Source organism: Peromyscus eremicus, chromosome 6 (genome assembly GCF_949786415.1).
Source record: "Peromyscus eremicus chromosome 6, PerEre_H2_v1, whole genome shotgun sequence".
In the NCBI taxonomy this organism is placed as follows: Eukaryota; Metazoa; Chordata; class Mammalia; order Rodentia; family Cricetidae; genus Peromyscus; species Peromyscus eremicus.
In genome coordinates this window covers 105,358,434-105,502,612 of record NC_081421.1, presented here as the reverse complement: position 1 = coordinate 105,502,612, position 144,179 = coordinate 105,358,434, and positions in this window count along the sequence as shown.

Here is a 144,179-nt window from a genome sequence, read left to right as displayed (position 1 = left end):
CTGACTACTAAAAAATGGAACTATTATACACAGCAGCATCTGCTAGGCTGGAATACTGCAAAGCCCAGATTGCCTATTACAGAATTCTAGAGACCATTCACCAGCAATAGACTGCATTTTGCCAATGGGTAATTTGCAGTTTGCTGTGTCATCAGAATCTGAACATGTCACATCATCTTGTCACAGCCAATCCAATGGCAGAGTGCTATTGAAGCAGCTGTCAAGAATGCACAAAGACCACAGAGAAGACACAAAGTGATGGCTGACTCTATGCAAATAAGCAGTGGACGCAGAACATACATACAGGGAAGCAGGCCTATATAACTCCTGACTATAATGTGCAGGGAGCGCTGCATGGGCTCAGTTAAAAACACAAAACCTACTGTGGTAATTGTTTCAGAAAGAAACAGCATTTGGTATTGGAGAGCACATTGGTGTGCTCTTTCCTGGGGGAAGATTTATTTCTCCTGCACTCAACATTCCGTAATTGCCTGTAGTTCTTATATACATATATAAGTATGCATGTAACAATTATTATTGACAAAAGAAGTCATGAATTTACAAGGTGATTAGTAAGTCTCTCAAGTACAAAAATATATTAATCAACATAAAATTATACCAGAATTATAATGATCATATATATATATATATATATATATATAAAATGAAAAGATGTACTATTTTACTCATGTAACTTTGATGAATTAAGGTTTATATCGCTAATACAGTCTTTATATTAAGTAGCATACATTTAAAAAATTTCATAACTAAGATTTAAAAGTGTCAATGTCATAATATGAGAAAAATACATAATTTGCATGGAAGGAAGATCATCAAAGGAACAGAAAAATAGAATAAATTCCTACCTGGGAATTTCCATTAGCTTGGTCCCAAAATTCCCTAAAAGAAAAATATAGCCTTTGTTCAAACTGTAAGACATAGAGTTTGGGTGCCACAGACATGTATCCATGTAGTCCCTTAGTCAGAGATCAGCCAGGACTATTCATATGAGCATGGCTCTTATGTACATAAATAAGATTGTGTAACTGGAAACTCCATGCACAGCAGCTCACATGAACCTCTTCTGTCTGAACACCTGTGACTATTGTCATCCACCTTAAATGCATGCTTGGGAAAGTGTACATAGAGCAACTCAAGATCATCAGATGAATACTTTCCCAGCCAGAGACAACCCCTTTCAATGTGTTAAATAAGCTTTCTTTGTTATAGTATGTCTAAAAGTGAATTTGTTCTCCACTTGCCTAACCCTTCTCTGCTATAGTGGTGACCACAATTAAATTTATTAAATTTAGTTGACACTTTGAAATGTATGATGGTTATATTGTTCTTAAAGATTATCTCAAGGTATAGCAAAGAAACTTTAGACAAATGAAATTTACTACAATTTATTTGAGCAAGAATAATTAATGAACCAGGCAGCACTGAGAACCAGGAGAGATTTAGTGAGCTCAACCCAACAACATGCTTAGACAATGTTTATAAACAACAACAAAAAGGAAGTGAGATTCCAAAGCAGCTTGATCGACTATAGCAAGGTGTTTGCAGCCCTCATGTTAGGATGAGAAATTTGCTTTACGCGGAAGTCACATGAAGAGTTGGCCATCTATGATTGGCTGAAGCAAAGCTGCTGTGACCAGCTGTTTGGTACAAGAATATACTTTAAGTAGGTTGTGGCTGACTACATACTAAATTAGGTTGTAGTTTGCTACCTAAATAGGTAGGTTTAAACCTAAATTTGTTCTCTTTAATGGAGGGTATAGTTCAGAACACTTGGAAAGCTATTGCTAAGTACTTTAAGCCATAGTGAGGACTGATTAAATCTCATTCAGCACTTAGACTGACAAATTTCCCCACCAGTAAAACTTCACTCAAATGTTCACACTGGTTTTTCCATTATATTCCTTGGTTCTTCCAGCACTCTCAGGTCCTTGATTCTTTTCATCATTGAAATTTCTTTATCTTCTTTCAATTAGTATGTGGACTATACTCTCATTATTTCCTCTTGGTGGAAAAAGCAAGATAAAAAACAACTCCTCGAACAGAAAAGGAACCGAAACCCCACAAAAGTGAAAATCATTAACTAGAAAAGATAATGTCTTAAGTATTGCCACTGCTGTGGACAGACACTGGCATCCATTTCTGCCACTGAATCCTCCAAGCCTTTTATGGTCTTCCCTTGAAATATAGTCTTGCTCCAAGTCTGACTAGTCTTTTCTTGTCAGTTCAGGAAGCCATTCTTCAGCAGCAGACATTTCCCAGTGTTTTCTCCTTTATGTGTCTCAGTTAGGCTTTACAAGCTGGTTATAATCAGGCTTTGCTTGTTTGACTCACTTGAGGCGGTAACATCTACTGGTTGTGATGATTCCTCTGACTTCTTTATGGTTTTTAAAATTACCTTGGTCCCACCCTAATCTTGTATAGTTGGATTCATTCAGGTCATAGGTAACCAAACAACCTACAAGGCAGAATCATTGAATTATTGTGGCTGTTCAGTACTTGTGGGGTCACAGCAAGGTCCAGATAATGGATGAATAAGATAAGGAGAGAATTATCTCCTTGGGAGGTTTTACTTATGTGAATTTAATTGTATCCTCATCAAGATGCATTCATTCCATTTTTATTACTTTATCTGCAATAGATTCAAAATACATTCCCAAGAAATACCTGTGTCTTATTCCTCAGAAAAGGAAGTCCTGATCAGTCAGATTAGAGAAGATGACGTGTGCAACTGTGGTAATAAAGGGACTTGAAAAGTTCCTGGAAACTCAGCCAGATACTGTACAGCAAAAATGTTCCAGAGAATATTTTATTTTTATTTATGTTGCCTATGAAATGAATATTGCGTAGTTGGATCAGTGGATTTTATTTCAGACACTATATCCTCTCACCCCCAATCACTGCCTAGCTGTCAAAACTGAAGTGTGCATTTGAGGAGTCTACCTTCTCTGAACAGGAGAAAAGAGCCAGGGGGCTGACAAAATGAATCCTGGTGAGTGTTAATCTCCCTTCTAAAGTTATGCAAATCGTATTCTGATTTTAGCCCATGTGAACTCAGGAAGAAGAGTAATTACAGGCCAGAGCTCCAAATGTAGAAAGGGGACGTTGCACATATGTACGTGAGGTATAGAATGGCTCACTGTAGACTGGGTACCCACTTCCCTTCACTCAATAGCAGGCTACATTTCTGTGTTTTCTGTAGAGGTGTCTGTACAAAGCTGCATGGTATGGTCACATTAGCACAGGAAGAGAGGCAAAAGTGATTTCTATCACCTGGGCTCGACGGATTAGAATGGCGTGCAGAGATCGAGATACTGAGAAAGGCACAAGAGTGGAGAACACAAGCACCTGGGATTTGAGCCTGGGTCTGCCAAGTGCTTTCTTGTGCAGGTCTCTTTACGTTCTTAATTCTGTCTGCCTCATTCCTGAGAGACAGAGCTCTGGAGACCAAGACAGTGGCTTTTGGCTGTTCATTAATTACCGTATATGTTTGCTGCTGATATGTGACTCAAGATCTTTATGTTATGAATAATTAAAAAATGTGACTCTCTATGGGCATAAGCTGATGAAATAATACCAGCCCTTCAGAGTATCCCTAAATGCTGTATGGATGCTGAATTAGACCTTCCTCTCACATAAATGGCTTTACTAACTTTGTTCACTCATTTTTAGATCAAATTAGTACTTACTGACCAGACTGCTTTTTAAAAATTGCATCGATTTTCATTCATTGTACAGTGTATTGAGTTTTTTGAAAACATTTCGTTCTGTTCTTTGACTCTATGCATTCCCGCTCCAGATATTTGGTTTTCTCTTCCCTATAACTCCTGCTGCCCTCCCCCATTGCCAGCTTTGCTTCTATTTACATTTTATATAAATACAAATAAATTAATTCATGCATCTATATAAAATATAGGATATACTTCTGAGACAAAATATGGTATTTGCCTCTTTTGCATCTGGCTTACTATCCATTTACATCTGTGTTTTTTACAAACAGCATAATTTAATTTTTCACTATAAATAAAACTGCATATATCTATGTACATTCTTTTTATTGAGTCATCTGTTTGAAGACTCATAAACCAGATTCATGTTTCCTACTGCAAGTAGTGTTGCCATAAACGAAGAGATGCATCTTTATAGGGTGTTGATCTAGATTGCTCTAGATATATGCCAAAGAGTCCTACAGCTGAATCATACAGTAGTTTATTTTTAGTTTTTTTGAGGAACCTCTGTACTGACTTACATAATGTATGCACCAGTATAGTGATATTTTATTTGTATTAAAATGTTATTTGTATGTTAGTAAATAAAGTTGCCCGGGGGTCAGAGCTATTAGCAAGCCATAGGAAAGCAGGGCCGTGGTGGCGTATGCTTGTAATCCCAGCACTTGGTAGGCAGAGCTAGGTAAGTCTTTGTGTGTTCAGGGATACAGCCAGTATTGGATACACATGCCTTTAATTTCAATACCAATCATAGAAAACCTGGAGGCCTATACAGACAGGCCGTGACGAGGCAGTCATGTGGTTGGGTTTACAACCAATGAGAAGGCAGAACAGGAACTCTATATAAAGACTTTAACACAGGGATGGTTCTGGTTCGGAGAGGTAGGACCACCGCAGGAGGAAGGGTAAGGTTTTAGCTCTTAGCTCTGACCTCTTGGCTTTCTTCTTTGCATTGGTTCTGTGTTTCTTATTTAATAAGAAGGTTGGTTACATCTACACACCAGTTCGGATCAGCGACACACAAGGGTACCTCTTTCTTCACTGCTCTGCCAATTTTTACTGTTTTTGTTTGTTTATTTGTTTTTAGGGCATAACCATTAGGGCATAACCAATGTCTTTGATGCATTTTGAATTGGATTTTGTATAGGAAGAGAGACAAGGATCTGGTTCCATTCTTCTGCATGTAGATGCCCAGTTTTCTCACCATTATATTTTGAAAGGCTGCCATTTTCCTAATGTTTATTTTTGGTGTCTTTGTCAAAATTAGGTAACTGTAGCTGTTTGGCTTTATTTCTGGTTCTTCTAGTCTATTTAACCTATGTGTCTGATTTTGTGCTAGTACCATGCTTTTTGTGCTATAGGTCTGTACTCTTACTTGGTCAAGAATTGTGACACCTGCAACTCCATTCTTTATGCTTAGCCTTGTTATGGCTGTTTGGGGGTCCATTATACCTGCACATGATCGCTATGATTGTATTCTATTTCTCTGGAAAGCGGTATTGGAATTTTGATGGAGAATGCATTGAGTCTGCAATTTGCTTTGGGAATTATAGTCATTTTCACAGTATTAACTCTACTGATTAAAATTATATAATTATTCCCAAATATGTAAAACAATCTGCTCCATACCAAGTGGTCAGTCCTGAAATCTTGAATATTCTTAAAAATTTTAATTGGAATTTTTCTGATTTCTTCTGCATGTGCCTTATTGTTACATAGAAAAACTACTGATTTTTATGTTGATTTCCTGTCCTCCTACTTGCTAAAAATATCAATTCTAAGAGATTTGTCATATACTCATTAGGACTTTAAAATACAACAACATTTTAAATGCGGATAATTTGACTTTTCCCCTTCCTACTTATATTCTTGTCATGTCTTTATCTTATTCTGTTTCATTAACCAAGACTTAGAGAACTGTATTAAATGAGCAGAGAGAACAGAGTACCTTGTGTCATTCTCAAATTTACTAGAAAGGAATTGAGCGTTTCTTACTTACTATACTGTTGGCTGTAGATGTGTATGCAGCCTTCATTAAGTTAAAGTATGTTTTTTTTTCCAATCTCATTTTTCATGGCTTTTGTAATGAAGGAATATTAAACTTTATCAAAGGTTTCTTTGCATTTTTGAGGTAATCATGTGATTTCTCTCATCAAGTGTTCATGTGAGGTGTTACACTTATAAATTTGTGTATGTTGAACCATCTTTGCATCCCTGGAGTGAGTATGACCTCATGAATTAGGAAAATTTGTCTAGTTTCTGTTGTGTCCTAATTCAGGTATAGTGTTACTGTAATACTGACTTTGGAAAGTGAGCTTGACAGTGTTCTGACTTTTCTGTTTCCTATAGTAATTCAAACAGTACCACTACTCATCTTGAAGTATCTGGTAAAATTTATCAATGAGTATAATTCAGTTGAGACATATTTGATTACTGCTTCAGTCTCATTGTTTATTATATGTGTGTAAAATTGTTTAGATTCTCTTGCTTTAATTTTGGTAGGTTATAAATAGCTAGAAATTTATTCATTTAATCTAATTGATTTATTGGAATATAGATTTTCAAAGTGGGCTGTAACAATCATTTGCATTTCACTGGTATCTGTTGGACTGTCTCCTTTTTTATAACCAATTTCATTAATTTGTGTTTTTTCTCTTTCTTTTGGTTAATTTGACTAAGAGTTTGTGAAACTTGTTTGTTCTTTCAAAGAACCAACTTTTTGTTTAACTGATTCTTTGTATTATTCATTTACTTCACTAATTCCTGACTTGATCTTTTCCTTCTACCTACTAACTCTGATTCCTATTTTTTCATAATAACCTTAGGTACATCATTATTATTCTATCTTTTAAAGTCTGATTGCTGTATTCTAAGGACTCCCTTTCTGTACTATAATGAAATAGGAATAATGTATTCTATGTTTGTTTTCCTTGATCTTCTCTGATATAATGTCACAACAAATACATGTTTTTATCTATTTAGTAAATGTTCAAAAGCAGTGTATCCTAAATTGGCTAAAGAAACAATATTGAGAAATGAAAGTTCTCACTGCAGGGTAGTGATGCCTTCCTTTACTCGGTATCCAGACACATGAGAAATCTGCAAGCTGATAAAGTGTTCATGACCTTCGCTCTCCCTGTGCCTCTTTTCACTTGTGGGTTTAGCTCATTGAACAGAGAGAATTTCTAATGTTGAAATTATAGGTGTTTTGACATGCCAGTGGAAAGAGATTTTTTTGAGAGTGAGGAGATTCCCAGCATTCCTTAAATTCCAATGACAACAAACTGTAGGGTTTAATTTCTTCAATCCGAGTTTAGCAAAATTCCTGTCAATCACTGGCATTCAGAAAACACCTGTCCTATTTACAATATTTTTCTTCATATACTAATTCCCTTCCTGACACTAGGCAATTTCTATAAAGAAGGATGGGTAACTGAGTATTTGCTCTGTAGGAATGAAACTTGATTTGTAGAAAATTACTTATTTAAAATGAGATTCCACATGACAAAACTGTTTGTTCCCATGGGTTGCCTTGGAACAGAATTTTATTACATCTCAGTTTAGGCTTGCTGCTTAATATCAGTAAAGGTAAATGGTTGGGCTTTGTTTTTTTCATATTTTAAATATACTTTTGTGGCCCTTTAATAGATGTCCAAGAATAAGAACCTGTGTTGAAAACATCTATTACGGATTCTAAGTTACTATTGGAAAACTGAGAAAGATGAGAGACTGTCCTACAGTGATCAGTCTAGTCACATTTATTATGGCCTGAATCTAGAAAAACGTAAATCCTGTATCTTTCTTGGGATTATCATGATAATTTTGAGCCACAGACAACCTTAGGTATTGTTTTTCCTGTCATAGAATAGTTCTAGCTATTGGGAAATCTGAGATTTTTTTCCTTGGGAGACATGAACAAGTATCTATTTACTCCAGAGAGGGCACTACCCAAAACATCAAACCCATTCCAGCCATGTCTAGCTTAGTAAATCCTTGTTACACACAGGAATATTATGTGAGGGGTTATTTACAGAGATATGGGTGACACAAGAGATACATATATCACCCCAAAGCCCACCCAAACGTAGTGATTATGACAAAAGGTTCATCACTGAGGCTCCTTGAATAGCTTGTAGGTAGCTTAGCTGGCCAGTGTCTCATCTTAGCTCTTGGGAAGAACACTATGAACACTATGAACCTTGTAAACTTAAGGAGTCTGGAGACTTACAAGATTTGATTACTGCTTGGATCTGTAAAACCTCCCTCCAGGAGAAAATGTTTCAATTCATACAAAAATAGCTACACAACAGAACATTTGTGTGATGTTATCTGTATGGACGTGTGTGGGGCCTGCCCCACCGGGAACTTAGGTCACCTGTGAAGAGGTGGCCTGGAACCGAGGAAAGGCAAGTGCGCACTGCTCTCCTGTTTCCCAGCCTCCCTCTTACCTGGAGACATCAGAAGCAGCTGGGAGTCAAGTAAAGCAAGAACTCGTTTATTGATAGGCAGTAAGCTTCTTTTATACCAGAAAACCTCCAAACCCTAGGAGGGGGTGAAGGAACAAACCAATCATTTTAAAGGGCACCCTATTTATAAGTTGTTTATGTCCTGACACTATCTCTTGTTTTTTAGTATCTTATCTTAGCATAAGTAACTTGAGCTAACTTCCTTCCTCATCATTTGTATCCACTCTCTGTGTAAACACCTTAAAGCTTAAGCTCTATTTATCTGAATTTCTCTCGGCACCCTCTTTGCAGCCCATGTTTGCCCCACAGACGTACAATTTCTGCTTTCTTTAGTAAATATCTAGAAATAGAATGTGTGTTTCTTATATATCTTTTAAAAGACTAACTGCTGTGAAATGAATGTGGTCCTCCTCCAAACTTATATAATGAAGACTGAATACCCAATGTGGTAGTTGCTGGAGGTGGATCTGGGTACATGATAATGTTATAGTAGTAGATCCTTCATGAATGAATTAGCCTTTTAATGAATGACTGAAGAGCACAAAGCTCTTTCCTCCTGTCTAGAGATATAATAAGGAAGTGGCTTTGTAGATTGTAGGCAGGAGTTCTTTGTGTGTGTATATATATGTGTGTGTGGGGGGGGTGTTATTTTATCACCAAGTTCCAGTGTTAGTGAATTAAAGGCTAGCATGGAATTACTTTTAGTAAACTTATATAAAAAATGACGTTGCTCAAGATTTCTGAAGAAGAATTATTAGTAGAACTCATCAGGACCATGAGAAAGAAATTACAGTGTTTACGAACCACAAAGTTCATGATGCTTTGTTGTAGCTGCCAAAACTAAGAGGCTAACATACTGTTTCCCAAGTGTTTAAACTCTACAACCAAAAAAATTACAAGTGTTCTTATAAATCTACCTCTTAATACTTGTCCAGCTTTGGCACTGGAAAAAGAGAAGCTTCTGAAAATGAGTTTGGTAGTGAGTCCATCCGATTTTCCTGTGCTCCTTAAGTTGAGGGAAATTTTATTGTTGTTTAAAAATGATCAAGTCTGTTTAAATTATTAAATTAAATTATTTATATCTTCTTCCTTCAATTTTGGTAGTGAATGAAAATCTAGAAATTTATTCATTTATTTAGAATGTCCTAATGTATTAATAAATAAATTCTAAGTGATGCCACAATGATCCCATAAACATCGTTAGTATTTACTGTTGTGTTTTCCTTTTCATCTCTAATTTTATCAGTTTGTGTCTTTTTTATCTTTCCGTTAGCGAGTGTGGCTAAGACTTTACTAATTTTGCTTGTTTTTTTTTTCAAATAACCAATTCGATTTTATTGATTCTCTGTATTAAAGTTTTAGACTCCATTTCATTAATTTTTGCCCCAATAGTTCTTGTTGGTCTAATATTACAGTTTTATTTTGTTTATAGGACCATCATTTGTTGACTTCAGATTACTCTGATTTTTTCATAGCTATATACTTCTTTCTAATAACTGCCTTGGCTATGTCCTTAACATTATGTTAAATTTTATTTTCATATTAATTTGTTTCTAGAAAAATTTTAATCTTCCCATCTTTCTACAATGAGCAATTTTCATAACAATATTGTATTCTTCATCCCATTTGTCTGTATATTTATCTTTTTATTGTCTTATTTTATTAACCTTTGGTAATAAGTAGCATATTACTTTGATTCTTGGACTTTTTAAAAGTTGATGATAGTCCCAAACGTTTTCTTCATTAAAGAAAGTCTCATGTGCTGCTGAGTAGATTGTTGAACAACTGTTGGTTGGAATATTCTGTAGATATTTGTTAAATCCATTTGATGTTTGCCATAGTTTGTTCAGTTGGTTGGTTTTTTGTTTGTTTGTTCATTTGATTTTTTTTTTTGTCTAGGTGATCTATCCATTGACAAATGGATAAGTCAATCACTATTATTGTATCTGGACTCATCATATGTCTCTTTATGTCCAATAGTTTTTGAGTTTTGAAATTAGATTTTCAAACATTTGGTTGTTATATCTTCTTGATGGAGAGTGGAGACCATTAACACATAAGGTTATTAATGAGAGACATTGCTGATTCCTGTATTTTTCTTGATTGTATTGATAGTTGTTTCACATAATTTTTGTCATTCTTTTCATTCCTCATTCATCTTCATTTTTTGCTGAATGTTGAGTTGGATGTATTTGATTATTTCAGTGTTGCAATTATTAGTCAGTTTTCACCCATGAGATTTTTTTTCTTACTCTTGAGTTGTAATTGCATTTCTTCCTTTTCTGTGCAGAATTGTCTTAATGTTCATGAATAACTTTGTGCTTACATTGCATGGTGTTTATGTTAGAAGATTCTGAATATATTAATATGAGCTAGTAGGCTTTTACTTTTTGGGTCTGGAAATACAACACTCCATGCATTCAACATCTTTTTTGAAAGTTTTGGTATATTCTGATATGTTTGAGTTTCTAAGAAGGTGGTTTTTACTCTTGTTGCTTCTAATATTGTTTCCTTCCCCCCATAATTTCACATTTTCTCTTTTTATTTATGACACAAAAGAAGAGAGGGAGAATTCTCTTCACTCATCACTTTGTTCAGAATCTTAAACTGTGTTTTGTTACTTTCTTTGTAAACCTAATAGTCAGTATTGCTGGATTTTATCTAGTTGTTCACTGTCTTTTTGCTGTTTACTGTATCTTTTCCTTTACATTCCATATCACTCACTGTTGTAGAATAATCATTTTGTACACTGTGAAGATGTGTCTTTGCCAAGGCACCTTATAATTGGTTTGATAAAGAGCTAAATGGCCAATAGCTAGGCAGGAGGTATATGAAGGACTTCCAGGCACAGAGAGAATTCTGAGATGAAGAGGGGCAAAGTTGCCAGCCAAACTGTGAGAAAACAAGAGGTACAAGATAATAAAAGGTAAAAAGTCACAAGACAAAGCACAGATTAATATAAATTGGTTAATTTAAATTATAAGAGCTAATGAGACAAGCCTAAGCTAAGGCCTAGCTTTCACAATTAATAATAAGTCCTCAAGTCATTATTTGGGAGCTGGATGGAAGGGACAGTAAAAAAACTCATTACAACTCACCATTTTTGAACTTTTGATCACACGTCAGATCTTTTCTTTCAGCTTCATGAGATAATAGCAGAATTCTGTGTATTTGTACACCACCATCTTCCTCTGATGTTCATGATCTTAATGGTGATACTGCTTCATGAAATTTTTCAAACACATGTGCCATTTTTTTTAGTCATGGTTGTGCATGTATGCTTATGCTAATTTCAAAACAAGTGTTTTATTTTTGCATGATTATAAATTTTGACTTAGATAATGACATAATACAATATGCCCTTTACCCATGTTTAAATAATAATATCCTGCCAAATTATATAGTCCAATATCACAGTCAGTGATAGTTCACCATAATACAGTGAAGACACAGCATCTCCAACACAAGGAAATATTTAATAGGAATATCTCTTTTGCTTTTGTTTTATCACTACTCCCTTTAACCTCTAGTTAACAACCCAATCTCTTTGTCAAAATAAGAGCTTATAAAGGAAATCAGACTACATATACAATCTGGGAGGATTTTCATCATTTGTTTAACAAAATTGAACATTAATTCACGCAAATTATTTTATGTGTTCATAGTTTGTTTCTTTTCAATGCTGAATAAGAACCCCATGTATGATGTACCACGATTTAGGAAATCCAACAAAATTTCTGCCTTTATCCATGGGAAACTGTTTATGGTAACAATCATTTATCATATAGCTCAGAAATAATATCTGAAAGATAGGATTAGCAAATTGATCATCTTTTCCTTAGGTCCAGAGAGTTCAAAGATTTCACTCAATATAATGATGTTTAGATTTAATTTCCATGTTGAATGTAAATACCACCTTATTTCATGACCCTTTGCACACTAAATTCAATGCTATTATTTTAAAAATTAATTTGTTTGTGCAGGTGTGTGCTTGAGGGTACCTGAGGTACACAAGGACCACAGTGTGCAGGTGGAGGTCAGGGTGAAGCTTTCTGGAGCTATCTTTGGAAGCAATGTCTGTCTTATTGATTGACTCTGTCACTGTCTTCATATGCTGGGCTAGCTGGTCCCTGATCTGCCAGCCCCGCTCCTACATTGGCCTGTCATCTCACTATAGGAGTTCTGGACACAGATGTGCTTTTCACATTTGGCTTTTCACATGGATTCAGGGGAATGAACACAGGTCAGCAGGCTTGATCAGCAAGTGCTTTTACACTCTGAAGCGTCTTCTCTCCCTACTTGACACAATATATTTTTACAAATAATAAACAAACTTGTGTGAAATCAAATAGTCTAAAATTTTAAAACAAGCAGCAATGACTGTGTTTGCAAAACACAGACAATATCAGGTAGATAGATTGTGATATATGTTATGAATATAATGGAAATCTGTCTTAAAATAATCTATCTCAACCAATATTGAAATACAAAAAATTGTTATCATAAAATTAGTGAAATAAAATAGTGAGCATTTACTATGACTGGCATGTAAACACAGTAACTGATAGCTTGCCTGGTGTAACCACATTATTGTTAATATTTTTATCTATAGAACATTTAGACTTTTTGTTGTTTTCCAACCATGTAACAGCTCACTTGTGGTATAATGATATTACAAATTGAATGTACATAACTTCCTTGGAAGGCTTTGATAATCTATATATCTTTTACTTGTAAATCAAATCTTGGTTATTCTCAGTATTGAACATTCTCCACAGTTTTTATAGACAACAACCATTCGCTGTTCCCTTAGGATATTTATAGAACTGGGACTTCCATTATCTAGATACAGAATCATTTATAAACACATTTTTAAGATGAAGAATATACTCATTTGGGTCTGGTGATTAAATAATTTTTTATTCATTTGTGAAGTTTTGAAATATTAATGAGACTAAAGCATCTTATTGCTTAATCAATTTTGGATCCTGTGACTTTAATAGTCTTACATATTTTCAAATACTTCAATGGTCAAGTGCAGTTTCAACACCCATAGCTGATGTAGTTACTTAACATGAAACCATTTTCCATCCATATTTCTTCTCTATTAATTTCCATTTGTTTTCACAGGCCTACTATTAACATAGAGTGTTATGTATTATATATGTGAAGTAAAATATGTAAATATTTTATTAGTAATGTAGTTCAGAAGGTGAGAAAATGTGATTCATTTAGAGTATACAGGCAGCGATGCTTCCTATATATATATATGTGTATATATATATATATATATATATATATATATATATATATATAATTTTATAATTAACTTAATTTCACATATCAGCTACGGATTCCGCATCCTTCCTCCTCCCACCGCCCAGCCCTCCCCCCCAATCCACCCCCCATTCCCACCTCCTCCAAGGCAAGGTCTCCCCTGGGGAGTCAGCCCAGCCTAGTAGACTCAGCTGAGGCAAGTCTATACCCTCCTCCCTATACCAAGGCTGAGCAAAGTATCCCAGGATAGACCTCAGGCTCCAAAGAGCCAGCCCATGCACCAAGGATGGGTCTGGGCTCCACTGCCTGGGGGCCTCCCAAACAATTCAAGCTAATCAACTGTCCCACTTATCCAGAGAGCCTGATCTAGTTCCATGGGGGCTCCTCCGCCATTGGTTCACAGTTTATGTGTTTCCACTAGTTTGGCTATTTGTCCCTGTGCTTTTTCCAATCATGGTCTCAATATCTCTCACTCATACAATCCCTCCTCTCTCTTGCCAGTTGGACTCCCAGAGCTCCACCTGGGGCTTGGCTGTCGATCTCTGCATCTGCTTCCATCAGACAGTGCATGAGAGTTCTATCGTGACAGCCAGGGTGTTTGGCCATCTGATTACCAGAGTAGGTCAGCTCAGGCTTTCTCTCGACCATTGCCAGTAGTCTACAGTGGAGGTATCTTTGTGGATTTCTGGAGACCTGTCTAGCACTCTGCTTTTCCTATTCCCCTGGGGTCTTCATTCATCATGGTATCTCCCTCTCCATTCTCCCTCTCTGCTCCTGATCCAGCTGGGACCTCCCTCTCCCCAAAGATCTCTTTCCCCAGACCATTGCCCTCCATTACCCCACCCCACCCCCACTTTGCTCATGTAGATCTCATCATTTATTTCTCTGTCATTGGGTGATCCCTGTGTCTTTCTTAGGGTCCTCTTTACTAGGTAGCCTCCCTGGAGTTGTGAGTTGCACTCTGGTTATCCTTTGCTTTACATCTAGTATCCAATTATGAGTGAGTACATACCATGTTTGTCTTTCTGAGTCTGGGTTACCTCACTCAGGATGATTTTTTCTAGTTCCATGCATTTGCCTGCAAACCTCATAATGTCATTGTTTTTCTCTGCTGAGTAGTACTCCATTGTGTATATGTACCACGTTTTATTTATCCATTCTTCAGTTGAAGGGCATCTAGGTTGTTTCCAGGTTCTGACTATTACAATCAATTCTGATATGAACATAGCTGAGCATGTGTCCTTGTGGTATGTTTGAGCATTCCTTGGGTATATGCTCAAGAGTGGTATAGCTGGATCTTGAGGGAGATTGATTCCCAATTTTCTAAGAAAGCGCCACATTGATTTCCAAAGTGGTTGTACAAGCTTGCATTCCCACCAACAATATAGGAGTGTTCCCCTTGCTCCACATCCTCTCCAGCATAATCTGTCTTCAATGTTTCTGATCATAGCCATTCTGATGAGTGTAAGATGGTACCTCAGAGTCGTTTTGATTTGCTTTTCCCTGATGACTAAGGATGTTGAACAATTCCTTAAATGTCTTTTAGCCATTTGAGCTTCTTCTGTTGAGAATTCTCTGTTTAGCTCTATAACCCTTTTTTTTGGGGGGGGGGGGGTTTCGAGACAAGGTTTCTCTGTGTAGCTTTGCGCCTTTCCTGGAACTCACTTGGTAGTCCAGGCTGGCTTCGAACTCACAGAGATCCACCTGCCTCTGCCTCCCGAGTGCTGGGATTAAAGGCGTGCACCACTACCGCCCGGCTACAGTGCATGAAGTTTTATGTAGAGGCAGGAAAAGTAAGATAAACTCTCAATACTCTGCCTCCTTCAGCAAATCCTACTGGCATGCGCCACCACAACCGGCTATAACCCATTTTTTAATTGGACTGTTGGTTATTTTGATGTCTAATTTCTTGAGTTGTTTATATATTCTGGATATCAGCCCTCTGTCAGATGTGGGGTTGGTGAAGATCTTTTCCCATTCTGTAGGCTGTTGTTTTGTCTTGTTGACCATGTCCTTTGCCCTAAAAAAGCTTCTCAGTTTCAAGAGGTCCCATTTATTAATTGTTTCTCTCAGTGTCTGTGCTACTGGTGTTATATTCAGGAAGTAATCTCTGGTGCCAATGTGTTCAAGACTACTTCCTACTTTCTCTTCTATCAGGTTCAGAGTAACTGGATCTCTGTTGAGGTCTTTGATCTTCGACTTAAGTTTTGTACACGGTGACAGAAATGGATCTATTTGCAGTCTTCTACATGTTGACATCCAGTTATGCCAGCACCATTTGTTGAAGATGCTTTCTTCTTTCCATTGTACAGTTTTGTCTTCTTTGTCGAAAATCATATGTTCATAGGTGTGTGGATTAATGTTGGGGTCTTCAATTCGGTTCCATTGGTCTACATGTCAGTTTTTATATCAGTACCAAGCTGTTTTTACTACTGTAGCTCTAAAATAGAGCTTGAAGTCAGGGATCCTGATGCCTCCAGAGGTTGTTTCATTGTACAGGATTATTTTGGCTATCCTGGGTTTTTTGTTTTTCCATATGAAATTGAGCATTGTTCTTTCCAGGTCTGTGAAGAATTGTGTTGGAATTTTGATGGGGATTACAATGAATCTGAAGATTGCTTTTGGTAAGATTGCCATTTTTACTATGTTAATCCTGCCTATCCATGAGCATTGGAGATCTTTCCATTTTCTGACATCTTCAATTTCTTTCTTCAGGGACTTAAAGTTCTTGTCATACAGGTCATTTGCTTGTTTAGTTAGACTTACCCCAAGGTATTTTGTATCATTTGTGGCTATTGTAAAGGGTGATGTATCTCTGATTTCTTTATCAGCCTGTTTGTCATTTGTACGTAGGAGGGCTACTGATATTTTTGAGTTAATCTTGTATCATACTACATTGCTGAAGGTGTTTATAAGCTGTATGAGTTCCTTGGTTGAATTTTTGGGGTCACTTATACTATCATGTCATATGCAAATAATGAAAGTTTGACTTCTTCCTTTCCAATTTGTATCCCCTCGATCTCCTTATGTTGTCTTATTGCTCTGGCTAGAACTTCAAGTACTTTATTGAATAAGTGTGGGAAGAGCAGACAGCCTTGCTTGTTCCTGATTTTAGTGGAATTGCTTTGAGTTTCTCTCCATTTAATTTGATGTTGGCTGTTGGCTTGCCTTTATTATGTTTAGTCATGTTCCCTGTATTCCTGATCTCTCCAAGACCTTTATCATGAAGGGGTGTTGGATTTTGTCAAAGGCCTTTTCAGTGAGATGATCATGTGGTTTTTTTCTTTCAGTTAGTTTATATGGTGTATTACATTGACAGACTTTCGTATGTTGAACCATCTTGCATCCCTGAGATGAAGCCTACTTAATCATGGTGGATAATTTTTTTGATGTATCCTTGGAGTCTGTTTGCCAATATTTTATTGAGTATTTTTGCATCAATGTTCATGAGGGAGATTGGTCTGTAGTTCTCTTTCTTTGTTGCATCTTTGTTTGGATTGGGAATCAGAGTAATTGTAGCCTCATAGAAGGAGTTTGGTAATGTTCCTTTTGTTTCTATTGTGTGGAACAATTTAAAAAGTATTGGTATTATCTCTTCTTTGAAGTCTGGTAGAATTCTGTGCTGAAACCATCTGGTCCTGGGCTTTTTTTGGTTGGGAGACTTTTAATGACTGTTTCTATTTCCTTAGGGGTTATTGGTCTATTTAAATAATTTGTCTGATCTTGATTTAACTTAGGTATGTGGTACCTATCCAGAAAATTATTCATTTCTTTTAGATTTTCCAGTTTTGTGGAGTAGAGGTTTTTGAAGTATGACCTGATGATTCTCTGGATTTCCTCAATGTTAGTTATTATGTCTCCCTTTTCATTTCTGATTTTACTAATTTGGATTTTCTCGATCTGCCTTTTGGTTAGTTTGGATAAGAGCCTGTCTATCTTGTTTATTTTCTCAAAGAACCAAGTTTTTGTTTGATTGGTTTTTTTTTTTTTTGTATTGTTCTCTTTGTTTCTATTTTATTGATTTCAGCTCTCAATTTGATTATTTCCTGGCTTCTATTCCTCCTGGGTGACTTTGCTTCTTCTTGTTCTAGGGCTTTCAGAAGTGATGTTAAGTCACTAGTGTGAGATTTCTTCAACTTCTTTATGTGGGTGTTTAGTGTTATGAATTTTTCTCTTAGCACTGCTTTCATAGCATACCATAAGTTTGAGTATGTGGTATATTCATTTTTATTGATCTCTAGGAAGTCTTCAATTTCTTTCTTTATTTCTTCCTTGACCCATTGGTGATTCAGTTGAGCAATATTAAGTTTCCATGAGATTGTAGGCTTTCTGTAATTTTTGTTGTTGTTGAAATCTAACTTTAAACCATGGTGGTCTGATAGAACACAGGAGCTTATTCCAATTCTTTTGTATCTGTTGAGATTTGCTTTGTGGCTGAGTATGTGGTTGATTTTAGAGAAGGTTCCATGGGGTGCTGAGAAGAAGGTATATACTGTTTTGTTAGGATGGAATGTTCCTTGGATATCAATTAAGTCCATTTGAGTCATGACATCAGTTAAGTCCCTTATTTCTGTGTTAAGTTTCAATTTTGTAGATCTGTCCAGTGGTGAGAGTGGGATGTTGAAGTCTCACACTATCAATGTGTGGGGTTTTATGTGTGATTTAAGCTTTAGTAATGTTTCTTTTACATATGTGGGTGCCCTTGTGTTTGGGGCATAAATGTTCAGAATTGAAACTTCATCTTGGTGGATCTTTCCTGTGATGAGTATGTAATGTCCTTCTTGATCTCTTTTGATTGATTTTAGTTTGAAGTCTATTTTGTTGGATATTAGGATGGCTACACCAGCTAGCTTCTTTAGAGCACTTGATTGGAGAGACTTTTATTCTGTGGTAGTGTCTGTCTTTGAAATTGAGGTGTGTTTCTTGTATGCAGCAGAAAGATGGGTCCTGCTTTCGTATCCATTCTGTTAGCCTGTGTCTTTTTATAGGTGAATTAAGTCTATTGATATTAAGGGATATTAGTGACCAGTGATTGTTAGTTCCTGTTATCTTTTGGTGGTAGTGTGTGTGTACTTCTCTTCTTTGGGGTTTACTGCTGTGGGGTTATCTATTGCCTGTGTTTTCGTGGGTGTATCTGACTTCCTTAGGTTGGAATTTTCCTTCTAGTGCTTTCTGTAAGGCTGGATTTGTGGATAGGTATTATGTAAATCTGGCTTTGTCTTGGAATGTTTTGTTCCTCTGCCTATGGTGATTCAAAGTTTTGCTGGGTATATTAGTCTTGACGGGCATCCATGGTCTCTTAGTGTCTGCATTACATCTGTCCAGGTCCTTCTGTCTTTCAAAGTCTCCATTGAGAAATTGGGTATTATTCTGATGGGTTTGCCTTTATAAGTCACTTGGCCTTTTTCCTTTGCTGCTCTTAATATTCTTTCTTTATTCAGTATGTTTAGTTGTTTAATTATTATGTGGCAAGGGAACTTTTTTGGGGGGTCTAGTCTGTTTGGTGTTCTGTAGGCTTCTTGCATCTCCATAGGTATTTCCTTTTTTAAGCTGGGAAAGTTTTCTTCTATGATCTTGTTGAATATATTTTCTGTGCCTTTTAGTTAGTATTCTTCTCCTTCCTCTATCCCTATTATTCTTAAGTTTGGTCTTTTCATGGTGTTCCAAAGTTCTTGGACATTTTGTGTTATGATTTTTTTGGCTTTAGTATTTTCTTTGACTGATGAATCCATTTCCTCTATTGTATCTTCTACACCAGAGATCCTCTCTTCCATCTCTTGTATTCTGTTGGTTATGCTTGCATCTGTGTTTCCTGTTCATTTACTCAGATTTTCTATTTCCAGCATTCCCTCTGTTTGTATCTTCTTCGTTGTTTCTATTTCCCTTTTCAGGTCTTGAACTGTTTCCCTCACCTGTTTAATTGCTTTTCTTCCAATTTGTCTTTTCCTCTATTTTTTCCAATTTTTTGTTTGTCTTTTTCTCAATTTCTTTATTTATTTCTTCCAGTTTTTTTGTTTACCTTTTCCTCCATTTCATTTTTCATTTTTTTATTGAAAGGCCTCTAGCATCTTCATGATGCTATTCTTAAGGTCGCTTTCTTCTGCTTCTACTACCTTGTGATGTTCAGGTCCTTGCTGTTGGAGGAGGGCTAGGTTCTGGTGATGCTGTGTTGCTCTTTATGTTGTTGTATATACTTTTACCTTGATGTCTGCAAATCTCCTTCTCTAATGGGTATAAGAGGTGCCTGTGTCTGAGTGAGTTGCTGTTGGTCCACTCTGTGCTTGTTGTATCTGTGTCTCAGGGAGTCCTTCTGGGTCTAATCTTAGCTCTTGGTCTAATTGGAGCAGGCAGATTCTATGTCTCTGGAAGCTGCTCTAGGGTCAACACAAGCTAGTTGATTCTGTGGTCACAGATGCTTTCTTGGTTTTCTCAGGACTCTTGGTCCAGTCAGAGCTGACTGATTCTGTGTTTTAGGAAACCTCTCTTGGTCCAATGAGAAGTGGCGGATTCTACTTCTCAGAAAGCCACTCTTGGTCTAATGAGGGCTGGCATATTCCTGTCTGCTGAGGTTACTCTTGGTCCAGTGACAGCCCTTTGTCTAATTAGAGCTCTCTCTCTAAGCCCAATGAGAGCTCTGTAGGTCTGAATTGCGCTGGGGGTGGTTTCCAAGCCTCAGGAAGTGGCTGGGGTCTTGAGCGAATGGGAATGGGGGCAGGGTGTGTAGACTGCAGGGTCTGCTGCTCAGGGGTCTTGGTGAATAGGGAGCCTTCCCACAGGAGTCCTGCCTGCTGTCTGGCAACTGGGGCCGAGTTGGTCAGGTGTTCCTGGGCAAGGGATGGGGCCCAGAAATGGGTCCTAGGGGTGGACCTCACTCCATCAATGCTTCCTAATAAACTCATATGGAAATAGTCATGTATGTCCTAAAGCAACACTTGTTCATTTTACAAATAGTGATCACATAGGTAGCAAATTAATCTGAAGAGTCACTTTGAAAGGTATGGCTGTCTTAGTTAGGGTTACTATTGCTGCAATGAAACACAATGATCGTAAGTTGGAGAGGAAAGGGGTTATTTGGCTTATACTTCAACATTGTATTTCATCACTGAAGGAAGCCATAACAGGAACTCAAACAGGACAAGTGTAACATGAATCTTAAAAGGTCTTATTAATAGAAAACCCAGAGACAGATATTGGGGTGAAAGCTGAAAGGTCAGAACAGCTAGCCACTAGCTTACCTCTATGAAATCCTCAGCTTCAAGAGAGTGAGTTCTTGTTTCCTCATGCCTTATGTACCTTTTTGTGTCCTGCTATATTACTTCCTGGAATTAAAGGTGTGTATCACCATTGCCTGGCTCTGTTTCTCTTTTGTAGCCTGGTGTGTCCTTGAACTCACAGAGATCCAGAAGGATCTCTGCCTCCTAAGTGATAGGATTAAAGGTGTGTGCCACCATTGCTTAACCTCTATAATTAACCTTAATATAGTGGCTGGCTCTGTTCTCTGATCCCCAGGCAAGCTTCATTGGGGTACACAATAAATCACCACAGATAGGAGCCTTGTGGCAGGAGCTGATGCAAAGGTCACAGAGGGGTGCTGCTTACTGCCTTGTTCCTTATGGCTTTCTCAATCTGCTTTCTTATAGAATGCAGGACTGGACATCACCTACAATGTGCTGGGTCCTCCACTATCAATCACTAATTAAAGAAATGCCCTACAGGCTTGTTTATAGCTTGATCCTATTGAGGCAATGTCTCAATTAAAGCTTTATCTTCTCTAGTGCCTCTAGCTTGTGTCCAGTAGACATAAAACTAGCCAGCACAATGGCCTTGTAAATAACTTATGACCTATGAATTCTGAATAATGGAGATTGATTGCTACTTAGGAAGAAAACTGGAATCATGCATCTATAAAGGTAAACAAAGGACTGGGCATAGACGTCAGTGGTAGAACTCTTACCTAGTATTTGTGAGATTGTAGGTTTAATCCCTACCCCTGAAAAAAGAGGGTGGGACAGAGAGAGAATATCACAATCATGTATGTCTTTTATTACACATGCTCTTTGGTTCACCAATCTCTATGTTCTCTTCTTTACAGAAATGCCTCTTTGCTATGAAATCATGTTTTCCCATGTACAACTTTTCTTTTTTTAGATGAATTTCAAACACTTGCTTACTGGCAAGGCAGGTAAGGAAATGGAGGAAAGCAGACACTCAACCCATATACTTAAAAGGACCATTGTTCCTGGTAAAAGGTTCTTCAATGTTGAGAAAGTCACCCACTCGCCATAGCCTGTTTGCTTCCTAAGAATAGAATCTATCTTAAGAAAAAGTTGTAATGAAAGTAAAGAGTGCCCATGAAAGCATTTGGCACAGAAACATTCAGTTTTGGTTTAATTCACTTTAATGTTTTAATTCTTTATGTTAAAAATATCAGACTTTCTCAAGTGAGTTTTTACACTTAACATAATCCTGTCATAAATCCTTGCTGTTTCACATTTCTTTGAAATTGGCAAATTAGTTCTTAAAATTGTTTGTAGAAGGTAAACATTAATGAACAGTGAAAGCAATTTTGAAGATGAATAAAGATGGAGGACTTATAAAATGAAACTGATATAAAGCTATTATATTAAACAATAAAAAGTCTTAAATAGTCAACAAAGATAATTCAAAATTATTCCAAAGAAATAGCATATGGGAGAAGAATCTTATCAGTACAATGGGAGAAAAGCTAGTTTTTATTAATAAAAAGAGCTCAATGAAGTAGATACTTACTTAAGAGAACAATATATTTAGGTCCTTAATCATACATATGAAAATAAAATTAAGAATTACAAATATAAGGTAAAAATAAAAAAAAATAAGTGAAAGACCTAGGCCAGCCCAGGGCAAGTCCAGGGTCCCTGCCTTAACAGGACTACAACCATGGCAGACTGTAAAGGGGCCTGGCAGGATGCAGGTCCCTGACTCAGCAGGACACAACTAAAAAATATGTCCCCAGAAGGGAAAGAGCCAATCAGAAATAAGACAAACAAGCTCCAGATGTACATTGCTGATGTAGATAGGATGCGACAGTTGCCACCAGATGTAGCAACATCCTCACAGCTAAAGCTAACCAGTCAGCTCGGAACAAGTACCCCCAGTCTGGGTTTGCATCAATCCTATGTCTATAACTACGCAGTTTTTGAAACCCTTACCTCTCTTTGTTCTAACCACAACAAAGCCCAGCCTCACCGTCACTTGGGGTCTCTTCCACTCCACTGCTGTATCAGACAGATGCAGAGGCCTGAGTGTGAACCCTCAATAAAGACTCTTTTCTTTTGAATTGGATTTGGTCTCCTGATTGTCTTTGGGGGTTCAGCTTTGGGTATAACAATAAGTATTTATGAAAACAGAAATAATGTGATATTAGATGGAAAATTGTTAAGACACAATGGAAAATAGTAGATCTCAAAGAAAATAACAAACTGAATTAAAGTAAAATGTAAAACTTCTATTCGCCGGGCGGTGGTGGCGCACGCCTTTAATCCCAGCACTCGGGAGGCAGAGCCAGGCGGATCTCTGTGAGTTCGAGGCCAGCCTGGGCTACCAAGTGAGTTCCAGGAAAGGCGCAAAGCTACACAGAGAAACCCTGTCTCGAAAAACCAAAAAAAAAAAAAAAAAAAAAAAAAAAAAAAAAAAAAAAAACTTCTATTCATCAAAAGAGATCATCAAAAAGTGAAAAAGCCATGCTCTGTGCCCAAGTAATATAAAGAACTTCTGCTAGGCATTTGGGGTTGCTTGTAACCTTGCCACTAAGGAGGCTAGTGTGGGATGCACTGTGAGTACCAGGACAGCCAAGGCCACAGAGCCAGACCCTGTCTGAGCAAACAAAAGCAAATAATAAAATGCTTAGCATAGAGGCCATAACAAGAAATGAGTAAAATACTGAACAAAACTTCATTAAAACCACATTTCAGTAGTCTTCAGAGGAATGTAAAGTTGAGATCACCAGGAAATTGTTAACAGTAGGATGACTTAAACTCAGGAAAATGAATGATCATGTATGGTGATACAGAGCAATTAGACTGTCAAGAACTACATGCAGGAGTATAATCTGCCCGATAAAACGGAAAACTGTGTTTACTAAAGTTGAAGACATACGTGTAGTGTATATGAAAAATACCACTCCTACATATACACTAAACAAAAATGTGTGCATGTTCAACAATACACTCTTGTGGGAATATATGCTTTCAGAAACTAGAAAGTCACAAATGCCTACAAAACTGAAGTGGATACATTGTTGCAAATTGGTGACATGAGAACCAGAAAGAGCCTGAAGTTGATTGGGGAGGAACTGGGAGGAATTTGGTTAGGGGAAAGAATATGATCAAAATATATTGTATAAAAAAACTAAATAATAATACAAATAATGCAGGAGTATTAATAAACAATCTATCAATGCATATAACTGTAAAAAAATACCCTCAAGAATGAAATGTTGAGCAAAGGAAGCTGCATTATAAATTCATTTCAAATTGAGGTCTATCAAGGGTAGTATACTACTTTTTGATCAGAATAGCAATTGCGTATGCCAGGGAGTTACAGTAGGGAGAGGTGTGGAGGGCATTCTGTGTGTGGTTCTAGCAGTGAATAGCTCTTACTGTCTGGGTCCTGCTGACTATGTCTGTTCATTGTGTAAACATCCCTCAAGCTTTGTGTGTATTTGAGTGTATTTTCTCTCTACATGTTATCCTTTGCTAGTAAAACTTGAAAGTATTAGTGGGTATGATAAAGAACAATGGAGTATTGGTGAAATTATTAAGGCCACTCCACGTAGTTAAAAGGAGATTTATTTAATGGCGTAACTTACAAATTAAGGGATAGGTAGGTCGCGGTGTCTGGGGAAGGTGTATTGCAGTCCAGTGGTGTTCTCTGGAGCTCTGCTTGGCCCACCTCCACCATCCAGGGTCCCGGACCAGAGAGAGCGCTGGCCTATCCAGATCTCGGGTCTCCAGGTGCCTCCCTTGGCCCCGCCTTGTAGGCATGACAGTTGCCGAAGTCTCAATGGGGGTTGGAACTTCCAAATCAAAGCTGGAATGGCTACCCACTACAATGGAGAGGTCAGTATTTGTTTACCTAGACATAGACATAATTTAACTGAGTTATTGTGATCTGTGAAACTCTAAAGAGTCAGTTTATAATATAGAAGGGAAATTGCTTGATTTTGTTCCAAATAACAGCTAGTTAGATTGTTTAGTATGAACTTCTCACCAAAGACAATTAAAAATATGAGGTTAGTGGTTTTTACTACTAAAATGGAGGACATTAGAAAGGCGGGTTGCATGGAAATGCTCTGTCTCAAAAACAACAGCGTAGAAATTCAGATAAGCTCCAATATCAAGAAGGAAGAAAAATCATAAAAACAACTTAATGGTACAATTCAAAGGACTAGTCAAAAAAGAACAACCTAAGCAGAAGTGTATGTGAGACGAAGTAAAGAATAGTGATTGTAATAGAAATAGAAGAATTTAGTCCAGTTGTAGTAACATATCCCTTAAATTCCAGCACTTGAGAGGTAGAGGCAAATGGATCTCTGTGATTTCAAGGTCTAGGCCAGTCTGGCCTACACAGTAAGTTCCAGGCCAGCCAGGGAGACATAGTCAATTTTAAATCAAATTGAAGGAGGAGGGTAGAGAGGAAGATAGCAGTAATGAAGAGAAATCTAAGAAACATAGGGTTGTATGTGTGTGCATGTATGTATGCATGCATCATATGTATGTATATGTTTAGGAAAGGTTAACAAGCAGGCCAACATTTATGTTAGGCTAAGAAAAAAGAACAAGACTCCTCAAATGAACAAAATTAGGAATGAGAGAGAAGTTTTTCTAGTGGCACCAAAGAATGATGAGACATAAGAATAATTTTGAAACAGCAAAGAGTTTAATTTAAAGGAAATGGATAAATTCTTAGACGTTTCTAACCTACTGAGAATAAATTACTATGAATTAGAAAATCTGCATAAAATAAGAAACAAGGAGGCAAATCAGAAATAAGTCTCACATCAGAGAAAATTCCAGTACCTGGTGGCCATACTAATGAGCTCACTTGTCAGTTCATTCAACAAACTAATATAACTTTCCTCTAACTGCCAAAATGAAGGAATATTCTCCAACATTTTTAAGAGTAAACATTGCCATGAAACCAAAGCCAGATAAGAAGTCAAGAAAAGAAAATCACATGTCAGTATTTCAAGAAAAAAAAAAGATGAAAAAGCCCTTGGTGAAATAATAAGAAACATTTAAAAAATTTTATTTATTGTGATCAAATAAAGTTTACTCCCAGGACACAATGAAGTTCCTAAAAGTATGACACACCACACCCGGAGAATAAAAGGCAAAAGCCACATGATTATCTTGGTAGATAATTACAATAGCTTGACAAATTTTAACACTCTTCGATGATAGAAAGTTTCATTGCTAGGGTTCTGGAGGGATTGCACCTCAGTACAATATGTGCAAAATACATCAACGTTAAAATTAGCATCGTATTCAATGGCAGAAGGGGAAAGTCTTTTCCTGTGAAGTCAGGAACACAGGCAAGATTCCCAGTCTTGCCATATCTAATCATCATAGTTTTTTAAGTCCTAGTGAGAGAAATAGGGCAAGACAAAGAAATTACAACCATTCAAATTAGAAAGGAGTTTCTGTAAAGATGGCTCAGAGGTTAAGAGCACTTCTATTGAAGTGGACTTGGGTTCTATTCCCAGCACTAACACAGATGGCTTGCAAACTCCAGTAACAGTGGCTGGGACCTCTTTTTCTGGGCTCCAACACTTAGATGCTACACACACATTCACACAGAAACATACACATAAATATATGTTTTAAAAAATTACAATGGAATAGGTTAAATAATCCTGTGTAAAGATGGCAGGATCATTTACACAGGAAACTCTAAAAATGCTATACCAAACCAGTACAGCTAACATATGAATTCAAGAGTGTTTCACAAAAAAAATCAATATGAAGTATCAATATCATTTCTGGATTGGGAAAAATAAACCAGTTGAAGAAGAATCAAGAAAACAGCAGAAATACACACACACACACACACACACACACACACACACACACACACACACGAGGACCTGTTTTAAGCTCAAGTATCTACAGATAACTGTCCTCTCCATTCACTCAGGGACCCTAACTCAGCCATCTAAGAAACTGAAATGAATATTTTGTTGGTTCCACAGCTAGCCCTTTCTTTCCTGCCTTTCTAAGAATCTAACATCATCAAATAATCCAATTAAAAAGTGGGCTAAGGACCCGAACAGAGTTCTCAGAAGAAGAAATACTAATAGTTAAGAAATATTTTTACAAAGTGTTCATCATCCTTAGCCTTCAGAGAAATGGAAATTAACTACTCTAAGATTTTATCATACCCCAAACAGAATAGCTAAGATTAAGAAAACACATGCTTGAAAGGATATGTGGAATGGGAAATTCTTATTGTGGTGGGATTGCAAAATGGAAATCAATGTGAATATTCATTATAAAGTCAGAAATAGGACCAGGTGGGCATATGCTCAAAGGATTTTATAGCTTACCACAGAGATACTTGTTCATCCATGTTTATTGCTGTTCTAACTAATGATAGTTAGAAAGTGGAAATAGTCTAGATATCCATCAACTGATGAATGGATAATGATACCATGGCACATATACATGGTGGAATTTTATTCAGCTGTAAAGAAATTGAGTTGTGAAATTTGAAAGTAAATGTACAGAATCAAAAGAATCATACAGAGTAATGATACCAAGCCACAGAAAACCGAACATCCCATTTTCTGTCTCATTTGTGGATTCTAGCATCCAACCTTTAGATTTGTTTAAGTAAAGTACCTGTATAAGCCAGAAACTAGAATGGGTTTACTTGGGGACAAGAATAGATCCTGAGGGAGAAACAAAAGTGAAACAGAGATGCTTTAATCAGAAACTGGAGGAAGGACTAAATGAGGAAGGCAATGGGAGGGTAGGGCAGGGAGGGGATTGAGAGAGGGAAAAATAACACCGAAGATACTTGGAAAAGTCATATGGAAACTTACTATTCTAGAAATTTCCATGAACAATATAGGCAATTATAATTGATCTTTATTAGTCATCAAAACTTCTTGGAATAATCTATTGCTAAAGATACCATATACTTGGGTCACAGGATGTGAAGAAATCAAGCTGGTAATGACCTGGAGGATTCTTCCCTATTCGCTAGCTTTCAGAGTGCTGGAAGGTGTTATACATGCTGCTGGAGGAGAAAATTCATTAAAAGTCTTCCTCAGATGTGAACCCTGCAAACTTTAACAATGACTGACCTGGCAAGGTATGCATATTGGCGTAATAGTGACATGAATGTTATGGCAGTAACCAATCACTTCATTTAAGACTTGCTTCATGGAGTAGAATTAATGTCTGGTACTATAAACCTATGTAAGAAGCCATGGATATGGAAGTCCCATAGACCCTGGAGGAGAACCTACAACTGTTATTTTCCTTATTGGTTATAGTATGAAACTTTCTTCTAAATACTTTTTTATGCATATATATATATATATATATTAGTGCTGTTCTCAACCCTCACTTGGGATGCTTTTGCAGTGAATTGTGCTTAATAAAGAGACTCTTATCTGGTCAAAGCACAGAGACTACATTACTATGATATGACCAGGCTTAAATCAAACATCTATATCATAAAATTTCCCCTTAAGGCTCAGGAAACATGGGAAAAGGAGCAGAAAGATTTTAAGTCAGAGATTAGACAGTATTGCTACAAAACAATTTCTTAAGAGCATAACAGAGCTCGTCTGTTCATGAGGTCAGAGTGGCTATGCTTGCCTGCACAAGATGAAGCCAGTCAAAATTCTAGCACTGATAACTGAGGACTGTTGGGAATGGGAGAAAGAGTCTTCCCCAGGCAAAGCACACCATTTTTTTTATCCAACACCAAATGTTTAGCCCTGAAACATACATACAAATAACATAAAATGAACTGAGCAGGTTATATTCAGTAATATGTATGTACATACATATATGCATGCAATAACAATGAAAAGGTCATTAATTTGAAAGAGAGCAAGGAGTATGTGGGAAGGTTTTGAGGAAGCAAAGGAAAGGGATAAATGTAATTATATTATAATCTCAAAGGTAATAAAAGGTAAAAATTTCTAGCATTGAGTGCTACCAAGGTGTTTCAGCAGGTAAAGATGCTTGCTGCCAATCCTGATGGTCTCAGGTTGATGCCCAGGACCAACACAGAATGAGTAGAGAAGTGATTTCTACAAGTTGTCATTTGATTTCCACATGTGTCCCATGGCACATGTGACTCCCCTCCGACACATAATAAATTAGTAAATTTGAGAATAAATACAGGAAGAGCTCATGAAGCTTCCATCCCTAGCTTAAGTTCCTATTTCCATAGTGTGATAAGGCTCAGGAGAACTTCACTTGCATATTCAGAGCAAGGAGCCAAAACAAACCTCTTCCATTTCTAGAGAAAACTTCCTCAAATTTTTCATTATAATATTAAAAACTTTATATAATATTAATTTTTCTAGTATACCTTTAATATATTTGGGTTTTCAGTTTCTTCCATCATCATTATATATCTCACAGTACAAAAGCCTGTGGAAATGTGTATCTCTAGCTTTATAATCTTTCTCTATTTACAATGTAATCAGGATTCAATCATGAAGATTATGCAATGGTGACCTAATTCAATAATTTCTCACTTTTGCTTTTAACAAGCACACAAAAATATGCAGTTTTGTTGGAAACGGGTAGATAGATGAATTTTATCTGGAAAAGTTATAATTATAGATAATCATATCTACTTAATTTTATCATAAATTATTATTACATTTATTAAAATATTGATATATTATGTATCTTAAAGATAAAATATTATCAAATCATATAAGGAAACCTTTATAAACAAGTATAGTACAGAAGACAGAATTGCAAAACAAGAAAAAAAACAGAAGCTATAACCTACAATACAAAATAAATATTGATGAACCATTTTGAAAGCTTTGACAAGGACAATTATCAGATGTGTCTGTGTAGTCATAAAAAGAATGCGTTTTAAATCATGGCAAAGGTCCAACTCTTAACAGCAGAGTCAGCCCAGTTAAGTTTCTACCTTCTTAATATCACTAATGTAGAACTTTGCAGCATAAGCTCTGTTGTGAGTTTAAGAAAACAAAGACATATTTGAACCAGAGTGGTGTTCACATTATCTTATCTATATGTGCAACAAAATAGAAAATGAAATGGAAAAAAAAATCGGTTCAACAAATGCTCCTAAACAAATGGATTTCTATAAAATGAAGAATTAATTTAGATGCTCTTCTCATACTACATACAATACTCCTGTCAAGAAAAACTAAAGAGTTTAATGTAAAACATGAGTCTGTACAGCAACCAGAAGACAAGAAAGGGAGACATCTCCGTAATACTGATCTCAACAATATTTCTTTGGAAAAGTATAGGTAATAAAGCAGAAACAACTTTCCAGAAAGGGTAATAGCACAGGAGATACAAGATTACATGAAACTTCAAAGAAGCTTCTACACTGCAAAGGAGACATTCACCAGAGCAGGCAGACAGGGACAAGATGGAGAAACAATTCTTTGTCAATTATACATCATATGAACAATTAACATCTAGAATATATAAAAAACAGTAAAATAATTGAACACTAGAAACAGATCATTCAATCAATAAGTGGGCTAATTAACTGAATGGACAAATGAAGAAATAGGAATGTAAATAAATATTTGAGAGACTTCTGCATCCTTAGTCACAAAAGAATTGTCCATTAAAACTACTTTGAGATCCCATTATGCCATAGTTGGAATGATTGTCACAAAGAAAGCAAATGACAGCAAATGCCAGAGAGGAATTTTATTTACTGTTGCTGAGGATGTAAACCAGTATAGATACTATGAAAGTTACTGTGGAGTTTCCTTAAAATTAAAAATGAAAATATCACATTACACAACTATCCTAGTCTTGGATATGTATCTTAAGCACTCTAATACAACATACTCCAGAGATAAATACATTTCCACGTCTGTTGCCCCACTTTCATGATTATTAGAAATGAAATCAGACTGATCACTCACCAGCCATAAAAAAATATGGTATCACAAAGTGCAAGAAAATGAATAGAACTGAATACCACTATATTATATAAAACAACACAGACTCAGAAAGAAATTGCTGCACGATTCTCTCATATGCAAAATATAAAATTTTGTGTGGTGGTGTAGGTGATGTGTGTGTGTGTGTATGTGTGTGTGTGTGTATGTGTGTGTGTGTGTACATGTACCCACACATATGCACACATGTGTTGGTCAGGAAAGTGGAAAGATGGGAAAGAGGCCCTGAGAGAGGATGTAAGAGGAAGGGAGGAGATGGAATGTACTTAACATGAAAGGAGAATGAAAAACACTTTGAGAAGTAAGGGAACCAGCAAAAGGCAGAGGACAGGGAAGTGAGGAAGGCAGTGAAAAACAGAAAAAAAGTATAATGATATGCTTGTATAGAAATGTAACAACAAACGCCATCATTTTGCATAATAATTCAAAACACAATTTGTAAACAACTAAATCTTTGAAGAAAAAAACAGAGGTGATGCAAATAGATGCTAAGCAGTGGTCTGCACATGTTTCGGCAGAGTGCAGGAAGCAAGCAGAGAATGCAGATACCTGCTACAAACAGCAGAAATTATTTGCAAACCATTTGTCCAAAAAGTATTGAGTTCTGCAATACATAAGGAATTCGAACAGTCAAGTAGCGAGGGAAATACTAATCTAATTTAATCTCAAAATGACACCTGTTTTCAACCATAAGATCCAGTTTTGGAAGCATCTTGAAACTGGCTTTAGTCTCCAGCTCTTTGTTGTGTCTCAGGGAATGTCAATGCTTTTGAACTCTTGCTGTGGACAACCCTTCCTATTTACTACTTGCATTAGAGGTCTACATATAATAAGACTTAACTTAGCCTAGATGAAAATTTGCCATAGGAGCTGACATAGGCACACTAGCATAAGTTATTCTTTCAATGATTTTATTTATTTATGTTTATGTGTATGGATGTTTTTCATGCATGTCAGTGCACTGTGTGCACATGGTACCTACAGCAGCCAGAAAAGGATGTCAGATCCTGTGGTGGTTTGAATGAGACTAGCCTCTACAGGCTCATATATTTTAATGCTTGGTCCCCAGTTGGTGGAACCATTTTGAGGAAGGAATAGGACATGTGGTCTTCTTGGAGATGGTATGTCACTGGGGATGGGCCTTAATGTTTCAAAGGCCCACACCGGTCCTGCTCTTGTGCTCTTTCTGTCTCCATCTTGCAGTTCAGATGAAAGCTCTCAGGTACTGCTCCAGTGCCATGCCTGCTTGCCACGCTTCTGGCCACGATGATCATGGGCATATCCTCTGAAGCTGTGAGTAAGCCCCCAGTTCAATGCTTCTTTTTATAAATGTCCTTGCCTTGGTCATGGTGTCTCTTCACAGCAATGGAACAGTAATGAAGACAGATCCCCAGGGGCTGGAGAGTTAGTAATGGTTGTTAGGTGCCATGTGGGTGCTGGGAATTGAACCCAGGTTCTTTGGGAGAATGATCAGTGCTCTTAATCTCTGAGCCATCTCTCTAGTCCCGATAAAACTGTTCTTTAAAATGCAATTTTTCTTGAATTGAGGGTCTTGTGGAGTAAACATTTCCTGATTCAGTCTTTGTTACTTTATATACATAAACATATGAGGTATTTTGAACTGCAGTACCCTTGAAGCATATTGAAACTACAAAAACACAGACACTGATCATGGAACTCAAGAGAGTTGTGATAGAATAAGTGACAGGTTGGTGACGTGTAGGGAAATAGCATGAACAAGAGCATATGAGAGCCTGGAGAGACTGGACAATTAATGCCATGTTAGAGGAAAGAAAGCATTTGGAGTGTGTTCTTAGAATCAAGAAGCACTATTTTATTAGTTGGTAATAATAGAAATAGATAAGATCACATTGTTTTACTTGGGGCAGTACCTTGTTCTATGTCTTTAATGCATGTTAAATCATTTAACACTTACATTTGTTTTCAGCTGTATTTATTCAATGCAAAAAATGCTAAAATAATTCTTAATTTACAGATTAAAAAGTGACACAGAATCATCATTCAGGGAAGAGTTAGTTGTGAAACTCTCCTAGAAGGAACAAAATGTATATTTAAATGTTTCAGCTAATGCGTCTATATTTTATCAGATGAATTGTGAAATACATATTTAAATTCAGTAAATAATATAATTATCTGTAGTTTCACTTCTGTTGCTGTGATTAAATAGGCCGTGACAAAAGCAACTTCGCAGAAGAAAAAAAAAATCGTTCAGCTTACAATTCTAGGTTATAGTCTATCAGTGCAGGGACATCAGGGTAGAGACTTGAAATTGATAATCACATCACGTTTACAGTTAGGAGCACAGAAAGACAGTAGCACACATACTGACTGGTGACCAGCTCCCTTTCTGCACTTATGTAGTCCAATATACCATGTCTATGGAATGGTGTCACCCTCAGTGGGCTGGTCTTCTCACATCAATTAACATTAGAAATCAAGACAAACCTCCAGAGACATGCCAACAGGTCAACATCATCTACATCATCTCCCAGTGAGATTCTCTTCCCAGTCGGTACAAGGTTATATCAAGTTGACAATTAAAATTACCAGAGTATTCTAAAATGCAGTCATTTTCCTACAAAAAAAATGTTGAATATTTTTAATAATTCTAATGACACAGCATACAAAAAGTTATCACTGTGAGTACAATAGTATCCATATCTCTTTTAAAACATGTCTCATAAAAGGGTTGTGTGTCATTTTCCATATCGTTAACTTGAATGATCGCTGTAAGAAAACTAAATTTAAGACAATGACTCCCTGAAACCAAAATTGGTGAGATGGTATCCAGACCTGAGGTTTCTGTATCTTTGAAAATAGTAGGAGATGAAAGCCCACTGATTTCAGAACAGGCTCCACAGCTAGAACAAATCACGGGCTTTAAAATGTAGAAAGAAACCTACCAGAACTTTATACATGAAGTTGGCTACCACAATAGCACTTAGGATGGATGCAATGAGCTCTTTCTGACTTTCTATAATTGTCTTGTTTTTATATCTTTTAATATCTTATCTTTCAATACTTGACAAAATAAGTGAATAGCAACTACACATTAAATGCATAATTATAAAATATATTTGTAACCGTGGTCCCTTTACGAAATGCACAAATAGCACTGCATTACGCGCGGGTGACTTTTGCATGTATGTGTGAGTACATAGTTACAACTACCACAGTTTACCATGTAGGAAAAAAAAAACCCTCAGAAATCACTCCCTTTCACTGAATTGACAGTTAGGGCCCTTAATACTAGTCTTATCATCCTGTCTGCAATTAGACTTCTCCTCACTTGAGGAGAGACACACAGGAGTTATTCTGAGCATGATACAAACTGAACTTTCAAGGAGAAGATCATGGTGACAGACCAGGCTGTTGGGGCAGAAGAAGCTGAGCTGAGAGGAAACTCAAACAAACAAAGAAGAGACGAAGGAAAAAGCAACAAAGCTGAATACACAGTAAACACAGTAGAAAGGCTTACCACAAAATAAAAGCCTAACGTGATTAGTATGTGCAACACATTAATTTTTTTTAATACTGTATGTTACTCACTCCCTCTGAATGCAAAGGTGTTTTTCATGTTCAGATCTAAAACAATGATGTTTGAAGATGTCTGTTCTGAAATTAGGGTGTTAGTGGCAGCCTCACAGTTCTGTAAGAAAGTATTAAAAGTGTCAAGCTAGCTGGAAGACAGGACATGAAGCTGCATTGTATAGAACTCTAGATGATATCATCTAGATCAGCATGAGAGAAGGTCAAGTGCAATTATCCACGGGATCATGCTAAAGCCACCTTGTGTCCTCTTGAGGCTGCCTTCAAGGCATCTTGTAGCGGAGCTGGGATTCACAGCCCGTCAGTGATGTGCAGCTCACGGCATCACATGGCCTCTTCAATTTCACGTTCAAAACCATGTGAAGTTGAACTTGAGATGATTTCTAAAGGGTGGAAGTATTAGCGTTATAAAAGCCTCCCTCCTAAAGAAGGTGGATGAATATCGCATCAGTTCATTAGTCTGAAAAATTTGTGTTCTTCTCTCCAAAACCATCAACTATCTTCTGTGTCTTCTGTGCCCCAGCCCACAGTCTCTGAGTCCACCCTCATTGCTCAGAGCAGACGATCACACTGAGGCCGGAATATATGAAGCACAGATTCAGTGCAGTGGCTCTGTTGACACTTTTAGAGGGAACCCTAAGACCCTCTTCATCTAATCCAATGGAATTTGCACAAGGATGAGTCTAAAATATGATTTGTTCATAGATTAGCAGTAGTCTTATAGTCTGCCTTGTACTACATTCACCTCAGAGAGCTATGATGAACAGTCTGAACAAATCACAGAGGAATAAAATGTTTTCACTGGCTACACTGATGTTTCAAGATAATCTCTAGGTCAAGTTGCCAAATGAAATATAGTATACACAGTAAAATTAGATGTGTATTGAAAAAATTGTTTTGAATATAAATTGCTGTATTAGTATGAGCATAAATACTAGCATAATATATGAGTATATGCATCCAATATTTTGATTACTAAAATTAGTATTATCTATATGAACCTAAATTTAGCTGGGCAGCCAGCCTCTAATTTGTTTTTCTAAGTTTGTCAGCTTAATCTGTGTGCTAAACATAAAAACAGTTCTTGACCTCAAGGAAATCCCTCTCGGAAAATCAGTTTAAAAACAGTGTTATAATGTGCTTATCAAGAGTACCTAAAATTAAAGGAATTAAGGTATGTATTTATATGAACATGTTTCTGTTCTACAGTTGAATCCAGCTATTAAATAGGACATGGGGAGCTTTCTAGAAATTGGAAAATAAACAAAGCGTGTCTAAAGTAGCAAACCATGCAAGATGAAGTGTAGGACATGCTGAAGGAAGATCCTCATTTAGTTCCTAAGCAGTCTATGGATCTGTTTTATCTAAGAGAGATTCATTTGTTTCTCTTTGTGCTGTTCAAAGAAGAAAGATTTGATTCATATAATCAAAGGAGAGTGTTTCCTCCAAACCCTTCAAGTATTCACTGATGCCCCTCTGAGCACTTTGAAAGAACTTTTTGTTTAAGTACTCCCCTTTAAGGAGTTGAGGAATCCCTGAGTGAGTGAAGTTCTCAGTGAATGTTATTTTGACATGGGCACAGCTTGTCAAGAACTCCCAGGTCAGTTGACCAATAGGAAATTGACAAAGCCGTTATCTATATAAACCAGGCTCAAGAGGACTGGCAGAGCTTGCCTTAAGAGTCTGAGTCCTAGGGTTGATGAAGGAATGATCAGTGTGTGCAAAGAGTAGCAACTGCAGCTTCCATCTCCAATCCTACTGAGACTGGCTATCCCACCCCCATGGTGTACCTAATGAACACACTGAGGATCCAGGTCACTGCAGTAGCTTTAGAGAACTGCATCTGATCCCAGGATTCACTGTACTTGCGTCTGTGTGTCTGTCTGTCTTCCATCTCTAAGTCAGGTCAGGGACCCAAGCTACACATGTCTTGGGCACTTTCTACATCGCTGGTTGATATTTTTGTATCTTTTTTTTTTTTTAACTCGATGCATTCTGGCTGGGCAGGTCCTTTGTCAAACCATCTCCTTGTTCTTCTTTGCATCACACCAGGTTTAATGTGTGGTAAAAAGCAGGTGTGCAACAGATAGGAAGGGCCCTGTTGGAGTCACTATTTAGGGATGCTTCCCTGGGAAGATAATCTAGAGTGTAAAAATTGAAGACTTAACAGAAACTATGCTTTACGTGTTTGTTCTTGTATTCTCATGCGTACCTTACAATGTCCACGTACACTTCCAACTATGGAGAGTTGATAGTAAGGATGGTAACCATGATAATGAAGAAACAAAAGTAATTTGAGTAGTATAACAGAATTCACAGGCCAGAACTACAACGGCAGAGAATCGCATCACATAATTTGCAGATTTTGTTCACCTTAATGCAACTTGTTTCATTTTTGCCTCTCCAATCGCTTCACCTCACCTATGGAATGAGTCTTCTCCCCTTCATCCTTCTGCTGTAGATTCCTTCTGTATCTTCTACATTGCTTTTCTGTAGCACAAAATGAATGTTACATATGTAGACATATACGCACATGAGCTCTGTGGAAGCAGGAAAATTAATTTATATTAACCGAACAGAGTTGGAGGGAAACAGATTTTATGCACCCTTTCTTCCTGTGCTTCCTAATTTCAGCTACTGTGTGTTGCTGTTTTTCCTCAATGCAAACTATTCACACTTTCTATTATTTATTTTTTCCTTATCAGTATTAAGGTAAAGTATGTTCAAGACATTCTACGCAAGAAAGATTGTAGCATTGGGTAATATTTTTAAATATTTTATGTTGTATAATACTGTATCTAATATATTCATAAATAACATGAATCAAATTTATACACATTGTCTTGGTCAGGGTTTCTACTGTTGTGATAAAATACAATGACCAAAAACAAGTTGTGAAAGGAAAGGGTTTATTTTTTATTACACTTCCAGGCAATAGTTCATCATTGAGGAAGTCAGGGCAGGAACTCAAGCAGAGCAGGAATCTGGAGGCAGGAAATGATGCAGAAACTATGGGGGAACACAGCTTACTGGCTTGGTTCTCCTGGTTTGCTTAGCCTGATTACTTTCTTTTAAAAAAAATAACATGTTTTAAATTGGAATAGAATTACATTCCTTTCCTGTTCCCCCCAGCTTCCCTCCATGGAGCTCTTCCCATGTCCCTACCTCAAGTTGATAGCCTCATTTTCTTTGGTTTTGTTGTTACATATGTGTGTGTGTGGACTTGTATGCATAAACATATATATATATATGTTTATACAATGTATATTGTTCAATCTACTGAGTCCATTATTGGTGTTTGTGTGTACATGGATTCAAGACTCACCATTCTGTGTTAGACCCTCAATAAGGGGGCTTATTCCTTGGAGAGGCTAATTTTCTATCTCCAAACAGTCATTAGTGGTCTGTAGTTCTTTGTCTAGGGATGGGACCCTGTGAATATTTTCCCCCTCCATGTTAACATGTCCATTGATATTGCCATTGTTCTGGTCTTGTTTATGCAGCCATTGCTGGGAGAGACTGTTTCACAGCAAAACAGACTTCCTGGATTTCTGGCTTTTGCAATATTTCTCCCCTTTCTACTGCCTTCTGTGTCACAGATGTAGGAGCTGTGATGTAAATGTTTCTGTTTGGGCTGGGTTCCTCACAATCGGTTGATGTCTGCATTGTATCCACTTGTAGTTTTCTGTGCTAGCCTCAGTCTCCCTTTCTCCCTATGTTTAATATTACTTATTCTTTTTAAAATTTATCTATCTATCTATCTATCTATCTATCTATCTATCTATCTATCTATCTATTGATCATCTATCTATTTATTTTTACATCCCAGCCACAGTTTCACCTCCTTCCTTTTCTTCGAGTCCCCCAACTCTCTATGTCTCCAGCCTCCAATCCACTCCTCCTCCTCCATTTCTGTTGAGGAAAGGACAGGCCTCCCATAGATATCAATAAAGCATGGCAAATCAAGTTGTAGTAAGACTAAACACCTCCCCATGTATTAAGGCTGGGCAGGATGACACAGTATGAGAAGTAGGATCCTGAAAGCCAGCAAAAGAGTCAGAGACAGTCCCTGCTCCCACTGTTAGGAGTCCTACAAGAAAACCAAGCAACACAACTTTCTCATACCACCTACCTAGGATGGCACTACTCTCAATCATCTAGGCCCATCCACATCAATCATAAATTTAAAAAATTCACTACAGACTTGCCTGCAGTCATTTTCTCAATTAAGTATCCCTCTTCCCAAATGACTGTAGAATTTGTCAGGTTAACATAAAACTAACTAATACACAAACATATGTGCATATGCATACAAATATATACATTTGGGAGCCTAAGCATATATTGTGGATGGTGTTTTGAAATGTCTGTGTATAAAAATAGGTTTCTTGAAATGCAGGTTTGAAAGCGATGAGGTGTGATTTATCCACATTTTATCAAATATTAGGCACACTATGGGTGCTTTATAAATGTTAAATAACAGTCATCTGTTTCTAACCATCCATCCTCTTTCTGTTATTAAACAATGGGGTGCCAATTTTTTTATTTCAAGCAGTTTTTATTAGGTGTTACTTTTGCAGGCAGCAGGTGGAGGGTTTGAGATTTGTTATGCATCACAGATCTTCCCCAGACTTACTACTGCAGTTTAAGTAGGTAGCATTCTGACCTACATCCTACAGGGAGCTTGTCAAGGCAAACAGTGGTAGTCCACGTGACTGGCTTTCCTTTCTTACTCTCTTCCTCCACCTCTATATCACATTTAAAAATAAATAAATAAGGCTCTCATTTTTGAGAAAGCTATTTTTGCACTTGAAGCTGGTAAAGTTCCTCATGGCAATTTAAATATTGGTATTAGAAACTCCTTGGAGAGTTTCTTTCCTTTGGGTGTTTAGTTTTGTTACATTATTTATTTATTTATTTATTTATTTATTTATTTATTTATTCATTCATTCATTTATTTATTTGTGTGTGTGTGTGTGTGTGTGTGTGTGTGTGTGTGTGTGTGTAGTCTGTGAGTACATATACTGTGACGTGCATGTGGAGGTTAGTGAACAATGTGGTGGACTGAGTTCTCTCCATCTACCATATGAGTCCTAGGAATTGAATTTGTATCACCAGGCATGGTTGGTGACAAACACCTTTATCTCCTGAGCGCATCTCACCATCCCCATGCAGTTTTTAAAATCTATATCTAAAATATTTATTCAAGCACACATGATGTTTTAATTTTTAAAATATTTTTATGAATTCTTTGTGAATTTCATATAAATACATTTTGATCATATTCATCCTTCCTCTCCCAATTCCTCTAGATCCAATCACTCCTCTCTTCCATACTCATCAGCTTTGTGTCCTATTTTTTTTCAAACCCATTGGATCTAATTTGTGCTCCCATATACTGTTTACTGCAGACTCACCTACTGGATCATAATTAACCTACTAGGGACCAAACCCTTAAAGAACACAGACCCTTTCTTTCCCCCCAGCTCCCATTTTCAGTTGTTCCTCAGCTAGGGTAGGCATTCTTTCCTATGTCCCCTGTCTGTGCTGGTGGTTTTTTTTTTCTAGTTTGATCTTGAACAAGTCTTGTCCAATCTGTCACAGCTCTGTGAGCTCTTGTGTGTAACCGCTCCACTGTGTTCAAATATACTTTAAAAAAGAACGTGATGTTTTGAAAAGGAGATGAAGAATCTTGCATAATTGATATAAATTAGTCACAAAGCTTAGAGTAAAACATGTGTTAGGTCCAAAATTAAGGAATTCACCTCTATTTCATCCCTGCCTTGAATTCTACATAGACGTCAACTCTTCTATTGTGATTTGAAAGAATGACTGACCATCTCTGATTTACACTTTCTATCCACTGATATTCCCTTAGAATCACCAGAAAGTTATCTAAAAATCCTACCTTCAGTGTCTCACACTTGTGTTTGCTGCTCACATCATGTTTTCTTTATCACCCATAATTCTCAGTCTGCAAAACCTGGTGAGCAGGGATTAGCTCTCTTAATCTAGCACAATTCTCACCTGCTTCCTCTGGGAGGTGGTTTTATTTCTTTGCCTAGTATGTCACACACTGATGGTTTCCTTCCTTCAAAAGTATCCCTCCAGTAGCCGTGCTTTCCTCCCCACAGCACTTAGTCCAAGCTGACATATTTATTGATTAGAGTGTTGGACAGTCTCTTATAGCAGGCAGATCTTCCTCATTATATACAATGTACACATTACAATGTGTGCATTTCCTCCCTCTTTGTTACAAGATGGAGATACAATTCTCATGGTTCTAGCCTCTCTTGCAGCTACAGGGAGATATTTGTTCCAGTTTTGGTGAATAAAAAATAAGCAGAAGTCTTCAATTATAAAATAAGAAATATTTCTTAAATTGAGTATAACTTTTGGGAGGTTATTTCATATAAGTTTCTTGTCCTCACTTCAAAGATGTGAAGTTAAAGGAGTGTGACCTAGAGAAGGTGTTTTCATCTGCTTGCGCAGCCACAGCAAAGTTTTAGTTTTAGTTTTCATTTCTGGAAGCTGGGAAGGGCAATATTCAAGGAGACAGAAGACTTAGTGTCTGATGCAGTTCTACTTCCTAAGTAGAAAGCAATATTCTCACTGTATCTTCTTGTGGCAGGAGGACTGAGGGATCTTCAGGGACACTTTCTCAAGAGTGCTGTCCCGTTCAGGAAAGCTCAGCTTTTTTGATCCAGTCATCCTCCTTAAATTCTGTTTCTGAATATCTCCATGTTGGGAGTTTGGATCTTGAAATACGAACTTTGGGGATGACTCATACAAAAAGAGACAAGACAAAGATGGAAATCAAACACTAATGAGGCAAGAAGGAAAGTAGAAGATGTTTGGAATACTGATGGTACATTCAGATCCTCACTTATGAATATACAAAACAAAAAAGCCCTATATTTTTAAGTTATAATATTCAGATTTCTGTTAAAGTCAAATGTGCAGTTATTGGCACATGTTCTATTGGTGTGAAGAGAGCCAAGGTAACTCTTTTAAAAGAAGTCATTTAATTAGGGCTTCCTTACAGTTTCATCTTGAAGTGTGGCTTTGCTGGAGTAGGCATATCACAGGCTTTGAGGCTTCAAATGTCCACTCCAGGCCCAGTGTCTCTCTCTGCCTGCTGCCTGTGGATCAAGATGTAAAGTTCTTAGCTACTGTTCCAGTGCTATGACTGTCCGCTCTCCACCTTGTTAATATTGGACTAAATCTCTGAAACTATAAGCAAGCCACCAATTAAATACTTTCTTTTTATAAGAGGCTTTTGCACATAGTGTTTCTTCACTGCAATTGAACAGTAACACAGACAGCCTACAAATACTTTTTGCTGATCCAATCTCTTCACACATTGTTCTTTTAAAAAAAATATTTATTTATTCTTATTTTATGTTCATTGGTGTTTTGCCTGCATGTATGTCTATTTGAATGTATCAGATCCCCTGGAACTATAGTTATTGACAGTTGTGAACTGCCATGTGGGTGCTGGGAATTAAACCCAGGTTCTCTGGAAGAGCAGCCAGTGCTCTTAACTACTGAGCCATGTCTCCAGCTCCCACACATTGTTTTTCTATGGCGATGTTTTTACAATGTTGATGTGATTACTTCTCATGCATAGACATGCACATAACCAACTAATAACTTTTAATGACCTTTAAAATAGATGTTACCCAGCCTATATGACCTGTATAGTTTTTCCTGTTTCTCCTTTCCATTTCAGGCACTCTTGTTTCATTACTGTTCTGAGAACATTCTAAGAGCAATTCCACTTCAGGGTTTGGTTCTTTCAGTTCACTTACTTGCTGATATATTTAATTAGCACCCGGTATTGTGATTGCTGCTGTTGATATTTGATTCAATTCTTCTCAACACTTTTAGTTGAACTCTTCCTATTTGTTCCTTTTTATATATTTTTTGGCCTAGACCAGTACCCAGAACATAGCAAGATATCATAGTTGGTGAATGAATGCTTTAAAAGGATCTCTTACCCCTTTGGACATTTTTATTTTTTGGTTCCTTTTTTTGTTAATCTGACAGTGGCAGGAGGAATGTCTCTGCTGTCTGTCACTCTTGGACACTGGTCTAGAATTGAGCACCCTGTCTCTTCTTGTGAACAGTCATGTTTGTAAATCATGATTTCTAAGGAACATCTAAAGACATATGTGCAGAGAAGAGATGGTAAAAAATGGCAGCTGATCTTGATGACTGGATAGAGTAGAGCTGCTGTTGCACTATAGAGACAAGGAAAAACATTTGGTGTCTAGTATGCCTGCTTGGACTCCACTTGCTCAAACACAGGTCAAACAGACAAGTGTAACAACCCTAACTTGAGAAAGGGTCAAGTGATCAGGCCCAGGCTCCTCAATGATGGGGAAGGAAAAGCCTTAAGAGAAAGAAAGGGCCGGGCGGTGGTGGCGCACGCCTTTAATCCCAGCACTCGGGAGGCAGAGCCAGGCGGATCTCTGTGAGTTCGAGGCCAGCCTGGGCTACCAAGTGAGTTCCAGGAGAGGCAAAGCTACACAGAGAAACCCTGTCTCAAAAAAAAAAAAAAAAAAAAAAAAAAAAAAAAAGAGGAAGAAAGGTTCTAATCCAGAGAGAGATGAAGACTGGAGAGTAAGTCTAGTGCTGCCGCCACAGCCACGGCAGTGCTTCATCTCATGAACTTTTCTAGGATACATTTCCCTCAACTGCTCCCATAACATGTAGGAAGAAACAGATTCCAGTGGTATTATGTGGCTACAGTCAATTCTATCCATATGTGCCGCTCAGAGAAGCACAAGAAGATGTATGCTATGGTCTTTTATTCATCCTACAGATGAACTGAGCACCTATGGGGAAATGTGGTGATTTTTTATTTGTATGTTAATAAATAAAGTTTGCCTGGAAATCAGAGGTCATAGTGAGCCATAAATAGAAATCAAGCAGTGGTGGCAAATGCTCTTAATCAGATCACATAGCAGGCAGAGTCTCTGTTCAAGGACACAGCCAAATGTGGTGACACATGCCTTTAATCCCAGCACCAACCATAGAGACCTGGAGGTCTGTATAGACAGTCAGTGACGAGGAAGTGATATGATGTGGCTGGGTTTAGAGCCAATGAGAAGGCAGAACAGGAAGGCAATAAAGGCCCAGGTTAGACAGGAAGAAGTTCTCTCTTGGGAAGCTATGGCGAGGTGGTGAGCTAAGGTTAGTTGGTGGCTATTGCTTTCATCTCTACGGCTTATTTTATTTATTAACATACAAATAAAATATCACATTTCAACATAAATAAAATATCACCACAGACTGTACTAGTTTAAAAATTAGTAGGTTTACAGGAATATGTTCTTTGCAAGAAAATAGAAGTTACAAATGTAAATAAGAGTTAATTTGAGTATTACAAAAGTGAGAATAAAACTTTCATTTTGGAAAATCAGAAGATATTTCATGAAAGATTTTGGAGATAACTAATTTCAAATAAAGTCAATTAAATTTACTCATCAATAGCCATCTCTGATTCAAACTAAATATTTATTTAATTTAAATCCACCTGATAATTTGAATACTTAGGAAAGAATAAGCTGTAATATTTTTCCTTTGCTGCATTAATCTCAAACTCATTATAGTGTTCGGCATCAAGTAGATCTTTCTTAAATTGTATGGAATTAATGAAGAAAATAATGTTATCCTTATTTGATTCTAGTGGGGGTGATTCATGATACTCCCCATGGCAGAATATCTGCCCAATCCTACCTCTGTAGTATCCAAATTAGTTTTAGACACAATAACTAAGGAAGATGTGTTTGTATTAGTTTGAAAAATGGCTGCTCTTTCTTCAGTAGCCTTCTCAACTAGAAATACATTAGAAAGGGAATTCTGGGGCATATTCTTCAGCATTCATATCTGACATGCCACAAGGGCACCACACTCAGGAATGATTAAAATACATTTACTGATTAATATTCAGGAACTCCATTAGACAAAAAATTCCTAGGATTATCAAATAGCAGAAATTCATGCTTGTAAAAATGTCTTAATGATTTCTTTCTTTCTTAATTTCTCTTGACTACCTTTAATCAAATTTTGCCATAGGATTGAATTTCTCTCTGTGCTAAATTGTTTTCTTCAGGTTAGAATTTCTTTACTAAGGATTCTTCCTGTTAAGGGGAGTCATACTTCATCATACTTGATACCAAAATACACGTTCCTAGCTACACTGGTTCTGTTTCCTCTGGAGAAGTCTATTCAGTTTTAAGGGCAAATTTTACTCTTTGATTAATTTCATTCAATTCATAAATGGATCACACAAATGGTTATAGAACATAGTGAGTATTCTTTTTTCTGAGTTTTGCCTCTAAGATGTTGGCAACTTTCATCATCTCCTTTTCACTATTTCCATCCCTTCATTCTCATTTGGACCAGATTTAGTCTATTTCAGATTTCTCTTTGTTATTCTCTTAGTTTGAAAAGAGGGGGATGTGTTCTATAATTCTTATATATTAGTTCACTTACATAGTTCATTTTAAAATTACAAATTGGATCAAAAGTATGAATAAATTAAGGGAACAAGATAAGGACAGTGTAAGGTTCTTTAGGTTTATGCCTTTTTGGAGAGGTGCTGCTGGCCTCCCTCATACAGACCATGCTTCTATCACTGCAAAGACTAGAGCCACATAGTGTGGTCACTCTGCCATGTGTAAGGAACTTGCACAATGAATTATGTTATATTGCTTGTAATTTTCAAATTTAACATAGAATATATGTGGAGATGAAATTCCTGTCAGTAATTATTTGTGCCTTGAAATTAATGGACCAAGAAACTTAATGTCATTTTCATATAAACTCACTTGGCATCAATTCAGCATGGTGACATTGTATTTAGTGTTTTTAATGTCTTCAGTACATAGTCAACATTTTGTAAAACAGCAATCACTATCAAGTCTCTTTGTCTAAGGAGTGGCTCTTAGACTATAAAAGTCAGCAATATTGTTTCATATCCACATTTTAAAAGAATTTTATTTTTAAGAAATAAATTGAAAGGTAATTGGATATATCTGCAACTATAGATAATTAAGTTTGGAACATGTTTAATGTTCTCGAGTTTTAAACAAGCTGTGTAGCAAACACGAAAAAAGAGAGACAGAAGTGTCCTCTCTCCCTGTTGCCTGCGGATCTGGATGTAGAATTCTTGTCTCCTTCTGCAGCACCATGTCTGTCTGCCTTTATGCCACCGTGCTCCCCACTATGATGATAATGGACTAAACTTTTGAAACTGTAAGAAAGTACCAATTTAATGCTTTCTTATATAAGAATTTTATGGTCATGGCATACTTTCACAGCAGTAGAACACTAATGAAGATACTTTTCTACAAATCCTGGTAGAACAGTATCCAGCTTTCCTCGAAGAACCAGCAAAGCCTTGAGGGAAAAAAATCACACTAATTATTAAAACATTTATAAAATGTACACTGATAATAACCTCTAGATTTTTGGTAAGAAGATTAATTCTAATTGTTATGAAAAATAAATATTGTAAGACTGACCAAATTAAATGACAGTGGACTATTTCATTACCCAGTACATTTACTAACTATTGTTTGACCAGTGTTATTAATTGTGGCTCTATTTTATGACCTTGCATCAGCATATGTTGCAATATACCATTATATATCTTTAGAAATTTTAAATATAGAAATATCTATTAAATTGAAACAAGATTAATTTAGATCTTATTTTTATTAATGTTCTTAATATTTTTAACATAAAAAGTCACATACGTATAATGCAACACAATACATGTTAGAAATAAAACATAAAAAATAAATATTCATTTTCACATTGTATCAGTTACAGAATCAGAACCTGGTAATAAACACAGATTAGGCATTATTATGATAGACTAAACATACTATCCATCTAAATTTTCTATGGCAGAATATACATATTTTCTAGGCACTCATTTTTAAAAATCAGGACACACCCAGCTCTGCCAGTGTAAAGATCTTACAGTATGAAATGAGGAAGATGGAGCTGTGTGAAGTTTCCGTGATGAGAGCTCAAACCAGGCTCGTTTCTATTTTTATTAGAAATCTGAATTTACCTTCTGCTCACTTAGAAGTTCATTACCTTTCTAGACAAATCCAATATACATTTTCAGTCATTCTCCACCTTTCTATTCATTTTTACTATTACCTGATGGAATATTGGCACAAGAAAAATGTTGTTTTCTTATTCTCCTGCAATTAACATCCTTGATTGAGCACATCCATTTGGCTTAAAAGCTTCCCAAAGAAAGAAGATGTTGAGCAGGCACCCCCACTCTCCATTGATGTAAGCATAGGAAGTTTAAAGTTTGGGTGAAATATGTTTCTGTAATATTTTTAACTGTCAGAGAACAAGCAAATTATGAAAAGCAGACATGGGGTATCTATTTAATTATCATTTCCTTAAGATGCATGGGGGTGGGGTGCTGCTCTTTGAAGAAGCTTGTAGTGTGAAGGTTTGTACCAAAATATTCATGGTTTTCATTATTAACAATGGAAACGTTTCAAAAATAAAAAAGCCTATTGGATAATTAAAAACTTCAAAATCCTTCAGATTGTGCATAACAAGTTTTGTCTTTGCCACTAGTGGGGATTGACCCTCCCTGTTTGACTGTTTCTAGTACTTTAACAAAGAAATCACATACCACTGTGCTATTCTTGCTGGCCTTTATCTCGCTTTTTATTTTGAGATAAGGACGCCTTAAATTGCCTAGACTGGGCTTGAATCTTCCCAACTCAGTCTCCTGAATACCTATAATTACAGTTCTGAGCCACCAGGCTCAACCATAATTAATGTTAACCAAATTCTTAATGTAACGGTCAGGATGTCAGTCTAATGGGAGATGTCTGATAAACAGCTGCCACAATAAGAGTTTGATGAAAGGAATTTCTCTTTCTTTTCCCCTTTTCCTTTACTGTATGAAGACAACATTCCTCTACTCCAAAGGATGCCATGTTCAAGGCACAATTTCACAGAAACACCAGTCTTTCACTGGCACACTGGGCTCTTAGCTCATAGAACAATGAGAAAATCGCATTCTTTATAAATTACCCACTCTGAAGTATTTGGCTATAGAACTAAAAAAATAAAAACGAAGATAGTGCTCTGATTTTAGTACTTAAATTGATTAACTAACTGATTTAATTGTTCATTTATTTTTGTGACTCAGGAGATAAAATTCTAGGCCTTACACATGATATATAGACAATGATTTTTAAGAAGTATTGCTACTGAATGTGTTTGTGAAACATACTGAATATGTTTGTTTCATAAGATGTAAAAGAGGAGAAAACTATAGTTAGAAAGGAGGATACGATTATTGTACTTGGTGACTCTTTAAATCTCCCTCTCTGCAAATAACTACCCTCCCACAAGCTAGGAAACTTACATTATTTTTAAAAGAAAATTCTGTTTGCATTTCCTTAGTTACTAATGGCTGAAGGATTGGTTACTAAAAAATATTCCATATGATAGCATGCATTATTTATGCAATCCATTGGTTCTCTCCTTGTATAAGTTATTTGTGTATTTATTAAGAATATACATAAAATAATGGTGAACATGCTAAAAGTCTTTGGTATTTATCTCTGTTGTTAACAAATGCTGGATTACCAAGGCCCTCTGTGTTATGAGTATCACCTCTATACCAGAAAATCTGCTAGACAAGTAGACAGTGGTAAATTGTCATACAAAAGATCAAAATTAATCATACATTATAAATTATTTTATATATATTTCCCTTTACTTAGAGTGACTATTGATAGAATTATAGCTGCATGCAAATTTACATATCTCTTGTTTTCTCCTGTCCTGCTAAACTGTGAAATTTTATAACCAAAGACTATGTCTGGTTTTCACACGTATCAGTGCCTGACACATAGTGGGTTTAAAAATGTTCCCTGAATAAACAAAGAACAGTATTTATACTCTTTCAAAAGAGACATAATTTTAAATACACAAAGCGCAAAAATTTTGTAAAATGTATTATTTAGTGACTTGGGGTCTGGTAAATGAATATTAGACTTTAAAAAATTAGTCTTTTACAAATTTGAACATGTCTCCTTAAAGAAACCATAGAACAATATTAATAAAAATCTAGAACTTCAAATCTAGTTTTAAAAATTATTCTTATAATTTCTTGGTCCCCAAAGTACAGCTCTATTGCTTCCTGTCAGCTGTTATCAGTAACAATAATAAAAACACATGACTAAAATTTGTGCTTTGCTTGACCTGCCAATTAGCAAAATTTCACAATGCTATGTATATAATCCTGGCCATGGTACTGCACATGATTGGCACTTTCGTTTTACTATTAGCTGTGCAAAATTTCACAGAATTCTTGGAAAGCAATTTAGCAGTATAGGCCAACTTCTAAAATCTTCATCTGTTTTGACTCACAAATTCTAACTTTAAGAAAAATATACTGAATCAGTATTTAATGATCTAGTACAAGCTGGTTATATATTTATACTATTTCTATTAATTACAAAACTGGATTTCATGTAAAATAGGGGTGAATATGCACATATATTTTAATAAAGCCATTTTAATATCAGATAGTTATCAAGAAACTTAGAGAATATTTAAACATGAAAATTTTCATTGTATATTAAAACAAACAGCACATAAGCCTAAAATTGACAACACTATAATGCAAACAGTGGGTAAGAAAAAAGTATAAGAATGATTTAAACAGTGTGATGTCACCTATGCAAGATATAATTTTAATGTTCAAAGAAACAGTTTAGAATTTTTATTTAACTCTCCCTCCATGCAATGGCAATGGGTCATAAGCACAGCTATGCTATGGATGATTGATTGATAAATAAAGTGCTGATTGGCCAGTAGCCAGGCAGGAAGTATAAGCGGGACAAGGAGAGAGGAGAATTCTGGGAAGTAGAAGGCTGAGGCAAAGAGATGCTGCTAGCCACCACAATGAGAAGCATGATGTAAGATACCGGTAAGCCACGAGCCATGTGGCAAGGTATAGATTTATAGAAATGGGTTAATTTAAGATATAAGAACTAGATAGCAAGAAGCCTGCCATGGCCATACATTTTATAAGTAATATAAGTCTCTGTGTGTTTGCTTGAGTTCGAGCAGCTGTGGGACTGGCAGGTGAGAGAGATTTGTCCTGATCATGGGCCAGGCAGGACCAGGAAAACTTCAACTACACAGCCATGCAGGTATTTATACACAGTTTATTTTATTTGTTGCCCATAACTAATATGGCTTTTGTTTAAAGACCCAGAACACTGGTTTGCTTGGAGAGATAATTAAACTCTTATCTGGAATGATACTGATATTTTAATGTCACATTAGAGTATCCTGGGAATATCTTGATGCCAGTCAGTAGTGGAGAAATACCTATGCTGGTTTCTGACAAAGGGTGGAGCACCCCCCCCCCACTCACACAGCCTTCATGTTTGGTGTGGGTACACGCTGGCAAGGGACAGTTGTCCTGCTCAGGGAGGTAGCTTTCCCTAGTGCCATTTTGTCATTGAGTTCTGTACTTTAAAATAATATGTGTCTCTCCATTTCTGAGCTGAAGCAGCTCCTCCTCTTGTGGTCCTTAGCTTTGTGCTGTCTCTGGGTAACATTATGTACCCTTTGCCAGTCAAGTGACACTCCATTTGCTCCTTGGCTTTGATTGAATTTTCATGGCCTTTTATACAGATAACCCTTTTAAAAATATTTTTTTATTGTTTAGATTATAATATAATTACATTCCTCTCTTCCCATCTCTTCCTTCAAACTGTCCCAAGTAGGCCACCTTGCTCTCTTTCAAATTCATTGACTCTTTTTTCCCTGTTATCACATGCATATGTGTGTATGTATATATATATATACACACATATATATACATATATGTGTGTATGTATATATACATATATGTGTGTATATATATATATATTCCTTAATATAACCTTCTCAGCATGTATAACGTTACTTGCATGTATGTTTTCAGAGCTGACCATTAGGTATTGCATCACCAATTGCTGTGCTTTTCTGTGGGAAGATTATTTCTCTTGCTTTCAGCATTTCTTAGTTGCCTGTGGTTCTTTGTGCAGGGTTGAGGCCTCATGGGTTTTTCTCTGTCCACTTTGGCATGTCTATTGTTGTCCTTGTTGAGCTCATGTGTAGGCAGTCATCCTTTGTTCCACTTTTTTAAAAATTTCTAAATCAGTCAGATTCTGAGCTGTAGCTTTGAGCCCTATAACATAATCATATATCATAGTCGATTACGAGGGGTAACTTTGATATTTCCTTCGTCTTTTCCTCTCTCCTATACCAGTATTACTTCAGTGTTTCACAATCCAGGCAACTGTCGGCTCTGAAACATCAAGAGGCATGTGAGATATTCTTTCACTGGTATACTTGTTTCTCTTCTTAATCTTGTTTTAATTCTTTACAAGGGTAACTTCAGTGTTAGAAAGTAGAATTGTAATCAATAAATCCAAGCTTGTTACTAGTATGCCAAAGGAGGATGCTAACAGAAAATATAAAGCTATTGTGATTAAAAATGGGAATAATAGTTGCTCTAGCATAAAGGAAAGATTAAAAAGTTATAAAAATGAATTTTGATAGAAATATATAACAAATATAACACAGTTTGAAATGATGGATAAACATATATGTTGCCCAAAAATAATTCATCAAGCTTTGCATTTAAAAGTTATATTGTCACAAAATAATACATAAGAAAAAGTAAATTTAAAATCTATTCAGAGTGAAATTTAAAATCTATTCACAGCTCTTTGGAGAGGCAGTGGGGATGCTTATTTAACTCTACTAGGCCAGATAGGCTGGCATTTATGGTGCAGAAGCAAAGCTTACTCATCCATGGTAAGGAAAAAGTATTTCATCTTTGCCTCTATTTATTAGTTTTAATGATTTGTTGATCTAATTTTGATTATTCCTCTGGAATAAATAACAAAGATAATAAAAAATTGATTATCTTATTCTCAATACATATCTCCCATGGAAAATAATGATAAAAATCTAGAAAATTTACTCTGAACTGAGAGCTCAGAGGAGGCTTTTGTTGGAAATAGTATGTAACTCTATATAATAAAATAAAAATATTACATAATAAAAATAGTCTGTTTAACATACATTGATGCATAGAAATAGTTTTTAAAAAAAGCAATTATAAAAAGGTCTTATTCCACCACAATAGAACCGTCTGTATGAAAACTCTGAGACATAATAACAAATAGTGTCTTTTTGTTCACGGAATTTGTTGAGGACCAGGACAGTTAGAGACTCAGTAATGAATACTAAATCAAACACGTTCAAGTTATAAATGGAATTATAAATCATGGTATGTGTTGTACTGTTATTTTACCTAGGTTAAACTCCACTAGGAGTTTGGAATGATGGTATGCATAACAGATATATTGAGATAGAATGTGCAGAATAAATTGACGGGGAATCAAGTATGGATTCATTAAGAATATTTAGGATGGTAATATAAGGAAATCTAGATAAGAGAATAATAGCAGAAAGAAATAAAAGTTTTCAAAAAAACAAAAAACAAAACAGGAGCAATATTTGACAGGACATGATGATTTCTAGAGTGGAAGTGAAGATAATCAAAAATGTTCCTATATGTTGTGGATCTCAAGTAAAAGGATCAAATAAATAGAACAAGAGGCATAAGCAGTTTTCAAAGCTTTGGTGAAACTACTTTCAAATGTGTTCCCAATCAGCCTTTCTTTCTTGTACTGTAACTGGACCTGCCTCAATTGAATCAACCAGGCTGAGCTGAATCCCCAGCTGAGTCCTTGCCCTGGAGGAGATGGGAATGGGAGGTGGGCTGGGAGGAGGGCGGGGGGTGGGCTGGAGGAGGGAGGACAGGAGAATCCGTGGCTGATATGTAAAACTAAATTAAATTATAAAATAAATTTTTAAAAAATGTCAAAAAAAAGAAAAAGATCACATAGACTTGATGCTACTATTAAATGTATGTACCTCTATGTGTGTTTGGGAAGCAGCAGAAGGGGAGAGAATGCGAATATGACAGTTACCATTTCGGAAATAGTGTTTTCTATAACCTCACTTGCATATATTACTCTCTGTAAATGTAGTTGCCTTCCTTTAGACAAAAAGTCACTTGTTCTTTGTCTACGTTTTAGATCCAGCTGACTGTAATGCAGACATTTCTAAGCTATTGGAGAGATTACTTATCATTGCCATAGTAAATGTTCAGAGACATGAACAAGATCCAAGCCAAAGTAGTTGAAATTTGAGACAACTCCTAGAGTTTTGTGGCGACAAAGAGATTGTTTTCTTATTTTATTGCATATGCTGAGAAGTGGGATGTAAGGCAAGTGCTATTTGCAACAGTTTTCGCATGCTGAAAAAAAATTTATATATAAATAGAGTTAGCCCATAAGAGAGCAAATCCAATTGATAGTACAGAATTTACAACACAATGTAATCCTTTAGAACAATATGGAGGTAAAGATATTCATATTTATTGTAGTCCCTAAATATCTTTCATTTTATACGTGGAGAAAATATACATCACTGAAAATACACAACCAAATCTCATACAATAAAGTCACATGTTAGGGTGAAATGGAGCCTAATTACTAGGAAGTTCAACTTGCAAAAATATAATAAATTGGTTCACATTACTTTATTACATGCATTTATGAATCCAAAAGGTCTTTGAAAATCGTTGTTTTCCACATGTGGCAATCAAGAGGCTTTTATTTTAAGGACAATAGGCATAAAATTGCTAATACATTTTCCCTCAGGGCACTATTGCTGTTAAGAAACTATCCCATTATAGAATATGCTATGTAACTAAAAAGAGAAAAATTGGAGGTCAGTGGAAGCACACTGTTGATTATTTCCTTATGTGGCTCACTTCTATCTTTCCTCAGGTCTCTGTTCAAGTATCAACTCTAAGTTGGTCACTCCTCATAGACTCCTACCCATCTGTTTATCACTGCTCTGTTTTCTTTTAGGAATTTATTAACATCTGGAGTACACACAAATGGCTACTTTTAATTGTCTGCTTCTTTTCAGCAGAAAGTAAATTTCATGAAAATGAGGTTTTTCTTTCCCTTTGTCTTCTTTATTCTTAATGACTGCAAGAGCATTAAGTATATAACAGATGAACTAATGATGGCAGTTGATACAGTAAATGAAAGACTAACCAGTAGGGTTACTGGGAGAAACACTCCCAAATGATTCAGCTGCATCAAGATATTCTGCTCTGAACACATTTGCAGATTCATGGTTAAATTCTTCTGGATTTCACAGTCAGTGGCCAGTCAGAGATCACATTATGTGCCATGGCTTATGCTTTCAAGACGTTTGTAGGATGCTCTATTGAGAATGAAGACAGAGGTGACTAAATTTGCTGATAGGCTGCATCATGAGAGTAAAAAAATGGACATTGGTAAGTGCTGCCTAAACAGCTAGAATAATGGAATTCCTCATTCCTGGGGCATGAAAAGCAGATAAACACCAATGGGGCAAGAATCAATAGTTTAGCTCAAGTTTGAGATGCTTAGAGACACAAGAACCAGGTCTCTAAGACACGATGTTAAGGCATGAGACTGTAGTTTTTGTGTTGTGTGCTCTCCTGTCTCCTGTTGAAAGTGGCAATGGGACTAAGAGTATATACTTCAGAGGATTGTTATGCAAACTGAATAAAAAAAAACTCATATAGTAAGACAGTGTGACAAACACTTGGATGCACCCAATAAACTCTAGCCCTTCTACTACAGTGAGTGCAGATGGGGAGAGATGGTAATGTTTAAGGACAGGGTCTCAAAATAGTACGGCACTCACACTCACACTCCCCTTTTCTCTCACACTAAAAACAAACAAAAAATGTGTCCATCTATTCACTGGAAGGTTAACATACAACTCTCAAATGTAGTTTAGGAAGTTTTCATAAACGTGTACGTTTAAAAGCATCTTCTTACTTGACTTTCCACAGATCTTAAAATTTTATTCTTGAATATTATTCATTGATGTTAAAATATAGCTTTTCCAGAGGCCCCCAAATTAAATAGATGACTATACAGAAGGTTAAAAAATCCATAGTCAAAATAATTTATCTGGATAAGGCTATATATCTGCCAACTACTTGGGAAGGCTCCCGAATCTCGTAATATTTTAATCTATTGAAGCTGCTGGATTCCTTGCTTTTTCTTGCAGTCTGTTTAGGTGCTGCATATTGTGGCTGAAATGTAGAATTTCCTGCATCAACAGCCTCTCCTAGGATCATTTTCACTCCCCTTTTTATAGTCCTACTAAAATTTTGTAAAGAAACCTAGAAGGTATCTTAAGTGGAAAAATCACAACTCACATTAAAGTAATTTATAAACCACTCAAAAATCTGATTCTATTGCTTTCATTCATTGTAAAACTTGCAGGACCTTTACCAATGCATGAGCATTTTCTGTTCACTGCTTAAGTCAGAAAAATCTGTGGGAGGCCCGAAATGAGAAAACCAGAAAGATGTTTTCTAAAGACTGTAAAACATTACCAAAGGGAGAATTGTCCTTCAAGAAACCAAAAAGTCTATATTTTATAACCAAGGGGGGAAAAACAGAAGGAATTTCTCATTGGAAAATGTCTGATCTTTATTGTTTTTGAGATTTCTTCTCTACTTACTTAAGAAGCAGAATTTTTTTTAAGCCATGGAATAAAAGAAGGAAGACAATCATCTGTTAGGAACAGCGAGTTTTAAAAATGATGCTTGCAGAAAAAAATAATTAGTAAGGGCATCCAGGGGACATTTAAAATGGGAAAGCTATAACAGAATATCATCAGTGAAGGATGTAGAGGGAAGCAAGCCAGAGATCAGAAGTGATTATGGAGTCAGAGCACGACATAGGAAGGGTAGGCTAAGTACTTCCTAGAGACAAGAGAAAAAGCAAGATCCAAAGAGGTGAGGGTTGAAATTCTTAATAGCAACTTTACCTCAGTCATTGACAACAATTACAATAGAAACAGGATGCTCAGGGCAATAAGAGTTAATGAGAAAAACATGGAATGCGGCAAAATTTGAAGCACATTCAGCGTTAAAAATATCTAAGCAACATGGAATATATTAAAATCAGCACAATACATGACATTCATTGTAGAATACTAATTTTTTTTGCAAAGTTGTCTATGAATAAAACCACAGCAACACGTTCTCGATGAGTGCAGTTAGCTTTCAAATACTTCTTTTTCTTCCTAAATCACTAATGTCTAACAGCAGCTTTGTCTAGAATAGCCATCTCTCAATATCCTTGGAGGAGTAGTCTGAGGCTCTCTCAACGTCCTTGGAGGAGTAATCCACAGATGTTCAGATTCCTTATGTAAACCGTGTTTTGCCTATATGGAAGCTATATGCACCCTTCTATACATTTAAACCAGTTCTGCTTTGGTCATAATAATTCATGCAACATAAATACTATGTAACTATTCACTAAACAACATTTTTAGGAATAATAAAATTACTGAAATCTGTACAGTTTCAATCCAGCTGTTACTTAATTCTTTTCTTTCATGTGTACAGTGTCATCTATTTCCCCTACTCCAACTCCTCAACATAGCTCCAATCACTCTACCCTCTTCCAGTAAGCTGCTGTGAGCTGCAGTTAAATCCATAGAGGTGGAGCCCATGGACACAGCAGGCTGGGTGCTGAATGAAAACTAAAAAGTCTTGAAAACTTTCACTGTCTACCCCTCAGATACACATTAAGAGTTGGATAGTTGTACTTCTGGGTCACTTGTGAAGTCTAGGCACACATCACTAACACATATATACATGGCAGATGTAATTTCTACTCAAATGCAGATAGAAAAGAAAAACAAACTTTCATTTTTCATAGTGGAACTTAAATTGTATGTGTCCCAATCCTAGCTAGCAGGGAGGAAGTTTCTCAGTCAGTTTGACATTGATTTCTCTATGTCCCACAGCTAAGGTGTATGGAGTCTTCAACAACTGTCTTAACATGTAGTTATGGAGGGAAACCAAGGGCAATCACAACAGCCTGTGTTGTTTTCAAGACTTCTGAGTTCTCCCTGACCAATAAGACATCAGGAGGTATCCCAAGCCTTGTACTGCAATTTTCATTTAATAACCTATGTCTTCTGGAAACAACCTTGCCCACCCATGAAGGGTAATTCCATTCAAACTCTTCTCTCTCTCTCTCTCTCTCTCTCTCTCTCTCTCTCTCTCTCTCTCTCTCTCTCTCTCTCTCTCTCTCTCTCTGTGTGTGTGTGTGTGTGTGTGTGTGTGTGTGTGTGTGTGTGTGTGTTTAAAGTTGTATTTTAAGATTAGCTCACTAACTAGAAGGTTTCTTTAAGCTGTTTCCACAGAATCTTAGGGTTGGTTAATCCATCCACTATTCCCTTCTCTTTCCTGCTCACAGCCTCACCCCTGCTTAATCCTTAAACTATTAGCATTCCCCCTTTTCTTTCATTTCACATGTGTTCTACTATCCCTCCTTTCTAAAAACAATTTGGGTTGTGAGATAATAGGTCCTCGTGTTCTTCGTACCCCTTCCTTTGGAATAGCCCTCCCATCTAACCCCTGTTCCACCCATACTCCCTTGCGCCTTCCCTGCTTAAGCCTTTCTCCCTCTAGTATCTCTCCTACAATCTTCTGACCCTCCACCTTAATATGTCCCCACCCCCTAAAGATAGTTCCAAGTTAAACAGACAAAACCAGAGGTTTGAAGTACAAGGTGTTCTGCAGGCAACTGGGGAAGAAAAGACACCAAGGGTCTCACCCAGTGCAGGGTGTGGCAAGCTGCAAGTATTGACCTCACACTCAAGATGTGCTCTCTCTTCTGTAATAATGGTATGATTATTATGGAGAAACTAGGAACTTCCTGATTGGATTTGAGGCTTGCCCCACAGGAGGGGATTTCATGCCCAATACTATACTCCTGTACAAAAGCCCATGACTAGGGAGGTTCTAGGTCCTAGGTTGCACTTGCTGTTTTTTACTTTGCTGAATGGTCAAACTGTCTTCTAAATATTTATGCTTATGCCCATAGACCTGGGATTCACTCAACCCTGGCCAGAGAAGCTTCTTTTTGCAGTGGGCAGCAGTCAATCAGTGTTGAGAGGCACAGCTGGTCAAAGTGCTGAAAATAAAAGCCTGAATGAGTGCACAGCCCTAAATGGAACATCCTTCTCTCTCCCTCCTCAAGCCATGCTCAGGGAAAATTACCCAAGAGAAAGCAGAAATGATGTGAAAGCAGCAGGTTAAGAAGTTCTGTGAAAAGCTGTCTTCTGAGCAGGACATGGCTATCACACTCATGAGCATTCAGCAGCTATCTGTCCAAGATCAAGGCATCCCCAATTCTGGCTCTGATGGGATTGGTCATTTCAAGGCACCACCAGCAGCTGTTGAGTGTAGGACTGTACAGCTCACAGAAAGCATTAGAAAATTTAGAATTGTTGAACAAGAAGGCTTTTTTTTTTCTTCAATGGAAGAAAATGACTGATGCCTTTTCACCTGGAAGGCTTGAGTGGATGTTGTCTAACAACCTGGTGATCTTTTTGCTATTCTATGGAGCTAGCCTTCCTGAATCCCTCAAAATCCTGAGCATTTTTAGGTCCTTATCTTGAGTTTAGTCTTTCAGTGAATAGAACCCGTCCTTATGAAAGAGATGCCCATGCACTTTGCATCCTCCCTCAGTAGAATCTGTCCTTACACTTAACACAAATCATTTCTCTCTAGGCTCTTACCCTGAGCTCTGTTTGTCAGTCAATAGAACTTACTGTAAAGGGCATAGGCACTTTGCTGCATTGCAAGGAAGTTTCAATGCAGCCATCCCTGAAGTTTTTTGTGATGATTGCTACCAGGAGACTTTTTCCCAAAATTTTACTATGCTTAAATGTGTAAGAAAAATAAACCACAAGGACAGACTCTGGAAGTTTTTAATCTAGCACCTGATAAAGTGGTGCCCACCAGAGTTTCATTCATTACCTCACATGGATCATTTCCCTGCTAGCCATGATGCTTTCAGAGGCACCGACATCTGAAGAGCTAGGGGAGGAAAAATCGTTGTTTTTTGAGGATGTGGCCACTAATAGGTTTCCTATGCTCCAATGGTAGGTCCCACATCCATACACATCTGGGCAGCACTAATTGGACCCAGAGGGTTATAAAAACAATAACAAAAGATATAAAGGTAGGAGGAGGCATGTTGGGAAATCATGGGGTGAATTGGAGGAGGAAAATGGGGATGAATATGATCATATTTCATTGTATGTACGAATGAATTCCCCAAAAAAGAAAAATTTAAATACCTAGTACTGGATGTAAAAATGAAAGAATTAATTTAGTATACCTAGCCAATGACAAAGAATAGTTTAGCAGCAAAGTGCATTGTGGAATATTGATGTTTATCGTCATGATCATGTGCTGACAGAAGGTTGTCAGTCACTGCCACTGACCAGCATCATGAGGGAATATTGTGCTGCCTACCACTTGCCAGGCCATAGATCAAGATGCAAGATTGAAAATGCATTGTCTGCCACACTTGCAACATCATAAAGTCAAAAAAGTTCTGTCAAGCCATACAATGTTTGTGGTCACCTAATATCATTCACAAATAACAACACACAAGTCACTTAATTTTAAGCTAACATCCTTTTTATCAGCACTCATATCAAGAAAGAGAAAGTGATGCAATAAAGAAGTGTCATTTTAGCCTCTGCCACTTCCTAAAGCTAATTGTTACCCTGGTTCTTATGGCTGTTTCCTTACAACTACTTCTAATCCTATCTGTATGTTTTAATTTAGTACAGGTATGATTTTATACATTTGTTTCCTTCTGTGACCTGTGTCCACCAAGGCTCCTCTACACAACACCTTTCACCCATAGTGCAGATACTGTTGTTGTGATGTGTCTCCACAAAACAGTTGTTAACTCTGTTATGAGTATTTGTTGTATTAAGTCTAGATTTTGTACAATTTTTCTAATATAGATGTTAAAATTTCTATTTTACCAGGAAGCTAACTTTCCCATGGTTGCATCATCATGCTTGCTATTGGTAGTGGCTTACATCTCAGTTAAGAATGTCTGTAGTTTTCCTCGATCACAATGATCCAGGAGTCATAAAGACGCACAAGCATTATTTATTCACAGAACTTTTGACCCTACTATGGCTTTCTTCTCTCCGGTGTTCTCCGAAATATCTGCCAACTTTTCCCTAAAGTTCCTCCCATAAATGTACTGAACTTTCTATTTGAGTTTTATCTTTTCTCGACCATCACACAATTACAACTTCTGTGTGAAAGGGCCAGGGGCATAAATAATCTCCCACATGTGTGTGCTTCTCACTTAATAGTCAATTTTCCACAAATCTACAGTGCTATGTACTCCTCAGAGTCACTCTGAGACTGACACTCACTTTGCTACAAGTCGCAGGTGATGCCATGACAGGTTTTCAGGAAACTACTAAAACAAATGTAGAAACTCTCTCTATATGGTTTAGATCTTTTGCCTACAATTCCCCATTGCTTAAATAAGTTATCTAAGTAAAGGATCTACTAGATCCTTTAACACATTTGTCTGTTCATTAGATTCTCTGCTGATATTGGGATCTATTGATTTTATTCTTAATTAAGAGTCAAATATCCTTGCTTCTTTAGGTGTTTCATAGTTTGCCATGATAGAAGAATGTCAAACAGCAGTACCGATGGAGAAGACATCCCCAGGGAAGAGCACGGCTCTTTTGCTGGCAGATTTCTCACGTATGGTCTGAGCTGGTTTGAGCTGTTTCTAAGCTGGGGCCAGCATCACTACTGCTTCAATGAGACTCACTTCATGCAGCAAAGATTTCGAGAGCAGCATCACACGTTGTTAGTAGACCTTTGAGTCTCAGCACTTGTAAGACAGCTTTATAATTCTCCTTCCAGCCTTTGTAATTCACAGACGGCTGCCAGTCATCATACTTTCACTACCTCACAGCCCTGCCACATCAGCTACTGGTCCACTGGGGTAATCACCTTTATGCACCAGCCCCCCTCCTCTGCCATCCCTGCCCCTCTCCTATCCATCTTTCCCCCGCTTCTCTCTGTTAAGTTCCTCCCTCTCCTCATACACTTTGGAGAGCAGTTTTTGTGCTGTTGGTGAAGGCTCAGTGACCTCCAAGGAATTTCAAGTCTCCCTGTAACTACTAAGCTCTCAGAGGTAAGTAACATTTTACTAGGTGCTATGTGCCTTCAAGAGGTTTCTCTTATCCTCTGATCTGGTTCATGTGATCACTCGGGGGAATGTTTAAGAACCAAGGAATTTATTTCATCTCTCCCATCTTCCCCAGCCTAAAATCACTCCCCTTTTCTCATCCCATGAGGATCCTGGCACAGCGCGGACTGGAAGGGGCAGACTTACATGACTATGGCTTTTCCAGAAGATTCTCCTTCACACCTGGCTACATATGTTGGCATCAAATATTGCTACTAGTGTGGCTGGGTTTTCCTTTCCCTGTTTATGAAGAATCTTCCCTCCTATGAAAAGGAGTCATGAGTTCTTCTCTTTTGGGAAAGATTTGTAATTTTAGACATCTTCTAGAATATAACGACTTTAGTGTTTTTGTTCAGTTATTAAAAAACAAAACCAAAGGCCAAATGATCTATTTTGTCCTGTGTGCTCTCATTGTTGGTATAGAAATCAGTTTCATGTGATAACACTACACTTACTCTTTAGGGCATCACTCTATCCATAAGTTTACTTTCAAGCTGGGCATGGTGGCTTATCCTTGTAATCCCAGCACTTAGAGAGTGACAGAAATAACTGGATTCAATACAGGGTCAATCTCAAGCACCAAGAATAGGCAAAACTCTACAGTTTTTTTGGTTTAATTTTTGTACTGTTTTGAGGATTTCTTGTATGAGTACTGTAATTACATCATGTCCACTCCCCACTCCTTCAGTTCCTCCTATGTCACCCCACACTCTCCTTCAAATTCATGACCTCTTCTTAATTATTACTGTTACACACACGCGCGCGCGCACACACACACACACACACACACACACACACACACACACACACTCATGGACATACCCTATTGAGTTCATTTGGTTTTGCTCATATCAGCTACTGCCTGTAGCTCTTCTTCTAGGGGGAAGGTCTTGTAAACTTTCCTTTATCCACACTGGTTTGTCAAATGGTCAGAACCGTATTCTAAATATAATTATAGCATTGGCTTATTTATTAAGGCATACTAAATTAGAAAGGACAAGAACCAGGGACAATTGCTTGAACTCTGGGTGATATTTTTGCTTTATAATTATGCATTTATCTATGTCTATGTTTTATATTTTCTATGTCTAAACAGCATTATAAATGTTATTGGAAATTACAAACCTTAGGGCATTTAAAAACAAATAGTGTGTAATGTACAATCTTAGAGTAGATCTCAAAGCATGTCAGTAGTCCAGTATTAGGGTGGATCCTCACAGCATAGTAAAATAAGCAAAGATGTCTTAATATAGAGAGTGGAGTTAGCTTTACCTTCTAGAGTATTTCCTACAGGATTTAAGAGCAGTAGCAAATTGGACTGGTAGTTGGAATTTTTTATTGTTGTTTTTATATGATAAAATGTAGGAAGACATTGATTAGGAGAGCAGAGATTGGTGGTATATCACTCAAAGGTTTCTTCCTTGTCTGATATAGATAATGCCCCCAAACAAAACAAAGTAATTCATTATGAATAGTAGGAAGTGGTTTCTGTACCAGAAATAAATTGTGAGAACTGGGTATAGAAGATTGTGTTCCTGGAGCTTCAAATGACCTTCCATTCAAGGGCAAAGCATACATCACATTTGATTTTATTATACTTTACTAAGATCTACAACCCTCACTTAGTATGCACACAGTTATGTTTTTGCTAATGAATTAAAATTTATAAATTTTAGAAGTTAATTGTTAACAATTGATTTAATCTCTCTTGGTTTTAAAATTTATTAAATATTTATTGAGCTATTTCTCAAATGACTTCCAAATCTATCATTTCAGTATTCTGTGAAATCTTACTGAAAAAGCATTTGGAGAAAAATTATCATCTTAAACTGTTTTAAAAAATACTGTAAGTGATGAACAGCTAACAAAAACACAATGATTTTACCTTTTTAGTATAAAATAACGAGGGCTGGAGAGATGGCTCAGTTGGTAAAAGTGCTTGCAGTAGAAGTGTGAGGATCCGAGTTCAGATCCCCTGGAGCATACAATGAGCCAGGCATGGCTGTGTGTTTTGACCCCAGCCCTGGAGAGACAGAGACAAGAGGATCTATGCAGTTCTCTGGGCAGCCACACTGGCTAAGTTAATGGGCTCCAGGTTTAGCTAGATGTCCTGTCTCAAAAAGGTGGAAAGTTGTTGAAGAAGACATCCAGCTCAACCATTGGCCTCCACAAAACCTCATATACCCCACACATGTGTGCAAAACAAATGCGTAGGCATACACACATACTACCAAAAAATACACAGTTGCATTAATGTCATGTTTTGCTTATTTCTGTGAATAATTTCTTTTTTGTTTCTTTGCTCGTCTTCAGATAAAGGCACAGCTAATAAGTATGTTAAAATGACTGAAAATGTAGAACTTTAATTTTTGAGTATTGAATGTTATTACTGTTCGCTTATAAATGTTGAAAGTGATTGGACACTGAATTTAATCCAAGTTCAGAGAGCGTCAGTGATGCCTAACTATCAAGCAATGGACTTACTGTCCATGACCTCTTAAAAGACATATACAATCCAATACTAATGAATTTGCCATTACCTAGCTTGTGCAGTTAGCAGGGCATTGGGAAGAAACCACTCTCATGCATTCTATCTCTCTTATGTTTCCTAAACACCAGTGCAGTAGTTGTGAGATAGGTATCATTCAAAAGAGCTGAATGCTGGTTTTTTTTGCTTTTCCTCTATGAGTTTGACTTCCAGGGAAATGCTGCATTTAGATTATAGCATCCTCCTTTAAGAGACACAGACAGAATACCAAGAGTTCAGAGGAGAGCCACAAAGATGATAAAGGTTTCAGGAAATAAGACCTATGTGGGAAAGTTAGAGCAAGTGGACATGTTCTATCTGAATAAAAAAAGACTGGGGGGAAACATAACTGTCCAAAGACTCATTAAAGTCCGTTATCAAGAGAAGAGGGACCAATTCTCATTAGTCAACGAGGACAGAACAAGAAGTAACAGGTTTCGATTCCAGAAGGAAAGATTTAGGTTAAATATAAGGATAACTTTATAACAGTATGAATAGTTGGGAATGGCACCAGCTGTCAGGGGAGCCTACAGGATCACCGACACTGGAGAGATTCCAGCTGAATCCCCACACCCATCGATCAGGAATGACCCAGTAATAATAAAATCAATTCCACTGTGATTCACAGGGATAGATTAGTGTGCCAGCATAGGTCCTTCCAACCCAAATGACTATATGATTAAGATACCAGCACCCAAGGGGAATCGATCTGTGCATGAGGGAGGGAAGAAAAATTCTCTACAAGCCACAGCTGTAAATCTGAAAATTAAGCAATCCAGGATGTTTAGCAGAGGGAAAGCCTGAATCTGCACGGGAGCTATGGAGGGAGAGGGAGTTAAAGGACACATCTCTTATTCTAAAATATGCAGCTGACCATTGTTAACCCTTCAGTTTAAAAATTGGTGCCTACAGCATTACTGATTCCCCTGGTAAGTATTCAGCTCAAATATATCATATTAATATTTCATTGTATCAATAAAAATTAGAACTTAGATTTTTCTCATGGTCTGAAAAATAAAAACCAAAGGGAAATTATTTTTTGAAAGATAGTCTTCCCGAGTTAGAGTCAGGAACTTTTATAAAGAACATGTTCAACTGATATTTTGGCTCCATCCACACCTATGGGTTTTACTTGATGGGCATGGGACTAATTAAAATACAAAATCCACATAATTCAATACAGTGTGGGTCAAAATTACCAATTCAATTTTTTAATCTTAAAATTGATTTCTACATCTGTGATGCCCACAGTGATTTTTTAGCATTATCCAAAGCATGCTGTCTCTGTGCTCCGTGTCTCCTCACACTGACCTTGCCAGCACACTGCAATAGCTGTTCTGAGTCTTCGAAAAGGCAGTATTTAATTTTTTCTAGTTTCTCTCTTTTCTCTCTCCCACTCTTTCAGTTTACCTTTAAGAAAGAAAGTGTATGTTGCTTTTCCCCAACTAAGCTGCATTAATACTACCACCCCCACCATTGGGGTGTACACTGGCAGTAGATTATCCCTACACTGTCATGGCAATGACGGACAATGGATAGAAAAGTCTCCCGTTGGAAGAAGCGAGGTGTAAGGGCTAGAGTGATAATGAGGAGCCTAGCACAAGCCCAGCATGCACAGTGGTGGGCATTTCCCCCTACATAAAGCAGACTCTGCAAACTGAAAGTCTACATGAGAAGAGGAAGCCTGGACAGATGATGTTTTTCTGCTTAGAGACCTTTTATGTCTCCCCAAACATTAAAAACTAATGGATTCCTGAATTTAAAGCCTTTCAAAGCTTCTCTTTCCCATTTCCTTGCTTTATTATTGCGCCCATCTGTTGTATGCATTTGTCTCATCCTCAGTCTCCAGGTGTCATTCTCCTGGACTGTCGGATGATCTTGATTTTTTTCGCTCTCATTCTCTTTCAGCTCTAATTTACTTTTCATACTTGGCTAGACTAATCCCAGGAAATGCTGTATTCCCCTTGTCACTCTCCTAATCAGAGAATTTTGACTTTCCTTTGTGGCCTCTTTAACACAGGTTGATTCCCTAGCAGTGTCCAAAGCCATCTACTGTTATTCTTTGTCTGTTTGTTCAGCTGTAAAGGGCTGCTGCTTCCTTATCTCTGTTTTCCAAGAAGGACTCTAGTCTTTCAGGATAGACTTTGGACTTTTGAAATACTTGCTCCTTGGTATGAGATGCAAAATAAATAACAGGCAAGCTTGATTTCAAGATCCATATGTGTTTATGTTCGATAGCTGTCTCAATTTCTTCATCAGTGAAACAGTGAAAGCAACGCCATTTCAAACAATTATTGTGAAGTATGAATGAGAAAATATGCATGAGCACATTACTGAGCCAGGCACCTTACACTTTGCAAATCATCTGCCATTATATTGTCTTGATGTTAATATTTAACTACACTCTGATGGTTGTTTATGTCCTGCTTACTGTGTGAGGCTCTCCATCTGACCTCCATTTCAGCTGAGTCTTCCTTCTTCTAACAGACTATAGCATTTTTATATTGTATCAGTTATACCATAATACTTTTTATATTTTATGTACAGGAAAGGTCACTCTTCTTGTAACATCTCCAAGGTAGAAATTGTGTCTTTATCCATATTTCAAGCCATTTATAAGTTATACAACATGATCATCATTCAACATATTTCTTAATGAATCCATGTTTTTACATGTTTTCTTTTCTTGACTATGCCTAAAAATGTTTGGTATTTGCTTGGAATGATTCCTAACTATAAGGAAATAAAAGTTTCTAATACATTTCTAATGCACAGAAAAGAATCATGTAATTAATCTTAATATTCAAATGATATAAATAAAGTTACTGCTAGTCCTGTGGTAGGATCTATTTCTACCATCACTTAACTATTATTACTTTTTCTCTTCTTTTTTCTTTTTATTCTGAGATGAGGTCTCATTATATAAACTTTGGCTGTCCTCAAAATCGCTATGACAACCAGGCTGACCTTGGCCTTGAACTTGTACCCACACTCCTATGTTTGGCTCCTAAGTGCTGGGATTATAGGAATGTGCCATCATGCCTAGCTTTAATATTCTCTGTCTCTCTCTCTGTCTCTCTGTCTCTCTGTCTCTCTCTCTCTCTCTCTCTCTCTCTCTCTCTCTCTCTCTCTCTCTGTGTGTGTGTGTGTGTGTCTTGTATTCATGTGTGTGCACATGTGTATGCAGAGGTCCTCACTTGTCCATGCATGTGTGAAGGGTAGAGGTATGTAGGTGTAGGATGTTTTCCTCAATAACTCTACATACTACCTTCTTTTTGAGACAGGGTCTCTCACTGAAGGAGGAGCTTGTCATTTCACTAGACTTGGGGCTAGCCAGCCCTGTTGCCTGACTCCAGCACCCCAGCACTGAGGTTACAAGCATGAACTTCTGTGGGTGTTGGGGATCCAAACTCAAGTCTACATGCTTGCACAGAAAGAACTTTACCCACTGAATCAAGTCCCCAGCCAGACCTAACATATTCTTTAATAGACTAAAAAAAAAAAAAAATCTATCCAAAGTTTAAAGCCTATATTTGCATCCCAATTTAAGTAACTACATTTCTCTAAGCTTCTGTTTACTAGTACTATTTCTGCCCTCTCCCCCAAACCAATTAAGCTTGTGATCATCTCAGGAAGCCTGAGACTTCTAGTATTAATCTTTTTTTTTTTTATGATACAGAGTGTCTCTACAATTTTACATTTTAGAAGTGCACTTCCAAGGCCCCTTCCAGTGTAGCTGGAGTTTTCTCCAGTCCCACTTGGGCCTGCAGCCGCTCAGATCCAAGTAAACACACAGAGACTTATATTACTCATAAACTGTTTGGCCGTGGCAGGCTTTTTGTTATCTAGTTCTTATATCTTAAATTAACCCATTTTTATAAATCTATACCTTGCCACATGGCTTGTGGCTTACCAGTACTTTACATCTTACTTCTCATGGCAGCAGCTGGCAGCATCTCCTGACTTAGCCTTCCTGTTCCCAGAATTTTCCTCTCTGCTTGTCCAAACTATACTATACTTCCTGCCTGGCTACTGGCCAATCAGCATTTTATTTATCAACCAAATCAGAGCAACACATTTACAACATACAGAGCTACCAATATCTACAACATTCCAGTAGTTTATGTAAAATGATCCTGAAGACAACACAATATGTTGAATATCTAAATGTCCTTCTTACATCTCAAGTTCAACACTGACTTCAAACATAGTAAAATGAAAACAGAAGTAGTATAAAAAAGAAATCAGTGTTTGAATATATTCAATGCTGTAGATGTAACCAACCTCCTTATTAAATAAGAGGTAGGACCACTGCAGGAGGAAGGGTAAGGTTTTAGCTCTTAGCTCTGACCTCTTGGCTTTCTTCTTTGCATTGGTTCTATGTTTCTTATTTAATAAGAAGGTTGGTTACATCTACACAATGCATTAATAGAACAGTGTTTTTTATTTTTATTTTTATTTTTATTTTTTTGGTTTTTCGAGACAGGGTTTCTCTGTGTAGCTTTGTGCCTTTCCTGGATCTCACTCTGTAGACCAGGCTGGCCTAGAACTCACAAAGAGCCACCTGGCTCTGCCTCCCAAGTGCAGGGATTAAAGGCTTGCACCACCACCGCCTGGCTCAGTGTTTTGATTTTTAAGGTCGCTGTTGACTTTAGGGATCATTAAATATATAAATGCCCTTTCTTCTCTTGGATTACTGATAACTCTGTGCAGCCACTGTATAATACCTCCATCTGCCAGACTTCTCCTTGTCACTGTTTCCCCTCATTGAAGTGTGTCAGCATCCCTGACCTCCTAACGTTCTGACCAACCTTTCTTGTTTATGCACGTGCATTTTCCTAGACCCTGACTATTCTGCCCCTTTCTTCATTAGATGTGTATCCTCTACTTTTACACTAAATACTCCTCTCCTAGGAAAACCCTGGTCTAACTTACTTTACATTCCCCCACTGATAAGTCTAGATTAGTCTTCCTGGTCAAAATCATCCTTTTATTTTATGACATGTATAGAAACTTAATAAAAATAGTTACTTCATACACACAGTTGCTTAAGATACATTTTCCTTATAAGTTCAAGGAATAAGGAGACTGCTAACTCCACTTGCTTCTGTATCGCCAAGGCCTGATATGTAGAACGATCTCAGTAACAAGTTCTTGAGTGATTCTGAAGGAATGTCACTGAAATGAGTATTTCCCAGTGAAAAAAAGCAGTAGGAAAGCCATTTCTTCTTATAGTCATCATCTGATTTAAATATACATATTTAAATTTTAAATATTTAAATGTATTTGTATATTCAAATTATATATTTAAATATTATATTTTATGATTTAAATATATAATTAAAATTTTAAATATATAATTTAGTATGTGATATATAAATATATGTCTGTGTGTTTTGGGAGGTGGAGGGCGGGTGGATGTGGGTTGGAGTAAATACTTTTTGAAAAGACTACACTAAAATAAATAAGAGAAATGAAAAGAAAATGTAACTTATCAAAACACACAAAACAAAATAAGAAAATATTTGACTGTAGAAATTCAAAATAGGAAACAATTCACCCTAAACATTCTATAGGTAATTAACGTAACTTTGACAGAGGAAGTATAGTAAAAACTTTATTTTTTTTCTACTTATTTCTGTCAGTGGTGTTCTGGCTGGTAACTTTTTCTGGCTGGCCTTATTTAACATTTTAGCCACTTTAAGTTGTAGGTTTGGTGCTCATGACTTCTGTTGTCAACATGGTATCTGTCTTCTGTAAAAATGATCTGATCTACAGAAGTAAACCTAACCACTGTCCCTTCTGTTTTAGTGAGGCTGGTGTGAGGGGAAAGTGCAGCAGACAGATAACCAATGTGGCCTAGGCATTTCTGCATCATTTCTGAGACCAAATGACAAGATATCTTTGAGTAGGTATTTTTAGTGTGATGTCAACCTTTCACACGTGATAAAGAAAATGTTTGTAAGACAACCAATAATGATGCCCCTTAGTCTATTGTACAGAGAGCATCCTCAGTGACTACAATTCTGCCTGGACTCTGTTGTTAGTCTTTCCGGAACCCTCACAGGGAGACATACCCACTCTTTTTGGAAAAGGTATTTTCTCCTAAGTACTGACAAAATGAGAGTGTTGGCCGGTACTTTTTAGAGATGAACAGGACTCTGACTCTGACTGACTGTCTTGATTAATTTTACACTTTTCTGTGCCATCTTCTGCCTGCTACAGCTGGTTATGAGAATGTGCTCTGAACAGTGAAGCTCTATCCCATCCTTATACAGATGTTTGGCACTGGGTCACAGACTAGGATAATCTGCCTGCATTTCAGCCCAGTGCTTTGCTCTTATTAAGGTTGAGCATTAGCCGGAATCTCTACTTATGCATGGATTCTGGCTTTTCACCATTGCCATCAAGCACTCAGAGTTGTTCTCTTTTCCTTACATCCATTACTCTAAAATCTATAATTAATTTACGGTTCAAGCCAGTTGACACTGACTCTGCTTTTCTACACACACACTCCTTTTGAGCTTCCCTGGTTTCACTAGGTCCCTTCATCACAGTGATTGGATGTTTACTATACCTTGGCGGTTCCTCTGATACCATTCCCACCTCTACTGCACTCACAGACAACACTGTTGACCATGTACTTCTTTCTATTCCCCATTTCATGTCTCATTTTCCTTTCTTTCACACACACTGGAGGGAACTATTTGTTTCCTTCAGAACCACATCTGTTAACAATGTGGAAGAAAAGTAATTATTTATCAGAAAGTGCATATATGCATTTATTTTTTAAAAAAAAAATCACACTAAGTAAAATTGCTCAACCTTCAATTATTTCCTCAATACTGATTTTAAAACATCCTATTTGTTACTAAGAGACAGAATTGAAGTACCTGCCCCTTCCTATAACCTTTTCAAGAATTTCAAAGATCAGTAGAGTTTATTTTAATTTTTTAAAATGCTCTGTTACTGCATTTATGTTAGTATCCAGTAAAAAAAAAGTTATATATACACTCTCTACTATTCCTAAATATTTTGACTTAATAAGAATTTTATCGTGGCCCAATGAATTAACATGATGAGCAGTCAAAACAGGTCATCACCTGTAACAGGCAATCATGTAAGTAGTGTGGTTTTGTCATGAGTACAGAATGAAGGATTTATATCTCCTGATGGTCATAGAGGTGGTGATTTTGCTGTTATTAAAATAAAGAAATTGCCAAACAATATTGAAATAGAAATTTACTAGAAAGTCAAACATGGTTGATTTGTCTTCAAAAACAATAATCCTGGCATCATTTTGAAATGAAAATGTAAATAAGATGCACAGTTTGGTGGCATTGCATGCTAATAAATAAAATAGACCTACTCATCCCAAGAATTATTTCCATAGTCATCTCCACATTCTTGCAACTGTGAGTATTTTTAATGTTTATTCTTGACATAGCCTAAGTACTCCCCCTTCAGTGTTACTTGCTAACTATAATTCTACTGTGGGAATCAGAGATGCACTAAGGAATATCAAGGTCAAAATAATTGAAACAAGATCATTGTGAGTCACCTTATTCTAATTATGCGTCAGGTTTGGGTTTTTTGTTTTTTGTTTTTTGTTTTCATTCCCGAGTCCATGCATCCCAATTACTCATTTCTTAGCCTTACATTGTCCCATTGCTTAACAACATTTCTTGAAAATTTTGGTCATTGACAAAATGTTTCTGGTGGTATTAAGAGAGATTTCTTTCCTCAAAGTGTATACTCAAAAATGAGTAAGGACACCTAACTAAAGCGACTTTGCTTCACGAAAAGTCTGATGAAATATGTAGTCCAGAATTTCAAACACTCTTTTTTTTTTTCCTAAATTTCCAAGTAACTAAAAATTATATCCTTAAGGTTGAGAAATATTAGGTATTAAATGTTAGACAAATGTTTTTTCATACAAACTTATCCTTTCACAGTGTTTGCCTGAAAACTCTCTAAAGAGGCAGACACAAGTTAAATTTTTCTTGTTCTAGAAAATCCAAAGATTATTGTTAGAAACGGTCAATTATTTTCACTATGACTAACCCAAATTCACTTAATGAGGAAAACATGCAAATAACATTGCATATTTGAAATGTACAGCATGAGATACAGAAGGGAAATCCTGTTTGCTTCCAACACTTTGATTCTAAATTCCAAATACATGAATTAATATTTTCCTGAAGCACATTCCATTCCACAGGATGATCTTATCAAATATCAGTGAGGAGATCGCAGTGTGACTTCAAGTATATGTGCTACAGAGGATCACAGTGTGAATTTGTGTGTGTGCTGCAGAGTCACAGTATGAATTCATGTATGTGTGATGCAGAGGAAGAGCGGGGAGGGAGAGGTGGGCAAGGGCAAGCTTCCATGCTCTTTCCTCATATGAAGCCTGATTCAATTTCTTTTGGAGAAATACTTCCTAGGAAAAACACTTGCCATCTAACCCTGGAAACTCACACCAACAAGTTCTTTCCTAATGAAGGAGTTCACCAAAAGACAGGGTGGGCATCAGATTACAGCCATACTTACCCCCTTTGCTGGAATTGGATAGAGCTAAAAGTCCACATCAAAGACTGAATCTCTCATTAATCAAACAAAGAAATATTCAATTAAAAGTAGTAAATCAAATGTAAAATATATTTGATGTTAAAATTTTCTAGCATTTACTTACATTTTGGTTTAATTTGATTCTAGAAAGTTAGTTTGACCCAAAAATTACAACGAGATTAGATATTTTAAAAATAGAATAGCCATTCATTAGTGTAAGCACTTGTTCACCAGGATTTTTATTGTTGTTGTTGTTTGTTTTTTTGTGTTTTTTTTTTTTTGAGGAATATGTCAGCACTTTGAAAAGAAAAGATTGAAATTTCAATCTTCTCAAAGTCCTCTAATAGAGTTAGGGGGCTGAGCTCCTGAAGTAAGGATCTGCAGTTGGTGAATTAAAATTCTTTCCCCATATACTTTTTTATGAGTTGGATATTTCTTTTAGCAATTGTTAAAACTGGCAAATTAAATAAGTACCAAGAGATGTAGAAGAGTAAAAGAAATTAAAATTTTTAATAAAAAATTATAAATATAAAATAAAGTTTTAAAATATGTATTTATTAATATATATATATAACTTTATGTAGTAAATAATATATATTACTGGGTCATAGAGCATAATTAGCTGGCTGGGAAATAGCAGTCATACAGCATGTGCTAGCATATGGCAATGACATTAAAAGTAGAGATCAATACAAGGAAGATAGCTGGAAGTTCCTAAATTTTGGGAGAGTAAATATCATACTTCTATATAATACATAGGACAAGGAATGTATTGCAGGCTACTTAAAATTTTTGAGATAAATAAAAATAAACATCAAATTTGTAATAGAGCGAAAGCAGTCATGATAGGAGAGTGAGAGAGTGTGTGTGTATATATATATATATATATATATATATATATACATATACATATATATACGTATATATATATACGAAATGAAGAAAATGAGGAAGGAGCGCTCATGCTCTGCTAGAAGAAATGTGAATTACTACAGCCACTATGGATAACACAGATTTCTCAGAACTGAAAACCGCCATGTGATCAAGCAGATGAACTACTGGCAAAGGAAACGAAGACCAAAGTAACGCTATCCTCCATTGCTCGTTCCAGCATTAGTCACAGTTTCCAAGTTTGATCAATCAAGGTGTCTACCCTCAGAAGACTGAACAAATAAGATTTTGATATAAACACACAATAAAATATTATTCAGCCTTTTAAAAATGAGATGCTTTTATTTTTAATAACATGGATAGAATTGGAGAACATTTTGCTAAACAAGATAAGCCAGGGACAGAAATACAGTGTGTGTTCTTTTTGCTTATGTGTGGAATCTATATTACCAATGTAATATAAGCAAATGGAATACTGGTCACTAGGACTGAGAAATGCAGGGTGAGGGTAGGATGGAGGAAGGAAAGAAAGACATTACAAAACAGGTACCAAAATGCAGTTAGATAAGAATTATTATTTCTGATGTCAGATAACACAAGTAACTTGGTTTATGATATATTTCAAAATTCGGATAACCTGTAGTTTCCCAACACATAGAAATTAAATATATTTGATGTATAATGATAATTACTCCAATTTGATATTCTGTATTGCATATGCCTATTGAATTATTGTACTGTACATAAACACACACAGATAATTTTTTTTTTTTTTTTTGGTTTTTCGAGACAGGGTTTCTCTGTGTAGCTTTTGCGCCTTTCCTGGAACTCACTTGGTAGCCCAGGCTGGCCTCGAACTCATAGAGATCCGCCTGGCTCTGCCTCCCGAGTGCTGGGATTAAAGGCGTGCGCCACCACCGCCCGGCAATATTTTTAATTTAAAAATAAAAATTAAAAACTGATTGTCAACTGATTGGGTATATGAGGGTGGTTGAACAGGTCAAGCAGGAATTTTGTATGAGTGAAATGATTCTGCACAATACTGTAGTGTTGGATTAACATGACTACACATTTTTCAAAACCTACAGATACAATGAACATAGAACAATACCAGGAGTAATCGCTTATGTTAATTGTGGACTTTGGGCAATAAGTGATATTTTTGTGTTAATGCAGGTTCATCAGTTGTAACAAAATTCTGGGTTAGAAAGTTTATGATAATGGAAACAGTTTGGATGCATAATATTTGAGGGAATTTTACAACTTCCATTCATCTATTTTGTTGTGAATCTAAACTGCTCCCAAAAGTAACCTAAATAAAATTTGATACCTACTGTTGTATCTGTATAAATGATAATATAGCTAATCAAGGAAATTCATATGAAATAGCATAAGAATATTCTGATTTTAATAGCTTCCAAGAGTTATTTAGAAATGTATTATAACAAGAGATTCTCTACATACCATCAGCAACCAATTAGAAAATAGTATGGAAAACGTTCATTTATAATAATGTGAAACTGTAAGTAATGCAGTATCACTTATCAAAAATAATATAATACATAAAATTACAAAACAGTAAATTCTATAAAATAAAATAAATGAAAACCTATCTTGATGTGGGACCATATTGTTGAGATTTCATGGGTGTTGCTCCCTGTCTTATATAGAAGGTATTATCTCACAGGAGGTCCAGGTCCTCTGGCTCTTATGGTCATCTCATCTTGAAATGTCCCCTGGGTCTTAGGTGTAGGACTTTGTAGGCAGCATGATGTTGGGTCTCATTTTTGTCATTATTCAGCTAGCCATTCTGTTGTTATGATTGGGGAATTTAGTCTACTGACATCATTGTAATTGATAAGCAAGACTTCCGTCATTTTGTTAAATTATACATCGATCACAATTCAAGCTACAAAATAACTACCAAAAGCTTCAAAAAATGTAAATACCAAAAAATTATGGAAAAATATTCAAACTGCAAATAATCAAAGATGCCAAAGACTGATTACCAAAGTTTTCCCCATTTGCTACTTATCATACTAGTAAAATTATATATACATATATATTCACATGAACGTATGCATATTAGTTGTTTATTTTAGGAGAAAATTATATTCTCGTAAACTGATAGTGATAAAATGATTCAATTCGTCAAAAAATAATTGACAATGTGAGTGAAAGTGCACTTACTTTGAACCAACCATCCATTTACATGTCCTTCAAAGTAATAGGAGTAAAAATTTGCAAGAAACCTGAATGTGAACTCAGGAAGTGGTGAAATACGGTGTATGTGCAGTGCATAAAATAAGGACTTCAAAAATACTTAGTTTTAAAAACATTTTTCATAATCTACTATTATTAAAGAGCAAAATACAGAAGATTATATATGATATATATGTATATATATTATAAACATAAATAGTACATATCTTGGATTTTTAAATTACAGGTGGTTTGAAATTTGGCTTTCTGTCAAAATTTTGTGTGTGTGTGTGTGTGTGTGTGTGTGTGTGTGTGTGTGTGTGATGTTAACTTCAAATCCACAGATAGTATATACTCTGATTAGAGATCAAATGTCACATAATCCAAGCAAATGTAGTTTAAATGTAAATGACATTTTCTTAAAAATACGACACATTTATAAAGAAATATTAAGGGTATGGCAATTTTACTAGGGCCACTTTACACAGTGCTATAAAGAATATTGCTGTCAAACCCCACTCCTCTCAAAATGCAATGACTAAAAACTTACAAGCTGTTGGGTTTCATAATTATAAGTCCAATATTTAAAGACATCCACTCATGGCATTCATCTTACTATCATCATGAAGCATACTCAGCACCAATCTGTTTCCCTTTGCTCCTCTGTTGCAGGGTCTCATCCTTCAGAGGAAGGTGAAAGGGCACACGGGTATCTATGAGCCTCAGCAAGAAAGTGCTGAATACCCATGCTGGTGTCCATCACAACACCTGCCCGAGGTGGGTGTTTATGAGAAATGCCAGAGGACAAAGGTAAGACACAGATTTGGACAAGCCCCTGTTGGTAACTTCCATCCTGAAACAAGATATTTGATTACTCTTATTAGCTCTGCTTGCTGAACAAAACTCCCCAAGCTATTAGTGGTCATAAAATTGCCCAGCTGTTTTTCAAATTCAACTGTGGTATTTGACTCAGTGACCTCCTCGGTCAATGAATTTCACAGATTGACTATACACATGCATAAGGCATTACTTACCTCAATTTGTACTGAATTTACTGCCCCTCATTTTTATCGAGTATCTCCTTGTCCTCAATGTATTATAGAACAAGGTGACCAAAAATGCCCTTTATAATTCTGAAAGCTTCAATCAAAGACTTTTCTAAAATACAGCACATTTAATTTTTTTTCTTAAGGGAGGTGCAAAGTCTAGCTTCAACCCATCCACTTTCTGTCAAGATTTTATTCTCTCCAATATTTCTTCTTATTTGGCTATAATTCCAATTCTCCATCATTATACCCCACCATTCTATCTCACACTATTAACAAACCAACAAGAGAGTCATGAATGAATGTATGTTTTCCAATAAGGAATCTCATGTTCATTGCCATATAAAAAGATCAACTTACTGCTACTATGGTTTTCTCTTAAATGAACTATTTGTCTTTGTAAAATCTATATATTCAAAACATGTAAATTTAAGCTAACTGGACCAGAACATTATGACTTTCAAAGGCAGCATTTTAGAAGTTATCTTTGAGAGCAGTTGCTTTTGCTGAGTTCCTCTGGAGTAATTCGGATATACCATAAGCACTATTCCTGTCATGTGATTTTATTGTAACTCATAGGCTGGCCATTAGTTCCTCCCTATGATATTCAGCAATGTGCTCAATACTTCAAAAATAATTTCCACATATACAATTTATATTTTTGTAGTATTATTTTTAGTCACAAATGATTATGCTAATGTATAATAAGGTACAATTTTCTTTTCTATGATTGCATTCTTCCAGAGTTGGTGATGTTTGTAATTTCTGATGTGTCATCATAACCATTGAAAATCTTATTTATGTAATGAAGGCATAAGGAACTATTTTAGACATAAATAAGGATATGATGCATGTATACTGAAAAGTAAAACAATAAGTGACAAAATAGTAATTCTTCCTTATTATTTAGCCTCTCTTAAGATGTTTTCCAGAAAATATCTGCTTAGAGGTTCAGTTTTACTGTGCATCTTGTACATCAAACTCTCTGTAGGGTGGAAGAATGAGACAGCCATTTGAACTGTCTGGTTACCTGTGCTTAGCTCAATTCTCTTTGAACCTCTTCTCCATTTAAATTCTCTCACTGGGGAAGTTCTTCCACACCAGGAGCTTTCATGACCTACCAGTGTCTCCTAAGTATTCAGGGAGAGCAACACTTCTGAGCCTGGTGCCCCATTCCAGAATCTCTGAGATACCACATTCAAAGCTGAAGCAATGGCTGCCCCCCCAAAACCTCCTTCCCATTAGTTCCATATGTGTTTATGTGTCTTCTAGGCCCCAAATCAGAAAACAGTGATAATTTTTCTCTTTAATTCTATTTAACATTTTTAGGTGATGGACTCATATTGAGCTTGCTTTTGGATTTTGTTTAGAAAATGCACCCATCTCTGAGAAAAGATAACCATGCTCCTTTTTCACTAGTAAAGCATGATCCTTGTATTTTATCTGAGAGTCAGGCTTGGTGTGACAGCATGAAGCTTAAAAGGGAATGAATTATCTACCAATGTTGAGGAAAAAGCTCAAGATCTTTGCACAGCAACTAATGTACTTTATTAAGGATCTAATTTTATGGCATTGTAGGTTTGGTGAGTACTTATCAGACATGACTCATAGCAAAATGAAAATAAGTGCATTTTAAAGACCCATGTATGTCTATGAATGAAAAATAAGAATAATAAAAACAGAGGCATGTGGTGCCCAAGATTTCCATAATGCTTAAAATTTTACATTGTTCAGTTTTCCATTTATAAAAATTTGAATTTTTGTTTACGGACTAATATTTTCATTTGTCTTCCTCTTGCTTCAGAATTAGAATTGTTTTCAAATATATTTTCAGCATAAACAACTATAAAGTTCTAGAAGCCGAGACATGGCATTTTAATGCACTTCACTCACAATTCTTTTCTGAAATGGGGTTACTACAAAAGGTTGTGTTGAACAGTGTTGCAAAGATCCTTATGCCCCACCTACTCACAGTGGGGTGCCTTACTGATTTGGTAGTGCCAGTTATCAACTCATTTGTCTCTAACACTTTATGTCATTATCTTTATATAAATTAAATTTGTTATTTTATTTACAGATCAAATTATCACCCACATATGGGGAAAGCAGTTACTTTATCACAAATTTAGAAATTAAAAAACATACAGCAGTATGATATAGGAGTGGGTAATGAATAAGAATTTATACTCCACAAGATCTCATTATTTTTTGCTGCTGTGTATAAATAGAATTAATACATCAAAACAAATGTAATTTTATGGCATTTCATGCTCAGAATATGGTCTAAAGAATAATCAAAAGGACCCCTAGAGTCTCCTCAAACTTACTTCTGATGAAGGACACTGTCATTGGGGAGCAGTTAGTGCTGTCCTTCACCCATCCTTCTGTCTTTCCACAACCTAGGGAATACTCAACCTAAGTTTATAGTCACCATTTCTCCCCTTTTGAAAATGACTTCTGAAACAATAATCAACAGATTTTTAATTAATTGATTTAGTTGCATAAAACTTCATTTTGTTTAATTTCATAGTGAAATAGCATTTTATCCTGTGTTTATTCTACACTAGTATACATACAAATCTTTGACTTGCTAGGTTAGAGTTGGCACAATGGTTACTTTTATTTTTTTTACTTTGATTTTTTGAGGCTACTGTGTAAAAGGTACTGATTCTTTCATTTCTTTCTTTTGTTTTTTGTTTGTGTTGTTGTTGTTGCTTTTGGTTTTTTGAGACAAGATTTCTTTGTGTAACAGTTTTGATTGTCCTGTAATTCACATTGTAGACCATGCTGGCCTCAAACTCACAGAGATTCAGCTGTCTAGGCTCACAGATACTGAGATTAAAGGCGTGGGCCACCACCATCCAGCTATTTCTTTGATTTCTTTTGCAATGTGTTTGGTTGATAGTCTTGGAGTCACTCTAGGCTTTAGGGTTCAGAATCTAACTAGTTCTAGGTCTGAAGTTCTGGCTGGAGCTCTGGATTCATACCCTAAGTACCAGATTTATGTGATGAATAGGGTGGGTGTTAGGCTAGCTAGCAGGTAGAGAATGGGTACTGGCTATGGAGTCCTATTAAGCAGGACTTGGGGTTCCTCGTCACAAAGGGCCACATAGGCAGAACTAGGGGGGTTATAAGTGAGTGATGCTGCCCCTGTATTTTTATGTGAGTCCCTAGGATTAAACTCAAGTCCTAGATCTTGTACACAAGAACTTTACTGACTGAACCATATTATCAGTCTTTCATTATTTCATTAACATGAATGAAAAAAGACATACATTTCCTATTATAATGATGGTTTCATTTATTCTCCCTATATTATTGTGTGTGCTTCATCTGTAATAACTCAGTTTTATTGGGGGATACAAAATTTTCCCTTAATTCTGTTATCTGATTTCCTTTTTTAAAAAATTAAATGTTACCTAGTTTTTTCTCTAGCTAGTTCCCAGATTTTTCTTTTTTTAGAATGTGTCATGATTTTGGGGATAATTTGCTATTTCACATTATAACAGACAATAGAATCAGAATGTAGCTAGAGTTTTCCTGCCTGGCCCATGGTCAGGACAAATCTCTCTCACCTGCCAGTCCCACAGCCGCTCAGACCCAACCAAGTAAACACAGAGACTTATATTGCTTACAAACTGTATGGCTGTGGCAGGCTTCTGGCTAACTGTTCTTATATCTTAAATTAATCCATTTCTATAAATCTATACCTTGCCATGTGGCTCGTGGCTTACCGTCATCTTCACATGCTGTTTGTTATGGCGGCGGCTGGCAGTGTCTCCCTCTACCTTCTTGTTCTCTCAGTTCTCCTCTCTGTTAGTCCCGCCTATACTTCCTGTCTGGCTACTGACCAATCAGTGTTTTATTTATTGACCAATCAGCAACACATTTGACATACAGACCATCCCACAGCACCAGAAATTTAGTCAAACAGGATTTTTTATAGATATGTGACATTCTATTTGTATTATTTCATTTTCTGTAGTAATAGGACTTAATTCATCTTATACATTGTCAACTTGTCCTTTTGTTACACATGTCTTACCTTGATAAGGACTTTACATTGTGTGCTGTATTTTCCACTATACCTCTTTACCCACTGTTTTATTTTTATTATTTTTTATTGAAAATAGATTCTTCTCTCATGCAATTCATCCCAACCACAATTTCTCCTCCCTCTCTTCTCCCAGCTCCCCTCAACCTCCCATCTCCCCCAGATCCACTTCCTCTCCATTTTCCCTCAGAAAAGAGCAAGCATATGGTTTTAGAACAGAGTTTTAAAGATATTTTAAAAATATTTTATTTCTGAAATTAATATATCCCATACATGAATTCCTTTTCTGAATAATTCAAGAACCCTTGGCATCAATAACTACAAACATTCTAATTTGCATTCATATATTATTAGTTCACAGAAATGTAATTATATCTTTTAAAAAACTCATTCTGTATTTATTTACTTGTATACATAAAATATTTTATAACCTATTTATAAATGTATCTGTTGTTCATTCCCTTATGCCTCTCAGGCATTTCTTCTGTAATCTTTCTTCTTGATATGTTTTTAATATGTCATGTAAATACTATGGTAGTAAACTCTCCAGGTTTTTAAAATGTTTTTATTTATTTCTATTTATTTAATATCATTTAGTGATTAATCCTACGTTGAAGTTGCTTTCTCTAGATATCATAAAAATAATAAATTTTGTGTTTGATTTCTATTTTTGCAATATTTTTCAATTTGAATTTCTTTAACGTTTTCTTTTTGACATTACGTTACTTTGAATGCTAGTCTTCTAATTTATCTCATCCTAAAGATTCATTGCATATGCCTAAGAATACAGTTACTTAATTAAATTTTCATGTCTTACAATGTGCTGTGCTGGCCATTGCTATGGACTAGAGGCTTCTAGAAAATTTTAGCCCATTTCCAACTACAACAAAATACCACTTCTATATTGCTCTTTTTATTCCCTTCCTGAGCTCCAGATAGATATATATTACATGAATACTATTTTAAATATGCTTTGATTTTCTTCATGTGTTTGTAATCAGGCCTCTGTTTATCTTTCTGGCAACTTCTCTCTACATATTTTCCAATTCAAAATTCTCTCTTCATTATTCTCCAGCCTACAGAGTAAATCATTTAAAGAATTTATAATTCCTTGCCAATATTTTTAATTCTAAGTGCTATATTTATATAGTTTTGAAAAATTTAAAAGGACATTACTTTTAATTATTGCATTTTTATTTTTAATTTTATAATTTTATTCTAAGATTTGTTCTATTTCACACTTTATTGTTCAATATTATGTATTATCTGATCATTCTAATCTCTGCATCCTTTCATATTACTGTCTTCTTTTCTCTGTCTTTGGTAGTGATTGTTAAGTATCTGATTACATTGTTTATTCATAACTGTATGAATCTTGGAAGCTGAATTATACACTGATTTCTCAAAAAAAATTATATATTTACTTCTTGAAAGAGCCAAACATACTATCAACACAGGGTTAATCAATCATTTTCCAGACATCCAGACTTAAAACTGAAGATTTAGTTTCCATGTAGATTGAAGGATCAAGGCTTAGCAGATAGATGCCTTTGATATTATCAGAGTTGCCTATGAAGCAAAATTGCTTGTTCCTAGGTAGTAGCTGAAAACTTATTAGATAGATATTTAGCATGTGTTTATATGACAGTTAAGCAGGTAAAATCTATAAAATTATTAATATCATTGTCAACTTAAAGAAAAAAGAAGCTATCTCCACAAACTATGGAGAGTTTTATTATTTCTTGTATTAAATGTTAAGTGGAGATCAGAGTTGAGGTTACCATACTCCAAATTACAGCATTACAGAAATCTTCTTGTCACTAAATGCATAATGGTTGACAAATTGAAAATAAATGAGTCATTTTCCAACAAACTAATAATCAAATAATAATTAAATTTTAAGAGTTTCGTATTGTTCATTTTTGTTCAACTGTTCTGTTTTATTTAATATTTTGTATCAGTCCCTTACTGCAGTGCTATTGCCTTTTAGAGTGATTACTGTGCCCAAGTATTTCATTTCCAACAGAGCATCCCCTGTAGGAACATTCTTTATGTTTTAAGCCACATAGGACAATCATTCATTTGAAAAAAAAAAAAAAAAAAAAGACGTGATTTAGGAATAAAATTTTTGGCTTCCCAGGCCCTTTCTTTCCTGTATCTGCTGTTTGCGCTGTGTCTACACATTCTTTTGTCCTGTTTCTTTTCAAATTCTCAGTGCAAGACTGGTTTTACAAGTTCCTAGAAACAGTGGAGTGTGGGGAGCTCACAGAAAAAACACAGCACAAACAAAGGCCAAGGAAAACCACAGACAGTTTAATCAGGTCAAATATGCAGCAAGTGCTGGGCTTCTCACTCAATGAAGGATTCTTTGCATCTCCCAGGGGACACTTCTTCACTTGAGCACTGGGGAGCATTCTGACATCCAGGGACAGTCAGGTCAGCCCAGGAAATCTAAGATCCTCTTCCCAGGCTACTGCCTTGAGGCTATGGGAATCTCTTGCTTTCCTTTCTGGAAACCCCCTCTAATCCAAGGAGCTCTTGACACTCAGGATGTTGAAATCCCAGAACAGGGAGCACTCATGAAGGGGCATAGAAGGGGAGAAGAGGAAATGCGGCATGCCTTTTTTTTTTTTTTTTTTTAAGAATACAAAACAGAAACTAAGCCACTTGGATTTAAGTTATTAAAATTCCTGACACAGTGGAATGAGCAGTATTTATCTTCCCTTCCATTGTAAGGACGGCAACAGACCACTTTGACTTTGTCCCTGGAAAATGTTAAAATGACAGCATTTAGAAAGGCTTCAGAAAATATTCAATTGTTTACATATGTTCAGGAAGGAATATCCAAGGAAGTGGGGAAATATTAATGCTTAAAGAGAAAGGAGAAAGTGTAGGGGGAAATACGTTATCACAGAACACCAAATATTGAGAAAAAATAAAACCAGGTAGTGTTTCCAAGTTAATCCAAAAGAAGACCTTTAAATGTCCTTTTATTAAAGGATCAAATGAAATTTATTAGAAGGGGTAGTGAGGCAGGGCGGTGAGGGGAAAGTGTACATAAATTCCAAATTATAAGTACAAAAGAAACTGAAGTATTAATGTGTAAATATTCTCAAATAATCTGTAATTTATCTAAACTTTGGACTATATAACTTAAATATGTGATAATGGTCGGTATTGGTGATATTTCTGAGCAATTAATACATACATCTGTGGACTGTATTGTTCTGTAGTAACTTTTTTTAACAGCTGAAAACTTCTGTTTATACTTGCATATCTTCTTTTTTCTCTTCTGAGCTCACTAAGTAAAAGTAATCTTTATTTATTTGTTAACCCTGATCATTCACAAATGTCACTTTGTAAAAATCAATGGTTAAACCCCAGTCTGGATTTTACCATGTATTAGTGACAATTGACAATTTTGATGATTCCTTTTTTTAAACACTTGCCTCCTTTGTGTAGGATTTTTCTCTTCAAACTGGATATTCCATCTTTGTCTCTTTTTTACCAAACTCTGATATTGATATTGTTGTGTTCCTTCATCTATCTGTACTCATCACCTTGAGTCATTCATCTTAAAATTCCTGAAGCAGTTTCCCCTATCCAAATTCCCTCTAGTGCAATAAAATATTTCAGACATCTTAATGTTAGTATTTCTAAAATTCATGTTTTAATTGCTACACACTGCCTGTAGAATCATGCCTTTGTCTACCTTTTGCATCTCATAAATAGCAAATCTGTTCTAAACTAGGTTTTAGCTTGGAAGTCAGATTTCTTTCTTTGCCTTCTAATATTTGTTTAATACACCTGCAAAACTTCTCACAAATTTCTTGGCGCACGCCTTTAATCCCAGCACTCGGGAGGCAGAGCCAGGCGGATCTCTGTGAGTTCGAGGCCAGCCTGGGCTACCAAGTGAGTTCCAGGAAAGGCGCAAAGCTACACAGAGAAACCCTGTCTCGAAAAACCAAAAAAAAAAAAAAAAAAATTTCTTAATAATATATCCAGGGTCCAATTCTTCCTTGATACAGCAATCATGATCACTCACATTGTCGATTCCAGTAACTTACCAATTAGTTTTTATATTGCATATGATTCTCCACTGATCTACTTTTTTCACTGATGCCCAACTGTTTGTTTTGGTACCTATATTCAAACATTTCAGTCCTGTGTTCAAAACACCACAGGGGCCCCACAAGGGCCTCACAACTTCTGTGACCTTAACCTGTCACTCTGGCATACATATAGCTTTACCCCAGAGCTCCACCACACTCTACCTCAGCATTTGAACTCAATATTTCCAGGATCCTTCTCCTTGCAATCCCTGTGGCTGGTCTTCATTTCCAGAATACTCAAATTATTTTTCTATGTCTGATTATAATTTAAGCTCATTGGAGGGACCGGCTTCTCTTATTTTGTTCATTACAGTAAACCCAACTTACTACCACAGAAAATGAATTACAGAATATACAACAAAAAATACCTTTAAGGTACAGGTGATTGACTGGAGCGAAAGTTATGTTGTCCAACAACACTTCCTATGCATTGATTGATCTTTGTAGGTAGGCGAGTGTAGAGGTAGTTGGAAGGTTTCCAGAGTCACACATATGAGAAGTATTCTGACAACCAGCTAGGAGTATACACATATGAGAAGTATTCTGACTACCAGCTAGGAGTATAACTTTGAATGACAGTTACACAAACTCCAAGCCCAAATAAATTAAATGTTAAGAAGAATATGCCTTCTATTCACACAAATATCTCTCAGAAGGGAGGGGCAGTGTGATAGACTAAACTCATGGAGACTCAAATAAACCAGCCTTCAATTTTTACAAATCTGTTTTTTCTCATATTTCAACATAATTATATCAAAATTTATCCACAAGGCAGGGTAACAGTACCACCTGCAGACCTAAGTTTACTTCCAACTTCCTTGCTAACATTATGTAAAATATAAAGTTTAGATAATGCTCCCACCTGATGAACAAAACTACAACTGCAAGATGTATCTCCAAAAACCTACTTCCTCTTATTGGGTTCTATATTCTAAGTCTCTGTCACCTCTAACACCCCATTAATTTATAAATCCATCAATGATTTAATATGGATTAAGTTAGATCTGTTCAATCCAGTCCTTCTAAAGGCCACATCTCTGAATACTACTGTCTTGGGAACCAAGGCCTCAATACATGAGTAAATGGAAGACACTAGACATGCCCCAAGTGTAACCATGGAAGGGAGGTTTCATATTGAAAGATGGAGAAGAAGAAAATTGAACAAATGAAGATAATTTATGCAGTTTATATAAATCTGAGGATTTATAAGAAATGTATACTCTTTTATGTATGTTCCACTTTAAATGGTTACATGTACCTATATACTACCTTTATGAAGAAATAGTAAAGCACAACATGTATAAACATACAGGAATTGGAAAGCATTTGTTATGATAAATGGGCAGAGTACAGATTCAACTCTCTTGCTGTTCTTGCTAATAAGAGACTCAATGGGAAATGCAAAACTGAATAGGGTCTCTATGTACTGCAGCCAGCATCCTATTTATTAGTGTCATACAACACAATGCAGCACCACTTCAACTTACCTGGCAGTATCCATGCTCTCAAATCAGGAAAGCTTATCCACATGGCCTTCACCATCTGAACCAAATGCCCTTTGTGTTCTGCAGTGAAAACAAGATAGTGTGATCTTTCAAACTCATTCAAAATATACACCAGCATGCAGAATATAAAACAAGGACAAATCTACTGTAAAACTCTAATTCAGGAAATAAGGTAACAGAAAGTACATAGCAAACCTTGTGAATGCTACAGTGTAGGAAACTGGGGCTTGTTTTGTATTTCTGCTCTGTGCTGGGAACTCTTGAATTGTAGTTTTCTAAGTTCCTAAATTCACTTCCTTGAAAGTTCTTTCACCCATAGTCTTTTTTGATTGTATATAAAAGTGGAAGTTAATGAACATGTTTTTCTAGGGAGAAGTTCTAAGCATGATTTCAGCTTGAGAAAGATCAAATGTATTATTTATTTTAACTCCTAAATAAAATAAGTTTTACAGATACAACTCTCTTCAAATCCTATATTTCTATTTCCTTCCAATCTGTTTTTATTAATAACTATAATCATAACTATTTTATACAGTGTTTGGGATCCACTTCATTTTTGTTTCTCTCTCTCTCTTTCTTTCTTTCTTGTTCTTTTCTTTCCTTTTCTTTTTTCCTTTTTTTGGCTTTCTTTTACTTTATCAGTCTCATACACTCCATCTCCTTAACAATGGCTACCTTGAAATCATCAGGCTTGAAGAGAAGATCATACCTTGAGTAGATTTTCATTCATAGTTTTCCCACCGGAAATATATGCTTAGACCCTGCCATGGGATGCACCACACAACTTGGTTGCAAGGTAGAGAGAAAGCAAGCTGAAACTCAGCTGGAAATTTCTTCCCTGATAGATAGCATTCACAATGGTAGAAGGTGCTAAGTAGGCTTCTGGGAGAGATAAAGCATCAACTTCCTTCCCTAGCTGCTAATCTTATGAACTACAATGCCAGCCTGCTATGCAAAAGATGTCCAGTGGTGCAATAGAGGCATGACTGGTGTGCAAGTAAATACTTGTTCCCTGAGTATATCTGAGGCCTCTTCCACTTGCCTGGTAATGCAAACTCAGTCAAAATCCACTCATGAGGAAATGATAGGCCTTTGGAGATAAGTTACTATACTTCTTTACCTGAATTGACATAACATTAAACTATAATATAAATATTTATGTCTATACTCATAGACAAACTCCTCAAATCCTTAATCAGATAATCTTTTCTTTGCAGTGAATGACTGGAAATGCAGAGAATCATGGTTGCTCAGGATGTATAGAATAAATGACAGTTGAGTGCTTAGCACCAAGTAAAACATTTATACCACCTCCTCTAAGGCTTGGGGAGCCTCACCGAAGGGCGAGCTGTAAGACTGTGACAGACAACAGATGGAGAGAAGGACTGGAAAACGCTACCTTTAAGGCATGGCACAGACATTCAAATATCTCACAGTAGCTGCAGTTGCCTGCAGTGGACTTAGACAAGGTGAGTTGGTGACAGGGCTGGAAGGGAAACAAATAGTAGGGAGTGAGAATAAATAGAAGTCATAATTCACATGTATTAAATTTTCAAATATCAACTTCATTCAGTAAAAAGAAAGTAAGAGGCAGGAGTGGCTCAGCCATTAAGAGCATTTGATGCCCTTTCAACAGTTTGGGTTCAGTTTTCAGTGCCCACATAGCAGCTTACAATAATGCATAACTCAGTAGGATCTGATACCCTCTCTGGCCTCTGTGGACAGTAGGCATGCATGCGGTACACATATATAAATGTAAGCAAAACACACAAAATAAAAATAAAGAAATCTTTAAGAAGTAAGGGAAATCTCATGGGTTCTCATTTGTATACAAAGCACTATAGGCAAATAATGATTACTGTGAGAGGGAAAATTAACTTCTTCAATGAATGGATGAGCCCATTATCGATTGTTCAATGCACAGTGGTCAGCTCTGAAGCAATAGCCATACCAACAAACAAAAATGAACTCAGAAGGTTGTATTTATATATATTTGTGAGTATGCATACATTAATATTTGTAACAATTTTAATTAAAGAAAAATAGACTAGAAACTCTCAAGAGATTAAGAGAGTGCATGGCATGGGTTAGAAAGATAGTAGCTGGGAAGGGATAAAGGGAGGGAAGGGAGGGAGAAAGTGATGCAATTCTATTTCAATTTGAATTATAACATGCAAAGAAAAAAAGGATGTTAAAAGTATACATATTTCCGTTTTTGTGGTAGAAACAATTTTGATATTTTATAAGGTCAACAATATTTGCCCTGCAAAGTGTCAACTCCATCAATAAAAATAGTTACACGTAGTCTCAAATATTTGAACACTTGGTCCATGGTTGGTGGTGCTGTTTGGAAAGGTTATGGAACCTTTAGGAGGTTGACCCCAACTGGAGGAAGTGTGTCCCTGCAGCAGGCTTCATGAGTTGATAGCTTTGTGTCACCACTCCTCTCCTTGTTTAGAGAACCTGATTGAAGATATGATCTCTCAGCTTCCTTCTCTAGCTCCCTGTTTCCATGCTTCCATCACCATTATGGACTCTCCCTCTGGAACTCTGAGCCCAAATAAATTCTCTCATCTACAAGTCATTTTGAGTCATGGTGTTCTATCACAGTATAATAGGATTGTAGGTGATAACTGAGCTATTGCAGTGGGACAAATAATTGACCAAAGACAAAAGATCAAAGTCCAGAAAGGAGACATAGGTAACCATTTTATTGACAACCAATTGATAGGTCTCTTTAAGTTGGAGGGCTCTGGCTTAGACATTTTTGGGGCCCTTGGGTCTTCCCATTTCCTACAATATCTTTTCTCTCTGCCATTTTTTTCACATGAGAAATTAAAAAGTCTTGTTGAGAAGCCTATCTCTGCCATCCCTATCTGCCTGTATCCTTCTTATGCTCCCTCAACAGCAACAACAACAACAAAAAAACTAATATATATCTTTAATTGATAACACATTTCATATCAACTAATACAATTAATTGGAACTTTGTTGCTAATTTGCTTTTTTATTCTAGCAATACTTTCCCATCACACAAGCCTCTATAGTTGGAAGAATAGCTGTGTTTCATGTTTCCTATTTGTTTACAACTTAATTAATTTTTCTAATATTTTTATTATTAACTCTATGTTAGGATAGCCAGCATGATCACAAACATCCAACCAAAAGCTTGTTTCCTTCTATATTACATTAAGAAGCAGTTTTACCTCTTTCCCTGCATTTAATGATTGCCATCTTTGGAACTTCCTATTGGATTACAAAATGTGCTTTGTACCAGCTTCTGCATCAATGTCACATTCAAAAGCATTAACTTAGGACAATATTTCACTTCCAGTTATCTAGGATAAAATGAATTATTCCACAGTAACAAATCAACTTTAAAATATTGGTAGATTTATCCAGGAACACAGCCTGTTTATGACATCTCTTTGTTTTGGGTCAGTCAGACGTAGTATTTCATCATCTAGTCATGTACTCTGGAATACAGAGCTTCCAAGGTCACCATGACAAGATAGAGCAAGGAAAAATGTGCTAGTTTTTTTGCATCCTTTCTTCGGAAATCATACTTGCTGCTTTTGATCACATTATCTTTGCTGGAATAAGTCAAATGGCCTTTCTAAAATCTGGAAGTTTGAATGTAATTGGTTCCCATAAGTTCATAGGGAATAGTACTATTCAGAGGTGTGGCTTTGTTAGAGTAGATGTGGCCTTATTGGAGTAAGTATGTCACTTTGGGGGTGGGCTTTGAGTTCTCATATATGCTCAAGTCACACCCAGTGTCTCAATGCACTTCCTGTTGCCTTTGGATCAAGATGTAGAATTCTCAGGTTCTTCTCCAGCACCATGTCAGCCTGCATGCTGCCATGTCCCATCATGATGATAATGGGTTAAACTTCTGAAACTGTAAGCCATCCCCACTAAATGTTTTCCTTTATAAGAGTTGCCGTGGTCATGGTGTCTCTTCACAGCAATAGAAACCCTAACTAAGAAGTAAAGGAAACACAAAAATATTTGATATTCAATAATTTATTTGATTTATCCAATGATAAAAATTTTTTCTAGAAAACTTCAGCACTTCTCATGTATTCTCTGTTGTTACTTTTGAATTTCACTGGATGGATTCTATTCAAATAGTCTGATGCAGCACCCTCTGTCTAATAATAACCCCATACTCAGTCTGGCAGTTTCTTGGGGGGTGCTCAGAACATCAAAATTAGACAACAAATTTCAACCAGCTTCCAACTTATTCCATCCACATTATTTTTAGATGGCAGTTGTGACTCATCATCCTTTTTGAAATACAATTTCTGTCTCATTCCTCTTCAGCTGTGTGTTGATTAGAGGAAACGTTTAAGGTAACATCAGGCATGATCATGAGGTTTGACCTGGGTAAGATTCTAAATATGCATGTGGTTCACTTGATCTTTTTAGCGCTAAGCAAACCATTCAATTCTTCTAATTCCTAAAATCACCTTCTCTAAGCTGAGAATGATGTTATCAGTAATAGGTTTAATGTGATATCAAGAAAAATAATTTATATGAAATTTTAACTATTTAAAAGATTAGTAGCATTAGATGTAGATAGTTTCAGTGGCTAATTAAAAACTAATCTAAAATCATTACCTGTTTGCCAAAATGTTGCTGCCCTGATTTTTATAACAGTTTTTCTGAAATATAATTTACATTTCATAAAACTCACCTTTATAAATCATGTAATAATTTTCCTTTGCTTGTAGTATTATCTTGAATTTTCCAATCATAACTAATATCTAATTTTAGTACAATACCAGTCACCAAGAGAGATCTCCAAGCCATTAATAATCATCCCACCCTCATAAGCAACTGCTAATCTTTCTGTCTCTGTGGATGGTAGTTCATATAAAAGGAACACCATGATGTGTGCCCTATTGTTTCTTCTCACTGGAATGTCCTCAAGGTTAACTTTTGCTGCCCTATAGGTAGCTATTAACTATGTATGGGAGTTACCAGAAGCTCCAGCAGGCCAGCCTCTGAATGAGCATCATAATTATAGACAGACTTTCTCTGTTCCACCATTCAGCTGTGTCTCACCAGCTGGCTCCCAAATAATCACACAGAGAGACATTATTAATTGTAAATTCTCAGCCAATAGCTTATGCTTGCTACTAACTAGCTCTTACAACTTGAATTAACCCACATTCCTTATCTACACTGTACCACATGGTGATATCTTTTTTAAAGCACGGCATGTTCATCTCCTGCTTCCTCTGCATCTGGCTTCCAAGAAGGAAATAATATTCACCTAACAAAAATAAAAACAGGAAGTGCATGCAAGCAACTTCCAAAAAATGTGAGTTGACAGAAACAGCCAGCTGCCTGGACAGTCACCGAGTTTACTCCGCAGTGTTGGGGCATCATGTTCAGCCTATAGTCTTAGCGTATCTGACAGACTCATTTGTGAAGTAAGATGTACACAAGGTCAACAGTTCAACCTCACATTGGGTGAGAGCAGTCCATTTACCAGAAACACCTGAATTGCACTAGTGTCCTGTCATGATTCAGGAGGGAAAGTTAGTAGTTAGATATTATAATAGAACTTGTAGTCATATTAGGTATGTTTTCAAGATTGAGCAGATATATTTTAGATAGACAGGTTATCTTCAAACCCTTCAGAGATCTACAGAATATGGCATTTAAAATGTTTTAATAACTTAGAAAATTTTTCTTTTTTGTTATGATTATGAGACATGTCGGCTCCTGGCATTACCAATCTACTTCAGAGAAAATATGGGCATTGAAAAAACTGCAATTGGAGTTAACTTTCATTGTGGCAAAAGTTAGCCACTGGACAACAAAGTATCCTCGAATCAACTGCTGACAAACAGGACAGACAGGACACGAAACAAAGGACTACTGATTCTTGCCAAAACAAGTGTGGTTATGGCTTTATCAAAAGGCATCTTCTGAGGCCAGGACAATATGGCACCATCCCTGAAGTGGCCTTCGCAATCCAGAAAAGGTACAGTCCCCTCTTCTTCGAAGGCAGCTGAACAGGCAGTGGGCCGATGGCTTCTGATGTGCAATGGAACAACAGCTGAAACAGTTATTCTTGAAGAGTAACTAGGCTCACGCCTCTCAATAGTAGAATGGCATTTAATAGAGGGATGTGGAGAAGAACGGGATGCTGAGATGAAGCCACATACATACATAGCCAAGAAGAATGGACAGCTGAATTCAAAAACCATCAACAATTTCTCATGTTCATTTTTTGTCTGCAAGTCCTGCCTAACCTCTACCTGCCTAGCTATTGGCCATTTAGCCTTTTATTAAGCCAATCAGAAGATGCCTTGGCAAGGACATATCTTCACAGTGTACAAAAAGATTATTCAATAACACATAACATTTCATTTTATGTCATGTATCCTCTTCTCTGTTTTCAAAATTGTCCTACTTACTAAATTTCCTACACAGATCCATAGGTTCTCAGATGAGTCCTTGTTCAGAATGGGGATGAGGCCAATGCTAATTGATGTGTAATCAATAGCAGGATAGAATGAATTAATTGTATTTTGACATCTCCTGAGCTGAACTTTTAAAAAATGTTTAATATCTGTTTCTTGTCCTAGGCTATACAATTATTGGTTATTAAATGTTATCATTTTAGAGAATTGAAAAAGAAACAAACATTTTCCACCTAAGAAATAAAACCAAATAGTGTATAGTTACACAAAGATGTAGTTGACAATGTATATTTAAGGTTGGGATTTGCAATGCCTGAAACTCCAAAATGCCTCTTTTTCCCTGATATCTATATATTCAACACTGTGTATTAACTTATTCATAAAACCAATGAATTTTTCTTAACCAACTCTATATTATTTATGACCAAGATGAGAAAAAATGCCTGTGAAATTTATACTAAAAATATATTGCCTAGTTGCAATGAAATTTTTTTGTAGGGAATTATCTCTTCTTTCAAAGGATGTCTAGAAATTATATATATATTTCAATTTAATTTCTCTCACTTTCTTCTCTAGCTGACATTATTTAGTTTATTTTTGGCAGTCTTTTATATTCCTTTTTTTTCTTTTTTACTTTAGTATATAATGTACAATATGTTTTAACATATATTACACAACTCAAAGGTTCAAAATTTTTGAATTACAATTTTTTATGGTTCCATATTATGTTGTGGTACACAAAGAGCATTTTATTGATAAAATGCCAGGAATAGTGATTTATAATTTTGATAGATGCTAAAAATGGAGAAATGTTTGTCATTTGTCTTAATGACACTTTCACGCATTTGGGTGGATGTCATCCCTATTTTTCTCCTCTACAGTCTGGAAGATACATGGTTAGTTTCAGTTAAAATAAAATTCTTGTACAGGCAAGAGTAAATTTCATCATTTACTTTCATAATTATTTAAAAAGTGACTTAGCTCACTCAAAGGCCAAATCTAGAATTGAACAACATACAACCTTTCAAAGGCATAGGAACCTTTTTCTACACTTATATACAGATATAGGCATGCATTTCTTTGTTTCAGTGAGAGATACAACTGGGAATAAATTGAAACACCATGAGTAACACAGTTCCTGGGATATTTATATTTTAAACTCAAACCTGGAAGTACTATATCTCCTCTGGGACAAATATGATATTTTACAATTTTCTCCAAAATGAAACTCAGAATTATTTCAATCTAAGTCATCTATTTTTAGAAGCTATGTCCCCCAACTCCCAGTAATTTTTATTCCAATGCCTAAAACAATCAGCAGCTGATAAAAAAGTGCTGATGGGACATTCATCTATTTAATGGATATTCTGAAATTTTAAGTTCAGCATTCAGTACCTGTAATATCATATAATTATGAAGAGGGTAAAGTGTGATTTGAATGGGTGTATCTGAATCCATCCCATTTCTTGTATCTTCTAAATACTAAAGGGAAGCAGGCAATATTCATTGAATAACACATTAATCACAAGTGCTGTGGAGAATTTTCAGGATCTGATTTCATTAAGCCAGATTTGGAGAAATTTGTTTGTCTATAGTCACTAGCAAATAGAGCAGCTAGAATATGGGCCAAATCAGTAATTTCAGCATGCTGAAATTCCATTTTGTGTTGCTTCTACCTGCTTATTTCATGAAGCTCTGCAAAATACATATTCAATACACCTTTGAAAATGGTCCCCATGCTTTAAACACCCTGGAAAGATTCAAGCAATGAAGAAATGTGTGTCTACCTTTGGAACAAGTCAAGGTGAGCCATGGGATAAATCCATGGAGAGTAGGTCAGGCAAGAAATGGTGGGAAAACTAAAAGCACAAAGTCTGTTCTGGTCTAGATGATACAACATTCAACTAAATCCTTTTATTTCTATGACTGCAGCCTCTAAAATAGCTGCCTCATTTCCCCCAAGCCATTTTACTTAGTTGTAAATCCAGGTTCAGAGGTCAGCTTTGAAGAAGACTCTCCTTGAATGACTTCCTCTAACTTTCAAGACATTGGTATCTGTCTTTGGTAAGTCTACATTACACAGCTTTGGAAGGAGCCTTGCTTGGATCAGCTGAGAGATCATCTCTCATGACTGCTATCTGCTCACCTCAGCCACTGACCTTATAGAATCCTCTGTCCCTTGATGCCACCTGCTCCTGATAGTAGTTTCTACCTGCCCTGCTATAGTCACATGGAGTAGAGCAAAAGAAACCGAGCTTTGCTGTCCTCAAGTGTGACACCTTTGTTTTTATAAAAATCATCTCCTTAACTGCTGCCTGGCTCAGGTTTCCTTTAACAGCCTTTCATAACGTTTCCTATGACTCTTTTGACTTTTCTTTCCTCTTTACATCAACACACTCTGTGTTTTTGGATGTTACCTTTATAATTCATTAGAATTTTTCCAGTTATAAGTTTAACCTACATAATAGTCTATAAATGGGTCAAGGTTGTGAATGGTACTTTATTTTTGTATCTCTTCTATCTTGCTATTCCGGGCACATTGTAGATTTCAATAAATGTCTGTTGAATGACAATGGACTTGTTCTCTGAGCCTTGCTTGTTATTCTCCAGTGGATACGTGTCCTACTGAGAGACCTCTCTTTCTAGTTCTTTATTTGCTTTTCAAGTTGTTCCTTTTCAACTGACATGTATAAATATACATCATTTCAGATTTCATCAAGAAAATCACTTTTGATTAAATCAAAATCCTAAGGAAAATTTTTTACAATAGAAATGTTAGTCAAGGAAGAAAATGAAAACAATAAAGAGTGTGATTTTTGGCTAGATACACTGAAGCCTAAAAATTCTGATAGAAAAATTCTGCCATCCAGGAAAAGTCCCATACATAGCAGAATCTCATCTCTTGTGTTATGAATTGGCCTCTCATTGTTAAGAATTTTAGAAAGAAAGGCATACATTAATCTCCCTGAACTTATCCTACATTACAGGTAACAAAGTGGCCTCAGAAGATAAGGAAAATCTTCATCACAACCCCTGGTCAAACAAACCAAGTACAAAGGATGGCAGTAAAAAGTAAGGCTAGTAACTGGTAAGAGGAAGGGGTGGGGCAGAGCAGCGCACTGCAGTGCTGACGGTGCTGTGTATGGATTATAACACTTGGGCCTAAACTTCTCTTGATGTCAGGAGTTCTTATTTCCCTTCATCTGTGTTCTGCCAATCATCTGTAATTATGGCTATAATTTAGTCCCTGCTATTGACTATAGATTACTGCTTTTGAATCAAAAATCACAGTGTCTCACTAGCCACTCATTTCCATAAAAATCTACCCCAACTCCACTAAGACCTGCAATGCCTGGTATCTTCTTATTATCACTCCTGGCTTTAATTTCATCCCCGTGAGTCTAGCACTGTATGTGCTGTCATTTCAGCTTCTATTCATTGATACCAATCCTCTTTTGCCTCATTGCTCAATTTCATTCCTTCCTTCTTTCTTTTCTTTTTGTTGTAATATACAATATGTTATTTAGACTCATGGTTTAAAGGGATCCATTCCATTATGCTAGAAAAGGCAGGGTAACCTTCAGCTTTATCTATGATTGTGAGAGCTTACAACTCCGCTTATTAAATGTGAGCAGGTGAGGAAGCAGAGAGCTATATTGGAAGTGGGATCAGCCTAGGAGCCTTTTAGCCTGCCGTTACAGTAATGTATCTACCAGACAGGCCAATATCCTAAAGTTTTACAACTTCCCAAACAACATGACCACTAGTGATCAAGTGTTCAAACATGTGAGCTGGTGAAGGACTTCCTACACCCAAACAATACCACTCCCCTCACTCATAGGCTCATGACTATCTAATAGAAAATTCATTCAGTCTAATTTACAGAATCTCTACCTCCTGAAAGTTCCAATGCTGTGTGAAAGTCTGACCCCTTCTGAGATGTCAGAAAAACTTAACTGTGAAGTCTATAAGATCAAAAAGAAAGCTAATTTATTCCAATATGCTACCTCAGAGAATAACCACTACCATTCCAATGACAGGGAATCAGAGGCTAGCAAGGATAACGACTAAAGCTACTCCAAAGGCCAGCAAGGTAAATGTTAAATCTGCTGCTCCAGGTCCAGTATCTTGGGCACTCAGGGCATCATTTGATCTCTAGTTGGCTCCGGCACCTTAACCCTGCTGCTCTACCATTTGAAGTATTTGTGGGGTCTTTCATGGGTCAGCTCCTCTCTGTACCTGCAGCTTTCCTTGGCAGTAAGTCACTCAGTGTTTCTGGCTTTGCCAGCGTCCTGGGATCTCCTGGGAAACTTGGGACTCATATCCACAGATTCACATATCAGCTTCTCTGGGCAGCTTTTCCTACTACTCATTGCCTGGCCTCACTGACTATTTCTGAAGTCTTGGCACAAGCTTCTACTACCCTGCCAATCTTGCATTGTGTAACTCGGCCAACTCAGCACCATGTGGACACCACCAAGTTCAGCAGCCAGCTCAGGATATAGCCGGTCCCTGTGGACCATGACTGCCACAGTCTGGTCTGTGAGAGCCTGAGCCACTGAACTGGAGCCTGGAAAAGATCCCCCAGAACAGTATTGTCTAAATAGAGTATAACTGAGCCTCCATCCCACAAGGCATTCACTTTCTGTGCATCCTCCTTCTAACGAAAGTTTTCATGGTTGAAAATCAGTGACACTGATTTTCCCTTTGTCAGTGAGTATCTTCCTCTCACTCCTGGGAACCCACTGAACTTGTGCAGGTCTTATGCACATTGCTATAGTCTCTGTGAGTTCATATGTGCATCAATCCTTGAAGGCACTGTTGCCATGTAGCCATCCACCACCTCTGATTATTATGATATTTCTGCCTCTTCCACGCAGATCACTGAGCCTTGATTAAGGCATCCCATTCAGAACTAATTGCTCCAAGGTATCTCATTATCTTCACACTGTCCAGTGTGAGTCTCTTTTAATTTCCATCTAGTGCAAAATGAAGCTTTACAGATATGGGTTGAGTGAGCTTAAGATCTCCAGACTCCGAGGCAGGCTCCATGCTCAGGAGTAGTTGGCTAACACAAAGTCAACTCAATGGTATTTTTTGTGTGTGTGTGGACTTTTTGTTTTGTTTTGCTTTGTTATTGTTTTTTGATTGTTTGTTTTGTCTTAACAGTATTTTGTTAGCTTTTTTCATTTTTGTGTTTTCTTTTTTATTGTTTTTGTTTCATTTTGAGACAGAGAGAGAGAGAGAGAGAGAGAGAGAGAGAGAGAGAGAGAGAGAGAGAGAGAGAGAGAGAGAGAATTGGGAGAGTAGGGCAGTCAGGGGGCTCAGGAAGGATTCTAGGGAAGATAAAAACATGATTAGAATATATTGTATGATCATGAATTCTTACAATAAGAGTAGAGGATCAAGATGCTCACATTCCAGAAGTATTTGCTAAGCCAAGTTTAGGAGATTTGTTTTACTGGTTCCAATGCCAAGAGCAAGAGGGATAGGATCTAAACATACTTGCTAGGTGTTCTATTTTTACAATGATTTATAAAATGGTGTCTAAAGTAGTGTAGCAAGTGGGTTTAGAAAGAACTCAGATTTGCATAAGGAGGGGATGTTACAGAATCATCACTCATCCTGCTGGTAGTTTTTGTTTGTTTGTTTTGTTCTGTTTTTCGAGATAGGGTTTCTCCGTGTAGCCCTGGATGTCCTGAAACTAGCTAGCTCTATAGACCAAGCTGGCCTGGAACTCCAAGACACCCACCTATCTCTGCCTCTCTAGTGCTGGGATTTAAGCCAGGCACCACCACTGTCTGGCTGTCCAACTGTTGGTTTTAAGGACAGGGACTAAGCTCTCCTAACAGCACTGATGAGAATTTTAAGAAAATATTTTTGAAGATTTACTTTATTTTTTAGTGTGTGTGTGTTCTTGCACTTGCTCACGTGCACATGAGCACAGGTGCCCCTGGAGGTATTGGACTACCTGGAACTGGGGATGCAAGCAGTTGTGAGTCTCCTGACAGGGAAGCTGGGTATCAAATTCAGGTCCTCTGCAAGAGCAGCAAGTGCTATTAACTACTGGGCCCTCTCTCCAGCTCCTGATGAAGCTTCTCACTGTGTACAGATCTCTCTTTTTATTTAGTTTCGAGGCAGAGTCTCATGCATTACAGGCTGGCTCATGACTCATGATGTAGCTGAGGACAACCTTAAACTTCTGGTCTTCTTGCCTCCACCTCTAGTGTACTATAATTGCAGTGCATATTGTCATGCCCAGCTTATAGGATTTTGGAGAGCAAACCCAGAGCTAAGCAAGCATGTAACTGAGTCACATCCACAGACCCTTTTAATGATATTTTTAGCCTTTCTAATTATATATATATATATATATATATATATATATATATATATATATTCTATTTTAATTATGTACATTTGTGTATAAATATATACACTTGAGAAGAGTGCCTGTGGAATCCAAAAGGGCATTGGATTCCCCTGGAGTTAGAGTTACAGGTCCTCGTTAGCTACTGGAAGTGGGTGCTGGGAACTAAAGTTGGAGAAGCTGCAAGAGCAGCACTTGCCCTTAACCACTGAGCCATCTCTTCAGCCTCTCTGTAGTTTTTAACACATGATAACCTACTTGCTAAGCTTCCAATAATACTCCTTCACTAGGTTATTTCGGGTGTCTCTACATAACAAATTTCAGTTATCCCATTGTAATTGATAGAACAGCTCTTGTAAAATTATGACAAACATAGCCGGGTGGTGGTGGCACACGCCTTTAATGCCAGCACTTGGGAGGCAGAGCCAGGCGGATCTCTGTGAGTTCGAGGCCAGCCTGGGCTACCAAGTGAGTTCCAGGAAAGGCGCAAAGCTACACAGGGAAACCCTGTCTTGAAACCCCTCCCCCCAAAAAAAGTAAAACTATGATAAACATGAGGAAATACACACACAAAAAAAAAAATGCTAGAAAAACAACGGGGAAAACCATACAAAGTAATGATATCTAGATTTTATCTTAAAATGGGGTCCTCATATGATATGTAACTTTTGCTGGGACACTGGATATGGGCCCTTATCACATGAAAAGAGGAATTGTAACATAGCCATTAGAAATAAGGGTCATATGAAATACTATACGAACATGTTTTCAAAACCATTAACTGTTGCTAGTTAATGTGAATTAATACTGATATAAGCATTTTAATTTTCACAAAATGTGACTGAAACATTGAAGTTGTTGAAGATATTGACTCATTTGGATATATATACTTGAGTATACAACCTGGACTAAATCAAAATTTTTCATCTCTGAGCAAGCATTTGAACTCAGTATATTTATGTGTGTTTATTTTATTTCTTCATTTGCATATTTTCACAATTATTTATTAATATCTATAGTGTATTATTTTTAGCATCGTGAATACCATAGTAGACACAGTATTTTCAAGACTTCAAATTTTATTTTTATTTTTTCCTGTTATTAAAAATAGGTTCTTTTCTCACATAATATATCCTGTTAATGTTTCCCCTCCCTCTACTCATCCCAGTTCCTTCCAACCTTCCCTCCCATCCAGAGATCCACTCATATTCTGTGGATAAGAATAGGCTTCTTAGAGATAGTATTAAAATAGCAAAATAAAATATAAGATAAAACAAAGCCTATCACATTGAAGGTAGACGTGACAAAGCAGCAGAAGGGGGGAAAAAAGCCGAAGAGAAGGCCCACAAATCAAAGACTTACTTGTTTACACACTTAGGAATTCCAGAAAAACACTAAACTCTCAGCCAAAATGTATGTGCAAAGGACCTGGTGCAGACTCATACAGGCACAGTTCATGCTGCTTCCATCTCTGTGAGATTATATGAGCTTCTCATATGTTGATTCTCTTGGTTTTCTCCATCTTCTCTGGCTCGTACACTCTCTCTGTTTCCTCTTTCTTGGAGTTCCCTGAGCTCTGAGGGGAGGGGTTGGATGGAGATATCCCATTTATGACTATGTATTCCAAGGTCTCTCTCTGTCTCTCTCTCAGTCTCTCTCTCTGTCTCTCTGTCTCTCTCTGTCTCTCTGTCTCTGTCTCTGCCTCTCTCTCTCTCTCTCTCTCTCTCTCTCTCTCTCTCTGTGTGTGTGTGTGTGTGTGTGTGTGTGTGTGTGTGTGTGTGTATGTATGTAATGGTATATTGTCTGGCTGTAGGTCTCTGTATTTGTTCCCATCCGCTGCATGAGGAAGGTTCTCTGATGATGGCTGAACAAGGCACTGATCTATGAGTATTGCAGAATATCACTAGGAGTCATTTTATCACTATGTTTTGTTTCATTTTGTGTTAAGACCAGTAGTATTTGGTTTAACACTAGGTCCCTGGGCTGTCTGTTTTCTGGTTCTTAGTCATCCAAGCAATGTCAGGTATGGGTTCCTTCATATGGACTAGGCCTTAAGTCAAATCAATTACTGGTTGGTCTGTTACTCTCACAGGCTTTGTGTCACCCCTGCTTTAGCATATTTTGCAGGCAGGATACTACTGTAGGTAAAAGGGATTGTGGCTGGCTTAGTGTTTATGTTTCTCTGGTGGGAGCATTCAGAGTATTTTCCTGTACCAAAGACTCTAGAATGTAGGGGTGAAGGTTCTATGTACTCACCAGCTCAGCTTCCCCATGATCAATGAGCTGTGTAAGTGTTGTCTTCAGCAATGTCTAACTTGCTTAGACAACCTTTTTTTTTATTTTTTAACTCTATTTGTGGACTTTATACTTCATTTCAGAAATAGATACTAAATGGAATATATGTTATAGATAATGATCAAGCCATGAAAATATTAAACACATTGAGAGTCTAAGATATTGATAACTCACAAATAGTGTGGAGCATGCGATCTTCAACTAAAAATCAAAAGATGGCAAAAAAGAGGGCAAAGAAAAGGGAAAATATCATAACACAAATTGTTGGGGTAAAACAGGGAGTGGTAGCACTAAGTGAAGTATAGCTGATGGTCTTGGATCACTGGAAGCTGAAGTAACAAAATTAATATGAAAAAGGTAATGAGAACAGCATGATGAGTTTAAAAAGATTTGATAAGTATTTTAGAGTAGGTAATGAGTTGGACAACAAGTAGAATTGATGTTGCTCAGTGTTCAAATGTCAGGTATTCATGGAACATGCTTTAGCATGATCAAAATATTTGTTTCCCTGAGGAATTGAAGCCATACAAGAAGACAAGTAAGCACACGAAGAAGGGAAGGTGAAAACTTGTAGGAACAAATGGTTGTCAGTCTCCAAGTCAACATGTGAAAGGATTAGATGAGATCAATCCTGTCTTTATGATGAAAATGCGGCAGGAACATGCAAATGACTTCTCTTGGATGCATCAAAGAACTGAAGAAGCTGCAGCAAAAAAGTGTTACCTCAAAACCTGTAGAGACAAATGTTTGCATAAAGTCACTGAAGAAATTTGCCCTCCTGGAGTAGAGGGCAATGGAGTAGTGCTGCCTGGCACCCCAATGTGGCAAAGCAGAATTATAAGGTATACCAAAGGACAGCAAACACAGTGGGACATATAAGTCACAACACAGAACTCAACTATGATGCAGATGTTGGAATTACTAAAGACAATTAAAAATGATGTGATGCACATGCTAACAGGGAAATTAGATAACATGCAAGAACAGATGTGAAGTGTAAGCAGAGGTAAAAAGTCTAAGACAGAGGCAAAAGAAAACATGTGGATGGGGGAAGAAGCATCATAATAGAAATGAAGAGCACTTCAGTGGGCTAATTACTGAACCTGACATGAAAACTTCAGTAAGCACAGGATCGGTTCATGGAAAGTCTCAGATGGAAGTGGAAAGAGGAGAGAAACAGAAAACAACACATTGGCTTGGGGATGTAGCTCAGTGCTACAGATTCATGTGCTTCTGGATTTAGTTCTGGATTTAGTCCTCGCTGCAAGGAAAAGAGTCAAGTGAAGCTGAAAATTGCCCACCCCCAAAAGAAGAATTTGACCCACAAAATAAATTAATATTAGGTCATATTCAATAGTCTCTCCTATATTACATCCAGACTACAGTTCCCCCTCCCAGGTCCTCCCCCTCCCACTTCCCATCCACCTCTCTGTTTCCCATCAGGAAAAGGCAGGCCTTCCATGGATATCAACCACATACAGCATATAAAATTGCAGTAAGACTAGGCACTTCCCCTCATATTAAGGCTGGAAGACGCAAGCCTATAGAAGAAAAGGGTCCCAAAAGCAGACAAAATCATCAGAGACAGCCCCCACTCCCTCTGTTAGGAGTCCCACAAGAAGACCAAGCTACACAACTGTCACATATATGCAAAGGGCCTAGGTTAACCAGGCTCCCTGATTGTCAGTTCAGTCTCAGAGAGCCCATATGAGTACAGGTTGGTTAATTCTGATGTGTCTGTGTGTGTGTGTGTGTGTGTGTGTGTGTGTGTGTGTGTGTGTGTGGTGTCCTTGACATTTTCAGCTTCTACAATCCTTCATTGCCTTATTCAGGATTCACCTAGTTCTGCCTAATGTTTGGCTGTGAGTCTCTGCATCTGTTTCATCAGTTAATGCATAGAGCCTCCCTGATGGTGATTATGCCAAGCTCCTTTTGAAGAGTATAGCAGAGTATATTTAGGAATCATTTCATTTACTTTTTTTGGTGTTTGGTTTTTGGCAGGGTGTGTTTGGTTCTATCCTAGGTCTCTTGGCCATTCAGCCTCTGTTTTTTTGCCCTCCAGGCAGTGTCAGGGGTGGGCTCCCTCTTATGGCATAGATCTCAAGCTGGACCAGTCATTCATTGGCCACTCCCACAATTTCTGTGCCACTTCTGCTCTATCACTTCTTGCTGGAATGACAAATTTTAAGTCAAAGGTTTTGTGGCTAGTTTGGTCTCCCAATCTCTCCATTGGAAGTCTTGCCTGGTTATTGGAGATGACTGGTTCAGGCTCTGTAACCCCCATTATTAGGAGTCTTAGCTAGGATCACCTTAATAGATTCCTGGGGTTGCCATTGTGCTAAGTTTCTACCTTGTCCCCAAATTGCCCCCAGCTCCAGTTGTCTCACCCTGTACCCTCTCCTTCCATCCTCCTCAGACCTGATCCCTTCTGTTCTGGTCTATACCTACTCCCAGTCCACCTGCAATATCTATTCTTTTTCCCCTTCCCAGGGAGATTTATGCATCCTCTCCCACCCTTGAGCCCTCCTTAGCCTCTCTTGGCCTGTGGATTGAAGCATGATTATACTTTACAGTTAACATCCACTTGTAAATGAGTACACAACATGTTTATCATTCTGGTTCTAGGTTACCAAACTCAGGATGATTTTTTCATTTGCCTGCAAATTCATGATGTCATTGTTTTTAACAGCTGAGTAATACTCCATTGTGTAAATGAACTATATTTTCTTTATCCATTCTTTGGTTAAGGGACATCTAGGCTGTTTCCAGTTTCTAGCTATTACAAATAAAGTTGCTATGACCGTAGTCGAGCAAGAATCCTTGTGATAGGATGGAGAGTCCTTTGGGTATATGCCCAGGAGTTGTATAGGTGGTTCTTGAGGTAGATTGATTCTCAATTTTCTGAGAAACTGCCATATTAATTTCCAAAGTGATTGTACAAGATTCCATTCTCTCTCACTAGCAATGGAGGGTGTTCCCCTTGCTCTACATCTTCTTCAGCATGATCAAAAACTTGTGTTTTTGATCTTAGCCATTTTGACAGGTGTAAGATGGAATCTCAGAGTCATTTTAATTTGTATTTCCCAGATGGCTAAGAATTCTGTACATTACTTCAAGTACTTCTCAGCCATTTGGGATTCTTCTGTTGAGAATCTCTGTTGAAATCTGTACCCCATTTTTTAAATCAGATTATTTGGTTTGTTGATGTTAGTTTATTGATTTCATTTTATATTTTGGAAATTAGCCCTCTGTGAGATGTAGAATTGGCAAAAGATCTTTTTCAAATCTGTAGGCTGCTGTTTTGTCCTATGGACAGTGTCCTTTGCCTTACAGAAGCTTTTCAGTTTCATCAGGTCCCATTTATTAATTGTTGATCTTAGTGCCTGCACAATTGGTGTTCTGTTCAGGAAGTTGTCTCCTGTGCCAATGGCTATTCCCCATTTTTTTTCTATCAGATTCCGTGTATCTGGTTTTAGGTTGAGGTCTTTGATCCACTTGGACTTGAGTTCTTGTACAGGATGATAGATATGGATCTATTTGCATTTTTCTACATACCAACATCCAGTTAGACCAGCACCATTTACTGAAGATGCTTTCTTTTTTCATTGCATAATTCTGGCTTATCAAAAATAAGATATCCGCAGGTTTGTGAATTTATGTCTGGGTCTTAAGTTGGATTCCATTGGTCAACCTGTCTCTTTTTATGTCAATACCATGCAGTTTTTATTACTATAGCTCTGTAGTGCCTCTTGAGATCAGGGATGGAGCTACCTCTGGAGGTTTTTATTAAACAGCATTGTTTTAGCTATTCTGGGTTTTCTGTTTTTCCATATGAAGCTGAATATAGTTCTTTCAAGGACTGCAAAGAATTGTGTTGGAATTTTGATGGGTTTTGTATTGAATCTGTAGGTTGCTTTTTCTAGGATGGCCATTTTTACTATATTAGTCCCTTGAAGCTTTTAGTATTTTCTCTGTTCTGAATATTTAGTGTTTTGACTATTAAGTGGCAAGGGTACTTCCTTTTCAGGTCTCATCTGTTTTGTGTTCCATTAGCTTCTTGTACTTTTATAGGCATCTCCTTCTTTAGGTTGGGAATTTTTTTTTTCCTATGAAAAAAAAATTTGTTGAAAATATTTTCTGGGCTGTTGAGCTGGGAATCTTCTCCTTCTTCTATTCCTATTATTCTTAAGTTTGGTCTTTTCATGGTGTCCCAGAATTCCTGGATGTTTTGTGTTGGGAACTTTTTAGATTTAATGTTTTCCTTGACCAATACATCTATTTCTTCCATCGTATCTTCATCGCCTGAGAGTCTCTCTTCCAGCTTCTGTATTCTGTGCGTGATGCTTGGGTCTGTGGTTCCTCTTAGAATACCTAGATTTTTTCACTTCCAGAATTTTCTCAGTTTGCATTTTCTTTATTGCTTCTATTTCCATTTTCGGGTCTTGAACTGTTTTATTCATTTCGTTTAACTGTTTTCTTTTTTCTTGGCTTCTTTAAGGGATTTATTTATTTCCTCCAATTGTTTGATTGTTTTCTTCCTGAATTTCCTTAAGGGATTTATGTATTTCCTCTTTAAAGACCTCAATCATCTTCATAAAGTTTGTTTTAAGGTCTTTTTCTTATGTTTCTGTTGGGAAATGTGCTGTAGTAGGACAGCTGTGTTCTAGTTGTGGCTTATTGCCTTGGCTATTGTTTCTTGTGATCTTATTTTTTTTAAAGACTATTTATTTATGTATATGAGTGCTCTGTCTGCATGTTCCTATGCTCACCAGAGAAGGACATTGGATCGCATTATAGAGGGTTGTGAGCCACCATGTGGTTGGTGGCAGTTGAATTTAGGACCTCTGAAAGAGCAGCCAGTGCTCTTCCACTGAGCAATCTCTCCAGCCGTTTCTTGTGTTATTATATTGGCCTATAGATATCTGCATTTGGGGTATCTGAAGATTGAGGTACCAATTTCTGAGTTTGTCTTTGTTGGATGGATATTTTATTCCTTGGTTTCTATTTCCTCTCTGGTCTTCTGGTCAGTGTGGCCTGGACTTCTCCCAGTCTGCTTGGTTTATGGTAGATCTAGGAGTTTCTGCCACGGTTAGAGGCTAGGGCACAGCAAGAAAGAGAGCAAGGGGCATCAAGATCATGATGGAGAAACGTACAGAGACAACCAAACCAAACTAGTGAGAACTCATGAAATTTAGACCAACACCTGTGGAGCCTACACTGGAATGGACTAGGCCCTCTGCATAATCAAAACACTTGTGTAGCTTGATCTACTCAAGTGGCCCCCTGGCAGTAGGATCAGGATACATCCCTGGTGCATGAGCTGGCTTTTTGGAACCCACTACCTATGGTGGGACACCTCACACAGCCTTGAGGCAGGGGGAGGGGCTTGGACCTGCCTCTACTGAATGTACCAGGCTCTGCTGACTCCCCATGGGGAGGCCTTACCCACTCGTAGGAGGAAATGGGGGGGGCAGGTGGGTCGGTGGGGGAAGGCTGGAGGGGTGGGATGAGGGAAGAAGGGGATCTGGGATTGGTATGTAAAATGAATAAAAAGAGGAAGAGGGCATAGGTCTTGATGTAGAGTAAGAGGACACTGAGATAGTAAGAGATTGGGGAAGTTTGGGAGGTGGGCAGCCTGCCTAGTCTTTCCCAAGTCTGAAAGGTCTCTAGTAGAGCAGGGAGTCTCTGACTCAGGCTGGTCTCTCAATTAAAAACTTTTGAATTGGGTCTATAGTAATAAAAAAATGAAGGCATTAATAAGAAAGTTCAGGCTTTGTCACTATTTAATAAGGAATTCCAAATAATTCATAACTATATTCTATCCTTGGAACAAAGCTTCCCTCCCTTATCTATAGATCATTCAGAGTGATTCCCTTACACAGAAAGGGGAAATAAACAAGAACTCAATGGTGAAAAACTTGACAAATACTCTAACTAGGTGTGCTGGATAGTTTTATGTCAAATTGATACAAACTAAAGTCAACTGAGAGGAGGGAACCTCATTTAAGAAAATGTTCCCATATGATCAGGTTGTAGGCAGGCCTGTAAAACATTCTTAATTCATAATTAATGTGGGCGATCCCAACCAATTGTGAGTGGTGCCATTCCTAGGCTGGTGGTCCCGGGTTCTATAAGAAGGTAGGCTGAACAATCCAGGGTGAGATTGACAGTAAATTGTATTCCTCCACGGCCTCTGTATCAGCTTCTGCCTTTAGGTTCATGCCCTGTTTGAGTTCCTGTCCTGACTTATTTCAATGAGGAACTACAATGTTGAAGTGTAAGCCAAATAAACCCAAGTTGCCTTTGGTCATAGTTTTTCATCACAGCAATAGTAACCCTTACTAAGACACTAGGTGATTCAAGTTAACCTGAACAGTGACAAGTTACATTTATACTATATCCTCTCGGTATTATATGAAGAGACCATTTTAACTCTGTGGTTTTCTTTGCTTCCAAAAGTAGCCTCTGTTCTATCAAAACCTTCAAATAAATCCCAAGAAAGAGACAGTCTATAAAAATTCCATCTAGTAAGTCTCAAAACAGTCAAAGTTCTGACATTTCTAAGAGACACAATTTCAGCAAACTCCCTGATCCTCTGGATATCACAATATTACCATACTTTCTTCTGCAATAGTCCAATATGTATGCAACAATAATTCATGGAAAAGGGGGCTATGTATCTAAACTGAGAGCATGGAGGTGTATGTGGGAGAATTTGGAAATAGAAAATGGAATGGGAAATGATGTGATTGTATTATAATCTCAAAAAATAAAAGAAATAATTTTAAAAGATCTGTCAAGATCATCAGAAACAAGGGAGCCTGAGAAACTGTCAGATGAATTGCCAAGAAGACATGAAGACTAAATACAGTGTGCTTTCTTGAATGGGAAACTGGAACAATAGAAGTTGGAATAATTCCCTTTTGTTGAGTGGGTCTTAAGTACAATTAGAAAGCAGTTGGTTACCACCAAGTTATGCATGCCACTACTACACAACTAGAATAATTGTGCAATGCTGGTCATTGTTGCTGCTCATAGCTGGTATCCTAATCAGGGTTACTATTACTATGATGAAACACCATGATCAAAAACAACTTGAGGAGGAAAGGATTTTTTTTTCTACACTTTCATGTCACTGTTCATCATTGAAGAAAATCAGAAAAGGAACTGAAACAGGGCAGGTACCTGAAGGCAGGAGTTGATGAAGAGGCCATGGAGGGGTACTGCTCAGAGGTTTGCTCTCTATGGCTTGCTCAGCCTGCTTTCTTATAGAACTCAGGACCACCATCCTAGAGATAAAACCACTCACAATGGTCTGGGCCCTCCCTCATCAGTCACTAATTAAGAAAATGCCTTGCGGCTAGATCTTATGGAGGCATTTTCTTCATTGAGTTTCCATTTTTTCAGATAACTCTAGCTTGTGTCAAGTTGGCATAAAGGTAGCGATTAACTACTTTTCAGCTTGACACACAAATATTTCACTGTTAAGCCATTACCTTTCTTTTCTGTTCACCCTCAATATTACACATGAATATCAACATTACAATATAAGCATTTCAGATTTTATAAGTACTATAGTGTTTAAAAATTCAAACACTTAAAAATTCAGTGTCTTTAAAATATTTAGTCTCCTTTAAAATCCAAAGTCTTCGTATAATTCCAAAATCTCTCTAAAAGTTCAAAAAATCTCTCAACTCCTATAAAATAAAAAATAAGTTAAAGACTTTCTTATCTGAAGAGAGAAGAACCAGGGCCCAGTTACAAAAAAAAAAAAATCAAAGCAAAACAAAACTCTAAACATGTAAATATCAATGTCCAATGTCTGAGATCCACCCACTATCTTCTGGGCTCCTCCAAAGGTCTTGAATCATTTCTCTGGCTCCACTTTCTGCAGCCAGCACAGAACGTCTCCTAAGCTTTGGCTAGCTCCAGTCCATGTTGCTGTTATTCTTGATGGTCATCCATGGTACTGGCATCTCCAAAATCCTGGGTCTCTTGGAGTAGTTGTGATGCACTTTTACCAGTAGCCTATCCTGGGTTCCCTAAATGAAGGCAAGCCTTAGCTGCTGTCCATGACCCCATCATTCATTCAAAACAAGTACCACCTGGTGACTTTTACACTCCTAAGTTTGGCTGCCAAAATGAACTATAACTTTAGCCACCACTGGAAAACAGCTTCTGTGTGCTGACTCTTAGGAAACACTTCCTAGATTTCACTTCAGTGATGCTGGTTTTTTCTTAATCACTGCCAATTTCTCAGCTCCAGATGACTAGCATAGAATATCTCAGTAAAGCAAAGCTTTCACATTGGTGGTTCTGGTCTCTTTTATCACCACCAATTTTTCAGCCGCAGCTAACCAGAACTACAGTTTCTTAACTCAAAAAATGCAACCACCCCAATAGATTCTTTAAGTGATTATTGAAATTCCCCCTGCAACTTGACAAGCTATCCCCCATCATCTGTATTTCCTTCAGTACTCTTATCTTCCAAGCTCTGGTAGAATAGCTCACCAAGCTTTGAATGCTCAATGGCTTCCCTAACCCTAAGTTCCAAATCCTTCCTCAATCTTCCACAAAACAAAATGGTCAGATCTGTTATATCAATACCATAATCCTGGTGCCAATTTCTATGCTACTTAGGGTTACTACTGTAATAATGAAATTCCATGATCAAAAGTAATATGGGGAGAAAAGGGTTTATTTGTCTTGGACTTCCACAGCTGTAACTGGAGTTTTCCTGCCTGGCCCGCAGTCAGGACAAATCTCTCTCACTTGCCAGTCCCACAGTCGCTCAGACATGACCAAGTAAACACAGAGACTTATATTGGTTACAAACTGTATGGCCGTGGCAGGCTTCTTGCTAACTGTTCTTACAGCTTAAATTAATCCATTTCTATAAATCTATACCTTGCCACATGGCTCGTGGTTTACCGGCATCTTCACATGCTGTTTGTCATCGTGGCGGCTGGCAGTGTCTCTCTCACTCAGCCTTCCACTTGCCAGCTTTATTCTCCTCCTTGTCTCACCTATACTTCATGCCTAGCCACTGGCCAATCAGTGATTTATTTACTGACCAATCAGTAACACACTTGACATACAGACCATCCCTCTGCTGGTTCAGAGAAGAATTGCCAGGAACATCGTGTTACAAGAAAGCATCGGCAAAGGTCAGTTTGGAAAAGTTTGGCAAGACAAATGGTGGGGAGAAATTGCTGTGACAATATTCTCTTCTAGGGAAGAATGTTCATGGTTCCGAGAGACAGACATTTTATCAGACTGTGATTGCTCCAAACCACAGAGGAGGAAAAAAAAAAAAAAAGAAAAAACCGTCTGCAGGGAACCATGACCACGCCTAACAGTAACTTTGAAATCTTCAAAAAGAAGACAGGACTCCACAAAGATGATTCCACATGGACTATGATAAAGTCATTAAGCTGGCTAACACCAAGGAGAGATCGACTCTGGACTACAAACTGGTCAGGACAATTTTGAGATGACTAGCTGAGATGATCCAGCCTGACAGACTACTCGAGCAAGGACTTATGACAAGCCCTGAACTTTCTTTTTATGCAGAGACTGGACAAATGATACAGGACTTGACAATTAACCCAAAAATTTTCTCTTCAAGATTCCCTAAAGATATCTTCACCCCTAGAAAGCAAAAAGAAAAAGAGAATAAGATATGAGATAGATCATTAATCTACTCTGAGAAAAAAATAAGAAATAATAGAGTCTGTCAGATATGCTAAGCCTATAGGCTGAAGATGATGCCCCAGCACTGCGGAGAAACCTCAGGTGACTGTCCAGGCAGCTGGCTGTTTCTGTCAACTCACAAATTTTTTGGAAGTTGCTTGCATGCACTTCCTGTTTTTATTTTTATTAGGTAATATTATTTCCTTCTTGGGTCTCTGAGGGAGTTGAAGATTAGTTAGTTATAGTTGAAGACTAGTTAGTTATAGTTGAAGGTTAGTTAGTTATAGTTGAAGATTAGTTAGGATAGAAAGTGAATTAGATACATTTTGGACTTACCAAAATAGGGTAGATAATGAAATTATTTTCTCTCAATTTGTCAAATACAAATGGACTAGACATTGTTTAGGTATTTATCACTTGTATATACTGTATATAGTTATTGTACTTTGTATATAGTTTTTCTTTTGTTAGTTATAACCTTTTTATTTTTTCTTTTTATTAAAATAGAAAAGGGGAAATATGGTGGTATTTTATTTGTACTGAAATGTGATTTTAATTGTATGTTAATAAATAAAGTTGCCCGGGGATCAGAGCTATTAGAGCCATAGCAAGAGCGTGGCGGTGGTGGCGCACACCTTTAATCCCAGCACTAGGGAGGCAGAGCCAGGCGGATCTCTGTGAGTTCGAGGCCAGCCTGGGCTACCAAGTGAGTTCCAGGAACAGGCGTAAAGCTACACAGAGAAACCCTGTCTCGAAAAACCAAAACCAAAAAAAAAAGAAAGCAGAAAAGCTTCTAAGGCTTGAGGACCAGAAACTAGAGGCATTTGGCTGGTTAAGCATTTGGCTGGTTAAGCTTTCAGGCTTTGGAGCAACACAGTTCAGCTGAGATTCATTCTGGATGAGGACTCAGAGGCTTCCAGTTTGAGGAAACAGGACCAGCTGAGGAATTGGCAAGGTGAGATAGCTGTGGCTTGTTTTGTCTCTCTGATCTACCAGCATTGACCCCAATAACTGGCCTTGGGTTTGATTTTATTAATAAGAACTTTCTAAGATTCATGCTACACACAGCACTGTTCATCATTGAAGGGAGTCAGGACAGGATATTAAGCAGGGCAGGAGCCTAGAGGTTGGAGCAAATGCAGAGGTCTTGGAGTGGTGCTGCTTATTGTCTTGTTCATCATGGTTTGCTTAGCCTGCTTTCTTATAGAATCCAGGACAACTAGCCCAGGGATGACTTTACCTATAATGGGCTGGGCCCTCCCACATCAATCATTCAATAAGAGAAACACCTTACAGCTAGACTTACAGAGGCATTTCTCAATTGAAGTTCTCTCCTTTCAGATGACTTTAGCTTGTGCCAAGCTGACATAAAACTAGCCAGGATAGCTGAATATGACTGTTGGTTGCTTCTCTCCTTCATAAGTTTGCCTGGCATCTACACTCTAAATCTTATCCTTACACACACCAATAAGTGCAGCTACCACCCCCTGCTTCTCTTTGCAGCAAATGGAGGCCAACACAGACAACCACAACTGAACACAATGCAGAGATCAATAGATTGTGCATGCCCATCCCCAAGGCAATACATTTACATTATAGCTCCTGAATCCATGGCAAAAAGAGACAAAAAGATTCTAAGAACTACAATACCAAGTTGTCTACTGTAAAACAGTCTTTCATAGAAATGATTGCATAAACAAGACTGGAACAACAGTCATAACAATAGACATATTAACCTGGAAGAGGAAAGTTGCAGACAAAGACCTGCAGGCAACTACTGACTACTGGGAGAAAGTGAATTGGTGTTTCCCAAGAATGAGCATTTTTTTTTGGTTGTCCAATGCAAAGTGGTATGCCTCAAAACCATATACATACAAATAATAAAAACAGACTTAGCAAGTTATATATATATATATATATATATATATATATATATATATATATATATGCAGATACATGTATATGTATGTAACAAATATAATCAAAGGAAAAGAAGCTATCAACTTGGGATGGGGGAAATGGGAGAGGTTCAAGTGAGGATAACTTGGAGCAGTTGGAAGGAGGAAGGTTTGGGGAGTGCTATAGTTCTATTTTAATTACAAGCATTAAAAATATTAGCTTTTTATACTGAGTTTTAAAAATCATATTACAGTCACTGATGAGGAAGTTTTAGTGAAACAAGATGAAAGATTCTGATTCATTAAATGTAGCACAGAATGGTAAGTTCTCTCAGTAAATAAGCAGCTGACATTCAATCTTTCATATGCCTGTATTGAAACTTTTCCATTTTACATAACCATGCTAAGTGCTTCTATTGTTAGATTCAGAAACCTTAAGTGGATCTCCAGTTTCTTTCCAGAATTTTAGAAGCTCGACTACACTGCAAAGACTTGAAGGTAGAATGTGATGGTCCAGACTCCCTACATTGACCAATTTATGTAGCCTACTGCATGAGCATATTATATTGTTTTTCAATGAGAGGCACACACTCCATAGCTTTACTTCGAGAGAGCGTTACATAGAAAAGATGTTTTAAAGTTCCATTCATCATGACTACTTCAATACTGCACAAGAGAAATAAAGCACGGATACAAATTTGATGTGGAGTGAGAAGCCAGTTTACTGTCATCTGCAAGCTCCTATTTTAGAAATTTACATTAATCAAAACAGCTATTAAGAGCAATGTTTTGAGGATGAGATAATTATATAAATATCAGCTTTAAAAATTTATGCTAAAAATGTTTTATTATTTCATATAATGAAATTTGGCAAAATATTTTGTGGGCAAAAAGGGAAATTTTCTGATCACCATAACTCTAAGAATTCTAAATCTCATGTAGAGAACACATATCAGAAGTAGGAGAACACAGAAATTAAATAAATGGCCTTGGGCAGATAAAGATCGAAGGAACTTGGGATGTATTTATAAGGACCAAGTACAGGCAGTTATTCCTGGTTTTCAAATTGGAAAGATTCTAAACAAGAGCAGCTATAGAATTTGATAATATGCCAAAGAAATTTTAAACTGAAACTTGAAATATTATCAGTTCAAAATTAGGAAAATAATTAGTAGTGAGCAGAATCAAGGAAGACTATAAGAAGTGCAAAATAATACAAACTAAATCCATCCCTTCACGTTTTTTTTTTTCACTTTAATTTTTGCATTTAATTTTAAGTATCAGCTAGTATTGCATTCCCCAGGAAAAAGAATCCAAGACTCAGATTCTGTGTGGAAAAATGCAAAAATTTCATCACTTGTAATGAGGTTACAGTCATGATAAACTCATTATAAATTGAAATTACCAGAAGTCAAAACTGCATTAATCTTCCAGCAGACATCTCAGCCTGCCAGACATCACAGCATAGCTGTGCAGTACCCCTCGGAGACCTCTCTGCTCACCTTTGTGATACCGCAACAGCCTGAGAGACTCAATACTAACCAACGACCTGAGGGAACATCACACTTTGTAGGCCTAGCCCAAGAGGAGATGGCATTTTAAAATTTAAAGTATGGTTTCTAATGAATGCTTGTTGCTATTTTACTATTGGAATGCTGAAAACTTATTGTCAAAATATAATGTCTAGGGCAGCCTATTTTGGGAATTGAACAATAGCCATGTAGAGATTGAAAACGTTTAGCAATTTCATAAAAATGTAAAGGTGTGGTGCTTTTGGAGTTGTCTTTGATAGTTAGTGTCTTGGCAGGAGCTCCTGGCCTCTAGTTTGCCTTACTGACCAACAACTGAACAAATATCCAAGGAGGTATAATCCTGGCAGAAACTTGCCCTGTCAAAAAAATGAATTTCCAAGAAGGAATTTATCTATGACCCATCTACAGTTAGCACTTTTGGCAAATGGAAAATGTACGTCAAGTTCTTCATTAGAGCATTTATAAAAGAAACCTAGATGTGCTACAAATATAATATACATTTTAGAAATAACTTTTTGATTTGTTAAGATTATAATGTATTATTTCCCCTTCCTTTTCCTCTCTAAAAACCTTCCCACATAATCTCCTCTCTTGCTCTCTTATTTTTGTAATTGTTGTTATAGATGGTGGTGGTGGTGGTGGTGGTGGTGGTGGTGGTGGTGGTGGTGTGTGTGAGAGAGAGAGAGAGAGAGAGAGAGTGATCCTCAGTATATAATGTCCATATAAAGTTACTTGTATGAGTGTGCTTTCAAGGCTGACCATTTGACGTAGTATACTCAGTTGGTTTTCTCTTCCCTAGAGGAAATTATTTCTCCTGCTCTCAGCTTTCCTCAGCTCCCTGTGATTCTTTGTCATATATAAATGAGATATTGCAAAAGTGGCAGAGTAAGTCCTCATAATTTTTAAGTTAAGGCAGCTCCCCTACACTCATCAGAACAGACTTGTGGCAGCATCATTTGTCCTTGGTCCTCTATCTCTGGTGCTGTGCTGTCACGGACTGTGTGGCCCCTGCTCCCAGGATAAGGCTCTAGAATTAAGTTCCAGGAGCAGTGAAGCAGACTGTGTTATCAAGAAGCTGTCTGTGTGGTTCTAGCCTGCCACACTGACAAAGTGCTCTCTGTTCTGCCCAACTCAAGACTCAGAGAGAACTTTCGATGGCCAGAAAATTATCCTCCGAGGCTTTATAAATACTCTATACTTATGGGTTAGTGATTTACATTGGTTTTGTTTATTTAATATTTGTTGTAAAATGATTTACCTGTTCCAAATTCAATGCTCTTGTGACTTATGTATTTCAAATACTTTCTCAAGCTCTGCAATGTGTGCTTTTAGTTTGCTTATGTAAAGCAAACTGAATTTCAATAAAATATCATGTATTCATCACATTATAGTTACTGTTTCAAGACATATTACCTACAATGAATTCAAGAAGAGTTCATCTACAATACATTTTAGCTCTCTATTGCTTGATCTTTTTATGTTTAGAGCCAAACTCTAACTGACATTATTGTTATATGGCATCAAACAAGGATCAAACATCACTTTGTACCTTTTGGCATCCAGCTCCATAAACTAAAAACATTGATTGTTATAGTTTAAGGATCATTAAATGTCCAGTGCTGCTTTTCTGGATGTTACTGTCTTTTTAAAAAATATTTATTTATATTTTATGTATGAGTGCTCTGCATGTATCCCTGAGTGTCTGAAGAGGGCATCAGATTTCATTATAGATGGTTGTGAGCCACCATGTGGTTGCTGGGAACTGAACACAGGAGCTCTGGAAGAACAGTGAGTGTTCTTAACCACTGAGCCATCTTTCCTGCCCACTTTTCTGGATTTTAAAAATCATCCTCCAATGCTCTCTGTCTTCCCAACACTGAGTCAAAACCACCTCTAGGAAACTTACTATAGTTTTATTTTACATTTAATATTGGTAAACAGTAGCCTCCATTCCTATGCCTCAAAGTAAGTCACACATATGTGATCATCTTAATTCCCTTGTACACTAACCTTTCATACACATATCAGTTACTGAGAGACGCACATAAAATCTTGTGTTCAGTTTACATATTTACATATTTTTCCTTTTGGTTTTAAACCAGTGGATTTAAATCTCTTTAAGCTGTGCTAGTAGAAGCTTTCAAATTTATAGTTAAATGTTGAATTTTAGAAATTTCATTTATAAAATCTGTCCTCACATATTTATTTTATCTGAATATCTATTTTTCACATATTAATTAATCTAAAGTTTTATTTTTGTTTATACATGATATACAAATGTGCATCTACTTATTCTGCTTACCTGTTAATATTTATTTTAATTCTTTATAATTACTGTAAACTTGACAATCTATGTTCATGACCTCTTTTGACCATGATGTTTAATCCACTATTTAAGAAATAGTGAGCTTGGAAATTTTTACTTTCATAAATAGATAGTAGGGGTGCATAATACTGTAGTCTCTGTTGGAAAACTTTAACAATGTCCAACATATTACTTACTTATTTATTTATTTATTTATTTATTTATTTATTTATTTATTTATTTATTTATTTATTTATATTTTTGATAGATGCACCATTTAGTGAGATTAGTCTTCTTTGCTTCACATACCTTGTGTGTGTGTGTGTGTGTGTGTGTGTGTGTGTGTGTGAACCTCTGAAGAAGTAGCGGCTTTCCAGTCTTTGCAGACTGGCTTTATTTGGGAAAACTCTTTGCCCATCGCCCCATCCAGACTCTGTGCTGGCAATAGAGCACGGTCCAAAGACTGGATTATTGCTGGGGTGCTTAGCAGGTTGGCCTTTTGCCTGGATAGGTAGGTGAGTGAGTATGAAATCTGTTTCTACAGGACCGAGTCTCAAGCACAGAATCACTGCAGTGTACCTGTTGACTGTAACTTCAGAAATGGGCCTGAGTATGTATGATGATGATAGAACTGGATTCAACAGCATCATGGGCCAGCCTGAAGCCCACGGAGTCTTAGAGAAAAACTAATTTAAGAACATAAATAATCCTTAGAAAGGAGCTGTTGGTAATTAATGTCTGCAAGGAGAAGGAAGCCTTTGAGAGACTACCAATTCTCAGTAGACAGTCTACATCATGCACACACAAGCAGCACTATTTGAATGTGGTGGCTTAAAGAATGAAGTTGGCAGAGAAAGTAGTAGGGATAGAAAGAATTAGAGGGATAGTACAAGGGGACAGATTTATTAAACACATTGTATGCAAGTATGAAATTTTTAAATAAAACATATTTTAAAACATAATAAATCATTACCTGATGATAAACATGATTGTTATGCGGTATGTCCATATGTTTGTATGTAAGAGGGTGATCATGGGGGGAACCCTTAAATGATAGAAACAGTGAAAGAGTGTAAACTTAGATTCTGAAATTAAATAAAAATCTTACAGTAGGAGGAGCACATATGCATAATGTCTTGTTTTAAATGGCAATGCAATAGAGATGGATTATGAAACTTTATCCTTTTTTACCCTTTAGATATACATAGTTTGGGAAAGGATACAATAAAGAACACAATTTGGAGTCAGGTTTGGTAATAAGGAAGGTCACTTAATGAATAACAAAAATTTTATCGCCATTACTATTTTTTGAGTGCTGGGAGGTAAAAATGAGCAGGTTAAGCAAGTGTTTTTACCTGTGATGTATCTCTAGCCCATAGTAACAAAAATTTTGCTTAAAGTACAAATGTCATCTAAAGATGTAATCCTTTATAATCAAGAAGTCGTTTTAGGGTTGATTCCACAATATTGGGTAACTTCAGCAGAACTAAGTACAAGAAGGTAGATATTCATTTAACACATTTTTAGAGGCATTGTGGGAAAATAGAATTTGTGATTGAATCAATATGCTTATATAGTTGAAGGCAGAGAATTTTATGAAACCATTTTAGACAGAATATTTAAAAACATGAGTATATACATAAGGATCAGCCAAGATAACAGAAACCAGCCATGGAATTTCAAACTTGAAATTTAGCAAAATAAATTACCTAGGTATTAAGTAGTGGGAAGTCACACACTGATGGTGAATTTTCTGGGGTTGGTTCATATAAGGAGCCATCATTGTTATCATGAGAGAAAACTGAAGTGAATAAATCTCCAGTGGGGCCTGCATATAAACCTTTGAGGCAAGTTGCCCAAATGCTCTTTCATATTTGAACTTAACTATAATAAAATTATAACAATTTCAACATAGCAAAACCAATTCCTTCAATTTGTCTGATGGACTGGAATTGATCTTCATATACATGAAAATATTTGTCTCTTACCAAACACTGAAGATAAAAATTTCAATAGTTAATATGTGAATTTAATATCTAGTTTTTGAGATATTAATATACCTGTTGTAGTTTAATCATAATTCACCATTCACATAATAAAAAAAACCCTAGATTTTAAAATGTATCACCAGAAATGAGGGGAGGCTGAAGTAATGCTTAATAAAGTAGGCATGCATGAGAAAATAAAAAGAAAATGGTCATTATTGCTAGTCACTTTTAGAGCTAGTTTTGAGACCACTCAGTCTTTAAAAATCCTTGATCTGGGTGGAAGAGTGGGATTAACTGTTAGAGTATTTGTTGTTCTTGTAGAGGGCCCAAGTTCAATTCCCACACTCCCATGGTGGCTCACAACCATCAATAACGCCAGCACCAGAAGGTCCGAAGCCTTTTTCTGACCTCTAAAGGCTCCAGACACACACGGTGCATATACACACATGTAGGCAAAATACTCAACACATTTAAAAAAAAAAAATCTAAAAATCCCTCACCCAAAAACAATAATCAATTCCATAGCCCCTTTGCCTTTAACAAGACCCAGGGTGGTTGACATTTTTTATTATTAGGAGATTCCAAAATGTAAAGCATTGTTCACCAATTACTCAATTTTTTTTTATCACATCCTGAAAATCTCAAAGCTTCTCTGAATAAGCTCCTGGATTCTGGGCTGATTGTCTCACTTCACCTTCACACGGTATCCATCAAACTCTGTCTGCTCATACTCAATGCGCTTATCTGACTGATGGTGTCGTGGGACTCCAACACCCAGACATTAATCGTAATTTCCAATTCAATGGGACAATTATTTATATAAAGTTTGTGGGGGTGTCTCTCTGTTATTGCTGGAATTTGTTTATTTGTTTGTGTGTACATCATTAAACATTTAGGAAATTAAAGTGCTATGCATAATTGAAGATTCTCAATCTAAGGTCGGAATTTGAACGAATAAATTAACATTTTCAAAGTATAAAGCAGCTTAGTCAAAGAATTTGGAATATGAAATCATTATATATGTAAACCACAAATCACAAACTGTCAAAATCTACATACTTATCAAACCACTCTTACTGTACAAGTTTCTTCTTTAATTTGGTTCATACAGTCATTAGCCGTAGGGTTGCGTTATAATATAAAGATAATAACCGCACTGGACCAGGATGTCTGTGTCCACTTGGTACAGGGTAGTGGTTTGGTGGACAAACATGGTTTTCATTTCCGTGGAGTGCAAAGCAAAAGCATGTGCTTACTGAAAAGGCAGAGCAGAAAAGTGGGGCTGTTTTAGCCAACAGGCTAAGTGAGAGGCTGCAGTTTGTTAGTTCAGTGATGTGAAAAATAGGAAACCTGACAGGTCTGACCTCAGAGGTCATCTTTACATATGAAAAACCACATGCAAAAGGCATGTCTGAAATTGAAAGCACGTGCTGGGTACCACAGGCAGATTTGTTTCCGTACTTGCTTGCTTTAAGAAAATTATTGTGGGGTTGGGGATTTAGGTCAGTGGTAGAGCGCTTGCCTAGCAAGTGCAAGGCCCTGGGTTCAGTCCTCAGCTCTGGGGAAAAAAAAAAAGAGATTATTGTTATTTTGAACACAAATATTATGAGGCAAAATAATACTAAGTAGAAAGCTAAAGAGACAAGATTGGGCCTTAGGTGTAAAAGAACAAGCAAGGGGAAGATAATGCGAAACATGATAATAGTCGATAATGCGAAACATGAACTTCTTCTTTTTCCATAAAATTTTCTTGATACTCGAACCACTGACAGGCATCTCATGTAATTTCTCTACCCTCGCTGGTTGAAATATTTGGTTGACTCCTTAAAACTGAAAATACTTCCTAACTCCAATCCCTCAAAAAACCGAGAGAAAATCTGCCAATAGGTGTACTTTGTGTCCATTGCAGCAGCGGTTATAGGCAGCAATCATTAGCTGCCACTGATGATGTATGAATTTTAGGAATCAATATACCATCTCTGCCTCTGCATACATTTAAAGATCCCTAAATTGAATACCAAGCAGAAGTGAACAGAAAGGAGACGCTGCTGCCTATGGGAAGAAGCTGGTGAGAAGCAGTGATGGGAATTTACACAGGATGCTGAGCAACTGTGGATTCTGGCACTCAGCAAACATGGCCCTGGCTGTGGTGCACACATCAGTAGATTGCTGCAACAACAACAGGAAAGCACAACACAGTATGTCTGCCTTGTCTTTGGTGCTATCTCCGTTTACTTTGATGAGTCAGTTTTCGTGTTTCATCTATAGAAACAAACAACAACATCGCCTGCAGAGTGGAAAGGAAAAGATTATTTTTTTAAATCTCTTTTCTAAAAGTTGTTAACCAGCATAAACACCCAACAAAATAGATAGGCCTCAATGCCTCTCTAGTTGTAAAAAAAAAAAAAAATTTGCATGTTATTATGACAATAGATTGCAGCTAAACTAAGTTTGGATTCATGTAAGTCACTGACCTTGAGAGATATTGGTTAGTATCTCCTTCTCTGAGAAAGGGGTTGCTGTTTATGGATTATGGACTGTGCTGTTTAATGTGTTTAATCCTATTTAATACTGGTCTGGCTACACCCAACCACAGCTAAGGTTAAGTCATAAAAAGCCGCACAGAGTAAATGCCTTGCTGCTTTATATTTGCTCATCTTGTTTAAATTTTAAATTTTAATTTGCAAACAATAAAGAATCCCAATATTGATTTTTAAAAAACACAGAAAACATTGTTTTCAATCTCTGAGCCATTGCCCACTGTTTCTGGGACAGTCCTTGTTGCTAGGTTACTCATTCTGGAGCATTTTCAGTTATGGAGATGAAAAGTATATGTTTTCTAATAAACTTCATCTTAGAAAATACTTAGGTACAGATATATTGTGAAGACAATACAAAGGGTTTTCATAACTCCACCCTTGGTATTTTCAATTGTGAATGCTATACTGGTGTATATACCTGCTACAGCTAATGAATCAATACAAATAAATTATTATTAGCTAAAATTCAGATTTTCTCAAAGTTCTTTTTTTACCTATGTGCTTTCTCTCTTCCACAATCCTATCTAAGATACCAAGTCACCCTTCTTCATGTTTCTACTTCTTCAACTTGTGTTTAGATAACCTTGACAGATATTTTGTTTACTGTCCCTCAGATTAAATTTTACCTGGCATTTTTCTCATGATAAGAGGGGAGGAATGCATATTATTGAGGAGAGAACAGCAAAAATTAATTAAGTTTTCACATAGTGTCAAGGGTACATACTACCAATGTGATTTACCAGTATTGATGCTGACTTTGCAAGTGGACTGAGATAGATTTGTCAGATTTCTTCAATATAAAGTCAATAACACTGAGAATATAAAACTTAAGGAAAAAATTGATTGACAATTTCATCAAATTAAAACCTGTCATTGTGAAATATTAAAAGACAATAAAATTAAAATTGGGGCAGTGTATGGGTATTTACAAATCATGACCCAGCAAAAGAATAGTTAAATAACCCACAAATCTGGAAAGGAAAAGAACAAATAAGAGAATTAGTGACAAGTAAAAGACATTGACAGGTCAATAACAGGAATGTCCAGTAGGTACATAAAATGTTCCTAAACATCTTAGCCATAGAACATTGTAAATTTCAACTGCAATGGCAATTATTGCTCACAATTAAATGAATAAAATGAAGTGATGCTACCAACTCCTGTAAAAATATGAAGTAGGATGACTTGTGCAATTTTTGGTGGCAATGTAGAATATTACAGTCATAACATAAAATTAATTTTGCAGGTTCTTTAAACTGCTAAGCAAGCAGCTACCACAAAAACCATCAACGAGTCTCTTGAATAGTAATCATGAATGAATTAAAGCTCATTGTCATTTTTAAATTGTGCATAGATATTTAATAGACACGTGTTAATTATTTAATTTAAATCAGAAACGTAAAGGTGCTTAATCCTGGGTGCCATGTGTAGATAGGTTGTGATATTATTAATAGTTGCTTGATTCCTCCCTTGTCTACTATAGACATGCCTGCACAGGAGGAGAACCTGAACTGTGCCCTAAATGTCGATACGTAGAGATGGATGGGGGACTCTACAGCCTCTCCCCACAAATACAACACCATGTCTGTCAGAGATTGAGCACAATAGAGTCAAAATTGAAGGTAGGCAACATTCCTTTCAGATGACAGAGCATGTGAATGCAATGTGACTACTCCTGGACCAGGAAGTACTAATGACTTTTCTAGACGGTGTGCTCTGGGAATGAGGTAGTAGCTGGAGCCATGACATTGTTCAAGACTCAGTATGCACCTGGGGACAAGAAACCAGCTAGTTCTTTGTTAGCTCTGGTACTCACAGGTGCCACTGTGTCCAGTGTTATGCTGAGGATAAGATGATGGGAACCCCAGGGACAACTGCTTTCAATGTTACAAGTCCATCTGAGATCAACCTAATCCCTGGTCTCAGGAATCAGCCCCTCTGACCCTTAGTCTTTGAGATTTGTGTACTCTGTCCTCCTCTGTATTATGTCATCACATTACATTGTAGCACTCTCATTCACTAACGAACCAGTTTGATTCTTAAACTGACTATGTGCCAAGTCAGTGCAGTGGGTATCTGTGAGTTCTCAGAGCTAGGTATGGATAGGGAATACACATGCAAAAGCATTGAAGCTGGCATAGAAATGATATGCCATACAACCACATTTACTGGAGCACTATTCACAACAGTTAATATATGAAATCAAACTTGATGTTCATCAAGAGGTACACAGAAGAAAAAACACACATAAATACATATACACTTATATACAGATAAAACACAGTATTATTTAACCAGCAAGAAGAATGAAATCCTACCATTTTCTACAAAATATATAGAACTGGAGGAATCATGATATGCAAAAAAAAAAAAAATCAAAGAAAAACAAGTGTTTTGTGCTCTCCTTCATATGTAGAAACAAACCAAAAATGAATGAAAAAACAAAGTCAAGCCAAAGTAGAAAAATAATTATGTAGGAATGGTAGGGGTGCAAGAGAGAAGTGAGGGTGGAAATGAAGAGGGCTGGATAGATGTAACCAGTGCTCACTGGTTGCATGTATGGAAACACCACAGTGAGCCCATTAATGTAGATAACTTAGGTCAATAAAATGGATGTTAAAATACCTCATATCTATATAATGTTTCATCAGTTCTACCTCAATAAGCTAAGAAAAGAGTCTCTTGAGCTCAGTTTGAGTTTTCCCTGGCAGTAGATTCTACAGAAATGCTTTAGTTACTATCTAGACATCTTGCTTCCAGTTATCAGGAAAATGGTAATTTCTTACACATTGTCCTGCATGTGTGTCCCACTACATCTTGATTTTCTTGGCAGTGGGCTATGAATTGTTGAAGAAGACCCCACACACACACACACACATTTATAAGTGGGCCTAATGTGAAGATAAAATTGAGAGGTTGAGATGTTTCTTGAACCTCTGAAAATTATTCTTTGTAATGAGCATAGTTAAGGAGCATTGGAAAAATTCTTTTGTCGAATGATTTGATTGTTAATCTGTTGGTGATGACATTTTTCTCAGTTGTAAGACATGGTAACTAAAAACAGGTGGAAGTGGCCTTTTTCCTCAAGAGTTTACCAGACAGAGAAGGCCGGCCCGCTATGTAACCTTTAGGAAATCACCATCATGTTACTTTTAGATATTGACTTTATTCAAGTTTGTGTTTGATATTGTTTGCAAATGATATTTTTATATTCTTGGACAATTTGGGCAGAACAAGAAATCTTAAATTCTTTAAAATTATAAAGTTAAGCAAATGTTTTTCTCTTTAAACATAGTTGGAATTGAGTATCATTTTGCTTCAAGTTAACCACTAGCCTATACTGTCTCTTCACTAAACTATCTTCTAAATTCCAATAGATGTAGACAGTGTCCAGAGTACAGAATACAGTGTGAGTATACCTTGCTACAGGTTGAAGGAAATAATTGTGATTTATTGGAAAGCTACTTTATATGTCAGTGAATTCACTCTTATGCAGATAGATTAAAATCATTCTGGTTTTTTTTTGTTAATTTATACTCTAGTCTCTCTGATGCACAGATAATAGTAACTAATAATACTCTTAAATCACAAATTTTCACATTATAATACATTCAGCATCACTTGTTACTATACAGTCTTACACAGATCCTGTATGATACATTTTTCATCATCATACTCTTGATGATGCAAAGGTTTCCTAATAAATATTAGTGAATTATTTTAACTAGAAATTGTCTAAATTGATTCTGAATCCAAAAATATGAATAGAGCTGGAAAAGATTAAAAAGCTATTCTTATGAAAATGTTGAGACTCATAAAATTTTATATATGTGTGTGTATAGTAATTAATTAATAATTTATGTACTTATTGAAATCAGTATTTGTAGGATATTACAGCATTGATTTTTGATTCAGACCAGTCTAGGTTCAAATGTCAGCTTACCATTAATTGTATGTGTATATGTATATTCAATACTAAAATATATATATGTACATATATATATGCAAAATCACTGGTAAAATGTACACACTAAAATAGCAAAATCAAGTCTAGTAAGAGACCATGTCCCTGTACTTATAAGTATTTGAAATGAATAATAAATAAATAAATCTACCAACTAAATGCAAATCTACATTTTCTAAATAAAGCTTCATGGCCTTAAGCAGTGTGCAAGGCATCATGATACACATGCCTGATTAATGCCAGTAATATAATCTGCCGCAGCTTGAAACCAACCATTGCCTCAGGACTCCTGTCCATGCATCTCTTGCTGCAATGGCTCACGTTTAAATTCTCAGGGGTGAATTCACATGAGTCTCTTCTGATGATTTTTTTCCTATGTCAGATATGACCAATGTTTTCTTAAAATACTTATAGACATCCACTGACCTATACAGTTTCCAAGTAAATATGATAATCTTCACAGCTTCAAATAAAATCTATACACAGAATTACAAACATCCTTCAGTATTCCTTCCTCCACAAAATCCTATTTAGCTTGCCCATTTTTTTTATCTTGCTTGCATTTCCTAATATCTCAAACGCTATACTTAACTTCCCACCCTTTGTTCTCCTCTTTAGCACCAGACTGAAGTCCAATTTCTAGTTCTCCAGATCCCATTTGTCATTTAACAGTACAGGACTTGAATATAAATATGACAGTTTCAAGTCCACAGTAACTGATTGATGAATTCATTAATTTACTAATTCAATATATTGGCACCAGGCATTATAGCTTTGACCTAACAACCGGATCACCTTGGTTCTGACACCAGCTCTGTCACTGACTGGGGCAGTAGATCTTCACCTCGCTAATCTTTGTCTCATACTAACAACACCCCATTTCATTTCGCCTAATATAAGGTTTTCACATTATAACTTTTGGAAATCAAGATGTATCTAAACAGTGATGCTCAGCGAATCTTGACACCCATCTGTCAGTTGGTGTCGACATTTTGACGTATCTGATATTGCTCAAACATGTGGAAACACCATGCACAGAATGAACCTATTTACTGCAATGTGGCTTCACTTCGTCATTTATATTATATCACCACAATTCAGCAAAATGATTTCACTTAAATTTGAATTCCTAATTCTTATTTTAAATGTCCTCAAAATAATTACACAATGATTCCACACTGAAATGAGACATGCCTGTGCACGTAGAGTAGTGTGACAAACAGGCACCAAGTAAGGTAACTATAGGAAACACAAATAGAAAGAAACCTTAGGGTACCCAATGTGACTGTCAAGCATTAGATGGGCTGTTGTGGCTGAATTAAACATTGTGAAGAACAATCACTATCATTGTATCAATTTGTCCAACTTCCTGCTGACTTTTCCTAAGTATTCAAATTTCAGGGAAGCGGAGCTTCAAATTGTGAACACAATAACCCCTTACAGTTTAGATATATCTTTGAGATTTGTACATAAAAAATGTAGTAAATGACTTACACATAGTTTTGCCCAGAACTCAAGGCAGAGAAATAACCATTGTCTTCATTTTGCCAATAATGGTGTTATAACTAGTTAAAAAGATTAATCAATGCTTCGAATTTGGATAGTAATCACAAAGATAAAAATTAATAAAAAGTCCTGAGACTGAGTTGTGAATGGAAGTAAATATTTATAAATGCTGGGAGGTAAACACATTCAGAAGAATTTTTTACATTGTCAATTGAGAAGGGTTTTATTTAAAAAAGAATCACAGGTTTGAAAAACATGATAATAAAAATGTTGTATGCTATGCTTATATAACCATTCCTCCTCATTTCCAATAGCTGGTACAAATTGATAGAGCATTATATAATTAACTGATCTTAACACCACTGAAATATGATGTTACCTATCTCAAAAGCTATTCTGAAGAATAATATATCATGAAGACTAAGCCAATGGAAACACCCACTGAATATTAGCTAAGTGAGCTAGTCCATGGGAAAATGGGAATTGCCCTTTCTGTCTGATAACATGGAGATATCATAAAAACAGGCATATGAGGAGGGTCATTTTTCTTAACCTTCCTGACATTTGTATGCATCTGATATTTAGAGGGTACTACGTCTATAACTGTGAAGCAGCAATGGGAAGGAGGTAAAAGTGAAGTAGAGCACAGCTCCAACAACGAATCTAGTCTCCCCAGGGAGTTTTCAAGTGTGGGTGCCCCTACAGAATTACTCCCAATTGAAGCCAATGGGCCAGGCCTTTGTACTCCTACATCAAACAGTTAGTTACTGGATGTGTGATTCCCTGGGGAAGAGGGCAAGGCAGTTTCCTGCAGCTGAAAGCAATTCTCAGACAGGGACTCAGTTGCAAGTTGCCAACAATAAACATTCCTGAAGCTGGGAGAATGAATATTTTGGCCTTGAAATGTATCAGCAACACAGCACACCAAAGCATCTATTGTGCACATAAGCAGAGAGGAGTATAATGAGATGCAATGTGCTTTATATTGGTAAATTTTCATGTGCTGTTTCAGCTAACGGAGAAGCTGGCTCTGGAAGTGGGGTTGCCTCCGCCATTTCACACCCAAGTGTTTTCTTGAGAGTGTCCTCAAACTCCCTGTCTTGAGGCAGGCTTCCCTCATAAATCTGTAGTAAGAAAAAGGAAAGCAGCAAGCAGCTAAGAGTTTAAAACATTGTGTCTGGGAGAACAGCTAGAAGGTAAATCATTTCCAAGAGGAGATGCGATTAGTTTATCCCATGGTATAAAAGATGCCTTCAGGGAGGAGAGAAAGCAGAAGCTCATGTGTGGAGATTGTAGGGCTTGGGCTCTTCCCAGTCCTTTCAGGGATGAACGCAATACCCCACTTGATGCTGTTATCTATCTTGGGCTGCTACCTGTTCTTTTCCTTGGAAGCCTCATTGAAGGAGACACTCTGCTCCATCCGAGACTCTAGATATGGGGCTCTTGCTGGCTTCTTTAATGGGGTTGCCACAGATATTTCTGTCGGCTGCTGTGAATGCCTACTTTGCCGATGTTTTATTTATCTGACACTTTTCTCTACCTGATATTCACCACTTATGTTTTTATTTTATTTTATTTTACCACTTATGTTTTTAACTTTGTTTGCTGTGTACTCACTCAAAACTGAAAGGACATCTATTATAGATCATTCCCTGGACCATATAGGAACATAAGACCCACTAACAGAGGTGTGAGCAAAGCACCTAATGTGGAAAACCCAAAGAAACAGATTAGTTGGACTACAAAACTTAAATTTCACAGATGAATAAATCCTAAGGAATCCATCAAATTTGCTATAGTTAATAACAGCACACACACACACACACACACACACACACACACACACACACACACACAGAAAGAGAGAGAGAGAGAGAGAGAGAGAGAGAGAGAGAGAGAGAGAGAGAGAGAGAGAGAGAGAGCGCTAAAAATTTGCTAAGGGTATAGAGGACATCTTGATTTGGTTAGCTGCTAAACACTAAACTAAAAGTTGTCTGGGCTGAGACTGGATGTGGGATTCAGTGGTAGACTACTTACCTAACATCTGCACAGTCTTGATTTACCCACAGAACTGCGAAAAAGAAAAGGGAAAGGAGAAAGGAAAACGGGAAGGAAGGAAAGAAGGAAGGGAGGGAGGGACAGAGGGACGGAGGGAAGAGAAAGGGATTGATTCTATCATCAAGTCGTTCTCATCATTTCTGCTCACCGTGCTTAGTCGGTTAGGCTTTTCTATTCCCCCTGGAGTGGAGTGCCAGTGTGCGGGTCAGAGCTGGTGAAGGAGCAAAGCACATGGCGTGTGGAAGGGTGTGGAGCAGAAACCTGTCATGTCACCACTCCAGAGGGTTTCGGTGGTCACAGACAAGTGGCAAGCCCAGGCTTACCCAGCAACTCCCGGTTTCTAGCAGTTTCCAGTTTCTAGCTACTACTCTGTTTCTCATCTGCCTTCTTTCTCCTTCCTGTTGGAAGCCTGGCCTATGCACAGCAGCCCAACGCCCTTCCTGCACGCTTGGTTCTGCACCACAGAGGCAGAAGTTTGCTCGTAGGCAACACTTTCTACAAACTGACTGCAGAAGTTGATGCAGGAGGCCCCATCGCCTTCCAGGTATACATGTGAGTGAGGTGAGTATGTTACTGGCATTCCATCCCTGTGAAACAACTTTACTTTTCCAGTTTCTCTTATATTTGTGTGAATGCGCATTCTTACACTTTTCCTCTTAATACTTCTCACATGAGCCTTGTAGTAAGTTTATTTTCCTGGCTGACCTCAGATACAAAACTGTATGACAGGCTGAAGAAAACAGTGCAAAGCACAATGCAAAAACAACAACAAAAAAATCTTTAAAAAAGGCATGCATCTGTATGTATGTCTTTCAGACTCTATCCATCCTATTCATGCAACCTTAAGCAGTACTAGGGCCCTTAGGCTTGCTGTCACTGATGTGGTACCCCCACCAACTCTAATCTTCCTCTATACTGTTCTGTCAACCCTGCCCTCACACCCCCACTCGTCCTAACCCATCCTGTACCAGTATTCACTTTGACCCTTTATGCCACCCTATTCTATCTCCTTAGAAAGTCTCTACGGCCTCTTACTAACTCTCTGATCTCTGTGGATATTCCAAATGAAACACACATATAAGATTCAAAGCTAACATCCACAAGTGGGAGAATGCAAACTGGTGTGGTCACTATGGATATCAGTTTGGAGGTTCTCACAAAGCTAGAACTAGATCTGACATATTATACCTGGGCATATTCCCAAAGGACTGTATATCCTACTGTTGAGATCCCTGCTCATCTGTGTTTACTAAGGCTGTATTTGTAATAGCCAGGAAATGGAAACAACCTAGATGTCCATAAACTGATGAGTGAATAGTGAAAATGTGGTACATATGCACAACAGAATATTCTTCACCTATAAAGAAAAATGAAATTATGAAATTCTAAGAAAAGAAAAGAAATTCTAAAAAAAATTCTAAGAGGTCTTATTAAATAAAAAACACAGAGCCAAATATAGGGGTGAAGGCCTTAGAGATCAGGGAAATAATGAGAGCCACCAACCAACCTTACCTCACCAGCTCTGCTGCTTCCAAAATGCCATGACTTCCTGTCTACCCAGGCTTTTATTGCCTTGTCGTTATGCCCTCTCATTGGCTCTTAGCCCAGCTACCTCACTTCCTTGTTACTGCCTGTCTGTACAGACCTCCAGGTCTCTATGGTTGGTACTGGGAATAAAGGTGTGTCTCACCACCTTGGCTCTGTTCCCTAGTATGGCTTTGAACACACAGAGACCTTGCCTGCTAAGTGATGGGATTTAGGGTTTGTGCTACCACTGCCTGACTTTTGTGTTTACTTAAAATGGCTTGCTATTTCCTCTGATCTCCAGGCAAACTTTATTTGTTAACATACAAATAAAATATCACTATATTTCAGCACAAATAAAATATCACCACAAGAAGTTGGAAATAATCATTCTGTGTGAGCCAACCCAGACACAAATGCAAATGCCCCATTTTCTGTCTCAATCTATATTTAAAATTTTAGATACATGTGTTTAAATTAGAATTCCCATGGAAGTTGGAAATTTCATATCAAGTAACTTTAGCACTGATCAAGCATTTTCATATAATTTTTGAATAGGCAAAATCTATTCAAATTTTGTCCATTTTAAATAATGCTATATTAAATTTTTGTTCATATTTTGAAAGTTCCATATATTCTGGACTGGGTCTTTTGGTGATTGATATATATATATATATATATATATATATATATATATATATATATATATATATATATACTATGATATTTGTATGGCATGTATGATAGTTCTACTAGTATTAGCCTGTATACATTTTGTATCTGTCAACAATTTTTAAACTTATTAAAAATCTTTTATGAGGTTACAATCTTTGCCTCTCTCAAAAGCTTATTGAAGTTTGATTATTTAGCTTTTACTTCTAGGCCTATGATTCAACTCAGTTATTTTCAAAACAGACATGAAGTTAAAGTTGTTTATTTTATAGGGTATAATAGAACTAGGATCATTTATCAAAACTCCCCCTTTCCCTACTTAACTGTTGTCTAGTCTGTTCAACAACAGATAAATAGTTGTCTTTGTCTCTGTCTCTATACCCATATTGCCTTTCATATATATCAGTGCTCTGCTGGCACTAATTACTCTCAATTTTAGTAAGTCTTTATATTAGGAAGTGTAAATCCTCAACATTACATCTTTGATCACTGTCTTAGATATTTTAGAACATCTGGATATACAGAAAAACTTCCAGTTGATTGATTTTCCCTTTGCCTATGAGCCATACTTCTACCTCTGTATGACACACAATTATGGAAGCCTTAACATGTAAAACATGTAGCCACTTTAGAAATGAGATTTTCTTGTTATGGTGGTGGTTGTTAACTCACTTTACTGAATGGATTCTATACTGTTTATATTCTTCATTATGCAAGGCTATCTAAATCTGCTCAGTTAACTCAATAGTTTTCCCAGAAGATCTCTGCCTTAGCCTTCATATCCTATCACTGAGCCTTTGAACAGGAGCATGCCTGGCATTTCCTCGGCATGTATAGAGAACTTTGCATCTATGTGTGTTTTTGGGTTCCCAGGAATATATCAGAGCTGTTCTAGAGCTAGGCTAGCTCCGTCTTGAGTCTATTCTTTGCCTCAACTAATATTCCCTTAATCAAATATCTGATGAGTTAAAACACTTATTTGTAAAAATGTACTTATTTATAACAAATGTCCCTGGGGCAGGAACTTTTTTCACCTAAAATATGGCAACTTAGGTCAAATACAAACAGTTTTGTAATTGAGGTCTTGCACATTTTCTGTTAGGAACCAGTAGCTAGGACACATTGAGATTCAGGTTTTTGAAGGAACACTAGTATTCTTCAACTCTTGATGGTGGGCTAGAGGCTGGACTCAGAGTGGCAACTGTTTCTTTTTCATGCTATCAAGGAGTTATGGAGATGTGACATCTAGTAGCTGAAAGCTTTTGATTAATTTTCAGAGTAAAAAAAATAGTACCTTTGACAATTTTGTTACTTTTGTAGAAGAATTCTGTATGGAAAGATTATTTTCCAACAATTTTTACTAATACCATTTTTCAGTAAGATTCTAAAGTCTTTGGAAAAGAGTTTTTAAATGTATTTTGTTGGAGTTATTTCTATGAATTTTACATTTTGCTGAAAATTTAAATAGTGTTTTATTTGCTGTTCCACTTGGTTATTGTAATAAAAAGTAACTAATAATTTTTAATATGCTAGACATTCATCTAGCTATTGTGACAAACTCAACTAGATACAGTGATGCAAGAGTATTACCAAGTAGTCTAGGGTTTCATCTCAGCTGAATGAACTGGTGGTCAGGAAGCCATTCATCACTCAGACTGGAGAGGACCTGGCCTTCCCTGAGGAGTAACCAGAACATCCTCCCTTTCTCCTGCTAAGCAAGTGTCTGCATCCAAGAGCATATGTAATACCAGCATTCCTTCAGTATTTTGAGTTACTTTACTTTCTATATTCAATCAACTGGACAAATAAAATTATCATCTAATGGATACAGTTGTTTCAGAATCATGTGTGTCCTTAGTTATATTCATATATCTAGCTAAGTATATCCTAAACATATATGTTCAGTTAAACTAGAAGAAACACACCAATAATAGAAAACTTGAATTTAGCTATAAATGTTTCAATTTGAATAGGCTTGGAGTAATATATGAGAATGTAGTGTGTGTGTGTGTGTGTGTGTGTGTGTGTGTGTGTGTGTACATGTGTATGTGCACATGCATTGGCTGAAAAATGGAATGAAGAAATATAATGACAGAGGATGAAAAAAGATAAGATTATAATTTGGAGACACTTGCATTCTTTTTTAATATTTTTATTAAGAAATTTTTTTCATTCATTCATTTTATACACCAATCAAAAATCCCCCTCTTCCCTCCTCCTGCCCCCTAGCCTCCTCCTCCAAATCCACCCCCCTCTCCATGCACAAGAAGGCAAGGCCTCCCATGGGGAGGCACATCCAGTAGAGGCAAGTCAAAGCTCTTCACCTAGCCTCAAGGCTGCACAGGGTGTCCCATCCTATGGGACCTATGTAGTGGGCTCCAAAAAGCCTGCTCATGCACCAGGGATGGATTCTGATCCTATTACCAGGGAGCCCCCCAGGCAGATCAAGCTACACAATTGTCTGGTCATGCAGAGAGCCTAGTCCAGTCCCATGCATGCTCCATAGTCACTGAATCAAATTTCATGAGTTCCCACTAGTTTGGTTTAGTCATCTTTGCAGGTTTCCCCATCATGATCCTGATGCAATTGTTCATAGAATCCCTCTTTTCTCTCTTTGGCTGGACTCCTGGAGCTCTGTTTGGTGTTTGGCTGTGGATCTCTGTATCTGCTTCCATCAGTCATTGGAGAAAAGCTCTATGATGACAGGGTAGTCACCAATCTGATCACTGGGGCAAGCATGTTCAGTTCAGGCACCCTCTCCATTATTGCTAGTAGCCCAGACTGTTTAGAAATTCATCTACAGTAGTCCCCTATGCTAATACATTCAACACTACTTCCTACTTTCTCTTCTATCAGGTTCAGTGTAACTAGTTTTATATTGAGGTCTTTGATCCACTTGGACTTGAGTTTTATACACGGTGATAGATGTGGATCTATTTTCAATCTTCTACATGTTGATGTCCAGTTATGCCAGCACCATTTGTTGAAGATGCTTTCTTTTTTCCATTGTATAGTTTTGGCTTCTTTGTCAAAAATCAGATGTTCATAGGTGTGTGGGTTAATGTCAAGGTCTTCAATTCAATTCTGTTTGTCCACAGGTCAGTTTTTATGCCAACACCAAGCTGTTTTTATTACTTTAGCTCTATAGTAGAACTTGATGTCAGGGATGGTGATGCCTCTAGAGGTGGATTTGTTGTATAGGATTCTTTTAGCTGTCCTGGGTTTTCTGTTTTTCCAAATGAAGTTGAGTATTGTTCCTTCCAGGTCTGTGGAGAATTGTGTTGGGATTTTGACGGGGATTGCATTGAATCTGTAGATTGTTTTTGTTAAGATTGCCATTTTTGCTATGTTAATTCTACCTATCCATGAGCATGGGAGATCTTTCCATTTTCTGATATATTCTTCAATTTCTTTCTTTAGAGACTTATAAAGTTCTTGTCATACAGGTCTTTCACTTGTTTGGTTAGAGTTACCCAAAGATTCTTTATATTATTTTTGGCTATTTTAAAGGCTAATATTTCTCTGATTTCTTTCTCAGTCTTTTTATCATTTATATATATAAGGGCTACTGATTTTTTGAGTTAATCTTATATTCTGTGACATTACTGAAGGTGTTTATCAGCTGAAGGAGTTCCCTGGCAGAATTTTTGGGGTCACTTATGTATACTATCATATCATCTGCAAATGGTGAAAGTTTCACTTCTTCCTTTCCAATTTGTATCCACCTGATCTCCTTTGTTGTCTTATTGCTCTAGCTAGAACTTCAAATACTATATTGAATAAATATGAGGAGAGCAGACAGCCTTGTCTTGTTCCTGATTTTAGTGGAGTTGCTTTGAGTTTCTCTCCATTTAATTTGATGTTGGCTGTTGGCTTGCTGTAAATTTTCTTCATTATGTTTAGGTATGTTCCTTGTATTCCTGATCTCTCCAAGACCTTTATGATGAAGGGGTGATGGATTTTGTCAAAGATCTTTTCAGCATCTAATGAAATGAACATGTGTTTTTTTTTCTTTCAGTTTGTTTGGATAGTGTATTACATTGACAGATTTTCATATGTTGAACCATTCTTACATCTCTGGGATGAAGCCTACTTGATCATGGTGGATAATTTTTGATGTGTTCTTGGAGTCTGTTTGCCAATATTTTATTGAGTATTTTCACATCAATGTTCATGAGGGAGACTGGTCTATAATTCTCTTTCTTTGCTGCATCTTTGTGTGGCTTGGGAATCAGAGTAACTGTAGACTCATAAAAGGAGTTTGGTAACATTCCTTCTGTTACTATTGTATGGAACAATTTGAGGAGTATTGGTATTAACTCTTCTTTGAAAATCTGGTAGAATTCTGTCTTGAAACCATCTGGTCCTTGGCTTTTTTTGGTTGGGAGATTTTTAATGACTGTTTCTATTTCCTTAGGGGTTATGGGTCTATATAAATTGTTTATTTGGTCTTGATTTAACTTTGATATGTGGTACCTATCCAGAAAATTGTTCATTTCTTTTAGATTTTCTAATTTGTGGAGTACAAGTGTTTGAAGGATGACATGATGATTCTCTGAATTTCCTCATTGTCTGTTGTTATGTCTCCCTTTTCATTTCTGATGTTGTTAATTTGGATGCTCTCTTTCTGCCTTTTGGTTAGTCTGGATAAGAGCTTGTCTATCTTGTTGATTTTCTCAAAGAACCAACTCTTTGTTTCATTGATTCTTTGTATTGTTCTCTTTGTTTCTATTTTATTGATTTCATCTCTCAATTTGATTATTCCCTGGCATCTGTTTCTCCTGGGTGACTTTGCATCTTTTTTTTTTTTTTAATTTTTATTTTGCAATACAATTAAGTTCTACATACAGGCACAGATTCCCTTGTTCTCCCCCCTCCCGCCCCCCTCACCTTCCCCCCAGCCCGCCCCCCATTCCAATCTCCTCCAGGGCAAAGCCTTCCCCACAGACTGAGATCAACCTGGTGGACTCAGTCCAGGTAGGTCCAGTCCCCTCCTCCCAGGCCGAGCCAAGGGACCCTGCATAGGCCCCAGGTTTCAAACAGCCGACTCATGCAATGAGCACAGGACCCGGTCCCACTGCCTGGATGCCTCCCAAACAGATCAGGCCAATCAACTGTCTCACCCACTCAGAGGGCCTGATCCAGTTGGTGACCCCTAAGCCATTGGTTCATATTTCATGTGTTTCCGTTTGTTTGGCTATTTGTCTCTGTGCTTTATCCGACCTTGGTCTCAACAATTCTCTCTCATATAAACCCTCCTCATTCTCACTAATTGGACTCCCAGAGATCCACCTGGGGCCTAGTCATGGATCTCTGCATCCAGATCCCTCAGTAGTTGGATGAGGTTTCTAGCACGACAATTAGGGTGTTTGGCCATCCCATCACCAGAGTAGGTCAGTTCGGACTGTCTCTCGACCATTGCCAGCAGTCTGTTGTGGGGGTATCTTTGTGGATTTCTGTGGGCCTCTCTAGCACTTTGTTTCTTCCTATTCTCATGTGGTCTTCATTTACCATGGTCTCCTATTCCTTGTTCTCCCTCTCTGTTGTTGATCCAGCTGGGATCTCCCACTCACCCAAGCTCTCTTTCCCTCGACCCTCACTACTCAGCAGAGAAAAACAATGACATCATGAGGTTTGCAGACAAATGGATGGACCTAGAAAAAAATCATCCTGAGTGAGGTATCCCAGACTCAGAAAGACAAACATGGTATGTACTCACTCATAACAGGATACTAGATGTGGAACAAGGATGACTGGACTGCTACTCACATCACCAGGCAGGCTACCTGGAAAACAGGACCCCAAGAAAAACACAGGGATCGCCCAATGACAGAGAAATGGAATGAGATCTACATGAACAGCCTGGACATGAGTGGGACTTTGCATCTTTTTGTTCTAGAGCTTTTTGGTGTGCCGTTAAGTCAGTAGTGTGAGATTTCTCCAACTTCTTTATGAGGGCATTTAGTGCTATGAATTTCCTCTTAGCACTGCTTTCATAGTATCCCATAAGTTTGGGAATGTAATAAATTCATTTTCATTGAATTCTAGGAAGTCTTTAATTTCTTTATTTTTTCCTTGACCCATTGTTGATTCAGTTGAGCATTATTCAGTTTCCATGAGTTTGTAGGTTTTCTATAATTTATGTTGTTGTTTAATTCTAACTTTAAGCAATAGTGATTCGATAAAATACAGGAGAGTATTCCAATTATTTTTGTATCTGTTGAGATTTGCTTTGTGACCGAGTATGTGGTTTATTTTAGAGAAGGTTTCATGGCACACTGAGAAGAAAGTATATTCTTTTTTGTTAGGGTGGAATGTTCTGTAGATATCAATTAAGTCCATTTGAGTCATGACATCTGTTAGGTTCCTTATTTCACTGTTAAGTTTCCATCTGGCAGATCTGTCCATTGGTGAGAGTGGGGTGTTGAAGTCTCCCACTATTAATGTGTGGAGTTTGATGTGTTATTTAAGCTTTAGTAATGTTTCTTTTACATATGTGGGTGTCCTTGTATTTGGGGCATAAATGTTCAGAATTGAAACTTCATCTTGGTGGATCTTTCCTGTGATGAGTATGTAATGTCCTTCTTGATCTCTTTTGATTAATTTTAGTTTGAAGTCTATTTTGTTAGATATCAGAATACCTACACCAGGTTGCTTCTTAAGTCCATTTGATTGGAAAGTTTTTTTACCAGCCTTTTAATCTGAGATAGTGCCTGTCTTTGAAATTGAGGTATGTTTCTTGTATGCAGCAGAAGGATGGGTCCTGATTTCATATTCATTCTGTTAGCCTGTGTCTTTTTGTAGATGAATTAAGTCCATTGATATTAAGGGGTATTAATGACCAGTGATTGTTTATTCCTGTTAACTCTTTGTGGTAGCGTGTGTGTATTTCTTTTCTTTGGAATTTACTGCTATGGGGTTATCTATTGCCTATGTCTTCATGCATGTATCTGACTTCCTTGGGTTGGAATTTTCCTTCTAGTGCTTTCTGTAGGTCTGGGCTTGTGGATAGGTATTGTTTAAATCTGTTTTTTTTTCTTTTTTTCTTGGAATGTCTTGTTCACTCTGTCTATGATGATTGAAAGTTTTGTTGAGTATATTAGTCTAGGCTGGCCACCATGGTCTCTTACTGTCTGCATTACATCTGTCCAGGACCTTCTGGCTTTCAAAGTCTTCATTGAGAAGTCAGGCGTTATTCTGATAGGTCTGCCTTTATAAGTCACTTGGTCTTTTTCCTTTGCTGCCCTTAATATTTTTTCTTTATTCTGTATGTTTAGTTGTTTAATTATTATGTGGCGAGGGAACTTTTTTGGGGGGTCTAGTCTATTTGGTGTTCTATAAGCTTCTTATATCTTCATAGGTATTTCCTTCTTTAAGTTGGGAAAGTTTTCTTCAGTGATTTTGTTGACTATATTTTCTGTGTCTTTGAGTTGATATTTTTCTCCTTCTATCCCTATTATTCTTAGGTTTGGCGTTTTCATGATGTATCAGATTTCCTGGACATTTTGTGTTATGACTTTTTCAGCTTTGGTGTTTTCTTTGATTGATGAATCTATTTTCTCTATTGTATCTACACCAGAGATTCTCTCTTCCATCTCTTGTATTCTGTTGATTATGCTTGCATCTGTGTTTCCTGTTCGTTTACTCAGATTTTCTATTTCCAGCATTCCCTCTGTTTGTGTCTTCTTCATTGTTTCTATTTCACTTTTCAGGTCTTGAACTGTTTCTTTCACAGGTTTAATTGCTTTTTCATGGTTTTCTTGGCTTTTTTAAAGAGATTTATTGATTTCTTCCAATTTTTTGTTTGTCTTTTCCTAAATTTTTTTAAGAGAAGTTTTCATTTCCTCTTTAAAGGCCTCTAGCATCATCATGAAGTTATTTTTAAGGTTGCTTTCTTCTGCTTCTACATTGTGATGTTCAGGTCTTGTTGTAGGAGGGCTAGGTTCTGGTGATGTCATATTGCTCTTTATGTTGTATGTATTTTTTGCATTGACTTCTACCCATCTCTTCCTCCAATAGGTGCATGAGGTTCCTGCGTCTGAGCAAGCTGCTATTGTTCCATTCTGTGCTTGCTGTATTTGTGTCTCAGGGTACCCCTCTGGGTCCAATCTTAGCTCTTGGTCTAATCAGAGCTAGTAGATTCTGTATCTCAGGGAGTTGCTCTTGTTCTTATCCAAGCTAACTGATTCTGTAACTCAGAAAACCACTCTTGGTCTTATCAGGGCTCTTGGTCCAGTCAGAGCTGGTAGATTCTGTGTCTCAGGAAGCCAATGGTGTCACAGGGCAATGGGTATTGGGGTAAGGCATGGGTCTTGAAGGTTGCAGGGCCCAATGGGGGGTTTTGGTGGGGGACCTTGGCCACAGGAGTTTTCCCTGCTGGCCGGCAACTGAGGCAGAGTTGGGTGGGGGTTCCTGGTGACTGACTGTGTCCCAGGGTCTGGGTCCTAGAGGCAGACTCTAGGTGGGAGAAGAGTCACTCACTTCTTGACACTTGCATTCTTAAGACTCACATGTATGGATGGAAGGTGCTGCAGTAAAGTCTAGATGCAACCTCTGATGTTAAATGGTATTGATCTCTCTTCTCTGCACACTATGTGTCTTCTACTTTTGCCTCCTTGTTCTCTTTTCTTTCTCTGCTTTTGGCTGTGTTGACTGCTACTTCACTTTCATTTTTTACTTTTTTTTCTATTTTTATTTTATTGAAAATAGAGTTTTATACAATATATTCTGATTACAGTTTCCCCTCCCCCAACTCCTCCAAGATTTTTCCCACCTCCCCTCCCATCTGAATCCACACCTTTCTGTCTCTCCTTGGAAAACAAGTAGGCATCTAAAGAAAAATAATAGAATATAAAATAAAAGAGTTCTCATTATTGCAGATAGTTATTTTGGGGGAAATATTTGCTGTTGATTATGAAATTTTAAAAAGAAAAAAATTACATATGGTCTGTTTGTCAATTTAAATGCATTCCCTGTGAACCTAATGTCTTTCACTTTTTGATTTTTTTTTCCAAGTAGTTTTTGAGAGCAATTGCTTGGTGCTAGTCTGTGATGACTTACTCCTTGATATTGTTGCCCACAAACTACATACACACACTTTCAAACATCATTCAGTTTTCGTTAAGCACTGTGTTTATGTTGCTTTTTTATTGTCTTTGAAACCTTGTGGGTTAGGCATTATTATCCTGATTACAAATCGATCAGATTATGAACATAGAGAGATCACCCTGAGTGGAATAAGCAAAAATGTTACATGAAAACACTGAGTGGTTTACAGATCACATTATTTTTGTAGAAGGATCATGTTTACATAAATTAAATGTTTTGAAGTTAACTCAACTGTTTAATTGCTCCTATATAACATATTGCTCCTATATAACTTAGATTTAGCTTTTTATCATGTATAAATAAGGTAAAGGTCTACACTAGGAACAGCTCTTTATTTTAAACTTACATCTTGAAAATATCCTCAAAGTAGTGGGAGTCATTATTTCCAGATAAAAATACATAGGCAATAATAATAAGTATAAAACTTACCATATGTAGTGCTTTGTAATATACTCACAACACAAAGCTAAGACCTATTAGTTCATCTGAGTTTCCCATGAATCTTTGCAGTGGGGATTAATGTAACTCCTCTTTCACAAAAAAAAGAAAATAACTGTCAGATAAGACACAGACAAAATTATTCAGATAGAAGCACGTAGCTAAGCTAGATCTGAAATAGAAAGTCCCATTGTGAAAATTATATTTTATTTATTCTTTGTATTGGGGTCCACTCATTACCTAGCACACATGTAGAAGTCAGAGGGAAACTTAAGGGAGCCAGTTCTCTCTTTCCACCATGCAGTCCTGGGGATCAAACTCAGGTTGCCAGAATTGGTATCAAGTGCCTTTACCTACTGAGCCATGTCACTGGTCCCTGGAGTAGAATTTTCTGACTTCCTGTTCATGTCTTGTTTTTAAACATTATCTCTATGCTAGAAAAATGCCTCTGGGAAGGACAGAGACTATGCAACTAGCCCTAGCCTTTGAGCTCTTACCACTATACGCTGATAGTTTTGGCCATAATACATGTCTGATGCTGAAAGCTGAGAACACCAATTTTAAAAGAATACCAACAGAATATTGTCTTTAGATGTATCATCCCAGAGCATCAAGGATTTTTGAAACCTTATATGAAACCCTACATTGCTGTTAAGAGGTAAATCCTTACCTTTGCACTATTCCATAATATAGAGTGCTTTACTTCTATAAATGTGATGTTATTCTCACCAACCAAAGGAAAAAGTCAAAATAAAAGCTAGTGGATATGTTTAGATATTCTTTGAGATAGCTCAAAAATACATACTGAGTCATAATTGTCTCCTCCATTAAAATATACTATAAAACACTATAATACCACATGCCAGTTTGCTGGCACACAAATACCTAGGCAAACTAATTGTATAGTGGCCACTAGTATCACAAAAAGAATTTGAACTTCAGACAGCGGATGCACAGGAAAGAGGAAGATCAACGGCTGAGCTGAATCGGCTGGACAACACTGAGTTCTGAATAATGCATTTTATTCTGTTATTAAAAATTCAGTATGTGTCAGTCACACAAAACCTGCTTTTCCTAGAGAAAGCCTTTCCCATCCCCACTATGGCTTACAAGGAAGAGAACAATTTTTCAGAAATTAAAGCTGAAATCTATAATATTCTCTCCCTTTTTCTTTCTAAATTTCTGCCAAAAGATTAAATTTGATATGTAGTTGAATTTAGAACATTTAGATCAGTAATGAACAGTATCTGACACATTGTCATTTTGTACATTGAAGTATATCTATGTGTGTGTATCTGAGTAAGTGTGCTTATGTGTGAAGGATTAATAAAAAGATGAATATCCATTAAAAAAACACACCAGAAGAAAAATAGTTCATTTTGTAAATAGACCTCATCCTGTTTCTTCCCAATTTTCTTTTGACAACACTTAATAATAATTACTGAATCTTAGTAGAATAAATTAAAAATAGAGCATAAGAGAAGTAAAGTAAGTAGCTAAAATCCTAGCTTGTATTATCCCTGTCTTTCTCTATTAGAAAGGCATGCAAGGAAATTAAAACTAAATTATGAGAACATTAGTAGATTTAAATATATTCGATTTATAATTTGCTGTAAGAATTTTCTGTAAAATTTATTCCGACGTGATGGTATTTTTCTGTCACTTAACTAAGTTCAGAAGTCCTGGCCTGCCTCACTGTGTCCGAGGGCAGACTGAGCCCCTTTTCTGCATCTCCCTGGCTCACTGCAGACCTGAGCTGGCCATGTGTGTTCAGGAGTTACTGGCCTTCTGCCTCCCTCCTTGGCTTCCCTGTTTTCTCCACTGGCTCCCAGGATTGGAGCTAGCAAATGAAGAAAATGGTTTGATTTTCTGAAAAAGAAAAATCTAGTATGTTAATACTAAGTTCAAATGTGCCACTCTTCTGCCCTGGGATGGTTCCAGGGACATATTTTGGCAGTCCTGGAACTCATAGTAATTCTAGATCTACCACTTTACCGCTTTGCTGTGAAAGCTGTTTTTTATGTACCTCCATAGAACTCACTCTACCAACGGGATCTTCACCTCACTGCATTTCCCATCTCCTGTTGAAGAGCACACAGACTTCTGATGATGAGTGGTAATGATACCTACATCAAACAATATTTCCCACCCACCCCCATTTTGGGCTTTAAAGCCCAAGATGATTTCAACTCAATAAAATAAATTCATATTCCTGGGCCTTCACACCACATGATGTATTCAATTCCTTGCTGATTTGTTCCCACTCACAGAATCTCTTCTGTGTCCATTGGTCTAAAATGAAAAAGAATTGAAGATGATTCTTAGATTATAATTTTGATAATGGAAAAATGAAAAAAAAATCTAAAATTTGTAGAGAATTTTATAACTTTTAATTTTGTGCTTTCCATGTGTATATGACCCAAATATAGACGACCTTGACAGATTCACACCAGAAAGTGTCAGTATATTCTCTAAGCAATGCCTGACTGACCAAATAGGACAGTGCCATGAAGGCACAAAACTGTGGTGTACTTACTGTCTTTGTCCTGGAGGTAGACAGTGATAGGGAATTTCAGCATGTTCTCTCACTATTAAATTAATGCTACCAGGACTCTAAAGTCTGACCTGAACAATGAGACACATAACCTGTGCAAGAAATCTTTACTGGGGAAGAGCTGTGAGGAACAAGAGAAATAAGACAAATTGTCTTCTTGCCACATTAGCCTTTGTGAGCCCTATAACATCTGTCTGTGTTCTTTCCAAAGACTAGCATCCTTCAAAATTGCATCTGTCCATCACTGTCTTTGAACCTTCTTAGCCTTGGCCATTTTACCTTGTTGTAGGTGACAAAAATTTCAAATTCTTCTTTGATATTTGAAGCAGAGGTTTGGGTTTATTATCACACAAATGTATCCAACGGAGTAGTAGCTGGCTGAATTAATACATAGTAATACAGATCAAGGGACAGATGTGACATGAACTAGTTTCTGAATCTTTGTCTTGCTGCGTGATGTTTAAGAAATCCTATCCACATACCTATCCACCTGAGATTCTGATGGTTTACTCTGTTCTGTGTGGTGGCTGCAGCTAACCATATATTGACTGGCCAATTCAAATGTATAATTTGAGGCTGAATTATTACTTTTTCAACTGAATAATTATTTTTCTTTCTTTTTAATCATTATGTCCTTAAATTTAAAAATGGAATCATGGTAATGTATCTTATTACTAAACTTTAATTTGGGATTAAATTATACATATAACACTATAGTAAAATATTACTGCTATATTTGTGTGTATATTGGGTACGTGTTATTTCCACATATACACCAGATAGACAAAAACAAAAAAATATATTTTGATGCAAAAATCTATGTGTGAACATCTGTTTGTAAATAAACTAATTCAAGATTTATCAAAAGTTTAAGTATAAAATCTAAAACTACAAAACCCATAGACGATAATCATTATGATCTTAATTTAGATAAATATATCTTAGACATACCAAAGAAACATTTATAAAAGATGTTAATAAATTGATCTCCATCAAATTAAAACCTTCTGCTCTTTGTAAGATAGCACAGAAGTACATAAAATACTAAATCTATCATATGCATATAATAAATCTGATAAGATATTTTGTACAGAATACATAATTAATTTCCAAAATTGTATAAAACAAGAAAACAAAAATTTGATTTAAAAATGGACATGATTCTAAAGAGGAAAATTACAAAAAGTATATGAGATGTGATCAGATATTTCATACATAAAGGGGAAAATGCTGAAGTAAGCAAACCAGCAAAGAAAAAGTCAACATCATTAGTGGTTTTCAATAAATGAACAGTACTGCTCGGTCTACAGAGCAATAGAGTGCTTGACTAATAGGCACAAAGCCTTGGATATTTAAAAAAGTCATTTTGACCTTTTAGAGTGGTTAAAATTAAAAATTTGAATTAAAACTTAACATAATAAGTATTTCCACAGTGACACAGACTGAATTTTCAAACATTTTGGTAGAAATGCAAAACTGCATTAAGAATAATTTTTCCAGCTTTAAAAAAATGAAGCAGCAATCTATTATGCAGTTTGCTATTAATCACTGAAAACACATACCCATAAAATGATATTTGTAAGAATTCAGTTTAGTTTTTTTTATTTTATTTTGTTTTTGCAATTTGTTTATTTAAAATATAATTATATTATTTCCCCTCCCCATCTTTCCTTCACCTCCCCATGCTCTTCCCCCCTCAAATTCATGTCTCCTTTTTCTTTAATTATTGTTTTATATAAAAAGTATGCATATTTATTATGTATATTGTTATGTATAACATACATAACATATGCATGTATTTTTTGTGTACACAATATATCATATATATGTATACACACTTGCACACACACACACACACTCACACACACACACACA